The sequence below is a fragment of the Microcebus murinus genome, chromosome 13, assembly GCF_040939455.1.
Source record: "Microcebus murinus isolate Inina chromosome 13, M.murinus_Inina_mat1.0, whole genome shotgun sequence".
Lineage (NCBI taxonomy): Eukaryota > Metazoa > Chordata > Mammalia > Primates > Cheirogaleidae > Microcebus > Microcebus murinus.
This window is the reverse complement of record NC_134116.1, coordinates 60,596,309-60,740,487: the sequence shown is the minus strand read 5'-3', so window position 1 is coordinate 60,740,487 and position 144,179 is coordinate 60,596,309. Positions and strand designations below refer to the sequence as shown.

At 41.4% G+C, this 144,179-nt stretch overlaps 3 protein-coding genes and 1 pseudogene across 4 annotated transcripts in view; 2 read left to right on the top strand and 2 right to left on the bottom strand.

The window, feature by feature from the left end:
• Positions 1–47,727, top strand: part of ERICH6B (glutamate rich 6B) — a 62,973-nt gene extending 15,246 nt beyond the window's left edge. Inside the window, exons 3-15 of the mRNA XM_012782724.2 lie at positions 1,190–1,521; positions 7,646–7,688; positions 9,339–9,487; positions 16,122–16,178; positions 16,810–16,848; positions 18,608–18,696; positions 32,003–32,139; positions 33,619–33,680; positions 36,487–36,656; positions 40,540–40,625; positions 40,792–40,944; positions 44,858–45,083; positions 47,515–47,727. Of these exons, the coding sequence (XP_012638178.2) occupies positions 1,248–1,521; positions 7,646–7,688; positions 9,339–9,487; positions 16,122–16,178; positions 16,810–16,848; positions 18,608–18,696; positions 32,003–32,139; positions 33,619–33,680; positions 36,487–36,656; positions 40,540–40,625; positions 40,792–40,944; positions 44,858–45,083; positions 47,515–47,727 (1,698 nt within the window). The 5' untranslated portion in view covers positions 1,190–1,247. The remainder of the gene's footprint in view (positions 1–1,189; positions 1,522–7,645; positions 7,689–9,338; positions 9,488–16,121; positions 16,179–16,809; positions 16,849–18,607; positions 18,697–32,002; positions 32,140–33,618; positions 33,681–36,486; positions 36,657–40,539; positions 40,626–40,791; positions 40,945–44,857; positions 45,084–47,514) is intronic.
• Positions 47,728–54,941: 7,214 nt separating this feature from the next.
• On the bottom strand, positions 54,942–118,226 carry COG3 (component of oligomeric golgi complex 3). Its single transcript, XM_012782725.3, has 23 exons — positions 117,913–118,226; positions 106,284–106,430; positions 104,183–104,244; positions 102,607–102,772; positions 101,845–101,919; positions 100,304–100,396; positions 99,141–99,266; positions 97,509–97,589; positions 93,688–93,731; positions 93,109–93,235; positions 92,416–92,507; positions 90,929–91,068; positions 89,154–89,314; positions 84,189–84,294; positions 78,609–78,733; positions 76,017–76,106; positions 73,090–73,210; positions 70,607–70,695; positions 70,363–70,497; positions 64,241–64,316; positions 59,903–60,030; positions 59,011–59,109; positions 54,942–56,882 (listed from the first exon to the last, which is right to left on the bottom strand). The coding sequence occupies exons 1-23, from the start codon at positions 118,084–118,086 to the stop codon at positions 56,853–56,855; spliced, it is 2,487 nt and encodes an 828-aa protein (XP_012638179.1). The 5' UTR covers positions 118,087–118,226; the 3' UTR covers positions 54,942–56,852.
• Positions 109,872–110,362, top strand: LOC105881169 (NADH dehydrogenase [ubiquinone] iron-sulfur protein 5 pseudogene; annotated as a pseudogene).
• Positions 118,227–130,886: 12,660 nt separating the features above from the next.
• The window catches only part of SLC25A30 (solute carrier family 25 member 30), a 19,379-nt gene continuing 6,086 nt past the window's right edge, over positions 130,887–144,179 (bottom strand). For both annotated transcript variants that reach the window (XM_012782727.2, XM_012782728.3), the window contains 8 exons: positions 142,892–143,039; positions 140,859–140,953; positions 139,128–139,213; positions 137,422–137,517; positions 136,549–136,673; positions 134,121–134,259; positions 133,145–133,225; positions 130,887–132,206 (listed from right to left, as the gene is read on the bottom strand). In XM_012782727.2, coding sequence (XP_012638181.1) covers positions 132,165–132,206; positions 133,145–133,225; positions 134,121–134,259; positions 136,549–136,673; positions 137,422–137,517; positions 139,128–139,213; positions 140,859–140,953; positions 142,892–143,039 — 812 coding nt within the window. In that variant the 3' untranslated portion in view covers positions 130,887–132,164. The remainder of the gene's footprint in view (positions 132,207–133,144; positions 133,226–134,120; positions 134,260–136,548; positions 136,674–137,421; positions 137,518–139,127; positions 139,214–140,858; positions 140,954–142,891; positions 143,040–144,179) is intronic.

Here is a 144,179-nt window from a genome sequence, read left to right as displayed (position 1 = left end):
GCTTCTGCTCAGCACCAACACTCCTTTCTTCCTTCCTCGTGTTGAGCCCTTTCTCACTAGGAGAAAGGAGAATAAACTTTGTACGTCTATCTTACTCTTTCTATAAGAAATCTTTCTCCACCTGCATATGAATTTACACCCTAACAGCGGGTGGAGTGGAAGGATTGGAAATATATTTTTAAAAAGGAATCACCCCTACTTTCCACCTTTAAGAAGTTTACACTGTTGGAAGGACAAATATGTAAACAAATTATTTAATAGAGCAAACTAATAAATTTAATAAAAATACAGAAGGCACAGATGGAGCACAGGATGGAGCCTGGAAGGCTTTCTAGAGGAGTCGAGATGCTCACAATGTTAAACTATAAGTAGCGTTTGTCCAGTGAACTAACAGTGCATGTGCTTCTAGCCGAGGTGATAGTGTGTGTGGCATTGTGCTTGTCACTGTGTCTAGAAATCTGTATGACTCTATTTCTCCCCCCAGTTTCAAGCTCCTGGAAGACAATCTCGTCCTGTTTATTGTGGCAATAAATATTTTTTTTTTTTTTTAGAGCTCATTCATACCAAATGCAATAAATATTTCTTAATGAATAAGTAAAAATCTTCTCCAGTGATTGCACCACTAAACAATGATCACTTTCCAGCCCGCCTCATTTACTTCATATTGTGCAATAATTTTAAAGGTTTTACCTTCAGGCGTAATCTCTCCACCTAGTTCATTGAGGGTAAAGCCTCTGTTCCCTCTTTTTGTGCCTTTTCACTGGCCCCCATGTGCTGATCTGCATACTTAACCCTTTGCATTTGCTTTTTTCTCAATTCCTTTATTCTGCTCGGGATTTAATTTTTTAAATACCCCATCTTTTACAAAGCGCGGCAGTAGAATCAAAAACTGGAGTTTCTTTTCATACAAACTTATTTATTTGGATTTTTTTATATTTCAAATTATTGATATATTCAAAGAGTAATTTTAATCTCAATAATTTTTGCTAACCGTGTCGAGTTGCATTTGACATTCGCTTGCTTTTTTCTTATTATCCACTCGACATTATCCACACTCGACATCCGAGTGCAAAGGGTTAAAGAGACCTCTAAAGACTATTGAATGAAATGAGTGAACAAAAATGGGTTTATATCAACAAGTAGTTGCAGTTACTGACTAATAGGAGTTTATTACTTCCTTGGTTACCAGGACGATGAGGTGACTTGCCTGCTGCTGAAGGCGTCCGTCTACCCACTGCTCCCCCAACATGTCTGCTAAAAATAGTCTGTCATCAGAGGATGGAGCTGATCCTTCCTCTCCCACAAATTCCCAGCATTCCACACAGATCTTATCTTCAGAGGAAGAGGAAAGTAAAGTAGAACTAGATGAAGAAAGGTTGCAGGAAGAGCCCCTGGGGAAGGAAGAGCAACCAGATGAAGAAGAGTATCTGGAGGAGGTAGAGTATCTGCAGGAGGAAAAGTATCTGCAAGAAAAACTGTATCCATATGAAGAGAATCTGTATGAAGACTACCTGAAAGACAGTGAGTATCTGGAGGAGGGAGAGTATCTGGAGGAGGAAAAGTATCTGTAAGGGAAGGAATGTCTGTATGAGGAAGAGTATCTGGAAAGGGGTGAGGAGGACCTCCCAAAGGATGGTAGCTGTAGTTCACCACAACGGCCAGGAAAAGAGAATCAACCTGAGATAGAGCCAAAGATCAAATACATCCCATTGTATTGGATTGATAAGCCACAATATTTTCCATTGATCCCCTATTATTGATCATTTATTGCTTCTGATTTTTTGGTCACTTTTTTAAACAGCACTTTGGTGAACATTCATGTAGCTAAGTTTTATCAATGATCTCTAGTTATTTCCTGGAATACGTTTCCTGGAATACACCTATTCACAGTGCTGACAGTCAGGAAGACTCATTACCCACCAAGTTCTGCTCACAACTACAATAGCGGTGTCCCAAAGCACTATGTTAACAAAGCTGACAGGGAGACACTGTGAACATAAAATGCCTGTTTATAATAATAGTAATAATTTGTAGCTTTGCTTTTTCTTATTGCACAAGTAATACATGTCCATTGTGAATGTTTTAGAAACTATATATGAGCAAAAAGAAGAAAGCAAACATTACCACCACCCAGAGATGATAATCACTTTCCACACTTTTAGTTATATCCTTCCCAGACTTATGTATATACACACGCACTCCTTTTGTAAAAGAATCATACTTGGCTGGGCGTGGTGGCTCACGCCTGTAATCCTAGCACTCTGGGAGGCTGAGGCAGGCGGATCACTCGAGGTCAGGAGTTCGAAACCAATCTGAGCAAGAGCGAGACCCCGTCTCTACTATAAATAGAAAGAAATTAATTGGCCAACTAATACATATAGAAAAAATTAGCCGAGCATGATGGTGCATGCCTGTAGTCCCAGCTATTTGGGAGGCTGAGGCAGGAGGATTGCTTGAGCCCAGGAGTTTGAGGTTACTGTGAGCTAGGCTGATGCCACAGCATTCACTCTAGCCTGGGCAACAAAGTGAGACTCTGTCTAAAAAAATAATAATAATCATACTTTATCTAGTGTTCATAACCTGCTTTTTAAAATGCATTTATTTACCCATTTATCCAAATATTATAATTATATATATTATATATATAATTATATATATATATATATATATATATATAATTATAATATATTATATATATTATAATTATAAATATTATGTACTTATATGAATATCATTTCATAGTTCATAAATTTAATTTAATGTGCTATTAAGTTTTCTAAAAATCATCTTAATGGCTGCATCCCATTGTATTGGACTGATAAGCCACAATATTTTCCATTGATCCCCTATTATTGATCATTTATTGCTTCTGAATTTTTGGTCACTTTTTTAAACAGCACTTTGGTGAACATTCATGTAGCTAAGTATTATCAATGATCTCTAGTTGTTTCCTGGAATACATCCACACACTTTGTTGTTAGGTCAACATACTAGTAGGCTTCTCAGGTTACCATTTGGTCCCCTTAAAGAAATCATCTAAATCTATGGGTATGTGACTTTGAAGAGATTTCTCTTATCCTATGGCTAACATTTTCCCAATTATGTCTCAGCAATTAGCAATACTTCTCCAACTTGGGCTTTAATATTTGGCAGCAGCCAAGGGTACCATTTGCTAGCCATGGCTGATGTGCATTCGCTTGTAAACCCACTTGGTATCTCCTCTTGATGCCGTGCCTGCATGGCCATGTTTCACTAGGTACAGGAATTTTAAAATCTAGGTCATCTCCATTATCTTAATGTTGGCCTTGAAGTAGAACCAAACTATTTTTCTGGATCCAATTCTGCTACCAACTATAAGTATCCCAGGCAGCTTGAATTTTTTTTTTTTTTTTTTTTTTTTACCATCCATAGGAATCTGCTTGATTAAACTTAAATTTTTAAATGCCTAAAAATCTGATTACGCACAACCTACATCCTCAAAGTTGGGTGTTCTCAGCAGCCACACAGGCATTATACTTTTATACCCACCAAATTAGCTGCACCATCCTTCATTCCTACTCCTCTCATGAAAGTTTAGTTGTTGCATTGGAGGGGTAATTCCTCTATTGCTGGGAAACTCTTTTGTATGCCTCTACCATTGTGCTCCCTCTTAGAATCCTAATATCCCTGCTGTTCAAGTACCAAGTGTAATTCTAATACTGAAAAACAGCATTCAGAGATTTCTCTCCTGCACAGTATGAATCAAGTATTCTTAACATGTCCCCTCTACACACTGGATCTTTGTAAATATATTACCCACTGGAGTAGGACAAATACAATGTTGTCAAGTGAATGGAAATGTGTAAAAAGCAAACGCTTTGAAAATAAATGTCCTGCTAGTAAAAATTGGAGAGGCACTGAAAAAAAAACTATAGGGGATGTTCAAATGCCTCTCAAGTCACGTGGGAAAAATGTCTCGGTCTATGAAAACCCAGGGTACAAATCCAGATTGTAAAAACGCAGGGTACGAAGGGGTTTTCAAGAGTTTTCAAAAGAATTTGTATCAGTATTTCTTTATGTAGGATATTCTTCTAATACCTTTAAGATATAATTTTGTTTACCCCTTGTGTAGAACCTCAGTGCCTAACAAGAGTGCCTTTCTGACCCTATACTTTTTAAAAACGTTATGAATTAATTGTCATCTATAAAATGACAAATGGGCTCTCATGCTGAGGCATTGATTACTAGAGGTTAGTGGTGGAGCCCTAGTTGAGAAGGATTCCAAGGACTCATCTGTGATCAGCAGGAAAGAGTGCTATCATCAACTAGTGATGTCTGCCACAGGACCAGGCAGTGGAGAGGGAGTATCAGTGCCATTTTTTTGTTTGCTTGGTGGCAGATAGGAGTCTGTCACAAAGAGCACATCCTCCTTTCTCTCTCAAGAGCTTGACTGCGTAAGTTTGAATGCCACCTTTCTCCCACTCACGAGTTGCATGAGCTCGGGCAGGTCACTTAACCTCTCTGTGTCTTGGTTTTCTTCACTGTAAATTAGGGACAGCAATAGAGCAACCTCATAGGATGTTTGGGAGGATTAAAGGGGTTAAATTGTGTAATGCATTATAAGCTATGCCAGGCACACCACATTTTAAACCTATGTGTTGGCTATTAGTAGTCTTAGTATTATTATTCTCTTACCATTGACTTGTGACTGGCCACACTCCCCTGGCCACATGTCCCCCTTTGTGAGATGGACATAACCAAAAGACAACATGCAGTGAACTCAGGTGTGGGAGGGATCTGCATCCTCCACCCATCTACTCTTGCAGGCAGGTCAATTTCAGAGCATCCCATCACCCTGGACAAGCCAGGTCAGGTCAGACTAACAACCCCCAAGCTCATCTCTTCCTTAAAGGGGTGGTTTTCTCCCATGGTTTATGGAGAAATCCAATAAAATCAGATAAGCAACTTGGATATCAATGCAGCTCCATTGCCAGCAAATAATCAATAGTCACATCTGACTGGCCTCCCAGGGAGGTTCCAGATATTGGATGTAGTGCAAACACCATGGTGTCAGAGTCCGAAGATCCAGCACATGTGGGACCTGTGGCCCTGGGCATGTCATTTACCTTCTCTAGGTTTCAGTTTTGTTTCCTCACGTGCAAAAACACCTTTCTCCCAGTGTGGTTGTGATAGTTAAATGAAGTAACATATCTGAAAATGCTTTGAAAGCTCTCCACACTATACAATTGTAAGGTATAAAAATACTCTTCTTTTTTTTTTTTTGAGACAGAGTCTCACTTGTTGCCCAGGCTAGAGTGAGTGCCATGGCGGCAGCCTAGCTCACAGCAACCTCAAACTCCTGGGCTCAAGCAATCCTTCTGCCTCAGCCTCCCGAGTAGCTGGGACTACAGGCATGCGCCACCATGCCTGGCTAATTTTATATATATATTAGTTGGCCAATTAATTTCTTTCTATTTATAATAGAGACAGGGTCTCACTCTTGCTCAGGCTGGTTTCGAACTCTTGACCTCCAGCAATCCGCCTGCCTCGGCCTCCCAGAGTGCTAGGATTACAGCGTGAGCCACCGGGCCCAGCCAAAAATACTCTTCTTATCACACAGGCAGGAAGGTGCTAGAAAGAAGTTTAACCTACATTGCTCTCCTGCTGCCATAGAACATGCCATCGAATGAAACCACCCCATAATGAGACCCCTTCTGTTTTTATTAGAACCCAGGACCTTCCTAATGATGAATTCTGCTCTGCAGCTAGTATGCTATGGAGATGTCACAGTACGTTGATTTCGAGCCATCACGTTTTTGCCTGATAGTATTTCGATACACATGATGTGTTAGATTTGATTTTCTTTGCCCTGCTAGCTCCTCAGCAGCTCTGGGTGCCGTCTGGCCTAAATGTTATGATTCTGTTGCCATTTCCAATTGAGAGTTGATGACCATTTCCAACAGGGAACCTCCTCTGGGTGTTTTGGAAGAAAGGTGCAAGAGATAAGGCAGGGATGGCAGAGCCGGCCAACTTTTCATGCTCACAGTTTGGGATTTTGAGTCAGCACCTGGGGTTGGGAGAGTGGCTAAGCTCCAGGGCAGTTGCCTCCAGCCTCAGTGTGCTGCCTACAAACAGCATCATGTTCTGCATCTGTCTTGTGTGTAAGGAGGTAGGGGAGCACAGTCCAATGGCATGGGGTGCATATTGCATGTTTCACAATCTTCCTCTCCTTTAATTCTCCCAACCATTAATCTCTTCCGTTCCACTTCACAAATGAGCAACCTGGAGCTAGAAAGAGGGTATGTGCATAGCTCAAGGTCACAGAAAATTACCAGAAGATCCCCCAGGCTCCCAAATTTCTCTTCTCTTCTAGTGACTTCTCTTTCTTTTCTTCCTGCCTTCTTCCTTTCATCCTTTGTCTCTGCTTTTTAATGATTTGTGTGCATATTTTAATTTTAGAAGAGTGACATCAAAGAAACAATCTATTCTTGTTCATTTCTTTAAAATATGGAAAATATGAAAAGTAGAAAGACATGCACCAACCTACTAACATCCAAATATAAATAAAGCTGATTCACATTTTAGTGATTTTCCTTCTGTACCTCTGCCCATATTTTTTTGCATATTTGGTAGCTTTGAAAGCTCTCCACACTATATAATTGTAAGGTATAAAAATACTCTCCTTAACACATAGGCAAGAAGGTACTAGAAAGAAGTTTAACCTACATTGCTCTCCTGCTGCCATAGAACATGCCATCGAATGAAACCACCCCATAATGAGACCCCTTCTGTTTTTATTAGAACCCAGGACCTTCCTAATGATGAATTATGCTCTGTGGCTAGTATGCTATGGAGATATCACAGTACGTTGATTTTGAGCCATCATATTTTTGGCTGATAGTATTTTGATACACATGATGTGTTAGACTTGATTTTCTCGTGTGGTTTTGTTTTGTTTTTACTGTTTTGAACATGCTGTTTATACAAGTTTGTGTTTTACTTTTTTAGTATTGTAACTTCACCATTCGCTCATGTGGCTTAATTTTTATAGACATGATTTTAATAGCTAAGTAATAGTCCTCAATAATATTCTGTTGCATGGGCAAACTATGGATATGTATAAGTGTTCAACATTTCAGTTTCAAATTCAAGTTTTCTGATTCTCATTCTTCTATTGCTCCCACTGTTGCCATTCTCAATGGCTAGAATTGGTGGCATTTTTTTATCTCAATTGCACATAAAATTCCTGACTTCATATCATTCGAGAAAATCAGGTGATTAAATTATATAAGCAGATTCTTTAAAATTAAAAATAATTCTTAAAACATTTATATCCTCTGTAACTCAGTCATCTCTGCTAGACAGATGTCCTTTGTCCCAAGACAGAGAGTGGCTTCTATGATAGCCGAAGAGATTAGCAAAGCAAACTCAAGCTTCCAACATCCATGATTTCTTAAAAATTACCTTTTTGAGTTCTCTTTAATTTTATAAAATTTCAACCTAATAATTTTTCACAGATACCAGTAAGAGAAATAACACTGAAGAAAAGTGAAAAGACAAAATTTCTATACCAACCGCAGCATCACATACTTAACAACACATTTTTAAATAGAAAGATGCTTTTTTTTTTTTGCCAATATTGCTTTTCTGTTCTTTTTTTCAATAGCATGCAGGGTGGCATCAAAAACCAAGTTTCATCTTAATGCAAGGTAATAATTTTCTTTTTGGATAAAGCAGGTGGAAACTCACACTTAGAAACTATGTTTTAGGCACCTTGGAGACCCAAAGATGGGGAGCAGGGCTGGGTAGGGAGTGGGGCAGGGTAGGGTTGGGGGTACAGGTCCCCTGAGGAAGGAGGACTGTAGTGGGGACTCCTGGAAGCCACAACCCTGCTTACACTGCCACTCAGTCACAAGAGAGGGACAGGTTCCAGGCTCAGAGTCCTGGGCATCCAGAACAGCCAGAAATGGAAGGGCAGAGGCCGTCTGAGTCTGGGGAGAAGGTCTCAACCAGGGAGGGACAGCAGAGGGCTTGCGGGCTGTGCTCTCAGGAGAACAGATGAATGAATGCCGCAAAGGAAGTTGCAATCTATCCAGGAAGAGAATAAGCTCGGGCATATTTCCAAGGCCCAAATTATAGTCCAGTGAATATTCATTAAAATCCTGCTACAGGACTTGGCTCACACTAGACAGTCAATAAAATATCTGTGGAATAAGTGAGTAAATGCCTTCTGCGTGCCCAGCCCCAGAGAAACCAGTATATGGGCACACAAGGTTCCTGATCCCCAGGCCTTGTGGCTGTGTCACATCCAGTGGGTTGGCACTCACTAGATCTAAAGAAAGCACAAGCCACAGGAGTGAAACCCCAGCTTTGCTGAGTAGGAAACCCACAGGTTACCACTTGGGGGCACAGGGCTGCCCTTGACCAGCTAGCTCTGCACTGACCACTCTGCTCCACGCTTCGTACCTCCAGAGGCAGGGCAAGGCCTCTGACAGGTTATGGAGAACTGGGTCTCCAGTCCTCCCCCCAGCCAGGGCAGCCGCTTAATCTCCTTGTGCCTCACTTCCTTCATCGGTAAAGTGGGGGAGGGGGAGAAGCCTCTGCCTCTCTCCCTTCACCCCTTCACTGGAGCCCCAGATTCCTGCCCTCAACCCCCTCCCCATCCCTGCATCAGGAACCCTGACCCGGATAGGAAATGGGTCCATTGTACTCACCCTGTGAGAACAGCAGCAAACAGACAGCTTACCCAGAGCACCCCGGTTGTAATGCAAGGGCCGACATCTAAGCTCAGGTCATCTCGCACCCAAGTCTATGTCTTTCCTACCAGCCACAGTCACCACCCATTTATATGGTGAGCGTTTTCCCTTGTGCCTGTCTCTGCCCACTGGGACAGTGTACATGAAATAATGCCAGGGCCTGAACACCCCCAAAGACCCCTCTCATGCCTTCCAATTACAGTCTCTTGCTTCCAGGTAAGAGCCAGGGATTCCCGAGAACGAACGCAGTGTGGCTGGGGTGTTGGGGTCACCTCTCTTGATCCTGGGCTGCCAGACAGCAGGGCCTGCACCTCACACCCAGGGCCCTGCCCTCAGGCCCTTTGGGAAACTTTCTGGATGGTGGCGGGGTTTGCAGTAGGCCTGGCGCAGGGACAGACCTCGGTGCTTGCTTTTAAACAGCTGTGGCATGGGATTTGGTATTTTGGTCCACTCTGCTTGGGGCTACTGTGAGGCAGAAGGGGCCGCTGGAATGAGCAGAGTCGTGAGCCAGGAAGGGAGGGGAACGTCCCAGAACATTCAACTGTCAGCTGTGCCAGTCTCTGGCCGTCCGGAAGCTGACCACCCTGTGCTCCCCTCTGACAGGAGCCCAACTGCCAGCAGCTCTACGGTCACCACCTACTCTGCTGTCCCACTGATCAATGAAGCTGCCTATGAGCCTCCCGACTCGTCCTCGCTGTTTGCTACATCTCGCACAAGGGAGGAGGGCTGTCAGACAGAATGGATCTACGAGGGTAAGGGCGGCTGCACCCTGCCGGCCGCTGCACCGCTGCGCTGCCTGTGGGTCTTGCAGCATTTTTGTCAAATGTTGTGGCTCCAGCCTTCTCTCTCATGCTAACGATGCTCTACTGCTTCCTGTGCCATCTGCAGTCATACCTGGGGTAGGAAGTTAATAGCTCCTCTGCCAGCCCTGCTACCCACCTCCTCCCGTCCCAGACCCCCCTCGGAGAAAGAGCACAGAGCAAAGAGCCGGAACAAATAGCTTCTTCGATCTTTCCTTCCACGTCCCCTCCCCTGTTCCTTCATTCATCTTCCTGTTCTTGTTCTACATGAACACAGGCACGGTTTCCCTCAGCGACACAGGCCATTTTCTTCCCAGATTACAAACTGGTTCCCTGGGGTAAGAGGCCGAACCCACATAATCAGGTGGAGAACAGCCAATGGGACTCAGCCCCCCCTCAAATTGTCTCAGCCCCCCTCAGACTGTCTTAGTCCCCCTCAGATTGTCTCAGCCCCCCTCAGACTGTCTCAGCCCCCCCCAGACTATCTCAGCCCCCTCAGACTGTCTCAGTCCCCCTCAGACTGTCTCAGGCCCCCTCAGACTGTCTCACTCCCCTCAGACTGTCTCAGCCCCCCTCAGACTGTCTCAGCCCCCAGACTGTCTCAGCCCCCCTAAGACTGTCTCAGTCTCCCTCAGACTGTCTCGGCCCCCTCAGACTGTCTCAGCCCCCTCAGACTGTCTCACCCCCCTCAGACTGTCTCAGCCCCCCAGACTATCTCAGCCCCCCTCAGACTGTTTCAGCCCCCCAGACTGTCTCAGCCCCCCTCAGACTGTTTCAGCCCCCCAGACTGTCTCAGCCCCCCAGACTATCTCAGCCCCCCTCAGACTGTCTCAGTCCCCCTCAGACTGTCTCAGGCCCCCTCAGACTGTCTCACTCCCCTCAGACTGTCTCAGCCCCCCTCAGACTGTCTCAGCCCCCAGACTGTCTCAGCCCCCCTAAGACTGTCTCAGTCTCCCTCAGACTGTCTCGGCCCCCTCAGACTGTCTCAGCCCCCTCAGACTGTCTCACCCCCCTCAGACTGTCTCAGCCCCCCTCAGACTGTCTCAGCCCCCCAGACTATCTCAGCCCCCCTCAGACTGTCTCAGCCCCCCAGACTGTCTCAGCCCCCCTCAGACTGTTTCAGCCCCCCAGACTGTCTCAGCCCCCCAGACTATCTCAGCCCCCCTCAGACTGTCTCAGTCCCCCTCAGACTGTCTCAGCCCCCCCAAACTGTCTCAGCTCCCTTAGACTGTCTCAGCCCCCCTCAGACTGTCTCAGTCCCCCTCAGACTGTCTCAGCCCCCCTCAGACTGTCTCAGCTCCCCCAGACTATCTCAGTTCCCCCAGACTGTCTCAGACACCCTCAGACTGTCTCAGCCCCCCGAGACTGTCTCAGCCCCCCTCAGACTGTCTCAGTCCCCCCAGACTGTCTCAGCTCCCCCAGACTAAGTCCCCCCAGACTGTCTCAGCCCCCCTCAGACTGTCTCAGCCCCCCTCAGACTGTCTCAGACCCCCCAGACTGTCTCAGCCCCCCTCAGACTGTCTCAGCCCCCCTCAGACTGTCTCAGTCCCCCCAGACTGTCTCAGCTCCCCTAGACTGTCTCAGCCCCCCGAGACTGTCTCAGTCCCCCCAGACTGTCTCAGTCCCCCCAGACTTTCTCAGCTCCCCCAGACTCAGTCCCCCCAGACTGTCTCAGCCCCCCTCAGACTGTCTCAGCCCCCCTCAGACTGTCTCAGACCCCCCAGACTGTCTCAGCCCCCCTCAGACTGTCTCAGCCCCCCTCAGGCTGTCTCAGTCCCCCCAGACTATCTCAGCTCCCCTAGACTGTCTCAGCCCCCCGAGACTGTCTCAGTCCCCCCAGACTGTCTCAGTCCCCCCAGACTGTCTCAGCTCCCCCAGACTGTCTCAGTCCCCCCAGACTGTCTCAGCCCCCCTCAGACTGTCTCAGTCCCCCCAGACTGTCTCAGACCCCCCAGACTGTCTCAGCCCCCCCAGACTGTCTCAGCGTGCAGCCGGAGCCGGCCCTGATTCAGAGCCAGCCAAAACCACCCGTGTAGCAAACCTCCGTGGCAACAGTTAGGAGACACACAGGAGAGAATCCAGCAAGATTCCATTAAAGGTCTTAATTCTCCACCCAATTAAGCCCCCAAACCCCTCACTCTAGGGTCCTGGGGACTGAACAGCGTGTCTCGCCATGATTAATCATTTAAATCCTGCCTTAGTGGGATCGATCCATCACTAATTCACAGATTTATTTCTGTAGTCATGGAAGCAGTAAATTAGATTCCCCGGTCACCTCACCTCCCTGCCCCTATCTGTGCCTGCTCCATTTTGTAGCTGAAATGTGCTTAAATGAATGACATTACAACCCTCTAAGAGGATGGAGAGGCAGAGGACAGGCCCAGCACGTGACAGGCGACACTGGTTCACTTGGGACGTTTGTCAGCACGTGTGCTCTCAGGGAGCCCCAAGAACTGGAACCACTGCACAGTCAGTGAGCATGACCACTGGGAAAATCTGAGCATTTCTCTAAATATTCATGAGCAGGATTCTGAAAGTCATTTCCTGGGTAATCGCTGGTGAAGTGCCAGTGTCAAGCTTGAAAGGACACGGGAGGGGAGAAAGGGGACCCGAGAAGGCTGTGTGTGAGACCCTGCCCTTGTGTCCTGTTGCCGGGCACTTGTGAAGATGCAGCTTCCTAGCCTTTATGAGAACCCCTGTCCGAGACAGCCCGAAATCTGCATTCTTAACGAGATCCCCAGAGGCTTCTCAGGCACAAAAACAAGGGAGAGCCAGAGAACCTCTAGTTTTGGATGAATTTCATGGGTGCTGGGCTCCTGTTTCTAAAGCGCGTTTTTATTATGGGATTGTTCAACCCCAGCGGGTCAGAGGCAGAGTTTCACATGGCACGGCCGTTCTCGACAAATAGAACTTCGAGCCAAATATGGAGGAAAAACACCCAGATAAATCCCTGAAACCTATTACTCCGGAGGGTGGCAGGGCTGACATGGAAAGACTGCCAAAGGCACAGAGAATACCTCGTGATCCATATGAGGAGGCGTTCAGAAGGCCCGGAAACACTATTTATGACCTCAGGTGTGTATCTATCCAGGCACAGAGCAGGGTCGTAAACCAAGCAGACCAGAAATCCTAACCCAGAGCGTTATTTCCAACGCTTGCAGAAATCCTCAAGACTTAGTGCCTGGCACACAGTCAGTACTCATAAATATCTGTTAAATACTTGTGAAATTGTTGTTGAACCCTCACCTGATTCAAGATCGCATCATGGTGATAAAAGGGTCAGTCCTACTTCAAATAAATAGTGTTGGTAGGAAGGGGGCTATAGATAGAAATCTGTGTACCTGCAGACGCTGTATGTAGAGAAATGTGGGTGAAGATTAACAGAGAGGGCGGATGTGATACTTCGAGCCACTTGGCCAGACAGAAGAGAAGTTTGGAAAGCTCCCCAAAGTGCAAGCTAGTGTATTTGCACAGGTTTTCCTTCTGTAGACTTGGATTTTGAAAGAGCATTTGCAGTGGTTAAAAAGACTAGGATGTTCCTGACAATAAATATAAGAAAATGGCTCGGAACTTTAAGAATAGTGTTAGGAAAGCTGAATCCCAGGGTAAACATTCTTACCAAAAAGTAACAATAATAATAAGTACAGGCAGTAACAAAGATAGAGGCCCTTTTAAATTACAAGTGGGGCAAAAAGATCAAGATAGGTAGGCTCCGACTGTTGATGAATGATTCAGAGAAAGTCAAGTTCTTCAATTGCTGTTTAATTTTGACTTCATTGTGAAGGAAAATTATCCTCAGATGGAAAAGGGTACAAGAATATTAGATAAGAAACAGCAAAAACCAAAGATTGGAGGGAAAAAAAATCAGAAAAGAATGCTAACTGCTATCTCCTGACCTAGATAAAATATGCCCCAGAATATATAGAGAAAATAGCTTAATCATGTTTCCAGTTTTTGAGAAATTGTGGGAGATTGGGGAAATGAGTCTGTGACCCATCTGGGACAAATATTGAGAGCGAAATGACCATAAGAAACCAGCCTGGGATCAATAAAAGCAAATCATGTAATATTAGCATTTGGGTCCCTTTTTGATAAGGTTATTAGATGAGGGAACTGTGGAAACCCCATAAGGGCAAATTCCATATGGCATTTTATTTCCAAAGGCATCCCGAGGTACCCGGACAAGATGGAGCAACAGTAGGCGGGTGCTAGCGTAAGCTGGTATCATCAGTGGCAGTAACTGACTGAACACCACACTGAGATGCTGTTTAGTGGATCAGAGTCAGCCCAGTTTCCAGTGGGGAACCACAGGGCTCTGTCCAGTGCAACACTTTTATGATAGACTTGGACGCAGATGTAGAAGGAATATTTATATTTGTAGATGCCCTGAGGCCATTGGATGATGAGGATAACATAATCAGATTTTAAAAGATTTTTTTTTTTTTTAAGACAGAGTCTCACTTTGTTGCCCAGGCTAGAGTGAGTGTCGTGGCGTCAGTCTAGCTCACAGCAACCTCAAACTCCTGGGCTCAAGCAATCCTACTGCCTCAGCCTCCCGAGTAGCTGGGACCACAGGCATGCGCCACCATGCCCAGCTAATTTTTTCTATATCTATTAGTTGGCCAATTAATTTCTTTCTATTTATAGTAGAGATGGGGGTCTCGCTCTTGCTCAGGCTGGTTTTGAACTCCTGACCTCGAGCAATCCGCCCGCCTCAGCCTCCCAGAGTGCTAGGATTACAGGCGTGAGCCACCGTGCCTGGCCTAAAAGATTTTGACAGGCAGAAACGTCAGACCAGAATTAGCTAGACAAAAGATGCTGGCAATTGATATTAAATCCTGCTATTTATTAGCCCTCCAAAAACAACAGGATGGAGAATACAGGGTGGAGAAGTCCCATTTGTTGTTAGATGCTTTACTCAACCACACTCAGCAAGTCAATAGATAACTAATGTGATTGCCAGAAAAGTTAACGTAACCAAACACAACTAAAAGGTTATAATGATGGCTCACGCCTGTAATCCCAGCACTCTGGGAAACCGAGGCAGGAGGATGGTTTGAGGCCAGGAGTTCAAGACCAGCCTGAGCAAGAGTCAGACCCCATCTCTACAAAAAAAAATTTTACAAATAGAAAAAAATAGCTGGGCTTGGTGGTACAGGCCTGTAGTCCCAGCTACTCAGGAGGCTGACAGAGGGATCACTTCAGCCCAGGAGTTTGAGGTTGCTGTGAGCTATGATGATGTCACTGCACTCCCGTCCAGGTAACAAAGCAAGACTCTGTCTCAAAAAAAAAAAAAAAGGTGTGTGTGTGGGGGGGGATTTAGTGCTGTTCTGCCCTGCATTGGAAGGCCAGCCCTGGGACAGCGTGTTCTATTTGGGGGATTCCACACTCTCTGAGAGCCGGAAGCAGCTTGGTGGGGGCTCAGAGGAAGGGCTGGCGTTCAGCACACCCGGAGACTACATCCTACAAGGAACTGTCGAAGCAAAAGGGGATGTTAAGTCTGGAAGACACGTGACTCTGAGATACGAAAATTGACTTTAAATATTTGACAATCTGCCACACAAAACCAAGACTCCCCACCTGGACTGAGGGGCTAGAACAGGACCACTGATGGAATCTCAGGGAAACATTGTAAGGAAATGCATCCTAGCAGAACGATGCCACGGTACAGTGAGTTTTCTTGACACTGCAGAGCCCTTGTCTGCAGAGGCGCTGGGCCCACACTGCAGACCCCATAGGCCTTGGGGCAACGCTTGTCCTGGAGCCTCTGCTCCCCACGCCATGGGCCAGTCACAAATGTGGACACTCCCATAAGCAAATAGAGTCATTGTGCTTTGTCACCATGAACCTGCTAGCCCCTGCTAATAAAAATGAAATGGAGGGTGTGTATGTGCACGTGTGTGCACGCACATGGGTGCACACATGTGTTTAGGAGTGGGGGAAAAGAACAAATGGGGCTGGATGGTGGCAAAAAAAAAGCAGGGATCACAAAATTCCAGAAGACAGAAAACAAGAGTAACCAAGAACTTACAAAAGTCCTAGAAAAATACAGTAGCCTCCCATTGCAAATCCCAGTGGGTCTATGCCAGCCCGTAGGTCTCCCAGCCGGTTCCTGTTATGCACCTCTTGGCAACAGAACACAGAGATGCCCGCCTCCCATGGTGACAGGCACACCTCATTGCGTGTCCACATGGCCTTGGAGCCACCTGGCTCTGTGGCTCCTACAGCAGGAGGAATCTCTCTAAGGTCTCTCCCCACATCCACCCCAGCCGCTCCAGCTATCTGGGGGACCTAAACTAGCCTGGGGTGACCAGAGAAGGTCACAGAGGGGCTACATTTTCTGACCATTGATTTATTGCACTCCTAGAGTAAGTTACCAAAGCCACCGAAGGGGAGGAGCAGGGGGAGGAGGAGGCGGGATGGGCATCCATGTGTGCCAGCTGTGCCCACCAGCCAAAGTCCTTCCCATTGTCCATCTTCCTTGGGGGCCTAGAAAGAACCTCAGACCCCAAATCTCCAATATAAGCCCATTGGAAAGTGTAGGGTGAAAATCATTAATGCCCAAACCTCTTCTGCCTTTTAATAGAACCATCTCCAAGATGGACATTACAAACAGTGCAAGAAGCCACCATGGAACAAGAAGGTATAATTTATAATATAATGAATTTAAATGACATGTAGAAGTTACTGATCCACCCACGAGAAGGTAAGAAGCACCAAATTAGCATGCCCCCAGTCAGGGAGAGCCCACTTTTGACCATTTGAGACCAGGGCAGCCTTAATTAAGGCCACTTGGCCAAAGCATTGTCGCTGGAATTTAGTGTCAAGGCTCAGGCAAGACACGCAGCCCAAGAGTAAAAAGAGCTCTGCAGGTTCGAAAGGGGAGGAAACAATATTTACCACTGCCAAGAGGAGGGCAAATAATGGTGTTACTCATACTTAGATCATTCAGTGACATTTAAGGTACCCCTACAGTATACTGGGCATATATAAAGATGGTCAAAACCGACCTCCTCCTCTCAGAACATAAACTCTAGTGGGCAAGGTGACATGAACAGAGGGAGGAGAATGAGTGTTCATTGAGCATGTGCTTCAGGCTTCAACCTGCTGAAGATCAAGGAAGCCTCTTATGCCAAAATGCATGACCTCCACCCTGAGTCTCCCCAGCTATTTAGGAGATGGTTATTAAATTGATTCCATCAGGGAGTAAAGGGTCCAGGCTAGTTAGTTCACCATCCCACATCTTATTCATAATTCTTCTTATTCTTTTTCAGTGCCTGTTGTCCCTAAAGTGGAGTCAGAGGAAGATTATGGTAAGAGGCCAACATAATGTATCCAAAGATCCCTGCTTTCTGCAGAGTGTCCTGGGCTGGGGACGGTGCCCCGGGTAGGTGGATCCCTTGCTGGTCCAGCTTGCCACAAGTCCTGGAAGGAACCTAGGGACATATTGACCACAAAGCCCTAGAACCTCCTAAAGAACAGGGCCAGAAGTCCATCCCTCTACTCAAAAGCCCTGGTACAGGGACTCCCGAATTAAAGAGTGTCCAATTGGGTGCTGGGTTTCCTGCAGTCTGGCAAGCAGGGTTCGCCAGGGCTGCGTGCCCCTCCCTAGATAGACTCGGGGCCTATTGCAATTTGGTAGCGAATAAATTAAAGTGCATACAAACAATGCCCTTAAGTATTTATTAAATGTCTACCAAGAAGGGGTTAGTTGAATCCTACGAGGGGGTAGGACAGGAGAGAATCTTCCGGGAGGTAGAATCCCACTCCACAAAACAAAAGCCTGCAGTTAAGGAGACTCATCCCCACTGGGAAACAATTTAAAGACTATGGTCTATCCAGTAGAAGAGGAAAGTTAGAAAAAAAATAAAAATAAAAAAAAATAAAGACTATGGTCTGTTGTACTTGAGCCTGGGGGTGTGGACAGAGGGATTAGGTTTTACAGACACACATGCACCAATATCAAACAAACTCTTTCAAACTCTAAACTGTGCGTCCCATGGCCCCACCGCCCACTTAGAAGGGTACTGATAAACACAGTTTCCTCAGTCTTAATCTGATTCGTGGGGGTTTCAGAGCCACACTGCTCTAACTGTAACGTTCGGGGCAATCACCTGGGGATCTTGTTTAAATGCAGATTCTGATGAAATAGCTCCGATATCGGGCCTGTTTGACCAGCTCCCCGAAGCAGATCCATGGACCACACTTTGAGTAGCAAGGTTTTCAAACAGCTTATAGATTCGTGCACAAAGCAACCGCTAGCCCCACCCATCCTTTGGCCCACCTGCCTGGGATCACAGGGAATTCACCACCTGCAGCGTGGAGGAGGTGAAAGCAGGACTGAGTTCCACCTGTGTGCTCCTTAATCAGTGGGGCTGGGTGGCTCCTCTCTCAGAGCTGGCCCTGGGCTGGTCACTCTCTGCTTCTTCCCTCCCTTTTCCCATCCATTGGTAAAGAGAAAATTATTCGATGACACTTGTTAAAGCACAGTAAGGCAGACTTTCTTCAGGACTGGCGTGATACCGGGACCACAGCAATGGGATTCTGCGGTAGGGAAGAGAGAGTTGGCTCGACTCCAAATACAATGGGCAGGTGGGACTTGATAATCAAGGAGCAGGGTGAGGGGAGGGGTCAGTGGATGGAAAATTACTAAGAGGAAACATTAGGGGAAAGTGGGATTCTGGCTAAACCAACCTAGCAGATTGGTTGAGGTAGGCCATAGTGACCAGACAGCGCCCAAGGGTGGTGGAGGAGGAGGAACCTGATTGGACGATAGATGGTGATCGGATATCAAGGGCGGGGTGGGGGGTGGTTCTTGCTAAACTGACTTACCAGGGTTTTTGCTAAAAATGGATTGTTCAAGGAAGTGCACAGGTGGGCCTGGGAGAAGGTTCAGGAGCCTGACAAAAGTTTGATCACGCAAAGAATCTTTGTCACTGTGACAAATGTATGCATTTTTTGAAGGGTAAGGGTATATTCCATAAATCTATTTCTTTTTCAAAATAATTTTTTAATTCTTTTTGTTCCCCTTTCCAAATGCCTTCCTTTTGATGTGCCATCCAAATCTGAAAGACCTGGAATTACTTTCTGAAGTGAACTTCTGGAATAATGTAACAGAGGAGCACATGGAAAAGCTGGAAGTTGAGGACCTCGAAGAGACTGTAAGTTTTTGAGACCTTTCTCTAGATACGGGAGCAGGGTGGTCCAAGGCCAGCCGGGAACTGCCCCTTGAACCCTGAGATTCATAGCTTCACTCTGTTCTTTGCACAACCTGAATAAACTTTTCGCAAAAACAGACACACTTTTAAGTGGTGCACATTAAGTCAAAAAAGATCAGAAGAAAGCCACATGTGGTATTCCAAGCCCCTATTTTTAGAACATCCTGCTTGTAATATGAACAAATACCTTCAAGATTGCTTTCGAAGGTAGCAATGTGAAAAAAAAAAAAAAAAAAAAAACAGCACATAATAGTGTCCAGGTATCAAGGCAAATCATTCTTTGCAGATATCCTATGTAAAAATAAACTCAGACTCAGGAAAGACAGAGTAGGTGTACTTTTGTTTACCCTATCCCACTAAACATAGCTTAAAACCCTAGACATCATGTATGAAATGAACATCACAAGAAGGCCCTAAAGCAGGTGTCCTCAAACTATGGCCCACGGGCCACATGCAGCCCGCTGAGGACATTTATCCGGCCTGCTGGGTGTTTTTGCCTCTGCTGCCTGTCCTGCTTAGCAGCCGACTTGTCCTGGGCCCACAGTGCGCATGTGCGGAATGTGCGCCGCACTCTCCAACGGTCTGAGGGACAGTGAACTGGCCCTCTGTTTAAAAAGTTTGAGGACCCCTGCCCTAAAGGCTGGAGGGAAGAAGGCAGGCTGGCCGCAGCCGTGGGATTCAAGAACCAACATGGCAGCAAATTTCCTGGGTTTTCTTTAGCCCCATATAGTTCAGCCTGAGTGGCAGAGAACAGTACAGAAACCCAGAAACTCCAACAAGCACAGACAACAAAAGTTCCAAGAAAAGCCTGCTTGCTCTCTCTATATATGGGACAACCTGACAAGACTGAAAACTTTAGACAACAAAGTCTCTACTCCAGGCAAACGTCACAACAAATGACCGTGGTGCATCTCCCCCAATTTGCAGTCCTGTGACTGTGAGCACCCTTCAATTGCCTGGTCACGGAACCGGCCCTGGCGATGCCACAGGCATCGTCTCCTCAGCTGCACCCAATAAACAGAGATGAGATGCACAGTCTAAGAGTTTAAATAAGCCTTACATCCACTGGATTTTGTATTGTCTTTAAAACAAAATTTTGTTATGATTTTATAAATATGCCACATGAATGTTTTGCCTACCAGGGCAGCCTTGGGGCTCCAATTTCCTGAGTCAACTTACTTCTATGCCTTACAGCCCGTGTCGACTTAGGTGGAAGCATTATTATTCATCCTCCACTCCTGAGACACTTCCTCAGAACTACAGGCACTAACTACAACCATAACAGCAAAATTGTGTGTCCTTGGAACCCCAAATGAAGCAGATATATTTTTCTAAACCTATGAAAGAAAAGACAAAAAAACTAGATATTTAGGTTTTTTTAAAATGTTTTTATCTGAGAAATTTTTTTTATTTCAGCATATTATGGGGGTACAGATTTTAAGGTTTCAATAAATGCCCATTTCCCCCCTCCCCCCACAAGTCTGAGGCTCCATCATGACCATCCCCCAGATGGTGCACATCTCACTCATTATGTATGTATATACCCGCCCCCCTCCCCCCTCCCACCTGCCCAATATCCTATTACTGTAGTACCTATGTGACCACTTAGGTGCTGTTCAGTTAATACCAATTTGCTGGTGAGTATATGTGGTGCTTGTTTTTCCATTCTTGGGAAACTTCACTTAATAGTATGGGTTCCAGCTCTAACCAGGAAAATATAAGATGTGCTATATCACCATTGTTTCTTAGAGCTGAATAGTACTCCATGGTACACATATACCACATTTTATTAATCCATTCTTGGATTGATGGACACTTGGGCTGTTTCCACAGCCTCACAATTATGAATTGTGCTGCTATAAACATTCGAGTGCAGGTGTCTTTTTTGTAGAGTGTCATTGGATCTTTTGGGTAGATGCCCAGCAATGGGATTGCTGGATCAAATGGTAGATTCACTTGTATCGCTTTAAGGTATCTCCATATTGCTTTCCACAGAGGTTGAACTAGTTTGCAGTCCCACCAGCAGTGTAGGAGTGTTCCTCTCTCTCCGCAACCACGCCAGCATTTATTGTTTGGAGATTTTTGATAAAGGCCATTCTCACTGGGGTTAAGTGATATCTCATTGTGGTTTTGATTTGCATTTCCCTGATGATTAGAGATGTTGAGCATTTTTTCATATGTTTGTTGCCATTCTTCTGTCTTCTTTAGAAAAGTTTCTGTTCAAGTCCTTTGCCCACTTTTAATGGGGTTATTTGATTTTTTCTTCCAGATTTTCATGAGTTCTAAGTATATTCTAGTTATCAGTCCCTTATCGGATGCATAGGATGCAAAAATTTTCTCCCATTCTGTAGGTTGTCTGTTTACTTTCATGACTATTTCTTTGGCTGTGCAGAAGCTTTGTAGTTTGATCATGTCCCATTTATTTATTTTTGTTGCTGCTGTGATTGCCCTTGGGGACTTCTTCATAAACTCTTTGCCCAGACCAATGTCTAGGAGAGTGTTTCCAACTTTTTCCTCTAGAGTTCTAATAGTTTCATACCTTAGGTTTAAGTCTGTTATCCAGCATGAGTTGGTTTTTGTGAAAGGTGAAAGGTGTGGGTCCTGTTTTAGCCTTCTACATGTGGCTATCCAGTTTTCCCAGCACCATTTATTGAAAAGGGATTCTTTTCCCCAGCGTATATTTTTGTCTGCTTTGTCAAAGATTAGATGGCTATATGAGGATGGTTTTATATCAGGATTCTCGCATCTGTTCCACTGGTCAATATTCCTATTTTTGTGCCAATACCATATTGATTTAATTACTATAGCTTTGTAGTATAGTTTGATATCTGGCATATTAATGTCTCCCATTTTGTTTTTGTTGCCTAGAATTGCTCTTGATATTCGGGGTCTTCTTTGGTTCCATACGAAGAGTAAAATTATTTTGTCTATATCTGTGAAGAATGCTGATGGGATTTTAATAGGTATTGCATTGAATCTGTAGATCAGTTTGCGTAGTATAGACATTTTGATGATATTGAGTCTACCCATCCACGAGCATGGTATGGATTTCCATCTGTTTACATCCTCTGTAAACAGTGTTTACATCCTTCCTCAGTGTTTCATAGTTCTCCCTGTAAAGGTCTTTTACGTACTTGGTTAAGTATATTCCTAGTTACTTTAATTTCTTTGTTGCTATTGTGAAGGGAATTGAGTCTTTGATTTGGTTCTCAGTTAGATTGTTGTTGGCAAACATGAATGCCTCTGATTTCTGTATATTGATTTTGTATCCTGAGACTTTACTAAATTCATTGATCACTTCCAGGAGTTTCTTGGTTGAATCTTTGGGGTTTTCTAGATACAATATCATATCATCACCCAAACAGTGAAAGTTTGATCTCTTCTGCCCCTATTTGGATACCTTTGATTCCATTTTCCTGTCTGATTGCTATAGCCAAGACTTCCAGCACTATGTTGAACAGAAGTGGAGATAGTGGGCAGCCTTGTCTGGTTCCAGTTCTAAGTGGGAATGATTTCAATCTTTCCCCATTCAGTATGATGTTGGCTATGGGTCTGTCATATATGGCTTGTATCATTTTTAGGTATGTCCCTTCTATGCCTATTTTCTTAAGTGTTCGTATCATGAAAGGGTGTTGAATTTTGTCAAAAGCTTTTTCTGCATCTATTGAAAGAATCATGTGGTCTTTGTTTTTGCTTCTGTTTATGTGGTGAATTGCATTTATAGATTTACGTATGTTGAACCATCCCTGCATCCCTGGGATGAAGCCCACTTGGTCGTGATGGATTATTTTTTTGATAAGTGTCTGGATTCGGTTAGCTAAGATTTTGTTGAAAATTTTTGCATCTATATTCATTAGGGATATTGGTCTGTAGTTTTCTTTTTTTGTTGCATCCTTTCCTGGTTTTGGTATCAGAGTAATATTCGCTTCATAAAAGGCTTCGGGGAGGTTTCTGTTCTTCTCGATGTTGTGGAATAGTTTCTGCAAGATAGGTACTAGTTCTTCTTTGTAAGTGTGGTAAAATTCAGGTGTGAAGCCATTTGGACCCGGACTTTTCTTTTTAGGGAGATTTTTAATTGCTGTTTCTATTTCAGTTGTTGAGATTGGTCTGTTCAGGGAATCTATTTCTTCCTGGTTGAGCCTAGGGAGGCTGTGTGTTTCTAGGAATTTGTCCATTTCCTACACATTTTCCAGTTTGTGTGCATAAAGATTTTTGTAGTATTCATAAATTGTATCTTGTATCTCTTTGGGATCAGTTGTGATATCTCCTTTTTTATTCCTGATGGAGCTTATTAGAGATTTCTCTTTTCTGCTTTTCGTTAGCTTAGCCAATGGTGTGTCAATTTTGTTTATTTTTTCAAAGAACCGGCTTTTTGTTTTATTAATCTCCTGAATAGCTTCCCTGTTTTCAATTTCATTTAGTTCTGATTTGATCTTGTTGATTTCACTTCTTCTGCTGGGTTTGAGGTTGGTCTGTTCTTCTTTTTCCAGCTCTTTGAGTCGTTTCATTAGATTGTCTATTTGTGATCTTCTTGTCTTTTGGTTATAGGCATTTATGGAGATAAACTTTCCTCTCAGAACTGCTTTAGCTGTGTCCCAGAGGAGTTGATAACTTGTCTCTCCATTGTCATTTTCTTCATAGAATTTTTTTATTTCCGTCTTGATTTCCTCATTTATGAAGTAATCATTTAGTAGAAGGTTGTTTAACTTCCACGTTTTTGTGTAGAAATGTGAGTTTCTGTTAGGGTTGATTTCTACTTTTATTCCACTGTGATCTGAGAAGGTACATGGTATGATTTCTATTTTTTTAAATTTCTTGAGATTTACTTTGTGTCCTAGGATATGGTCAATCTTAGAGAATGTCCCGTGAGCTGATGAGAAGAATGTATATTCAGTGGATTTTGGGTAGAATGTTCTGTAAATGTCAGTCAGACCCAATTGTTCTAGAGTTTTGTTTAAGTCCATTATTTCTTTATTAATTTTCTGTGTGGAGGATCTGTCTTGTGCCGTCAGTGGGGTGTTGAAATCTCCGGCGATTATGCAGTTGCTATTAATCCATTTGCTTAGCTCCAGTAAGGTTTGCTTTATGAATCTGGGTGCACCTAAGTTGGGTGCATATATATTTAAAATTGTTATCTCTTCTTGTTGAAGTGTGCCCTTCACCATTATATAATGACCCTCTTTGTCTTTCACTACTTTTGTTGCTTTAAAAACTAAATCGTCTGAAATTAGAACTGCCACACCAGCCTTCTTTTGGCTTCTATTTGCTTGGAATATTGATCTCCACCCTTTTATTTTTAGTCTATATGCATCCTTACAGGTTAGATGTGTTTCCTGAAGACAGCATATACTTGGCCTGTATTTTCTTATCCATTCAGCCAGCCTATGTCTCTTGAGTGGAGAGTTTAAGCCATTCACATTTATTGAGAGAACTGATAGGTAAGGTAGATTACTGATCATTCTGTTGGGTTGGATGTTGTTGCTATGATTTCTATCTTGATCCATTGTAATATCTGGCCTTTAATATCTTTGGGTTTTGGTTGTTTTTATATTCGTGTGTTATTATTATGATGTTCCGTGTGTAACGCTGTTTTAAGTACTTCTTGTAGGGCTGGTCTTGTCTTGGTGAATTCTCTGAGCCTTTGCTTGTCTGAGAATGTTTTTATTTCTCCTTCATATACAAAGCTTAGTTTTGCAGGGAATAATATTCTAGGCTGGGCATTGTTTTGTTTCAAAAGAGTGAGAATGGGGCCCCAGTCTCTCCTTGCTTGTAAAGTCTCATTAGAGAAGTCTGATGTTATTCGAATTGGCTTTCCCTTGTATGTTACTTGCTTCTTTTGTCTTACAGCTCTTAGAAGGGCTTCTTTAGTTGATACTTTGGTCAGTCTGATGACTGCATGTCGTGACGTCTTCCTGTTTGCATTGAATCTCCCAGGGGTCCTCTGAGCTTCTTGAACTTGTATATCAAGATTTTGAGCAAGGCCTGGGAAATTTTCCTCTATTATATCTTCAAAAAGCTTGTCCAACCCTTGAGTGTTGTCTTCTTCCCCTTCTGGTAACCCTATGACCCTCACATTAGGTTTCTTCACATAATCTCACAGCTCTTGTAGGCTTTGCTCTTTTCTCTTGTTTCTCTGCTCTATTTCTGTGACTGATTTATTTAATTGGAGGGTGTTATCTTCAAGCTCTGAGATTCTTTCTTCTGTTTGATCTATCCTGTTCCTGAGACTTTCCACTGTATTTTGTAGTTCCTTGAATTGATTCTTCATTTCCAGGAGTTCGGTTAAACTTTTCTTCATTGTGTCTATTTCTTTTTCCATATCCTGGAGGCTTTTTGTGGTTTCTTTGTGTTGGTTATTGAGTTGTTGTTGCAGCTCGGTGAGTGTTCTTATGATCCACATACGAAATTCCTCTTCTGTGATTTTGGTTGCCTGATTTTGGTTGGTGTCCATTTCTAGGGGGCTGGTGCTCCTCTTTGGGGGTGTGTTTTCCGTTTGGTTCTTCATATTTCCTGAGTTCTTTCGCTGATTTCTTCCCATGTCAATCAGTTGTTGTTTCTTTCCTTTAGGTTATTGTTTGGGTATTCACACACCTTGTTTAGTTTCTGAGGCATTAGGTGGTGTCTGTGGGTGAGATTGGACCACTCCCTGTATATTGAGTCAGTGGGTGCTGTGGAAAGGGTGTGCAAGATGCCGTCCCTGTCAGTAGGTGGCGTTTGCTTGGAGGAACAGGCTATGCTGTTGATTTTGTGTCCTGTTATTAGCTCTTATTCTGGGCGGAGCTGGGTTGGGTAAGCCTGCCCTCTGGCAGTTAGCAGGGGTCAAAGTTCCGTTCTCTGCTTCCAGGGAAAGCTGTCAGGGCGGGGCTGGAATGGTCCCGCTCAGCCAGAAAGTCTGGGTGTGGGGGTGGGGCTGTCTGAGAACCGCAGTCTGGAGCGGGCCTTGCTTCTTTCCACCCTCCCCAACTCCGCATCTACTCCTGGGCCTCTGCCAGCAGGCTAGACCACAAGCCACCAGGCCTCCCCGGACTGTGATGCCGGCAGGAAGGTTCCCTGCACAGGAACGCCACCTGGGTTGGGCGCACGGCCTCCTCCTGGGAGGAGGGTTGCCCTCTAGGATGCTGATCCACCCCTGGAGGCACACACACCTCAGTAGGCTGTTCACATATAACCCTTCTGTGCCCCGGGCAATGCTAGCCCTCGGTGCAGGGGATCTGGTCTGCAGGTACGACCTCTGGGTCCCAGAGTTCAAACTATATCCCCACCAGGGAGAGGAGTTCTGGTCCTAATTCACCCACAGGGAGCCCAAGCTGGGTCTATGTCTCTCAGCCTCTGAGTCGGCACTGTTCTCCTGGGAACACCGTGCCAGCAGCACCTGGGAGAGCTGGCGGGTAGGGAGCTCACAGTCTGAGTTCCCCTTAGTCAGCTGTAGGGTCCCAAAAGGGAAGGTCCCGTTCCCTGGAGGTGCCTCCGGCTGGTGGCTGTATTGTCTCTCTGGGCAGCCGAGGGTAGGGTCAGCGGAGGGGAGGAGGAGGCAATATGGCGCCTGCTGTGTGGCTCGGGTCTGTGCACACGGAGGTGCCCGGAGGAAGTTGGAAACCTGGTGCCACATCTGCTACATGCTCATCGCTGGCTGGCGGCGGCCATCTCTGGACTAGTGTCCGCAGGTCTCTCCACCCGCTGGGGAGCCCACCAGCAGTCCCAAATGCAGGGGAGGGGAAACAGCAAATCCACCTACCCTTGCCGCTGGTCTCCGGGCTGCTCCGGTGGTCTCAGCCTCCAGTTCTCCTCCGCAGCCTCCTCCCGCGGAGTCTCCCGGGGTCTCAGGTACCCCTCCTTCCGGCCCTCGTCCACTGTATGCTCGCCTTCTTGCTTCTTTTTTCTAATTTCTGCTAGAATCTGTCTTTTCTGCAGAGACACTCTGTCAGTGTTTCTCGTCTGCCATCTTGCCTAGATTCCCCTATCTGAGAAATTTTCTGGTCTCTGTCCCTATTTAACCCTAAATTTCTTACTTTCTAACACTTGCTTCTATATGTCACTGCATTAATAAGATTTATTTTCCAAATACTGAAATACGACATTAAAGGGAGAAAAAAGATCACTTGAACTTGGATTTACTGAGACAAGAAAGTAAACTCAAGCATTTTAGAAAGATTTTTCAACCAGAGTTGAAACCTAAAGAAATTGTTTTCATTAGACACAAATTATTCAGAAACCTGTGAGGTTTCTGTCCATTGAGGTTTTGCTGTACCAGGTGGCGCTGTGTTCACAGGTGACACATCCTCCATGTAGCTGCGTGAGGTTCAGGAGGGGTATGGCACGTTTGGGAGCATCCCACAGCATTCCTTGGGACAGCTGGGCTGAGCAGGGGCTCTCTCTTCTAAAGCACCTTGCCATTCCAGGGCTTTACTTCTAGAGGATTTTAAGCAAAGGTATGACACAATCAGATTTTTAAAAAATTTTTTGTTTAGGTATTTTGGATTTGTTTGTTTGTTTGTTTGTTTTGAGACAGAGTCTCACTCTGTTGCCTGGGCTAGAGTACCATGGCGTCAGCCTAGCTAACAGCAACCTCAAATTCCTGGGCTCAAGCGATCCTTCTGTCTCAGCCTCCCGAGTAGCTGGGACTACAGGCATGCACCACCATGCCCAGGTAATTTTTTTCTATTTTTGGTAGAAATAGGGTTTCGCTCTTGCTCACGCTGGTCTCGAACTCCTGAGCTCAAACGATACTCCCGCCTTGACCTCCCAGAGTGCTAGGATTACAGGCATGAACCTCCATTCCCGGCCTGTTTAGATATTTTGATTCAAACTAGATTTTGAATTGTAAAGCTACCATATGTGCATGATTTTTAAATATTGAAATAGTAAAGAAGGCTATAAAATAAATGTTTCAAGTCTCTGCCTCCTTACCTCACAGAAACAACTACTGTATACTGCTTTTTCTGTATCCTTCTGGACATTTTAATGCATATATAAGCATACTTATCTTTAAAAACACATGCATATCCATAAATGGAGTCATAATATGCATTCTGTTCTATAGCTTGCTTTTCCCTTAACAAGATATTTTGGAAATCTTTGATATTTCATTATATCCTGTACCATAAACTAACTAGCACCCTACCCTGGGTGTTTAAGTTGTTCTCAGTTTTGTTTTTGTTTTTTGATATGTATGTATATATGTGTGTACATATTGCAATGAATTGTGCATATATTACTACATACAAATGCAATCGAATACAAAGAATAAATTCCTAACAGTTGAATGCTAGATCCAAAGGTATCTGCATCTTTATTTACTTTTCTTTTGATATTAAAATCTCATTTTTTTAATTTATTTTTTCAGCATTTTATGAGGGTACAAATGTCAAGGTTACGTATATTGCCCTTGTCCCCCCTCCCTCCTCGAGTCATAGCTTCAATCATGTCCATCCCCCAGTTGGTGCACATCACACTCATTATGTATGTATATACCCATCCCCTCCCCCCACCTGCCCGACACCCGATAGATGTTATTCCTATATGTGGTATCTGTATCTTTAACTCAAAAAGTATTGATAAATTTCCCACCAGATAGGCTGTGCTATTTTCCTATTCCCACCAGGAGATCTTGAGAATGCCTCTGCCTCCTCCATCACATTCTGACCCACCAAGGGTCATAATTCTGGCCCATGGATAAGGTGAAAATAATAATATCTCATTGTCTTTTTCATCTCCTTCATTATGAGAGGTGTTTTCCACATTCATTGGTCATGTGTGTCCCTTTCTGTGAATGGCCAGTTTGTGTCCTTTGTCTACTCTCCATTGCTTCTTTCTTTTTCCTTCTGATTTATAAGGGCTTTTATATATTAAAGACCTTAGTTCTTTTTCTGACATGCATGTTGTAAATTTTTTTCCAGTTTGTATTTTGTATCACAATCTTCGTGGTATTTTCCATGGCATGGTCATTTTTAAGTAAGTCTCATGTATCAATATTTTCTCTTACGACTGAGTATTGCTTTATGTTTAGAAAGGTCTTTTTGCTTCCCCAAAATATTTTTATAATTCATTCATGCTTTCTTCTATCTCTCTAAGGGATCTTTTAAAAAATCTGGAATTTGGGGGGCAAAAACAATATGGCATAGAGGATCTAGCCAAAGTCCCCAACAATATTGATTCAGTCCTCTCACCCCACTGACAGGAACAACTTTGCATTCTTAAAGGTCACTGTGGTGGCCTTGCAGATGATGGCCTGGACTGGGGGAGGTGGGAGGCAGCAGGATGAGTAGAGCCACCGAAGCGGAACAAAGAACAAAGGAGAAGTTCTGGCAGCTTAGGGCAGTGCCTGGTACACCTGCCATGACAGAGGGGAAATTTCTGCTCTACAGCCCGGGAGGCTGAAGAGGAAAAGAAGGGCACATTTATTTGCAGGGTAAGGTAGAAAGTTCAGTTTGGTATACAATAAGTTTTAAGTACCTATAAGATATCCAGATGAAGTCCAGTTGAAAACTGGAAATGAACAACCTAGATCCTAGGAGAAAGTTCTTGGCCAAAGATTTTGATTTGGCATCTGTATTAGTTTGCTAAGGCCTGTTGTAACTAAGTGCCACCAATTGGGTGGCTTAAACAACAAAACTGATTATGTCAAGTTCTGGAGGCTAGAAGTCTGAAATCAAGGTGTTGGCAAGGTTGGTTCCTTCTGAGGGCTGTGAGGGAAGGATGTGGCCCAGGCCTCTCTCCTTGGCTTGTAGATGTCTGTCTTTTCCCTGTGTCTAGTCAGATCATCTTCCCTCTATGTGTGTCTCTGTGTCAACCTTTCCTCTCTTAATAATAATGACATCTTATTAAATTAATAAGGGCATTTTTGTCTGACTACTGCAGGTAGATAAAACCCCCTTTCCCCCAACAATATAAAAGCATGCCAGTGTTAGTTTTTGCACATGAGCCTGGAAGCTTTTGGTTTGCAATTGGTGGGGAGAGGGTTTTGGGGGGAATCCAGGAAAAAAATGCTGGGAGGGGATGAAATCATGTTTTGTTTCTTATCTAAGAGCCATAGATGGGAACAGAGCTCCTTCAGTTAGGGTGTGAAGACCAGCTGCTATGAAAACTAGTCAGTTTCACATTGGGCAACTCTGGGCACAAGCAGTGCAGCTCCAGGGGCCAGGTGACCAATATGGCACAGAGGTGGGGGGTCCTTTCCCAGTGATATTTATACCACTCTATCCCCCAAGGAGTGGACACTCAGCATACTGAGGCAGCACCCGTGGCACCAATACCAGCATTCTCATGACACAGTAATACAGCTTGGGGAAGCAGCACTTCTCCAAGTAACTTGGCAGGCGCCAGATATGGACAAGTAGGGCCAGAGCAAGAGAAGAGGAATGGTGTGAATGCCATGAGGAAACTGCAGCTGCAAAACTTGTTTTCTTTTTTTTTTTGAGACAGAGTCTCACTTTGTTGCCCAGGCTAGAGTGAGTGCCGTGGCATCAGCCTAGCTCACAGCAACCTCAAACTCCTGGGCTCAAGCAATCCTGCTGCCTCAGCCTCCCAAGTAGCTGGGACTACAGGCATGCGCCACCATGCCTGGGTAATTTTTTCTCTATATATTAGTTAGCCAATTAATTTCTTTCTATTTAGAGTAGAGCTGGGGTCTCGCTCTTGCTCAGGCTGGTTTTGAACTCCTGACCTCAAGCAATCCACCCGCCTCGGCCTCCCAGAGTGCTAGGATTACAGGCATGAGCCACTGTTTGTGTGAACTTCTGAGACACTTTTTGAGGTAATGCCAGAAACCACTGGGGTACCAACTAGGGAGGGGGAGCTGAAGCCCTCCTATGTGAACGGGGGTTATCAGCCTACACTGTGGTTATTCTGACAACTTGATTCATTTGTTGCTTTCAGTTCACTAGCATTTCCATTGCTGTGACACACTCGTGCATCACAAACCTTGCTATGCAAATTCTTTTGGTTGCAAGAAGCAGAGATTGACCCAGAGAGGCCTCTGGGCATAAGAGACCTCATCATTTGAAGTGCCCAATATACCTACCAACACGACAAGGATCGTTCCACTCTAAGGCTGGGCAGGCAGTGCGATGAACCCTTTAGGAAGTCACATGTACTGGCCTAATAGAATGGGGTGGCATAGCCTACGTGGGATGAAAACCTCAAAGAGACCCACCCCGTTGGGTCCACGCTCTAGTAGACCACAGCGGACTCTGTATTTTTTAATGAACAGAACTTGAAATGCAAATGAGATAGTGCCTGGCCTAGGCAAATAGAAAGTCACTCTATCCCAAAGAAAGGATTGTCGACAATAAGGAATTTAGAAGCTGGAATGGGGGCAACCAGGGCCTCAGCCTCAACCTGCCCTGAAGCACTGTTTTCAGCAGTGGGGAGCGGTGGGGTACAGAGGCTGGGATCCTGAAATCCAGCCCTAAAGCACCCCAGCCTTCCCCCAACCACGAAACACCAGCCAGCCATAAGCCATACTCACGCACCTGCCCCAGGTCACCTGCCACTCTGGATATGTTGGTCTTTCACTCACTATAGGAGGCCACTGAGTCCATAGTATTCTATCTTTTATCACACTTTGCGCAACAGCAATAGAAACCTGAACCTGTAGGTGATCAGGGGATCGGCCACATGACCGATCCCTGGCTTTCCTCTATAGGAATCCAATCTTCCTACCGAGGAGGGATCCAAAATGGAAACTCTTGGGAGGACCCACTGATGGGTCCCTCTGGGTAAGCAGCACAGACTTGGGATAGAATGACCCAATTTACAAAACAAAAAGGCAGCTTGTAACATTATTACTTTGGAAGACTCTTTAAAGGTGGAACTGCTCTACGATGACGTGCCACGTGCTACGCTGCCTCCCAAAGACTCACCCTTCACCTTGGGTAAACGAGCCCCACTGGGAGCTTGGCCATTTGTGGGACACAGGAAGCCTGATATGCTCTTACAGCATTTTTGTGTTCCGTAGCCATCTCCACATTGGGAAAAAGAAGATAATTTATGTTCTCCAAAGATTTCTTGGCATACTGATGTTTTAGAAAAATTTTGAAGGAACCAAGTAGGAGAGGAAGAGGGTACGATGATCACAGAAATGCTCTTTCAGAGGATTCCTGCTGGCCACTGTGCTGTTCCCACTATTTGTGGGTTTTTTGAATAACATGTTGAAATGTCACCTGGTACCTTTGGGAATCAGAAAAGTGATTAACTTATGAATCATTAGTTCTCATTTTTTGGATATTTCATTCTTTGGTCCTTTTTGTAGTTTCTCAGCAGCTCCTATCAGTCAGTATTTAAGACAATAGTCAAAGAAATGGCTGCTCGCAATGAAATAGAAGCGGATATTGACATTCCCCTGTCCAGGCTACTGGAAAGCGGCAACAGAAGGAAACTGGGAATTCTGTAAGTAACTGGAGAGATGGAGCTATTGATCAGTGGTTCACGTCAGCTAGAGGCAGCGGCAGGGAAAGTGTGAATTGGGCCACCAGGGAAAGAGCAAAGCCAGGGCCACATAGGTCCCCTGGATCAAGGAGCAGGCACAGGCCGGGCACAAGGCAAGCGTAAGATCCAGGGGCCAGGAGCCTCTAACAGAGCCTCAATCTAACTTGATTGCCCTCAAAACATATTTCCCAAACACCTACCATGCACTAATCCAGGCTCTAGGGGTAGATTAGTGTGTGCCCCAGAGTCTCTGCTGTTGAGGAGGCCACTTGCTTGCAAGGTGGGCAAAATGCCAAGGAAGGAACACCCTGCCCTCCCCAATAGGGCTCTGGATGCCTCTGGCTGGATCCCCTCGCTGGAGTTTAACTCTTGTCTGCCGTTGGCATCCTGCTCTCAGCTGGAAGAGCAGGCCACCACCCCACCCCCCTTCTTGGTCTTTGTTTTCTCACAAGTACAGATGGGCTAGGTAACTGCTTCAATTCCATTAGAAGTGCTTGCACATTTGGTGCACATGGCCCATGAAGATCTCATTCTCAAGTTCCCCCATTGCTTCTAGTGTACAAATAGTAAACCACCGCTCTCTGCTAGCGGAAACAGTGCAGCCCTACCCAGCAAAGCATGTCCACTTCCTGGGGTGCTGGGGGTCAAATTTATTATGCTCTCTTTGAGGAATCTGATCTAAGAACTTAAATTGTGTTGTGTCAAAGGCTTCCTTCTCAGATCCAGTGAAGCCTGGGAAGCTCACTCTTTCTGGCACATTCCCTTGCAAAGGGGCTCTGATCTGAGAACTGGAAAATATAGTTGCCCTGTAGACCACCCTTATTTGGAAGTAAAACAGCTCACATCATGGAAATGTCGGGATTACTTGCTTTGTATATTGACAGGAGAGGGGGAAAGGGCTTGATCACTTTGAGAGGCTGTGCCTTGGGTGACTCTCATGATAAGTCATCTTGAGTGACACTATTTGAAAATGTCCGACTATAGTAAAGGGGTTTCAAGTGGCTCTGTCCAGTTCATAGACGGTGCTGTTTTTCCAGGCTATTTCCAGATGTAACCCTCACTGGCATGTGGACAAGCCATGGAAAATCAGGCTGCACAAGCCAATTCACAGAGCCACACCTACATGTGGACCTCCCTGCCCTGTCCCTACCCCCAAGATAACCGTTGTTGAATTCATCTGGAAGTGTTTTGAGGTCAGCCATGTGCCCAGGTTGAAGGTCAGTTAGAGACCAGGAGGGATGCCCTGAGTTGACACCACGTGCCATCCTTTACTCCCGAGCATTGCCTGGAAGAAACGCTGGCTCAGAAGGCAGAGCCATTGGCTCAGTTGTCCACCCATGGCAAAGACAAAGCAGGCTCTAGCACCATCTTCGCTGTGTAACATGACTTGTAGGCAGGAACTGACTCCTGGCTTTTCAGTATGATTCATGTTCATTTCAGGTTGAAGAAAAATTATGAAAAATACAAGGAAACAATCCTATGGCTCATGAAGAAACGAGAAGGTAAGCTCCGCTCTACCGTTTTGCAGCCCGTGCCTGGCTCACCTGTCCACATCACCTTCTGTGTGTTCTATAGAGGAGGTATTATAGGAAAGCTCGTTCACTCACTCGAGTGCTTCCTGACCTGGTACAGTCCTAGCTGCCAGGGATGAAACACTGAGCATGGCAGACACAGCCTAGGACCTCAGTGGCTTATCCCTTGGTTAAGAGGAGGAGAATAAACAAGAAAGTAGGGAATTATCGGTCAGGCCCGGTGGCTCACTCCTGTAATCCTAACACTGTGGGAGACCAAGGCGGGAGGATCGCTCAAGGTCAGGAGTTCGAAACCAGCCTGAGCAAGAGCGAAACCCCGTCTCTGCTAAAAATAGAAAGAAATTAATTGGCCAATTAAAAATATATAGAAAAAATTAGCCGGGCATGGTGGCGCATGCCTATAGTCCCAGCTACTCCGGAGGCTGAGGCAGAAGGATTGCTTGAACCCAAGAGTTTGAGGTTGCTGTGAGCTAGGCTGACTCCACGGCACTCTAGCCCAGGCAACAGAGTGAGACTCTGTCTCAAAACAATAAATAAATAATAAAATAAAGAAAGTAAGGAATTATCATAATGGCTCTGCCCCATGGAATGAAGGGGATACTCTAGGGGGGTTCAGAACCATCTAGGCTGGTGAAAAGAACAGGGAGAACATGGCTCAACTTGTATGATGAACCATCAAAATGCAAAGCTCTTTTTTGAGAAGGACACAGATATATCGACCTTCTACTAGGTGGCAGGCACTATGCACCATGCATGCACTATTTCACAGTGACCCGTTAGGTGTCTGCAGGTAGCATTATCCCATTTTAAGGCATCCAAGGCTCAGATACCTTCATCTCTCCCCTGGAATTCTTATCTCCCTGACTCCCACCTTGTTGTCTCGCAGTCCTTTGTTCACATTGTTTCCTGCATAATCTTTTTAAAAACCTTTCATTGGCCCTCCATTGCCTCCAAGAAAATGTCCGCTTTCCTCATATGACTTAGAAGGCTCTCAATTTTTCCTCTCCATACACACTGACTTTTCTGTTCATTAAGGGGCCAAGCATCCACTGCCACGGGGCCTTTGTACGTACATGCTGCTCCTTCTGCCTAGAACACTCTTGGCTCCAATATCCCTGTGGTTTGCTCCCTCACTTTATCCAGGCCTCTGCTTAAATGTTCACTTCTCAGAAATACTTCCCTTGGCTACTCTCTATAAGCCAGTGCTCACGTGCACACACACACATCACTCTCCATCCTTCTTGCCCTGCTCAATTTTTCTTTAAAGCAGGGGCCCCCAACCTATGGTGAGTCATATAATTATTTCATTAGATATTACAATGTAATAATAATAGAAATAAAGTATACAATAAATGTAATGTGCTTGACTCATCCCAAAACTATCTCCCCACCCGCCCCAAGTCCATGGAAAAATTATCTTCCATGAAAATGGTCCCTGATCCCAAAAAAGGTTGAGGACCACTGCTTTAGAGCACTCACAGCCACCTGACACATCACATTTTTATCTGTTCACTTGTTTTGCATCTGTCTCCCCTGAGACAGCAGGGACTGTAACATCCCTGAGAGTTACGACAGTTCTTGGCACACGGGTACACTACAGATATTTACTGAGCAAGCGAATGAATGAATGCTCTAGCCCTGCTTGCCTTTCTTGAATCATGTGTCACCACTAACCCATTCCCACTCTACCCTTCAACCACACAAAAATTATGCTAGGACTCCCCCCTTGCATGTTAGAAACTCACCTTCCATCAAAAGTTTTCTCAGCTTCAGAGCCTGGTTAAGGTCCCTGCTGTGAGCCCAGTATGGGGACACCCAGATCTCCCTTCACCGACCTGCCCTTTGTGGAGATCCTCACTCCCACCAAGAACATTCCAGCTGATGCCACAGTTGGAAGCTCCTCTCCGTGCTTTGGCCTCTGCAGATGCCACTGTTGTGACACATGGAGCAGGGAGTGTCCTTGAGTTATTCTTATTAGTTTAGTTCCAAAACCCAATTGTCATAAAAATGCACAAAAATGAATATAAAAAGAAACGTGTTTCTATGAAAACGAAATTGAATATTTTTTTTAAACCTCAATAACAAAATAGCTTTTAAAGAAACTGCTGTGAATTGGATGTGGACCAAACATACACAAAAGATTGGGGCATGCATAGAAATCTCTTTTTCAAAATTCTATGATTCTGCACTCAGATATTTTGAAACTGCCAACACCTAAGATGATACATAATAAACAATGGGTGTGATCTGAGCAAAAATGATCATAGAGTCCCAGTTATCAGACCGGCACTCAAAAGAAAGATCTTGCCCTACATCATAAATGGCATGTTCATACACAGTTATGTTTTAAGTTACAATAATGTTTAAGGTATGTTCCTTTTGTTTTGTAACAACTCCCCATGTTAGGCTGTTTTTTTCAATTAACAGCCACACTGTTGGTTGGATAAGCCCTTGGCTCATTACGCTGTAGGTGGCATCGTCCTGTCACACCCCTATGTCTGGACTGGGTGGTCTTCACTGTCGCATCAGGCATCTAGCACTGAGATGGCACACAGTAGGCCCTTAATAAATATGTGTTGAGTGAAGGAATGACAAAGCAGAGTTAGCTGGAATTCCAACCCTTGCATTTCCCACTTTCAAAGGTCTTGCTCTCCCAACTACCTGGCAGCCCTCCAGTAGCCCTCAGACTTCCTTGGGCATCTTGAGAGAGCTAGATCTAAGTTTCCCTTCTCTTTCCCACCAAAATCTTATATAATCCAATCATTGGATTGAAAAGCACAAGTGAAGTCGGACGACATTTTTACCTTTAATTTATTGATGCAACCACCACCACCATCTAAGGAGTCTGTGATAGAAGAAGAAGAAGAAAGCAAAAAACCTCAACGTGTTGTTAAGCCCAAGAAGAAAGTAGAACTAGATACAGAATGGATAAAGGCGAGTACAAAGGTAGGTGTGACAGTGCATTGGTGTTTTTACTTTGCACAGATTTTTTTTTTTTTTTTTTTTGCTCAGAAGAGGCGCACACACATCCTATCAGAGGGCTGTCAAGGACTGATACACAGTGTGAGCACAAGCAAGAATAAATGTATCCAGAGCACAGAGGTAGACCTGTGTGTGAAGGTTATTGGCTAGTTGACGAGGATTTTTGCTGGAATTTGTTGGGATTCTTCTGCCTGCAGGGCCTATAGTCAGCAATTGGATGGGGGTGGAAGTGCAATAAAGGAAGTGTATATAGATTATTCGTGTGTATAGATTATAATGTATAGGTCCCAGCTAGGCACAGTGGCGCACCTATGTCCCAACCACTTGGGAGGCTGAGTGGAACGATCACTTGAGCCCAGGAGTTCAAGGATCCAGTACACTATGATCATGCCCGTGAATAGCAACTGCACTCCAGCCTGGACAACAGAGCGAGACCCTGTTTCTAAAAAAAAAGAAAAAATATATAGGTTATAGGTCCATCTTCTAATAAATTAGAATCCATATCAAAAATCAATCACAGAGAGAATGGATAAACTGTAGTATATTCATACAATGAAATATGATTCAACACTAAAAAGAGGTGAACTGTCAAGCTATGAAAAGACATGTAGAAATCTTAAACACATATTACTGAGTGAAGGAAGCCAATCTGAAAAGGTTACATACCAAATGATTCCTACTATGTGACATTCTGGAAAAGGCAAAACTATGGAGTCTATAAAAAAGATCAGTGGTTTCCAGGGGTGTGGGAGAGGGAGGGGGGGAGGGATGAAGAGGTGGAACACAGGGGATTTTTAGGGTAGCAAGATTCTCCTGTTTGATTCTGCAATGGTGGATACCTGTCGTTCTACATTTGTCCAAACCCACAGAATGTACAACACCAAGAGCGAACCCTAATGTACACTATGGACTGTGGGTGACGATGGTGTCTCTGTGTAGGTTCATCAATTATAACAAATACACCAGTCTGCCGTGGGATGTTGATAAGTGGGGGAAGCTGTGCGTATATGGGAACCTCTGTATGCTCTACTCAATTTTGCCATGAACTGTTCTTAAAAAAATGAAGCCTATAAAAAAAATCAATCATGTGGCATATTTATAAAGAGTGATACTTATAAAGTCATAAGTGAAAACAAGTCTCAAAATGTTGGGGTTATTGACAGTGAGCTAATAATCAGGTCTGAAGATCAAAAAGGAGGCATTAAGGTGGGAATTAAAAAGATGCAGTAGACTTTATCCCTTCGGTAATTATGTATTGAGAACATCCCATGCTCTAGGCACCCTACTAGGTGCTGGAGATACAGAGGCGAACAAAACCAAGCCTCTGCTCCTGAGGAGTGCACGTTCCAGGTGAGAGAGCCAATATACTATACAAGGCTGCGTCAAGTATTGTTAGGCGCCATGTGGGAAAAGCAGCAGGGGTGCACCCCAGTTGTCTCATACCTATAGGGCAATCAGGGACCCCTGATTGGGCCAAGTGCTATCGGAGCCTAGGCCCGGATGAAATAAGGGAGTGAGCCATGGAGATTCCTGGGGAAAGGGCATTCTGGGCAGAGCCAACAAATGCAAAGGCCTCAGGGCCTCAAGGTCAGCTATGAGCAAAGTGAAAGAGGGACAGGAAGTCAGCATGGGTGCCCAGGTCAGGTAAAGCCACTGTCTCAAGGACACACAGCCTGTATTAGTCAGGATAATGCTCATTCGCTGCTGAAACAAATGCTTCCCAAAGCTAACGGTTCCATAAACAGATGTGTGTTTCTTGCTCACATCATGTCAGTTTTGAATGTTGTACCTCTTTTGAGGGGCCCTCCTCCAAGGTGGGCCTCTGGGCCCTTTTGTCATGTACCTCCACCATCTTGGAGTTGTTTGTGTCCAGTTGCATGGACAAGAAGTGAAGCCAGGATCCAAGCTTAAATTCCACCGAACAGAGCGAGTGATGTGACCCCACCTAGCTGCAAGGGAGCTGGGAAATGTACTCCTGCTGTGTATCCAGAGGGGAAGGGGAACGTCTGTGCTAAGAGGAAGAGCGATCGAACGTCTTGACGTGATGAGGGTGGCCTCCCTTGCAGTAAAAGTGGAAGAGAGTAGGAAACTGACACTGTTACCAAAGTATGGACTCTTCTGGCCTCCAGACAAGAAATGGGAAGTTCAGTATTCCTCTCCTGGGTCTGCATGGAGAAGGGGAGTGAGTGGCACCAGTCAGAGCCCGTATGGACGGAGGAGTTCTCCCGGTTGTAACAGACTATGGTAACGGTGTTGGAAGCCCTCGGGTAGACTCTTCAGCTTTCTCACCTCCCTGGCCTCCCTTCCAATAAATGAAAGAAACCAGACTTGGTTTCTGGCTAACTCCATGCCCCTCCATGCCCTGCCCTGCCTCTCCTCAGAGCTTTTGCACCTGCACCATCTGCCCCCGCCCAGCCTCCCAGTCTAAATGTCCTCCCTGCAGCTGGGAGGAAGGTTCTCACCAAGATCTCCTGGCCGGGCGTGGTGGCTCAGGCCTGTAATCCTAGCACTCTGGGAGGCCGAGGCAGGAAGATCACTCGAGGTCAGGAGTTCAAGACCAGCCTGAGCAAGAGCGAGATCCCCATCTCTACTAAAAATAGAAAGTAATTAATTGGACAACTAAAACTATATAGTAAAAAAAATCAGCCGGGCATGGTGGCGCACGCCTGTAGTCCCAGCTACTTGGGAGGCTGAGGCAGGAGGATCGCTTGAGCCCAGGGGTTTGAGGTTGCTGTGAGCTAGGCTGACGCCACGGCACTCTAGCCCAGGCAACAGAGTGAGACTCTGACTAAAAAAAAAAAAATCTCAAAGCAGAGGAGCCTTCCTAGCCCACTCCTGTGCAGCTGCACCAAGGGCCCATGAGGCATGATGGGAAGAGGGGCATTTGTTTCTGTTCGTTTTACAAATGGACAATAAATTCCAGGTTGTTTGCCGAGTCCACTAGCAGCGTCTGTAAGTGTGTGCCGGTGGTCAGGCGCAATCCAGCCCCTCAGCCCAGGGCCCGGCGGCTCTCGGCCGCCCGTGAGAGCGCAGACGTGGCTCTGGCCCAGTGCAGGGTCCCGCCTGGGAGCCACTGCTTTTCCTCTAGTAGAACCAAAGAAAGGGCCAGAGACACAGTCTCTCCTCTCTTAACTTACAGTTCTTAGCCACATACTCTGTCTCCGTGCAAATGGCAGTGACTTTCAGGCTTCTAAACATGCCGCGTATTGTATATTCCCCAGGGAGAGAGAATGTGCCGACTGTACCTCTGTGTCAGAGATTTTGCTTTGCACGTAGATAGGGTCCTTATCATCAGAGAACTGTCATCACGCGACAGGTGAATTTGACAAGCAGAAAGCATCTCAAGAAATTCTGGCTTTTGAGTGAACTACAAACACCCTCTCCCGTGAGAACCATCTGGACACTTCCTACAGCCCCCAGGGCAAACCAACCGTGGTGTCTTTAAAATCACTCTTTAACCTAAGTGTCCATCAGAGGAAAGATGAATAAAGAAAACTTGCTACATATATACCACGGAATACACTTCGGCCTTTAAAAAGGAAGGAAATCCTGTCATTTGTGACAACATGGATGAACCTGGAGGACATTGTGCTAGGTGAGATAGGCCACGCACAGAAAGACAAATACTGTACGACTAAAAAAGTCAAATTCATAGAAACAGAGAGTATCCAAGAACTGGGGAGTAGGGGAAATGGGGAGATACTGATCACAGGATATAAAATTTCAGTTAGGCAAGTCGAAGAGATCTATTGTCCATTATGGTGACTACAGACCTATAGATCTATTGTACATCATGGTGACTTTTTGCACTTTCTGCACTTTTCATAGTCTTCTCTTTTCTTCCCAGATGCATCAAGGTGATGGAAACTTAGTTCTCTACCCCAATGAGACCGTCTTCCAAATTCTCTTTCCTGATGGGACAGGCCAGATACAGTATCCGCTCGAGAACGGGGATGCTCATGTTGACATACGTTGACACCTAAAAAGTCTGTGATTTGGGGGTGGGGTGAGGGGCTTCACGGAGGCCTGCATCCTCCGCAGGGGGTCCTGTCTTTCCCAGAGGTCCCAAGGGACTGCTTGTGCCTTAACCGCCTCCCAGCTACCCGTCAGGGAACCTGGCTATGATCATCTTCTGCACGAAAGCGGGAAAGTTCACGTACCTCATTATGGAAGACTGTGAGATAGGTTGGGTGCGGGGCCTTATCAACAACTCTGGCCATGCCACCTTCTACGATGAAAACGGGGATATCTGGTAAGCTGGGGCCCTGCCGGTGGGGAAGCAGTGTGGGGAGAGTGTGATGTCCCATCTGCGTGGCCTCCCCCACTCCCTGTCTCTGACCCACAGCGTGGGCAATGGGAGGTCGGTGCCAGGGTGACCCAGAGCAGCAGAGATGGCCTCATTGCACCATTGCCTCCCTGTGGGCGGAGCCACAATCGAAGACTAACCACGTTCTACGGGTTCATCTCCTAAACACCTCTTGAGAGCCAGCCCTGTGAGCATCACCTTAGAAAGACCCGATATCTCACACGGGAGGGTTTGGTGAGGGCTTTGGAGAAACGTGCCTTCTATACAGATGCCGTGGTCCAAAGGGCAACTTCTAAGTATCTCCTGACAAATGAACTTAGTTCCTAAGTTCCCATTTCTGGTAATGATGAAAAATTTTATCTCACCGATTCGACTCAATCACTTCAAAATATATCTCCATCTCTTAAGAGGTAAGTGCACTCTTTTCATCATGTCCCCTCCCCTTCTCTTCTAAATGGCCATAGCACAAGAGATGTCTATTATCTTGCATCAACTTTATACTTTCTTCTTGATAGTCAAAGCCAAACTTGTTTTTGTTTTTTTTAATTCCAAAAAAAGTATTTTCACCCCCCAGGCTTTGGTTTTTTAAGAATATTTTCTCTGCTATGAGTCTTTTTAGACACCATTTCCTGATGCACTCCTTTGTTCTGCAGGTATCTGCCTGTATCAGGGCCCTTTGTGTAGAAAATGCCTCTGCCTGAAAACTGCACCAAGGTCCTAGGTGCAGGAAGCGAAGGGAGTGGGGCAGAAACGCAGCTAATTGTCTCCAGCAGGATCTGGGACTCACAGCAGGGCCTCCTCTCCCTAATGACCCTCAACTGTAGGGCCAGGGGAGCCCTTGGGGAAATCTAGAAACTGCTTTCATTTTACTGATGAGGAAACTTATGTTCAGAGAACATGCTAAGTCAGTTGCTCTGAGGCATGCGTGAAATTATAAGCAAGAAGTCTGATGAGATTTTGACTCAATCTAAAATAAAGCATTTTAAAAAAAATTATCAGATAACATGTGCAAGAGATACCGCACCTTATCCCTGAATCTCAGCCCCCCAATACCCAAGGGGAAGGGTGACGCTCAGAGTCGAGGTTAAGAGCTGACTCTTCACCCCGACCCAAGACTCTGATTCTGCAGGTCTGGGGTAGGGCCTGGAGACCTGTGTTTCTTTAAACAATTCCCAGAAGCCTCTGTGGGTCAGCCAGGTGTGGGCGCTCCGGCTAGTGCCCTCCGCTGTGCCCTTGTGCCTTTAAGGCTGTGGAAAGGGGTGATGCCAGGAGCCACAGTGACAGGCCCAGCCCTTGTCCCCCAGGGGTGTGGCATCCTCTCAGGGCTGTAAGATACAGACAGGGGACCCAGATCCTCAGGGAGCCACGACTTGGCCTCCCCAATGTGCTGACACCCAGACTGTTGCTAGGGCCCTGGAAACACCTCCACTTTGTGAGGAAATGGCCCAGGTGTCCTGTCCTAGGGGCAGCAGTGACCAGCAGTTTAAAGTCTCTCTTTCCCAGAACAGCCTTGTTTCTAGGCCCCTGGCACCAGCCTTGTCGCCAGCCCGTGGTCTGGGCATGCCTGACTTCTCATCTCTCATCTCAGCCTTTGGAACCTGCTGCCTTTCTGCCCTTGGAGGAATTTCAGAAACTCTGTGAACCATGACTCACATGTTTCTGAGAGTGGGAGAAATACTGGCAGCTTTCCCTAACCCTAAGCTCCTCCCCTGGAGAAAACAGGGTGGCTTAACTTGGGAGGCTTCCTGTGTTCCAAGTGTAAAGTTTTCTGGCAGCAAAAGAAACAGTGAGAGAGAGAGTGGGGCCAAACAATGTGGCTTTATTGTGCGCTCCCAGACGAGGTTCGAGGGTTCCAAGAGAGGGTCGGCCCTGAGAAGTTGCACCTGTTTGAAGGGGGTGAGGGTCTTTATACTGTTTGAGGTGGACCGGAGACTTCTGGCAGGAAAAACTGGGATTTTCCCCTGTGACCTTTGGTGGTTTAGGAGGGGCTGGCAGTATCTGCAGAATCCAGAAACCAAAAACTTTCTTATCTGGGTGGACATCCAGGTATTGTTATTGCTTTCAGCAGGGTCTGGTCTCGTGAGCCTTTTCTTTTTGATCTAGGGAGGAGTGGAGGGCCTGCCACCAGCCTTACACCAAGCTCATCTGTTAGGCTCAGAGTGGGCCTCACAAATCTTGATAAATAGCCCAATGGTGCAGTGTCCTACCCACAGGGACACAGGCCAGGGCCTGAGCCACCCATTGGGGCATCCAAATTCACCCTGATTTGTGTGGCCCTTCCGGCCCCCACCGGGCAGCCTCTGCCTCTCCTTCTTCCCTCCCACCTGCCCCCAGTGGTGTCACTGATGTCTCTCTTGCCCTTTTGTCTTGGTGCTGCACAGATGGCCAAGCTGGCCAGGCAGAGGAGGGAAGCCCCCACACCCCAGTCCCTGCACATAGGCCCCTGGGTGGGAGCTACACCATCCACGTGTATCCACCCCCCCCCACCTGCCACCCCCGAACGTCACACCGCAGGGCCAGACCCTCTTCCTGAACGGGCTTCCCACCTACAGGCTGCTTCCTTCCCCAGGGGCAGCTGCACCAGACAAAATTGTGGCCCACCGAGGAAGGACTTGGTTCCTGAGGGAGTTGGTTCATCAACAAGACTGTCATCCCATTGTCACTAGGGGGTTCTGTGTCACTAGGAGATTTTGTTCTTGGTCACCAAGAACACTGAACGAGCCAACACCGAGCCCACTGCTCCCAGAGGAAGTGTGTGCACATACATACGCTCACGCAGGGTCGTGGCTGTGCACAGAGCGGGGACATTTGTTTCCCAATGTGCTCGTTCCCCGCTGAGATCGAACGGGGCCACTCTCTGCCTTCCTGTCTCCGCCTTCCCAGCCAGGGGACCAGAGACAGAAACCGGGACAGGGACAGGGCAGTATAGTGCAAGGAGCTCTGGTCTGGGGCCACCTGGGCTGGGCTTGAATCCCAGATATGGCACCTGTTAGTGGAGCAGCCTCAGGCAAGTCACATGACACCTCCTTTAAAAAAAAAAAACTACATAAGAGTTCTGGAACATGACAGGTTTTTTTTTTTAATAACTGACCAGTATTTTATTTTTTTATTTCAAAATATTAATTAAGGGGGGACCAGTGTTTATATTGCATGAATAGCTTGTCTAGTGCTTGGGTGAGTCCATGATCAGAGGAGTGTGCACTGTACCCGTCAGGAAAGCTTTTTATCCCACACCCACCGTCCTGCCCTCCCCCTCCTGGGCATCTCGTGTCCTTTATGTCAAGGAACAATGACACTTCTGAGCCTTGTCTTCCTTTTGTAAAATGAAACAGAGTCTAGCAGGATGGATTGTTTTTAGGATTTAAGATTATAATCTACGTGAGATGTGTGTGTGTGTATAAATATATTGCATGATTCCCGTAGGAGCTATGGGTTCAGTTCTCACTAAATCTGGCTGCATAGAACATAACTACCATGAATAATGAGAATTGACCGTATCTATTCATAAATTATATGAAGGAAACTAACAAGGGGTGGCAAGGAGAGTCCTGGTGGGAAGCAGAGGGGCTGGACAGGAGTCTCCTCTGAGGAAGTGACATCCGAGCTGAGACCTGAAGGATCAGCAGAGGCCAGGCATGTCACGATGGGCAGGGGACCTTTCCAGGCAGGGGAAGAGCGTGACAGAGCCAGGAGGAGGAGGAGACAGAGGGAGGCAGCACCTGGTCTCAGGGCAGCCTTCGTGTTGGACCTTCTCCCACCACCAGGACCTTGTGGGTCTTCCTAAGGCCAGAGGGGGACGGGGAGGAGGGTAGGGGCCCCAGGACTGCGTGCTCGGCTGCCTGACGCTTCTCTCCTCTAGGCTGAGCCTAAGCCGCAACCTGGGCTACTACTTCTGCAAAGACAAGCACCTGACGGCCTGGAACTGGTGGAATCTGAGCATCCACGTCCATGCACCTCCGATCAAGCCCATCTCCTTGAGCATCAACCAGTACATCTGGGTACAAATACAGAGCCAGGACAAGATCTTCTGCTACTTCACTCATGAACGCAAGCGGATCTGTTTCAACCTGGGCACCAGGTACAAGGTAAGGCGGCAACTCCCCACACCTACAGCCGCGGCTGCTTGGACAGGCCCCATTCTGCATCACACTGATCAGTAGAAAAACAAGGCCACCTTCACATACCTGGTGCTTAGCCTTGTACAGGTGCATTCACGGAACTTCCCAGCACCGTGAGATTGGGCTCTGAGGACACTGGCATCCTCAGAGAGCTGGGGCTACGAGCCTGACAAAAAAAACCAAAGATGTCAACATGCACAATCTCACTTGACACCCACAGCAAGCCATTCACGGAGGGGGGGGCAGAAACAAGGGGGAGATCTGTGTCCCCAGCCCTGCCACCATGCCCTTGTCACCCTCCCCAACACACAAGTGGTCACCTAGGAGTCTGAAGTGCCCTGCCCAGGCCGGGCAGGAAAGTCGGAGCCGTGTACTCGTCTCCTAGGGCCGCTGGGACAAATGACCACAAACCAGGAGGCTTAAAATGGCAGAAGCTTACTGTCTGGCCGTTCTGGAGGCAGAAAGTCTGAAATCAAGGTGTCAGTGGGGCCGCCTTCCTCTGATCCTCTAACGGAGGATCTTTCCTGGCCTCTCCCAGCGTCTGGAGGCCATGGGCTTCCTTGGCTCTCGGCCACGCAGCTCCGGCCCCGTGTCCATCCTCACGGCCTTCTTCTCTGTGTGCCTGTGTCAAATCTTCCCCTCCTCCTATAAGGACACCAGGCATTGGGTTTCGGGCCTGCCCTAAAGCCAGGCTGAGCTCATCCTGAGATCCTTAATTACCTCTGCAAAGACCCTATTTCCAAATAAAGTCAATTCACGGGGTCTGGGGGCTAGGACTTGGACATATCTCCTGAGGGACATAATTCAAACCCCTGCAAATGGTGGGCCTGGAGCCCCTGGAATTCTGACTGAAGGGGGGACCGAGGTGGCTCTCCAGGCCTTTCCTGAGGACCAGAGTCAAGGGAGCGAACAGGGTGTGGTTGGCCACCCCGGCGAGGCCTACACAGGGCCTGTTCTGCCCCAGCTGCTCTCCATGCTGTCCCCAGTTCCACACGAAAGCTCCATTACAGAGCCCCCGGGAGGCACTGGAGGCCTCTGGAAGCAGGACCTCCCGGGGAGACACACACGGCCTGTCCCCTGGCCGCTGAGCCGGTGGGGAGGGGGTGATGGAGGAGCAGCCCAGCAGCAGAAGACTCTGGCAGAGTTAAGCCTCGCGTGTGTTACTTGAGAGGACAGGAGGGAATGTGTTAGGCTTGCGGTGACCTGCCACCCCCATTTGCCCAGGTCTGAGCTGTTTTCCAGGACTTTGGGTGCTAAAACTGGGAAAGTGCCCAGCTGGCCACCTGGGTTCCCTGCCTGCCAAGGCCTGCTATTTTGAAGGGTGAATAATGACACCCTGACATCCTTGCCCACGCTGGATTCCAGGAGCAGCCCACCCCATAAAGAGGCGGCCAGCGCCCCCATCCCTGTGTGGCTGTTCACACTCCCGCCACAGCAGTGACCGGCTAAGAGGACACAGCGGGGGCCGGAGAGCACAGGGGCCTGGGGTGCCGGCCTCGGAATGGCGGGGGGCTCCCCTGGGGGAGGAGGGCCCCAAGAGGGCATGTAGGGGCCGGCGTGGGCAGAGAGACGCGGAGGCCTGACAGGCCCTGGGAGCCGGAGAGCCAAGGGCGGCTGTGTCAGCGCAGGGCGGGTCCCAGAGGAGCCGATCGCACCAGTGCAGCAGTCAGAGTCCCAGGAAGGGGACAGAGCCAGGCACAGACGGGACAGCGGTACGCCCGGCCCCTCCACTTCCTGGGTGATGCCAGCCCCTTGCCGAGCCCAAGGTCTTCTGTAAGATAAGAAGGGCCCGGGCGTTGTACCACTTAAACAGATGTGTTGTCTAGACACTTCGTAAGCTGGTCACCTCACAGTCACAGATTATATGAGTATTGTCCTTTATGGTTCACCCCTCTAGGACACTCCTTTCTTGGTCTTCTGTAGGTTGCACACCAAGGCAGAAGGGGCACGGAGGTGCGCTGGGGCAGGACTTCCTCCTAGCCAAGCCTAGACATGCCCAAGGTGGAAGTAGGGCTCACAGGCCACCACCCAGGCCACCACCGCGAGGCCTCCCGCCCTGGCAGGGTTCTTCCCGGCTTGGGGGTGGGGGGAGCCCGAGGCAAGAAGCCCGACACCCCCAGGAGAGGGCCCCCTTCTGTAGACAGGCCATACCGGGGCACAGAGCTGGTTTCCTCTGGTTTGAGGTCAGCCGGGGCCGTGGCTTCAGCCCACATCACCGCAGTCAGGTGACAAAAAGCACAGGCCAAGCGGGTGTATGGGGGAGGCAGCAGGAAGGCCGCAGGCGGCAGGGCTGGGAGCACAGGTTTGCTCGGGAGGGTGAAGGTTCCAGGGGAGATGGGGGCAGCGCCGGGGCGGAGGGCGCGGCGCCCCTCACCCAGCCTTCCGTCAACCCCCACAGTTCATCCTCCCGGATGTGCTGAAGGAGATGAAGAACACAGCGATCCTGGAGTTGGAACCCCGCCCCATGGCTCGGAAGATCCAGGTCCTCCTGGGAAAAATAAGTCGGATTCTGCAATTCCTGTCTATCTCTGATTTGGAGACCTTCACAGAGGCCTGCTACAGGCCAAACTGTAACTCCAAGAAGAGGAGGCTGTCTCCACTCTGGATTTAGGGTGGTCACCCAATTTTCCCAGGGCTTCTCTGGCAACCGTGGAGCGTCTTGGGAAGGGGCAGCCCCTAGGCGTTCCAGGGACAACCCCAGAGACCTGTTTGTCTTTTGAGAGTTGGTTTGTAATTTGGGACTTCTGGGTTTAAGAAAAAAAAAAACAAAAGTTTAGGGGGCGTTGACAGAATCTGTGGCTGGGCAGGGAAAAGCCTTGGCGGTCAGCTCTGACACGTGTGTCAACTCCCGTCCTGCTGGTTCCTGCTGGTCCCTTACTATGCGGAAGTGCTTTTGTGGCTTTAAGTCCTTGCCTTGACTCAGGACACCGACTCTCCAAGCTCAGAGCCCGGCCCTGCCCCATGTTGGCTGTGCCACCTTGGGCAAATAGCTTAGACCTCAGTTTCCTCCTCTGTAAAACGCATCTAGAAATAGTACTTGTCACCACAGAGTTGGGAATATTAAACCACTTAACGCTGTCCCTAGAACAGTGTCTGGCCCACAGGAACCACTCAGCCAGTGCCACTCTAGTTACTGTCAGTGTGGCCCTTCCTTTCAGAGCCGGGCAGCTCTGGGGAGGTGTTTGTCATTGTGCATCTCTTGGGTGAGGCTTAGCGTCGCCGCACTTCCTCCGCCCGCAGAGCGCGGCCCCACCCAGTTCCTCAGCCTTTCCCATCTCCATATCGCAGTTGTTCCCCGTGACCCAGGCAGGGCCTGTGTAAGCCCTGTGCAAGTCCTAGCTCTTGTGGCCCTGTGACGTGGGCAGTCTTTTCTCAGGGACACCGGGGCTCAGAGTGGTTAGATGACCTCCCCAGGATCACATTAGTAAAGCTTGGCCTTCCAGCCCACTACAAAGTGGCACCACTCTGGTGACAACACAGGGATTTTAACACTCTCCACCCCAGGGCATCGCCACTGCTCAAGGCCTCTCTCCAAATGCTACTGTCCTTATTCCACTTTGCTGCCCGGAACGACAAAGTGCCCATTCCAGGGAGCTGTGGATGCCAGTCAAGGCCACCCAGCTGCTGCTGACGGGACGCAGATCCCAAGTCAGCCTCCAGTCCAGCCACTGCTCCTGGCTTCCTACCACCTACCTTGGAAGCACCCCCAGAACACAGCGCCTCTTCCTAAGGGCAAGGGAGGGGAGGGGAGGGCAGGAGGGCTTGGCGCCTGGACCCCCCACGCCTCCTGCCCTGCCCAAGGCTCTCTCCAACCCCGACCTCATCACAAACACCCCCGTCCGCCCCTGCCAAGGCAGAGGGAAACCCAGATGGGAAAGCCACACCAGCCTGTACCCCTCCCTCCACATCAGGAGCACAACGACCCTCCAATGGCTGGGACTTTTGGTCACTGCTAACAGTTACTAGCTCAAGCAGTTAAAACGAAATAGGCATTGTGTAACCTGGACAGCAGGGCATGGATCCAGATAGAAGCAGCAGTGGGCCTCAGAAAGGACGAAAGTGACACTCTCATGTCTGTGACACTCTCGTGTCTGTGACACTCTCATGTCTGTGACACTCTCATGTCTGTGACACTCTCCTTGTCCTGGAGCCATGTTTTCTAGACATCTCATTCCTGTGGCTTTGTGTCTCCATCTCTCTCAGAAGAGCCCTGCGGTCTCTGGTTGGCCCTCGTAGTGAGGAGACCACCCTTGGTCCAACCCCGCGTGGTAAGCGGGGGTGGGGCTGTCTTGTAAACACGGCTCCCGGCGGATGCCTGAGCATGGGGAGGGTCGGCAGTTTCTAGAAACAGGGGAGTTGAGCTCGGCAGCCCCCACTAAACCTCCCGGGATGACCTTAACTCCAGCCTCTACCAAGACAGTACAGGAAACGCCTTTCTCTGGCTCAGCCTAGCAATGGGCCATTTCCTGCTGTGATCCGTGACACCCGAGTGCCACCTTCTTGATGACCTCTGCTGCCTGCCACCAACCTTCACCGAGTGTCCCGTTATCCCCAGACCATCCCGCAGAGCTGAGCTGGGACCAGAGCAGTCAGGCCGGCAGGGGCAGGGCACCTCACAGTCACTCCCGTTGCCTGCCTGTCGCCCCCTGCTGGTGAGTGCTGGCCTGAAACAACAGGTCCTTGGGTGCAAGGTGAGGAGCCGTACATGGCATACAGACTCCAGCGGCAGCTCCCCTCACACTCCCACAGTGTGAGGGCCAGGTTGGTGCTGCACCGGTGCCCAGTGTGCAGGGAACCCGTCCTCGCCACGCATGCAGAACAGAAGCCCCCAAGCACACGCCATGCCTGCAGCCGTCTCTCGTCCCCTCCCCCCACCGCCCCCGCCGCACAGCGGGACGGGAAGAAGCCTGCCCTGGAATCCAAGGCGCATGTTCCCTGCACCCAGACAGCCCTCAGTCTGCCTCTCAGCGCTGCCACTTAGCTGTGTGACCTTGGCAAAGGCAGGGAACCCTCCGAGACTCAGTTTCCTCCAATGTAAGATAGGACCACCATAAAACACACCTCACATGGTCACAGTAAGGATTAAACAAGACAGTGTAGGTAAAGCTGAATAAACGTTGGCTCTTAGCATTGTCAGCCGGTCCTGCTCTGTGACCCTTGTCCCTGCAGAAAATTTCTAACGTTATTTCGCTGATGCAGAGGCTGTAAACAGGTAGCCTGGCAGAGGCACTTTCTTTGCACAGCATCCCATTTTAAAACACTTTGTTGGCAAACATTTAAAAGCCAAGAGATTTCACACAGAAATACAGATTTCCAGCTTCCGTCACGTGCTGTTAGCGAAGGCTGGGCAGAGTCACAGCACTCGGGGACTGTGTCCATGAGGAAAAGGGAATCGCAGCACCTCGTACACTAGCAAGTGCTGGAGTAGCCACGCGGAAGGCCAGGCCTGTGACAGTCCAGGTCCCACCCCCTGCATCAGTTTGCTAAGGCTGCTGTACTCAAGTGCCAGCAACCGGAGGGTGAACCAACAGCAACTTACCGTCTCACAGTTCTGCAAACAGAAGTTCAACATTAAGGTGCCAGCAGGGCCGTGTCGCTTGGAAGGCGCTAGGGAAGGATCTGCCCAGCTTCTGCCAGTCCCGTGGCTTGTGGCAGCACACTCCAGCCTTCGCGTGGCTTTCTCCCGTGGGTGAGTGTGTCTGTCAAATTTCCTCTTTCGCTAAGGACACCAGTCATGTTGAATTAGGGACCCACTCTACTCCAGTGTGGCTTCGTCATAACTAAATACATCTGCAACGACCCTATTTCCAAATAAGGTCGCATTCTGAGGCACTGGGGGTTAGGACTTCAACAGATAAATTTGGGGGGACCCGATGGAACCCATAACACCCTCTCTGTCTGTTGCACACCCCTGACCCCTCCCAGGGCCCCACATTCCTGCGGGAACAAATTCTCCCTGATTCAATGTCATTTTATCTTCAGTGATTGGCAGAAAAAGGCACTTGTAAATGAAATGAATTAAGCTGGGCTGTTCATCAGTGACACTAACCTGGTAGGTTATACCCAAGGATGTTCTGATGGGTAATTAATCAGTAAATGTCCCAAGGTAACTGGGGCCTCTTCCAGCACCCACAGAAAGGGTGTTTAATTGCACTATGCAACAAACACACACTGAGTGCCTACCAGGTGCTGAGAACACGCTCTGCACTCCAAGGACGACACAGTGCGGGACAGAGAAGCGAGCAGCAGCAGAGCAACGCATTACTGTTTCGTGGGGGAAGCGCAGTGGAGCACAGAAGAGGCATCGGAACGAGGGGAACAGACAAGGGAGGCCCCTTCCTGAGCTGAGCTGCAGGATGAAGAGGAGCTGGGGGTGCGGCACTTGCTGGGAGTTCCAGGGGGAGGCAAAGGCATGTGCAGAGATAGAGCCAGGAGTCTGGGAGAGACACTAAGGTCGCAGCGTGCAGAGATGCACTGAACAAGTCTCTTTCTTTGGCTGTCCAACCCCCAGTCCTCTATGGGAAGGAATCACCCTTGGGAGCATTGTGCACCGGGAAGTACCCTGCCTCCAACCGCAGAACCAAAAAAATGTGGTGTCAGTCAGGGTCCGGTCAGAAATCACACCAGTTATTTGAACAGGGAAAATGCAACGTGAACTAATAACAAGTTAACACTAAAAAGGGTAAAAGGGAACTTTAACAGTTGAAGAACAGCAAGAAGCAGGGTGCAGCTCTCTCTGTGGGAGTGGAGCTAGCACACAGGAAGTGGCTGCGAGGGGGCAGAAGCTGGCTCCCAAGAAGCTTCTCGCTGGGATGCCAGGAAAACTCGCTGGAAAGTGGCTGCCACCAGACCGCCAGCCTCTGCTAACAACATGAGGAAGGAAAAACACACACCAGAAACAGAGACCCCCTTCCCCAGGAGCACCCTACAAAGCCCAACACTGCACCAGCTGGCGAAGGAAAAATGTTCTCAAGGCCCAGCTCCAGAATCTCAAGGTAGGGCAAAAAGGGTGAATTTGTAGCTAAGAGGCAATAAATTGATAACTGGCACAGAAAAAATCCTCCTCGTCTGTTCCAATATTCAAAACTTACCAAACACACACACACACACACACACACACACACACACACACACCTCGTGGGGGGTTAGGTTGGCCATGATGAAAGCAAGTTGCAACAACCCAGTCCAGGCCCTGCCACAGCAGTGGAGATAGTCCAGACCAACTCTTTTGGCTTTGAAAAAAACAAAAATGCACCTGTGATATTTCCTGGTCTTATCCTTCTGGTTCTCCAGCCTCTGGCCTGTTACCAGAGTCATCTATATCCTTCCAATAAAGTCCTTTCCTGCTCAAGTTAGACAATGATGTCTTCCCTTGTCTGCACTCAAGGATGTTGACAGATATAGAGGATGAGCAGGAAGAACACCAGGCTGGAGTTGAACTCGGGAGTTCAAAGCTATATAAGGCTGGGCTCTTGCAGTAAAGATATTTCAATATTCTAAGCAAGGAGTTGAAAATGAGGGCCTTGACCCAGGGCAGTGGCATTGGAGATACAGAGGTGGGAAGGAATTGAAGCGCTGAGATAGAGAATAGGCAGTACCTGGTAGTGATGGGATGGCATGGGGAAGGCTGCATGACTTGGGCAACAGTCACTCAACAAATACTCATTGAGCACCTACTGCAGGCACTGTTCTAAGTGCTGGGCATGAACAAAACAAAGTTCCTTTCCCATGGAGCCTGTGATCTGTATAAGGGTGGGGGGACAGACAAAAGACATGCAAAATCTATCATGTGTCAAGTATGAAGATAACTAAGCCCCAGTGAAAGGAACAGCAAAGGCTGGGGCTTGGGAGGTTGCTACTACTGTACACAAAAGGCTTCCGCGACCTCTGCATTATTGACATTTGGGGCCGCCTGATCTTCATTGTGGGGCTGCCCTATGCACTGTAGGATGTTCAGCAGCATCCCTAGCCTCTCCCCACTAGAAACCAGTAACATCCGCACACACACCAGTCGTGACAACGAACCAAAGTGTCTTCAGACGTTGCCACATGTTCTCTGGCAGAGGGGAGATCGCTACTTGCTGAGACCACTGCTGATCACATTTGGGATTTTTTGTTGCTTTTATGGCCCAGAATGTCTATCTTGGCAAATGTTCCATTCATTTAAAATAATGTATATCCTGCAATTGTAGGGTATTCTGAATTTACTAATGGGAAAATTTAGGAACATTCAGACTATGGTTCATTCTATAAGATAGTTGGCCTTAGACTCTTCACCAAAAAAAAAGTCAATATTACGAAAACAAGCAAACAAAATCCATAAGAGGAACAGTCTAAACTGAAAAAGTACTAAAGAGATGTGAGAATCAAGTAAAATATGTGAACCTGGACTTTTAAAAAAGCTGTAAGATATTTTAGGGGAACAATTAGAGAAACTGAAATATGGACTACATATTAGATATTACTGAATTTTTTTTTTTAAGGTGTGACAATGGTTTGGGATTATGTAGGAGAATACCCTTAATCTCTGGAGATGGATGCTGAATTATTTAGGGATAAAATTTAGAGGTAAAATATCATGATGTCTGCAACTTACCTTCAAAAAGTTCAGCAAAAGAATATGTGTTTGCATACACTGATAATTAAAACCCACTTGGTTTAATTTAATATGTGTAAAAGAGCCCAATTTTATGAGAAAAACTGATTTAGAATATACATTTTAAAACCTGGAATATATATGGTAAACATTTAATTGTAGTTTTACCTTTAAGGGCTCATTTATGAAAAACTTTCACATTTTACACTAAAATTCAAACACTACAGAAATGTCTAATAGTGAGCACATATCTACACAATATGTTTTTTGAAAACTTTTATTTTAAAAAATACATATAGACAATTATCAGCCTATACTGGGTTTCCAGCAGCTGCTTCCTTTTCGCAGAACTTCAGTGCTGAAGAACAGAAGATAGATAAGCTAGTAAAAGAACAACCTGGGCCAGGAATGGTGGCTCATGCCTGTAATCTCAGCACTCCAAGGTGGGAAGATTGTTGAGGCCAGGAGTTCGAGATTACAATGAGCTATGATCAGGCCACTGCAGTCCAGATTACAGTGAGCTATGCTCAGGCCACTGCAGTCCAGCCCGGGCAACAGATAGAGACCTTGCCTCAAAGAAAAAAAAACTGCAATAGAAAAGTGCTCTAGAAGGACAGCAATAAAGTCTCTCTTTTCTGAGAAGTAGGATCTCCTATCAGCACCCCCAGGTTCCTTTAACTAATGGTCCCTTCTTGAAAACTAAGGTTGACTACTTTGTCTTACTCAAAAGGTAACAGCAGAAGAAAACTGGAAGATACGGTGTTGTTAAACCAGGTGGGAAAAAAATTTGTGTTTACTGCTACTACAATAATACTAAATTTCAATACAATTATTTGTGCTCACAGTAGTCAGGAAATTGGCAGTTTTGCAAACAAAGAGAAAATGAAATTGTCTTTTAACTAATGAAGCATTAAGATACTTCAAAAATGTCTTTCCACAATAATTATCTTGCTGAAGGAATTCACACAAGACAAGTAAAACTGGGGAAATCTGAGTAAGACTGGTGAAGTGTATTAACGTCAATATCCTGGCTGTGCTATTGTGCTATAGTTTTAAAAGATGGTATTATTGCAAGAAACTGGGTAAAGGGTTCATGGGATCTCTCTGTATTATTTCTTACAACTGCATGTGAATCTACAAGTTATCTTAATAAAAATTTCAATTAAAAAATGCTTAAAAGAATCTGCATGCATACCAGACACATGAGGACAAAGTAGGAAGCAAAAATCTTTATTTTTAAAAAATTCACATTTATTAAAAACAGCAATTTCTAGCCAAATAATATAAAGCACTTTAAATTAATTATTTGAAAGTATGTACACTCTTTATATAAGTAAACACTTGAAACTGTACAGATTTAAACAAATATTCATTTAGCAAACAAGTTGGGTCACTATCACCTATTCAGCACTTTGTAAAATGTTTGTTTCAAGAAATAAAAGATCAAAACACAAGATGAGTGCCATTAAATATTTTCATCCTTAAGAACACACTCTTTGTACATCAAATTAAATCAGTCACAGTATTTACTGTACAATAATCATGCCCTCATTTCTTTGGAAAGGCTACTAAAAAATCAAATGTACATATAATACAAAAAACTGGATATTTTACAGTTTATTTCATTAAACACATATTTAAAAACAGTGACGTGAAAGTAAATATGATCTTCCTAATTTATTCATTTCATGGCAAAGAAAGAATATGGACCCTCTTACCTTCTACCTTCCCCACATATAGAGTAAGAAGCTCTATCAAGCAACCTCCATCACCAATTAAACTGAGTGAAAAACAAGTGACCTGTCAACACACAACAGAAATCAGGGTATCTGATGCATCGGCACCTGCAGAAAAGTGCTGCCTTGGTCATAGCTAATGAGTTACAGGCACTGACTGCACCACAGGGTCTGCTGGTCCCATTCAAGAACCCTCTGCAGTGTCCCACCTCTAGACTAGTGTTTCAATGACTCAGAATTCTTTTTGAACCAATAAGCAGGCTACATTTACTCTAACACCGGAGGCAAAACCAATCCAATCAGGAAATAGGAATTTGTGGGAAAATTCATAGATGTACATAATCTATTTTATGATCCCTGATAAGACATGGTGTGGTAGTTTTATGGTGTGGGCAGTGTTTGTTGGTAAAAATATTCTGCTGTAGCAGGGCTGGAGACCCACAAGGCTGGTACGCAGCACAGCCGGCTGAATGAACAGACAGGACACGAAAGCATTTGCTTTTCAAAGAACCGCTAAGACCAAAGGCAGCGTACAGAAGGCCGGTAACCCTTATCTTAATTCATGAGACACACTATTCTTCAGGTTTCCTTCTCTCCTTTATGTGCCAGATTTAAGACACCTAATTGGTACTTTGCACTCGCAAACACTGACTACTGTACCATGAAGATCTTCATTAAAGATACTGCACATATCTACCATGAGGAAACCGGAGCCCCACTCTGGAACATTCTGTACCTCAGCAGCTCAGGGAGTGCAGACGCTAGAGTTTTGCAGCAGGTCCTTGCATCTTTGAACTACTTCACATCAAACAGAGAGAAAGGTAACACCCTGAGTTCCCAGAAAAGCAGAATCTGTTCTCAGAAGCAACCAATGTACTCCAAACTAAACTTCAAAATGATAGGAGAAACACTACATTAAATGGAGTGTAAAAACTGTATTTCTGGGAATAAAAAAATAGTCACTGTGGAATGCTCAGTGGTTAAAAGTGTTAGTGTTTCACATTTTAGCAAACCTTACTCTTAGAAGCTTTCTAATTAGCTGTATCTCTGTAAAGTTCTTTGCACTACTTATTGTAACCTATTTTCATTGCACATCTTTTGTGAAGAACCATTTCACCGCGTGCTGCCATAGCTATCTCTTAAAAATTTACATTTCTTGTGACCATTTAAATAAATGAGGCAGTTATCACCACTCACAGATTAATCTTTGGCATTTAGATGCTTTTTAAAGGGAAACACCGATCTCTTAACACTCTGCCCGTATTTCATTCTGCAGTCAGCACTGAGCATGCTCGTGTGTTTCTCAGGGACATTCCCACATTCCTCGGTGTCCTGCAGGCTGCAAGACTTTTCAGCCTTCTCCTCCCAGACAGACCATGTATGCGCACAGCCCGACTGGCCTGCTTACTTAGAAACCAACAGCACAAGGCTCAGCTGAAAAGCAAAGTTAAGAGCTAGGTTAATTCTGCTATGGAATATCATCCTCAAGAAAAGTTGTTTAGAGCCTCAATAACAGAATGAGAAAAAGACCAAGATTTTTATGAGACCAATAAACAGGAAAGTGTAAGCCGGCCCACAATGCTGGTCTGTTTCTGAAGCTACCACCAGGCACCGAGCATTTGGAGGCCCTGTGGAGAGTGACCCTCCATCCCCAAATCTAGACTGTCAATCACTTAAAATCCAATGAGAATGATGGCAAAACTATACATAAACACTGATAAATGACAGAAATATATCTACATAATCTATTGTACCTTGTCCTATGCAGAGTGTGTTGCGGGGAGAATTGTGTGCAAGATGAATTTTTTAAATGGCTTTTCTAAATGCTCAAGAACAGTCATGACAAGTGAGTTTCAGCTCACACACCAACTCTGATCAACTGCAGGAGTGACCTGCCCACTCTGAGGAGGGTAGGACACCAGAGCCAGGCCATGGTGGTGACAGGAGAGGAATGGCAGCCTGTACACTGAACATCGTCACTCAGGCCAGGGGGAGTTGCAGGTAAATAGACCTGGCTGTGAACCCTTCCATATGGTACAACCGCTTTGGTAATTGAGATCTTCTCCCCAATCTCTTTTATAAATCTGTGCTGCCAGAAGGAGGATACAAAATAACTGGCCTGTCAAGGTCAAGAAAGGCCATGGAACTGTGCAGGTTAAAAGAAACTAAAGAGATGTGACACTTGACAGGAACGCATAATCTGGGACTTGTCCTGGACTATGGGAAAAATCTATAAAGGACATTACTGGGATGTTGAGAAAATGTGAATCTGAACTGTGGATTAGACACCAAATCAACATTTAGTTTCCTGTTTTGATAACTGTATGGGAGTAGTGTAAGAGAATTTCTTTGTTCCTAGGAAATATACTCTGAATTATTTAGGCGTACAGCAGCACAATGTCTCACAAGTTCCTCTCCAGTGATTTAGCAGGGGGTAGGGGGAGGGGGAGCAAGTAGAATAAAGCAAATGAAGCAAAATGTAAATTGGGGAAAGGATATGTGGGAGCTCCTCATACCATTCTTGCATCTTTTCTATAAGTTTGAAATTATAACAAAATAAACTTAAAAAAAAGTGTACTGCCATATGTTGGATCGTATGATACAGCTACTCTATATCTACATTCATGCAACTGACTATAACTGGAGTAAAATGAAAATCAGACAACTAGGGTGAATGGTCTCCTATGGATTCATAACCATTGAATTCAAGTGATCCTTCCTCCTCAAACCTCTAGCACTTTCTCTCCTCACTCTCAGCGATGACCCTGCTTCTTGTCACTCAGAAACAGGAAGCACTCAGGAGAGTCTCCACTAGCTCCCATCACACCCACCACCTCCCACATCTGTGTCCACACGTCCAGCCTTCCCCTTTGTGAATATACTAAAAACCACTGAACTCTACACTTGAAAAGGGTGAATTTTATAGTATATGAATTATATCTCGATTTAAAAATGACCCCTTCTATACGTTTCCTCAGACAAACATAAAATGACTCCGTTTCTACCTCCAGCTCCCATCCCATCTTTCTCCTCCCTACTAGATGTATCCACACTCACTATTGCCAGTTCTTCTCCCCCAGGCTCTACCCACTCCAATCAGCCTCTCACTAGCCTGACCCCTCCCCCAACACTCTAGTCCTTTCCAGATACTAAATTTCTAAACTATACTAAAGACCAGAAATAAAATATCTTCCACAGCTCTGGGCTACTCCTAATATATAATGAGTATTCAGTAACTTTGATTTTTTTCATTTGAAATTGGGGGCTCTTATTTTGCAATTTTAAACAAAATTATTCAGCAAGCTACCTGCCACCATTTCAGTCCTTCACAAACATGTATTCATCTTAAATACAGCAATATTCAATAACAGAAAGGATTAAAAAGCAACTGAAAATTCTAAAACCATCCCCCAAAACTTTGAGAAAATAATTCAAACTGTGAATTCTTGCTCATCAGAATAAAATAATGTACAATTTTTAAAACTAAAAATATGTTTGCCCAAAGACATTTTCTATTTAAGTAAAATACCCAAGGGGATCCAAGAAGTAAAAAGGATCTTACCTGTTCCATAGAAGGACAAGAAATGACCTGGATGTCAGCAGGGCTGAACTCTTCCTTTAACAGAACATGGAACTTCTGGAAGATTTGCTGAATATTATTCTTATAAAGAAGGAGAGGAGATCATGTCATATGAGTCATCTTAAACATGAAGCACTATACAGTTATCTTAAAGAAGCACTATAAATGTTAAATAGTAATGTTATTTGTCAAAATGAGTGGAGGAAATGTATCTTTCATATTACCAAAGACATATAATTTGCATTTAATATTTTACATGCTGGCACAACCTGATGAAGACTTATCAGATAATACTTCCTGGAAAAACTAAACTCTAGCAAGCCCTGTCCCCCCAGAGAATAATAAGAAACTTCAGCAGCAATTTCTTACACAAAAGATAATAAAGTTCCCAGACATATAAAATCTACTTTAAAAATCAACTAATGCCTTGGGTAAAGATGTGAGCTCAACAGAGAACTGGAAGTTATGAGTCCTAAATTTGCTCTGACATTTAATCCCTTGGTGACCACTACAAGCCATTTACTTCCACTACTCACCAGTAAAGTGCGGCATAATTCCTAAAATGCTGCTCTCTTGAGTGTTGGGCCACATGCAACATAAGGGTCTGATTTTTATTTTGTTTTGTTTATTTACTAATTTCTGCTTTCAGAGGTAACAAAAAAACTTAAGACAAAGTGAAAGCGGAAAAAAAAAAGATATAATCAGACTGATGCAGGCTTTGTAAGCCTTTCAAGAATCACAGCAAATATTAATCAACTCCACTAGAATAGTATATCAACATGTCTAAATGTTTTCAGGAAGAGGAAAATGGTAGATGAGGCAAGAACACTTAAAGTCACTGGCCAGCATTCAAATGAGTTATCATGATACTCACCCTAACAGGTTTAAACAAGATGTACTCGGTATCTTGATTGGATAGGTACAAGGACATACTTCTCAATGTCTCAGGCAGCTTTGTTTTTATTGTCTTATAGGCAGTTGCCACAAGGTCACTAACCTTTGCTGGAAAGAAATTAACCTTGTTAGTGTCACAAAGAAAAGAAGAAACATTTCCATTTTAATTCAGAGGGGAATAAGGGAGAAAAAAAAAAAACAGCAAAAGAAAAGACTCTTTATTTCCCCAAAGAATTTCTTTCACTTTTCTAGTTAATTTATCAAGTTTAATCAAAAGCCCTATAAACATTCAGTAAATATCTACTATATACAAAATTCTAATCCCTAGGGCTAAGGCAGCAAAAAAAATCTCCCCCAGCATGTTTCAAGACATCCATAGGGGCTATAATATGTTCCATTGGAATCTGGAAATAAGAGATTAAGGTTAAAAAAAAAACAGCCATTTTCAGAGAGATACTAGGAAGAATTACCTCATAATGAATGAGTTTATTCATTTGTAGAACTGACTCACAGTAAGGGATGCTTTCTAACCATCTTGCTTGGATCATTCAGAAAATATCCACACATATGTGAAGGGAACTAAATATCCATTTGTTACATTCTTATACTACATCATCAGAAAACGAACAGAATTTCAGAAAAACTGTAACTAAAATAACTGTAACCCTATGTAGTGTCTAAAGGAGCTACAGGGAAAAGAAATAGTAATCTGTATGAAGTATTTAAAAGAAGAAATTACCTAGAAGGCTACAAAGAAAAGGCGATTAATAATTTCAAAGACCTCACTCATAATTAAAGAAATGCAAATTTAAAACAGTATGATATTTACAGATTGGCAAAAATTACTAAGAGTGTGGATATCCATGTTTAACAAGGGTGTGGGGAAACAGGCATCTTTACCACTGTTGATGGGATTATAACATTGTTCAACCTCTGTGGAGGAATATTAGGCAGTATCTAGAAAAACTGAAAATACACATATTCTTTCCCCTAACATTTCTACTGCTAGTAATTTACCCAATGGATATACTCATAAAATACCAATAAAATACCAAGATGTGTGTGCACAGTAACACTTATTAAAGAGTATATGGAAAAACAACTGAAAATAATTCAAATTCATAGAATTGCATTAATAGAACTAGAAAAGAAATTATGCTATAGTGATACATTCTATGTATCCAATAAATAGAATGGATAGAGCTGGATGTGCTGCTATAGAAAGGTTCCAATATACATAAGAAGTAAAAAAAAGCAAGGGGAACAGTACAATCTCATTTGGATAACATTTTTTTTAAGTCCATATATGCTAGTATATACATCAACAATTTTGGGAAAGAAACTGTAATAACAGTTACCTTTGAGAGAAAGACTAGTTTGGAGGTGGAAAATAGAATTATTTTTCATTTTATACCTTTTCACAGTTCAAATTTTATACCACATATATTTTTTTAAATTGAGAAGAGTTGTGGTAAAACAAGGTAAGAAAGTGCCAATGCTCTCAAAAACAAAGAATAAACCAACCCAGAAATTGCTTATTTTTCATGAAATAGATGGAAGCTCCTTCAAGACATTTCCTTCCATGGGCTGTGGTTCTATTATCATGAACACACTTCAGCAGGAATCACTAAATCGGTTTTCAGAGCCCTTGATAACCAGAAAGTAGGTGGGCAGGCTAGTGAATGACATGTCCTCTAATTCCTAAAAAGAGTAAAGTCTCAGAGTAAATTAACAATTGGGAATCCTAATTTATAACTCACTGTCCTGTGAGCTTGTTTATGATGAAATCATCCCGAAGAACCTGCCCAAGTATGCATGAACTAGTAACCCCAGGTTTCCAGGGCAGAAGGGCCCAAGACAGTTCGTAGATTGTCTACCATGCTCCTATCCCAAGAGGCCCATAAATCTCTCTTTGACATTTAAGTGTGGGCTTCAAGTATAACAGATCAAGAAAAAGCAGCTCCACACCTCTGCTGTGGCTAAATGGTAGAGAAGATACAACTACTACATAAAAAATAAAATGAAATTGTCACTGCTATATTCACTAAGATCTTCTCACCTAGAAAGAAATGAAATGGATTAAGTGACAAAACAGCAAGCCCTAGTTCAATCTGTCCTTTTGTCAGTTTCCTTTTATCTACTCCTGCTTTACTAATGACAATTCTCGTAGTGCTTAAGAGCACAACACACCTAACACTATGAATTCTATTAGGGTTGGACTTGAGAAAATGACAGCCCCTATTTTGAGAGAACAGATCTTTCCAAGGGGGAGAGAGAACAATGCATTAATTATGCATCAAGAGCCTTGGCTTGGCTATTCTAAATATGTCTATGCCTTTTGCTGGTTTCTACCTATTTTAAGAAAGATTTATTGCACTCAAGAGTTTCATTTATATAAACACTCAAAATAAAAATCAGCTCTCATTTCTAAATAAGCCCAATAAAAGCAACTAGAACCTTGAGCCAAAGGCTCCAATTAATCCAAAGACCATCAGAATTCCTTCAAGAGCCATGCTGAGTTATGAACTGAAAAGTCTGCTTCTTGACTGTGAGGAATCAGATCTTGTAGTTAACACAAGAGACCATGATTAGAATTTCCAGTATTGTCAGTAAAAGAATCTGATTTTCTGTCTTTTGACAGAATGTACTACTGCATCACGTGTGCTCTTTTAGTAAAATGTTAAAGATTTCAAGTCAACATGCAACACAAATGTTTAAAATAATAAAATAGAACATTCTCTGTCTCCATCACAATAAACAAAAAGCCTAAGATATGTCACAAAGTTTGTTTGCAATATAATAAATCATATTCAAATCTGTGTTGACATCATCAAAGTTCACATGAGGAAACTCTGAAATAAAATCCTATCTTCCTTTCAAAGACAACTCACAATTCTCTACTAAGAGATACAACATAGCTCCTCTTTTAACTTCTCAGTTCAACTGCACATTAACCTGAAGCATTAATAATAAATGAACATTTTGGAGGCTTAGAATGGCTTCAATACTTTTTCCCAAAGGAAATGAATGCCTGATAGATATAACATTCTTTCAATACAGAAAACCAATCACATTAAAAAGTTGACTCCAGATTAGGTACCTGCAGACAGCCAATTTTACATGGATGTAAACCAGAATCATTTTTTGGTCTCTCTCATTATGAGTGAAAAGCTACACTCCAACTTGGACATAGCTTACCCATAATTAAAACACTGATTCTTGCATCATTTTGCCCTTTTTAGTTTCAAAAGATCTCTATCACAATATGGGCCAGGGGATGGCCATAAATACCAATTTAACAAAATGATTTATTCTGGTTTAATGGCAACTTAAAATGCTACAAAACATACCAAAAATAACCCACAAAGTGAGTTGTAATTTTAAATGTTTAACATCTAAAGCTAAAGACCAAAAAAACACTCAAAAAAATTTACATTTAAGAAAGAGTAAGATTGGGAACATCTCAAATATATCTGCCAATCAGATAATAATATTGCCTTCCAACTCCCAAACCTCAATTTTTCCAATTTTTTCCCAAACACTCTAGAACGTCAACAGATGATATAACTTGAATAAAATGTGGAACAAAATAGTGGCCTAACACTTCTTCATATAATTGAAAATAAGTGGCCGGGTGCAGTGGTCATGCCTGTAATCCTAGTCCTCTGGGAGGCCGGGGCGGGCAGATTGCTCAAGGTCAGGAGTTCGAGACCAGCCTGAACAAGAGCGAGACCACGTCTCTACTATAAATAGAAGAAATTAATTGGCCAACTAATATATATAGAAAAAATTAGCCGGGCATGGTGGTGCATGCCTGTAGTCCCAGCTATTCAGGAGGCTGAGGCAGAAGAATCGCTTGAGCCCAGGAGTTTGAGGTTGCTGTGAGCTAGACTGATGCCACGGAACTCTAGCTCAGGTAACAGAGCAAGACCCTGGCTCAAAAAAAAAGAAAATAGGTATACTCTCACCATAATTTCATCCTATCAAATAGGATTTTCATCAAAGCTCAAACACAATGAACAACAAGTATACAGATATCAGCAGACTCAAAGTTTTTCCATCTAAGCCATTTTTATTTTTAACTAGCTAATTTTTTTTTAAGCCTTCCTTGGAATGCTTGTTGAAATGCAAGTAGTGCTGGCCAATTAAGACCCGTCAGCTCTGAACTGAATCTCGCATTAACTCAGATTGCATTAACTCAGATCGTAGCACCCCAGAGTGAGTAGGAAGCCAACTCCAATCTGTCACAGAAAGGACTATATAAATGCAAATTAATAACATCCTAAAAAATAAATCCAAAATAGTAAACTCAGTATACCTGGTTGTGCCCAAGGCTGCTGTGAGAGAGTATATTTGGGGCCTCCCTGATTGGCCATTGTTTTTAATGCTGAAACCTAGGAGAGGAGACAAAAAGAAAAGTTTCATTTCACTAATGATAAATCAAACTGGTACTGCTCTCAAAGGATACTCAACACCATTTAAGCTTATTAAAAGAGAATGATAATCAAATGATGACAAAAATGTGTTGTATCTCATAATCCTTTACAGCTAATGACATTTTTTAGCACAACTTCTTCAGTGATTCCAAGGCATATGTTATCTTACAAAAAACCATACCAAAGTCCTGAGGCATTCTGCCTGAAACACTGCAGAGTACAGAGATAAAAATGAAGCCCTAGAGAAATGTCAACACAAAGCAAGTCTGATTTAAGTGGACTGTTAATATTAAATTATCATATGTTATTAGAAAAGTGTCACCACAACAGGACAAAAATCTCTTTTACATACCAGAGGATTCTTTTTCTTATCATATCATAGGCAGAGAGAATATCATTAAAACAAATAAGATTTTCCAATACTATCAAGAGGCACATTTGACTAACCAGTGCTAAAGACAGAGACCTGAATGTCCACATTCTATTCATCTCTTTTCATTCCTCAGCACCAACATAGAGAAGTAAATCCAAAAAAATACATTTAGCTGCTTGGGCAAGATTGTTTCTAAGACAGTAAACTGTGTTGAAGACAAGGGGCAGCTGTGGAGGGTGAGAGACAGAAATTGCATGAAACATTTTTATTAAATGGATAGTCATGTGCCAAAGATCCAGGCCATGGCCTTGGCCTCGGTCTCACTGGAAAGTCTCATTAGAAAAACTTGAGCACCAACTCTTCAGATTTCTCACACAAAAGGCCATACAAATATTTATGCAGAGGATGGGTAGAGACAGGGTATAATGCTAACTCAAATCTTTATAGCCTTCTCTCCATTTCTACTTTATTTCTAGTTTCTATTTCACTTCCTGGACCACTCCAGGCCTTTGCTCTTGCTCCCCATGTGTATAAAATCACCCCTTTCTTCCTCTCACTTCATTCCTCTCCATGCCTTTTTATTGTGAGATGTAGCTTTTAAAAACAAATCATATATATGACTACAGATTTTTAGACACTGATGAAAGGAAAACACATTTACACTTTAGTATATATTGTCCTAAATGTTTTCCGACATAAAAATACAAATATATTGATGTGTACACATTTACTAAAATGGGAATACAATGTTCTATGAACTTTTTTGCCCACTTTTTTTAGCTCACAGCAACCTCAAACTCGGGCTCAAGCAATCCTCCTGCCTCAGCCTCCCGAGTGGCTGGGACTACATGCATGCACCACCATGCCTGGCTAATTTTTTCTATATATATTAGTTGGCCAATTAATTTCTTTCTATTTATAGTAGAGACGGGCTCTCTTACTCAGGCTGGTGTCAAACTCCTGAGCTCAAACAATCTGCCCACCTCAGGCTCCCAGAGTGCTAGGATTACAGGTGTGAGCCACCACGCCCAGCTTCCCACTTAAATTATATTCTCATCATTTTTCCGTCTCCAACAGCTTTAAAGTAATGGCTGCCTTCCTCTTCCATTGACTGCTCCAGAATTTAACCAATTTCACAATGACATATATTTAGGCTGTGTACAATTATTCTCATATTAAAAACAAATATAAACTTGTATCTTCCTCTCTAATTGCTACCCAGATAATTTACTTATCTTTAAGTCAAACCTCAAGGAGTATTTTCTTCAAAAGTTTTCCCTAATTAGCCCCATCTTTTTTTTTAAAACCCTACACAATGAAGAAAGACCCACTGTCTCACAATGACACTGCTATATACAGTTTAATATTTACATATTTGTCTATCTTGCTTTTCCTTTAGGCTATACCTCCTTGAAATCAGGAATTAAATTTATAGGTCAAATTCTATCACATGCACTACGTGAAAAAAAAATTTAAATTTATAGTGTTACTGAGGAAATTGATAATACTTCAGAGGGAATATTAAGAATAAATTTATAATACTTTATCAAATTGCTTGAAGGAAAATAAATATTTTCTACATATAAGTCTGAGTTTTTAGCACAAACTGGTCCTACCAGAAGAAAACACTTTTAGCTTAGCTAGAAACCTGAAGTTATACTTCCTTTAAAATGCCTTAATTTACATTTTTTGCTAAAGCAAAATATTCAGCTCAAATTTGTCATATTTTGCTATAAAATAACATTTCTGCAGCTTTTTAGTGTTACAACATTCTTTTATGATTAGGCCCTTCCTTGGTCCTCACAGTAACTGCACACAGGGAGGATGGATGATAGATCACTCCCCACCACAGGGATTAGAAACCCAAGGCTTGGAGAAACTGATTGGCCAACAATTTCAGTCAGGAAGTCAAGAAGGGGTTCCAGGGCTCTTTCTACTGCACCTGCTACTAAGAGTTTGTTTCAAGCAATATTCAGCACAATGAAATTCTAGAACAATAAAAAAGAACAATAACAAAGTATCAATAATTTTTGAAGTCTGATAGAAAATAATCTGAGCCAAATGTTTTCCTATGAACATCTACCCCCAACACTTGGAACAATATTATACTCCCTCGAGCCATTCAAATATTAATACTTAGAGAGAAAAGATTTTTCTAGGAGCAGGAAATGAGGCAATAAAGCATATATGTTCTTCTATTAATAGTACTTATTTTATTTTTCTCAGGAAAGACCATTAATTATATCAAAAATCAGGAAGAAACCAGACAGATAAAGATGTTGTAGAAAACTCACGTACACTCAGACACTCTGCAAAACTTTAATTTCTCAATCTATGAAACGAAGATTCTTCTCTTACTTTAGGTACCAGAGGTGTAATAAGAATTAATGAAAAGGAAGGATCTTACCCAAAAGAGCCATAAAAGAAACAACATAAACAAAAAAGTCTATTTGAAGTAGATGAAGGGGATCAGAATCACACCCCAAGTCTTTAGGATCAAAAACAAGTCTTCTAACAACCTAAAAATGTTCTCTATGCACTGAACATGGTTTATTATGCCAATCCATATACATTTTAGAAAATCAGTCTGAACTTACAAACAAGCTGAGGACATTTTGTTGATGAGGCTTATATCCTAATGCTAAATACTGGGACTTACAAACATACATCCAAATGAAAGATGAAATGTTTCCTTTTCTGTATCTATGGCTTGTTTTTCCTGCAATCGTTTATAATGGCACAAGCACTAGTTGCCTTATAAAATGCTAACTAAATAAAAGGCATGAGATTCTGCATTTGCAGGTGATTCATGCCGAGGAAATAAAGAAAATCATTTTAAAGTTTAAAAATCTTTTACCCTTTCTTTGCTATTCAGAATGCTAGTAACAATCACCAGGTAAAAAGTGAAAAATGGTCCACAAGTTCTAAAATGCAATGTCTTAAATGAACACATATTTATCTGTGTGAACCCTAGTGCTTGTGTGTGTGTGTGTGTGTGTGTGTGTGTATATATATATATATATATATATATGCACATGCATCTTTGTCTCTGACTCTATGTCAACAGGACAGGAAGACCCCTTAATTTGGAATAAGACTAGAAAAGGAATGCTCAGTCCTTAGAAACTCACTGAGCAACAGTGAGGAACCTGGGTTAAAAGAGGAAAAGTGAAGCAACTGCAAGTGGTCTCAACAAGAGTGGCACAGACTGATGGGGTGGGATGAGACTGGCCTCTCTATCACGATGAGAGGCATGGCCCTTCTCTTCCCAATCTCATAGTGAAGCCAATATAAAAAAAGGTCCAAAGAGGTCCATGAGCTGTTCAGGGATCCCTGTCATATATGTGTAGCATGTCCATAGAGAACCATTTTATTATTCACACTTGAAGGAAGATTTTCTATATAAACCACTATTTACCTACCTATCTACCTACTATCTATCTCTATTTATTTAGAGACAGGGTCTTACTCTGTGGCCCACACTGCAGTGCACTGGCACAATCACAGCTCACTGCAGCCTCAAAATTCCTGAGGCTCTAGCCTCATCCTCCCAAGTAGCTGGGAGTACAGGTGTGTGCCACCATTCCTGGCTATTTCCTTTTTAAATGTTTACAGTATCTGGTGTCTTCCAAAATGTATAATTGCAGAGTTACACCAGATTTACCATTATACTAAGGTCAACTTGGACAATTTTATCAGTGAATTTTTCTTTTTTTTTAGACAGAGTCTCGATTTGTTGCACAGGCTAGAGTGAGTGCCGTGGCGTCAGCCTAGCTCACAGCAACCTCAAACTCCTGGGCTCAAGCAATCCTCCTGCCTCAGCCTCCCGAGTGGCTGGGACTACAGGCATGCGCCACCATGCCCGGCTAATTTTTTCTATATATTAGTTGGCCAATTAATTTCTTTCTATTTATAGTAGAGACGTGGTCTCGCTCTGGTTCAGGCTGGTTTCAAACTCCTGACCTGGAGCAATCCACCCGCCTCAGGCTCCCAGAGTGCTAGGATACAGGCGTGAGCCACCACGCCCGGCATGTATCAGTGAATTTTGATTCTCTTGATTTCTAGAAAAACTGCACTGTTCTAGAACCCTTTAATCCTAGATTATATTACAATCAACTTGTTTATTTCAGAAGATTCATTCTGCTATTCTGTTGTTGTACAATATTGATCTATAATATTTCCCACCAGAATTAATGTGGATCTTCTCCCAGAAATACATATTACACTCTATCGGATGGTTTTCACAAGGATAATTTCAGTGAAAACTATAATTATCTATAAATTACAAAGTATCAGTAATTATACCATTTCTTAAAAATCAAAACCTGGTAGAAAACATTTCCACCACCCTCCTTTTAAATGTCTGTGGTGAGAAAAAAACCACATATATATATACACACATTCCAAATACTTGGAGTGAACAGACTAAAACCACTAAACAAGTAATATACACCAATGATAAACAAAAGAATAGTTTGTTTTATTTAACATTTCTATATTTGGTTTTGGGGTCATTTTTATTATTTTTTAAAACTAGTATCTCTGTCTTTATCACAGGCTTCAGGCATATTAGGGTTGCTGGACCCAGCAGCAAGATACTAACGAACAATTTGCTTATATAAGCTGCCTCCTAGCTGTTTCATAGATACAGCTTGTCTGCCCAGTTAAGAATAGTCAAATTTGAGAAAAAAGGCCATCATATTTTTATTCTTTTTAATGATGTCCTCTAATACATGTCTTGGGTATACAGTAGAGACTTAATGAATGAAAGTTAAATTCAAGACTTTTTAAACATCGTTAAGTCCTTAATAATGACATTTAAATTTTAAAAAACTGATTAGGTTGAAATACGAATGTCAAAATACCCATGATGTGCTTTTTTCTTTGCCAGCTGGCAGATGTTAGCTTAGGAGACAGAGAGATAGACAGACAGTAGTATTCGTTTATATGGTCAGTCCTCACTTAAAGTGATAGGTTCTTGGAAACTGTGACTTTATGTGAAAGGACATATATCATGTTTTCAGATAATGTCATTTCATTGTAACACCAATGAGGAAAAAAACTAGGTTTCATTATATGTAGTTTGACTTAAAGTCAATCAACACCTATTGCCAATGTTAAGTGAGGATTGATTGTATTGTATATTAAATCCATACATCTGGTGGTTGACAATGCTGTGATATAAAATCTTCAATTGTCAATTACCCATGCAAAATGGAAGACAGAAATAGCGTATAAAACAAGGAGGAAAATAAATCACCCATTGTAAGTAACAGGAAACTGATACCCACGACTATGATTGTTGCCATGTGGGTCCAGGAGAAAGTGAGGGTCCAGTCCACATGCAGATAACCTACAATGTGCATAAACGCAACACAGCTAACCCGCGGTCAGCTATAACTAGCTTTGCAATATTTACACTCTTCTTCTTAAAAACAAAAACTCTGCAAGCATATCTGAAAGCCCATAAACCAAAAGCTTCCATTATAGGAAACATGGTGATTTCCTAGACAGAATCATTAAGAGTGGGCTTACTATCTCCTTCTGCCAGTTTTCACAAGAGGGTAATTCAAAAGTAAATCTAAAGAAGAAAGCAAAATAACTTTACCAAATAGGCACCAAGGTGTATACCTTTGTCATGAACTCCTCCAGCTGTTCTACAAACAACTTGGTCTGCTGCTGAATAAACTGCTCACAGGCCGACTTCAGATGACGGTCTACATCTTTTTTAGAGTCAAGATAATGTTCTCTTATCTCAGGAGTGCCCTTAAAAAGAAGATGACAATTTCTTCCTGTTATTATGTGACTAGAAATTACCAGACATGTAAAGAATGTCCTTTATCTCCCACCACCAATGAAACAGACTCCTTCTCACCTCCAACAAGAACTCTATCAAGGCATTGTTGCTATTCAGCCTAAAAAATCTTGGAACAGTCATAGGGTTCAGGATTTTAAATGCTGCATCTGTGAAACAAAATTACTCATCCAGTGAACATGTACAGTTTCAAGAGAGAAGCCATGTGTAACACACACTAGTTCTCTACCACCACAAGCAAAAAGCCATTTCATCTTCACCAACTCACCTCCACGAAAGAATAAGAGTGAGATGAGGGCCAATGATGGCTACAGTGCCCACAAAGAGTTATTTGCTAGTAGTTGGGATTACAAAATAACTATTAATCTCAATTATTGACTTACAGAAAAAAAAGAAAAATGATAAATGGTAACTGACACTTTAAAATTACACTGCTTTACTTTTAGGATATTAAATAAGTTTTTAAAAAGTACTCACATACTTACCCAGCTTATTTGTTATGATCCTGGCTGGCACAGAAATTTATTCACTTGAAGCAGAGTGAATAAACTAATGTGTCAGGCAGGAAGAAAACACCAAAAGGACATATTACCCCTTAACCTCCAGACTAACTAGAATCTATGCAAAGTACTAGCTGAGGTCTCATTGATGTTCAAATGCAATAAGAGATAACGTTAGTCATGAGAGGTTAGAGGTTTACAAGTAAAGATAGCAAGTATTATTAAGAGAGAGTAAGAAAAGACCATTTATTTGCTTTGGTTTGCCAGAATGGAGAAAGCAAAGCATGAAATGCTTCCAATCCTGGTTTTGCAAGCACACATCACCATAACACTTACTGCCTTGACCCTGGTCTTAATGAAAAAAAAAATTCTTTTTATCAGTTTAGTATTTAGTATTTAGCCATTAGTAAATGGCTCTTTGTGCCTACTGTCTTTTCTACAAGACACCTGAAAGATTCTGCCTGCAATAAACAGAATCAAGTTACCATATAATAGGGTTATATTAGCTTCATAATATCTGGGGGAAAACATACTTCAAACCAAATTTTGCCACAATTTTAGGACATTTCATTTTCTCACACCTCAGTTGAGCTACACTAGAATTAGGAAGCAAGAAATTATGAATTTAAAAAAATTTAAAGAAAGTAAATCAATCCTGCTCTATTGTATCACTTAAAGTGAGGACTCTCAGCAGCTGGGAACTCTTCAAGGTAAGAGCATCATTCTCACACTTCACACTAAAGGAAAAGAAGGAAATCAACCAGAATGGTTGAGAGATGGAAACCTCTGGTGAGAATAAGCTTTTAAAAGAGTATGTATTCTGTAAAGGCAAAAACCAGGAAATCTGGCTCCTGTTTAAAAAAAAATCACAAAGTATATGAATAACCCACAAGTTTCACAGCAGCAAAACGCATTGTCTGTGATGAACAGGAGAGAGGATTAAGAAAAGAAAAAGAGCAAAATGTTTTCATGCCTCATGATGAAGTACTGTTGGCTCTCAGGTGAATTAAATCAAGTCCACTAGCAACTAAGCACAGCAATTAGAAAACTAAAATCCTACTACCCTTGAAAATCCTACACTGGGGTTCGTTCCTCTGTGTTTTCTCAATTCCCATTACAGAGAAGTTACTTGATTACATAAACCAGTGACTTAAGGTATCAGACCTGAACTCTCTCGGAAATGATTAAGAAAATTTACATGAATTTGAAAGTAATTAACAGAAATGAGGGTTTATGGTCTATCCTTAACTGCTTAAGATCAACATTTTAGAAAGTTACTTTGATCTTATAGAAATTATCTCTTGTTAATTCAGAGACAAATCATTACGATGGATGAATCACCTTGATTCCATGTCTACCACCAACCCAAGAACCTTATCTATATGATTACTTAACAACCAGCTGATTTAACAATTATACCATTTGTTTATTTAAGCACCTGAAACTTACAAAGCACTTTAACACACATTTTCATTTTTAATGATCTTGATAACTTGGTGAAGGTATCATGACAAGTTAATTATGTTCGTTTTTACCTAGAAAGAAGGTGGGGTAGGGAAGCTAAAACACCCAGCTAAGATAACACAAGAGCCAGGAAATGATGGAACAGGAACAAAACCCAACTCTTTCAGATTCTTAGATAAGTATTCTTCCCATTTTATCCAGCTGGCTTCCTGAATTTTCATAAATTGACAAACTCAACTCAATATTTAAAGTCATCCAAATTAACTAACATTTACTACTTACTTAGAAAGCAGTTATTATACTGATTTTTCATTTTTTAACTGGTTATAGTAATATGCTGCAGAGTCTAAGAGAGGTAATGCTATATTACAAATATAGCTCATTTCATAAAGAAAATATAGCAAGTTAGCAGTAATTAGGATGTCGACAGCTCAGCTTAGTATAAACAAGTAATATATTTAGCAAGCAAAGCATGCAAAAAAAAAATTGCAGATGAACATAAAATAAACCTAAAACCTGTGCTGACACATCTGGATAGGTAAAACACATCCAACTGTGCCAGCCAGGACAATGAAGTACCTCTAGTTTTCTTGAGGTCCAGGGAAATTTCCTTAATGGTGAATTCAGTGTGAAATGGAGCAATTTGTTCTCGAAGAATCAAAAGGTGCTTAATTAAGAAAAGTTGTCCATCAATCTGAGTCTAAATTGTAAGAAAAAAAATGGATATGATCACAGATTAAGTCAAAATAGAAGCAAATAAAACACATGCTATTAATCAACATTAATCTACCTAGGTTTATGGTCTTATGCTGTGACAATACTCCTTTGTTGTACAATGAATTCTCCCCATGTTAGAATTATCTGGAAAAATCTTGCTTCAAACTCTTATTAGCACTGTCACCTGCTCTACTTAGGAAATCCAAGGAAGTAAGTTAGACAAAAGGCTGTAAAGCAACACATTTAGAAATGGAGGTCAAATCTATTTCAACCTGGTGCAGAGGGAGAAGAGATGATACAACCTAACAGCACAGAGCAGGAAGAAAAGAAAGGCTCAAAGAATAAGCATGATTCTAACCTCTCTTGGCTTTCTAGTTCTTCAGGAACAAGGCTTTCGCTACTTGGTTAAAGTGGTTTCAGTATCCAAAACCACAAACATACTCATATTTATACAAAAGTACAAAAGGAGCCCCCATATGTAAATTGATTTCAGTTACCATTTTGGATTATCCTGCCACCAACAGAACACCAACTATCTACACCCCTGAGGTTCCGCATGCCCTTTTGTTCTCTCAGGACCTATCCACAAGAGTCTTATGATTCAAGCTTAGTTCTCAAAGCTCTTACTCAATCCTAAAATAGTGAATATTCATAACTCTCATTTCAAGAAAGAGTCTTTATATTACTAAGAGCAAGGCTGTATTTGCTGCCTCTTGCTATTACTCAAGACAGAATCTTATTCTGAAAATATTTCTAATGAAATTTTTTACACTACATTAAGAAAAGATAAAGTTATATTTCAGTAAGTAATATAAATTTTAAATAGGTTATTAAACAACATGAGTCCCTCCTAGTCTCTCTCTCTCTCTTCCCTTCTAATAAACATAATCAATATAAGTATGACTTATGTGATGGAAACTCACTTTGCATTCTGGAACACAGACCAACAGATAACTAGGAAATGCTACATATTCTGAATTCTTGCTTTATTTTTAAAGGAACTAATAATTCTAAGGGCAAAACAGTATCGTATAGATTTGACTTACTTTACTAAAGCTGTTGTAATCCAGCTTTAGAATCATGTTCATCATGTTTAGTATCATATTGATTTGCTGACAGACTAGGTGCTCAATTTAAGTATGTAAGAGCAATTTCTTGCCTTAAAAAACTAGAAAGACTCTCTAAGACACTAACCCATTTTCAGTGACCACTTCTAAAAGGTCGAAAGACAAAAGTACACAAACTCAGCCATGAAAACAAATAAGCTAATGTTTACCAAATTGAGGGGTTCCTCAAATATACTCCAACCCCTTATAATATGGAAGAAACAGAACTAGATAAAAGAAGATGGCCTACAGATAATGAGGGCAAAAGACTGAATAGGTAAAAGGCTTTTTCACTCCTCCCTTAAAAGAGAGGTCAGTGGTAGAAGACAACATAAGCATATAAACCTTTTTTTTTTTTTACTTTTGAAGGTATTTAATGAACCTTTTCTAATTAGGTTACTTTTTTCCTCCTAATGATCTAAGAAATACATGCTTACTGTAGAAAATCTGAGAAATAAATATGTAGGGAAATAAATATATATAGGGGGAAAAATCATCCTTAATCACCCAAAAGCTTTCACGATTACATATTTTCTTCAATGTATTTTTTATTACATAAAGTTATACTCTATATCTGACTTATAGTCTGCTTTTTTATTGCCTTACTATGTTTAAGTTATTGCCTTACTATGTTTAAGTTAAATTTTATTGTTTCATGTTTAAAAATGTAAATGGCTGTATAATAGTCTACTCTATGGAATATGCTACAATTTAACCACTTCTCTAACGTTAAACACATTTCCTAATTTCACCCATTACCAAAAATGTGAAAGTTCAAACTTGGTAATACTTTGAAAACTTAAATTTGCCTATCTATAACTTTATTTCTAGTCCTCATATGAAAATTTCATTTCAACTCTCTATTCCATAAATGGGAAAATATAGTTGTCACAAAGGCAGAGCTTTTTCAGCAACAAGATTCCAAACTCTTTTGGTGGGGAGATTTTTTTTTTAATTTATCTAAAATCTTACAGTTAGAAATCAAGTTTGTAAACCAGAATTCAAAAACAGTTCAGAGGGCTTGAACACTTCAAATAGCAATAAAAGTCTGGCTAGAAACAGCCCACATGGCTCACTGCCGGTAGGCAATAGGCATTTTAAGAGGAAAATTAAGCAGAGCAACACCTTTGACACCTTCTACATGATCTGAAAACAAAAATCTCAGAGGCTATGGGAGAAGTGCATGCCAGCAGCCTTCAGCCCCATATCCCTTCTGGATGAAAAACTGTAAGCCACGTAGTCATAGCAACTGACTATGACATAGTCACACGACCAAAGGCCACAATTGTCCTCAAAATTGACTGACTCATTTCCTCCAAGTGAGGCTGTTCAACTATTCAAAATGTCATTGTGAGGAAGATTATCAATTGCTACATTTCCTTGAAAATGCTTTCTTGGTATTCCAGGGAAACAGCAGTACTTCCCTAGTTGCTAAGGCTACAAGAGACCTTTACCCTAAATACCATCTTAGTATTTTAGCAACGTGGATTCTCTTATATAGTGTAGTCTTTATTTAGCACTATAATGAAGTACTAGCTTCTCTCAAAGGGCCTCAAAATCCAATCATACTAAACCAACAAATCCTACTGCCAAAACGGTTTTAAATTTCTGTGTCTGTAAGTAAATGCTATATTCCCCAATATTATAACAGGTAATAAGATTTCACCTAACACTTAATCAAACCTTTCTTTTGCTGATAGACTCTGATGCTCCGAGTAAGGACTGAATGCAGGCAGACAATGCTTCCTGTGATAATCCTTGGAACACTGCCCTCTGGAGGAATAAAAAAAGAAACATCAGCCTGTGGCATTCACAAAACGGAAAAAAAGGAAAATCCTAGGCTGTGAGCGCAACAAACAATCTTTGCTTGCCCTCAACGTTGGATACATTTATTACTGGTACTATTCCTCCCTGAGTTTTCTACTCCCATGTAACCTTTCTAGACCAACGCATAGTTCCGTGATGTGCAGGCATCTCTAGAAACACTCGTGTGACCCTTCAATAAATATTTATTCTACTAGCACCTACTGCATGCTGAGCACTGTGCTAGACGCTAGGAAGTGCAGTACGAACAGGCAGGTGTGGCTCTGACCCCATGGAGCACTCACTTCAACACAATCTCAGGTTGGGAGGCTGTTTTTTAAATCTCTAAAACCAACTTCAGGAAATCTACTTCTAAACATGTATCCCAAGTAATTATTAATAATCAATATTTTAAGATTCATACACATGGCTCTTCAATACAGTAAAACTTAAAACAGCAAGAAACTGGAAATGATGTGTTCAATGATGGGGGATTGACAAAATACTAGTAAATCTAAATTACAGAATATTGTGCATGCATGAAATCAAAGAATGCTGAAGGAGGTGGTAAAATTCTTAAAAAATATAATACAATAGAGAAAAAAATGTTACAAATGGCATGTGCAGTATGATTCTTGATTTAATTCTGCCATTTCTATGTCCTCCCAGAGGTGTGGCATGTTGGCAGGGCCAGGAGTCACAGTAGGCCCCTTGCTTCCCTCCCTGCCTCCATTCTACCTGAGAGGGAACTGAAACGAATGAACAGGAGAAGGATATTTACTACTAGGCCACAGACTCAGGCCCTGGTCTCCTACTCGATGTTATTCTCTTCTTGTATTGCTTCTCCCTCTGTCATTTCCCATGAGGCTCTTTAGGAAGGAGAGATTAGGTCTGCTTCCTCCAGGATCACTGACCCTGCCTAGGAAGACTAAAGACAAGCTGCACAAATCAAGATCCTCTCCTTCCCCTGCTCAGCCTTACAGTGTTTTTCATTGGCTTGTCTTTCTGCACATTTGATCAGTAAGACTGAATAGGTTAAGATTTGAATATGAGTTAGGTGAAAAAAAGAATAGGTAAGTCTTCAGCATAAAACAAAAACCCAGCAGTGACCTCCTTAGGCCTACCTACTGTTTGGCTAAAATCTCTGTTAAGTACCCTAAAAGGCTTCATTCACTAGGACCTGTGATGACAACAGATTCTATGTGGAATATGCCTCCTGCATATTTTCTTTGTGATCTCGGCTCCACTGTAGGAAGTTTCCGAATCCCAGACTAATATCCACACTCAATACACCTAATAGGAAACCTGGGGAAGAAGAGATGCCAAATGTCTAAACCCCTCTCTGGAAGAGATCTCATCAGCTAGGCAAAAAGGCTGAGACATCTAAGTCTATGTAGAGGTGATGTGGCCTCATCCTTAAAAGTCTCAGAACTGGGCAAAAGGTACTCTGGTTGCATTCTAAAATTTCCAAGCACAAACCTCAGCAATTATGCAATTTAAATTAAAGACAGAGTAGTGTGGACTCTATCTACTGTCCCAATGAAACAACTGTGCAACCTTGTTCAGTCCTAGGACTCTGTGGCATAGAATATCTCTGTAGTGTGAAAGTATATGCGTACTTCTTTTTGAATCATATTCTTAAGAAATAATGGCATCTGGCCAGTTCATTACATGACTGCTATATTTAATCATTTCACTCTTTATATGCAGTCAGGGTTGTAGCAATCAAATTTATAAATTAAAAACATCAAATTTTATAAAACATTTTGGTTCAGCAACAAATCCCTGACAGCAAATAAATGTCAACAAATCTAATACTGCAGGGAATGATGACGATATCATTAAACTGGAATGCTTAAAATAACTCTGTCTCCTAAAATCCATGCACAAGGTTGGTCCCTAAAAACGGTGCTGCTAACTTCAGCTAAACTTAGTCTATAGTTAGAAATACATGTAATCTTAATATTACTTAAGGATGCTGATTCAAATTGAATATAAAACTAACTTACTTAAAGTCATTATATTTAATACTAAATGGATATTATACCTATATGACACTGGATATATCACTTAACCTTTCTGGATTATCTTCATCTAATAAACTAAGCCAAATTAATCAGCAGCTTTAAACTTATTTGTGGTCAAGGACTCCTTTGAGAATTAGTAAATGCTAAAGCCCTACTCCTCAGAAAGCCACAAATATAAACATACATATAAAATTTACCCACAATTTCAAGGTGTTCAGAGACTTCCTAAAGTCCATTAGTGAATGCTAAGGGTCTATAGAAAGCTCAGGTTAGGAATCCCTAAATTAGCTTGACCTTCAAGTTACCTCCATATCTACAAACCATGATTCCAAGAATATCAAACAAAATACTGCACCAAGCTCTTAAAAGAAAATTTAGATTAAAAAATATTCTAACTGAAATAGCAAGCAATTCACAGTGAAAATACAAGAATTTAAACACGTACATCTATACATCTGTATAATTTGGAGAGACAGACAAGAGTTCTTCGAACTGTAGGATACCACATTCCATGAAGATCCGCTGGAGAAATTGTGGTATGTGGTCTAGGATTGAGGGATTCTGTTGAACCTAAAAGCCAAATTGAAAAGAAGACACATTTCACACAATGTGGGTGTTTGTCTTAAAATAATTTACATGGCAACTATAAACTGTTTATTCTCACTAGCTATCAATAGGTCAGGGCATCAATTTTTTCCAGCATCACCTTTAATCAAGACTATCATGCCTGTAATCCTAGCTCTTGGGAGGCCGAGGCGGGTGGATTGCTCAAGGTCAGGAGTTCAAAACCAGCCTGAGCAAGAGCGAGACCCCCTCTCTACTATAAATAGAAAGAAATTAATTGGCCAACTGATATATATATAAAAAAATTAGCCGGGCATGGTGGCGCATGCCTGTAGTCCCAGCTACTCGGGAGGCTGAGGCAGGAGGATCGCTTGAGCCCAGGAGTTTGAGGTTGCTGTGAGCTAGGCTGACGCCACGGCACTCACTCTAGCCTGGAAAACAAAGCGAGACTCTGTCTCAAAAAAAAAAAAAAAAAAAAAGACTATCATAAGAAATCTAAACCAGTCACAGGTGAGGAGATTCAACACAATAAATGAGAATGCACATGAATATATATATACATACATTACAGCCTCATATATAGACTCAACTCAAATTGCTTTTCTCAAACTGTTATCAATAATCTTTATGGAATAAATGAAAAGCATATTCATATTATGGAACATGACCATTAAAAAGGAGTCAGATCTATATGAAACTACCGGGACACATGCAAGAGCTAATGGAGGTGGGGAGTGACAAGAAAACAAAGCAATTTTCAATAGGAAGATTAATGAAAGCTGGTTTGCCTGTCAGCCTGTCTTCTATGCTCTGAGTTATATCATTTACAGGCCTAGTTAGTATATCCAGTTCCCAAGTGCCCAGACCTGGCTTCCTCCCACCAGGTCAGAAAAGGCAGCCACTGATGAGTATGAGGAGCAGCAGCTGGGGAGTGTGGTTGGGCAGAGAGTCACTTTTTTAAGGGAAGCACAATCACTTCAGGGTCTAGGGACAAGATTTTAAATGAGTCACAAAAGTGGAGCTGGTCCAACACTTTGGGAGAAGAGGTGATATTGAGATACGGACTGGGTATTAGATGATGCTGCGAATGAAATGTATTAAATTTTTAGTGTGATAAAGATTTATGGAAGGCCAGGCGCCATGGCTCATGCCTGTAATCCTAGCACTCTGGGAGGCCAAGGCGGGAGGATCACTCAAGGTCAGGAGTTCGAAACCAGCCTGAGCAAGAGTGAGACCCGTCTCTACTAAAAATAGAAAGAAATTAATTGGCCAACTAAAAATATATAGAGAGAGAAAAAATTAGCCAAGCATGGTGGCACATGCTTGTAGTCCCAGCTACTTGGGAGGCTGAGGCAGAAGGATTGCTTGAGCCCAGAAGTTTGAGGTTGCTGTGAGCTAGGCTCATGCCATGGCACTCTAGCCCGGGCAACAAAGTGAGACTCTGTCTCAAAAAAAAAAGATTTATGGTTATGTAAGAGATATCCTTATCTCTGGAGATGCTGAAATACTCAAAGGTGAAGTGTCAATGATGTCAATAATTTTGTTTAAAATAATTAGCAAAAATATATAAGTATATATAATGTGATAAAATGTTAAGTCTGAATCCAGGTGGTGGGTATGTGTGTTTAAGGTTCATTGTATCTTTCTTTCTACTTTTCTATATATCTGTAATTTTTTAATAATAATAAATAAAAGTATATTCATGATATACCGGTAATAAGTTACAGAACAAACAAAATTCCTTTTTTAAAAAAAAGCTAGATCTGCATATACTTTAAAAAAGGCCTGGACATTGTATTGCATATATTTGAGGAGAAAGGGATGGAATGAGGGAAAGGTTGAATTAGTTCGTTCACCTCATAGTTTTGTAAGCTTGTTTTTATTTTTATAAAGCAAGTAATACTTGCATAATTTTTAAATCTCTTTCATAAAGCCTTGGTTAAACTAAGATCTACTTTATATATGACGTTTCTTGAAAAAGAAAAAATTATATCAAAGAATACTTATGAGATTATGTGTTTATAGTTTTCCTAAGTATTATGGTATTCACAGGATCCCTCATCCAAACTAGAAAGCCAAAAGAGTACCCCTAAATAAAAGTTTAGTAAAACAAATGTGTTTAACCACTTTAAAGCCAGAAGCCAGCTTGGGTGTTCATTTTTCCCTTTCCAGCTTAACTGAGCGTTGACCGGGAAGCTGACTTCCACAGCACGCCATCAAGAGCAGGTGCCTCCTGGCCGCCCCTTCTGAGAGCAGAGCGAGCCCCAGAACCAGGGCTTCTCTCACAGCCCCCTGCACATCTGCCTCATCATCCTCTGTGGCCTCCCCTCCCCTTCACTTGCTCTACATAGAGAATAAGCCTATGCTTCTGGAAGGTACTGATAATCGGTTTCCTCACAGAATGGCCCCTCCGCCAACTTGCTCTGACACCTCATCCTACTCCTTGTTTGTTTTAAAGCCTTCCTTGCAGACTTCTCATTCTCTCACTTAAAACACACCTGGGAACCAGGGAAAGTGATCATACTCTTTTTATTTTTGTTTCCCTTCCTACCTGACTCTGAGTCTTGCTTTCCACCCCAAGTTCTATCACCACTCTGATAACACCTGTAACCATATGGATGACCATCATTCTTGACCTTTTCAGCTGCAAAGATTTTCACTTCCATCCTCCATCCTGCCCCAGAGGCAGATTTGCTCATTATTTTCTTTCAGAATTGCATTCTTTTTACTTTCTACAGACTTCCTTCTTACTCCAAACTATTCTACCACATATGTATAAAAACTTTGCATCCCATTCTCTACCGACAATATTCTCATGATTTCAGCCTTCTACAAACTACACCGCCAACCCCTTCTTCTTTGGCTTCAGTAACACCCTCTCACTCGCTGCTTCCCACCTTGCTGGCGGTGCATTCTCAGCTAGGTCGGTTCACTCCTCTACCTCTAACTGTTCTGTAATGTCGATATTTGCCCAGTTTCTCTCCCCAGACTTCTGCTGCAATCACTCTACTCTGTCCTGGGGTGATCTGATACAAGCCCAAAGCATCAACTACTCCTCTTGTTTTATCTCTAAACCAGTCTTTCTCTTTACAGCTCTAGGGCACTGCTGTAAAATACAAATATAATGAGAGCCATAGATACACATTAAAATGCTACATTCAAAAAAGTAAAAGGAAACAATGGTATATTTTATTTAATCTAATATATCCAAAATATCATCATTTTAACATGTAATCCACATAAAAATAACTAAGATATTTTCCATTCTTTATTTCCATTCTATATTAAGTCTTTGAAATCTGGTATGAATTTCACATGTTTATGGCCGATTTTACACACCTACTGACACACTTGGATTAGCCACATTTTGCCTGCTCAATGGTGAGTGGCTACCCACATTAAACAGCACAAAACCGATCCTCTCAGTTGTTTCACATGCACCTTACTCAGCTCTTCCTTAACCCCCATATCTGGTGTTATCAAATTCTATTGATTCAAACTCCTAACCACATCCCTCATCTTCATACTTCTCTCCATCCCCACAACAACCCCATGGTTCAAACTACCTTTATCTTTCAAATGGAAAAACACAGTTTCCTAAACAGTCTCTACAGTTCTGCCAAGTCCTCAGTGTAATGCCTGACACAGGTAAAAGAACAGACTGTGTAGTATAGTTTGGATACTTGTCCCTGCCACATCTCATGTTGAAATTCAATCCCAAGTGATGGAGGAGGGGCCTGGTGGGAGGTATGTAGGTCATGGGGGCAGATCCCTCATGAATGGCTTGGTGCCCTCCCCAGGAGTTCTCACTGGCACCTCCTCCTCCCTCTCTTGCTCCCTCTCACCATGTGACAATCCTGCTCCCCTTTCACCTTTTGCCATCATTGGAAACTGCTCTCACCAGAAGCAAATACTGGTGCCACACAGCTTGTACAGTCTGCAAAACTGTAAGCCAAATGAATTTCTTTTCTTTACAAATTACCCAGTTTCAGGTATTCCTTTATAGCAATACAAGACAGACTAACACACTGGGGAAAGGGAAAATTCACAGGGCCAGGGGTGGCAAGACAGACATGTACTCTAGTCTCTCCAATAACCCTTAAAGAAGTACACTAAGACCAAAAGGTACACTAGGACCCAGCATGGGTTCTACTGCAGAGGAGGAAACTTCAACCCCCATGGGTCTTCCCTCCTACAGGGCAAGCATGACAAAGTGCTTTGTCAGATGGGGAATACCCAAGCTGCTTGGCAGTCTGGATTTGATGTACCAACTATTTAGAGCGTTGACTCATAATATCTGAGGATTCTCTAAACCTGGGAATCTTGAGGCAGCTGGGGTTAGTTTAAAGCCCATGGAGTTACAGTAGCCTCACTCTCAGTCAGCCCATGGGGAGCTGAGCTTTAGTGCCACCCTTATAGCTGTGTAGGGAGGGGTATGCCTTACTTTCCATCTAGCTTGTTGTCTAGGTCCCAGTATCCAGGGTAATTCTTGGACAATTCTGCCCCCTGCCTAACATGCACCCTCATCTAAGCTGTCCTATATTATCTCTATCAGTAATATTTTACCCCAGACCCAGCCACTCAATATGCTTACAAAATGCAAATCTGATGGTGCAATCACCCTGACACACTATACTAGCTAGAAGTACAAAGGCCATGAGACTATTGCATGACACCTATCACAATCTGGCCTATCTTACCCCCTCCTTCCCCACATACAACCTGTGCCCAGTCACACCAAACCACTTGAATTCCCCAAAGCAGTCATGGTCTTTCCACTCCTGCATGCTACTCGATCTTAAACAACCTTACTTCACCTGGCTCTCTCACACTCTTCAAAAACACACTCCAGGCCAGGCGTGGTGGCTCACGCCTGTAATCCTAACACTCTGGGAGGCCGAGGCGGGCGGATTGCTCGAGGTCAGGAGTTCAAAACCAGCCTGAGCAAGAGCAAGACCCCGTCTCTACTATAAATAGAAAGAAATTAATTGGCAAACTAATATATAGAGAAAATTAGCCGGGCATGGTGGCGCATGCCTGTAGTCCCAGCTACTCGGGAGGCTGAGGCAGTAGGATTGCTTGAGCCCAGGAGATGAGGTTGTTGTGAACTAGGCTGATGCCACGGCACTCACTCTAGCCTGGGCAATAAAGTGAGACTCTGTCTCAAAAAACAAAAAAAAACAAAAAAAAAAAAACCACACTCCAGCTTCCAGACACCACACCTCACAATGAACTCACCTTCCTGCACACAGAGCTTATCTCCCTTCGAAACCTCCATGCCCAGGAATATATGCCCTGTGTATACCATGAGCATCTCACTCACCACCGAATTATGCCTCTGGCTTGATCTTCCCCCCATTAAGTGTGGTATAAGCTGTTTTTCATGGTTGGGACACGATAAGTCCTCAATAAAAGTTTACTAACTGAACGAATAAATGCTTGCAGTTAAGACATAACATACCAGATTTTGTCAGACTGTTAGACTCGCCTTCTTCTAACTGAACATCTGAAAAGGAAGTTTCTGAAGGTACCTTCTTCTGTTCATCTTTTAAACTCTGTGCAATTTGCTGCATAGAGAAATCAGAAGGAACATTATAGTTTTCAGCAGTGTTCGGCAATATAAACATGTTCTTTCTACAAAGTAAAAAAAAATACTAATTAGTAAATTAAATGGACTAATTAAGAGAACTATGCCAAAAACAATACATGGAAATGAAAATGTTAAATTAGTATGGGGTATTTCTATTCCCATAACCTTGTTTCTATTCCCAGAAACATAGCCTTTTCACTTCATTTCAGAACCAACAAAGGTTATCTGCTGAAGGGGCAAGTATACAAGGCTCATACTTGACCCTTCAGCAGATAACCTTTTTGAAACAAAGTATTCAAATTTAACATTGGATATACTCTGTCAGAAATGCCTTTGTTCAAACTGCTGGCCAACCCAAATAACAGGCTTTTTCTTTATGTGACAATAGCTACAGTATGCTATTTTTGAAATAGTTTTTTTTTTTTTTTTTTTTTTCTTTTTTTTTATTTACATCTGTCAACCTGTAGGAAGTTTTTTTTTTTTTTAATGAGCATGGGTTAAAAAAAGCCTAAAGAATATCATCCAGTATACACAGGACAACAACTACTAAATTAGTGATGAGAATTCCATAATTTACTTTGGTTATAAAGGTGGAAATATACAGAAATGAGGACCTAACAGACACCTAGCTACTGCCAAAAGAATGGCTAGAGAACTGTTTAGAAGACAGACTCCTTCTCACTCAGGCCAGTCCCTCATTCTGCATAAAGAAATCACAAAACTTGGCCGGGCACAGTGGCTCACGCCTGTAATCCTAGCTCTCTGGGAGGCCGAGGCGGGCGGATTGCTCAAGGTCAGGAGTTCAAAACCAGCCTGAGCAAGAGCGAGACCCCGTCTCTACTATAAATTGAAAGAAATTAATTGGCCAACTGATATATATATAAAAAATTAGCTGGGCATGGTGGCGCATGCCTGTAGTCCCAGCTACTCGGGAAGCTGAGGCAGAAGGATCGCTCGAGCCCAGGAGTTTGAGGTTGCTGTGAGCTAGGCTGACGCCACGGCACTCACTCTAGCCTGGACAACAAAGCGAGACTCTGTCTCAAAAAAAAAAAAAAAAAAAAAAAAAAAAAAGAAATCACAAAACTAATCCCTAAATGGCATGCAGATGTCACAGACAGACCACTTGTATACCCTAGCCCCTCATCAAAAGAGAAACATGCATATTTACTGCAAATGGCTACCTTTAAACCAAAAGGTCTACTATATAAGGAAGCATTCAGGATACCAGCCAAGTAATGACTGAATGAATATATTAAATATATCACTAAACTACCCTGGGAGGGGAGCACATAGTAAACTTTATCACCTAACACTCTATCAGATAAAACTACTAAAATAGGCATATTATCTATAATAGAAAAACTGACATTCATAATGAAGACAGAAGGGTTGGGGAGGGAAAGGAGAGAGCACAATTCCCTAGATCTGCCTGAGAAACACCATAACTTCACATAGTCCTCACCATATCTACTTTGTGGACTTCATAGTTAAGGTAACTCCTGCAAATGGATGATCCATCTGCTCCCTGTTGTTATTAGCAATACCCAGACACAGAAAGATAATTCTTGCTATAAGCCTAAAGAATAATAAAAGCTAGATCAAAAACAAACAGCCCCAACATTACCTGCTTTGCTTACCATCTGATCCCTGCAAGGTTGATCTTGTATATCATTTAAAAAATAGTAATATATAAATAATTAATATAATTACCCAAAATGTAATAAATTTAAATAGAAGTCAGAGGAAGGGATGAGAGTTTAAGAGAACATATTTTTTTCTTTTGTTTTCACAACTGCAGTGGTATACATAAAAGAGAACATTCTTAAAACAACAGGTAAGGGCATTTAACTAAATAGGCTGGCATATTTTCAGCTTGTTAGCTTTAAAACAAACATACCTATTATTACGTATTTATCAATCTGGGCACCGAAATAAATTAGGCTAAGTCAAAATGCTGGTGAGGACACAGAGCAACAGGAATACGTTAGTATACACACAAGTATTTCTTTGCTCTGACAACTGAGAGGGCTTAGAAGCAACAACCCCAGTAGCATTGAGCACAGCGAGCACCCAGATCTTGTTTTCTAATACAATCCTTCAATAAAAGGAACTAGCACTCCTTGAAGTGCCAGGAAGTAAGGAAGTGCTCAAAATCAAAAACCTATATTGATAAGATACATCAAAAGGACATATGAGTCAACTGAAAGATCTCCCAATAGACAAAGCTGGAACTATTACAGCAGCAAAATAAAGTACCAGTGAACTATAACCCAAAGTATAAAATAAATATCCATGAGTCCATATTGATATTAATAAGTGACTGAATAAATAAACAAATGAGAAAAAAGGGACAAATCTCCCTTGCAAAAAAGTTCTAAATATTTATATTGACACTTTGCCCTCAAGGAGGTAGAGCATAAATCCCCACTCCTGAAATAAGGGTTGAGCATAGGACGTCCATCCAAAGAGTATGGCATGGAAAGGGGAGAAGAAGAACTGTACAGTGGAGGAAACTGACAACACTACCTCAACCAGGTGATCAAGGTCGATATCAACAGCAATAGTTCATCGTGTTGATAGGATGTAATGACAGTGACACTTTACCTTTGTGGTTTTCCTCCCAAAAGCACATAACACCAATCTATTCATAAGGATAACATCTAAATTCCAACAGAGTGACATACCACACAAAACTTAACCAGTTCTCCTCAAAACTGTTAAAGTCATCAAAAACAAGGAACAGTCTGAGAAACTGTCACACGCCAGAGGAATCTAAAGAGGCATAAAAACTAAATGTAATGTGATATTATAAATGGGATCCTGGAACAGAAAAAGACATTAAATAAAAACTAAGGAAATCTCAATAAACTATCGCCTTTAGTAAATACCAATGTATCATTACTGGTTCATTAATCATGGCAAATGTACCAAATTATTCTAATATATAAAATCAATTTTAAGAAATAGAAATAAAGGAAATCAGGAGAAGCACTCTAAAGCAGTCCAGGAGAAGCACTCTAAATAGAAGCAGGATAATATCTGAGCTACATTTGACAACTTAACAACAGAGATTGCCACTGGGTAACAAAAGATACTGCTGATGAGTAAAGGATACACTTTGGGAAAAAATGGTCTTTAATCTATTTTTCATAGACAAACAGATTTAGGTCTATCAGCCTTCCTGATGCAAACTAATTAAGCAAGAATAGTTTATAAACCTGGCAAAAATTAAATTACATCTTAAAAAACATGTTAGAAATGTGATGACTTAGCAAAATTATTTCAGAGGCATTTTTAAATTCAATAGCACCAAAATTTCCTTTGGAACTTTTCAAATAAAATAACCACGGTACTAATAATCTTTACCCTACTGCTTCTAAAAGTGCATTTTATGTTAAATATTTTCCAAACAAACTAGATTATTTGTTTTAATCAGTGAAGAAACAGTCACACTCCTATAGGTAAGGGAATCTGAAAGGACACTATATTAAATTTTAATACAAAAAAGTAGATATCAAAACGCACATATACTAACAGACAAAATGTCTCATTAAAAAAATGATAAGTTGGATATTTCACTCATTACTTCAGGAATGAATTAATTAAAGGCTATTTCTAAAAACACTCAAATGTTATGTTTTTATATATTTCAAGAGTTAAATAATAACAAATGCTGGTGTAGTGATTCACACCTATAACCCCAGCAACTTGGGAGGCTGAGGCGGGAGGACTGCTTGAGGCCAGGAGTTCAAGACCAGCCTGGGCAACATAGAGAGACTTGACCCCTACAAAAAAATTAAAATGAAGATACTAAAGAGACATAAAAACCGAAAGCAGGGCCAGGCGCGGTGGCTCACGCCTGTAATCCTAGCACTCTGGGAGGCCGAGGCGGGTGGATTGCTCGAGGTCAGGAGTTCAAAACCAGCCTGAACAAGAGCGAGACCCCGTCTCTACTATAAATAGAAAGAAAATTAATTGGCCAACTAATACATACAGAAAAAAAAAAAAATTAGCCGGGCATGGTGGCGCATGCCTGTAGTCCCAGCTACTCGGGAGGCTGAGGCAGTAGGATTGCTTGAGCCCAGGAGTCTGAGGTTGCTGTGAGCTAGGCTGCCGCCATGGCACTCACTCTAGCCTGGGCAACAAAGTGAGACTCTGTCTCAAAAAAAAAAAAAAAACCGAAAGCAACACGGTAACTTTGACTGGATCCTACTTTTTTAGTATGTTTTTGGTCCAGTTATAAAAGACACTTGAAGGAACACTGGGGAAATTTGAATATGGACTGTATATAAACAAAATTGTTGAATTAATGTTATTTTGCTTAGATGTAAAAATGATGCTATAATTATGTAGGTAACAATTTTATTCTTAGAAGAGTAAGGACTAAAGTACTTAGGAGTGAAGTATCATGATGCTTACAATTTTTTTCAAATGGTTTGGCAACAAAATATACATATACATGTACATACACATAAAGAGATAAAGCAAACATAGCGAAATATTAACCCCTGCTGAATCTGAAAAAAATTCTAGAGTCAACTAGTTATTTGATAACATTAAGGAATCAATGTTTTTAGATGTGATAATTGCATTATGGTTGTGTTAAGAGCTTCCAGCCAGGCGCAGTGGCTTACACCTGTAATCCCAGCACTTTGGGAGGCCAAGGCAGGAGGATCACTTGAGGCCAGGAGTTCAAGACCAACTTTGGTAACATATAGAGACTGTCTCTACAAAAAAACTTTTAGAAAGAAACAAAAATCCTATTTTAACTAGTAATAAACATCTAAAAGCTGGTGGGGGAAGGGGGTGATAAAATAAGGGGGGTGATGGACCTACCTCCATCATGACTAACTTATCCGGATAGGCCAGATCTCCAGGAGCCGGCTTGTAGCCTGTGATGTCCGTCTGAATGTAGATATGCGTTCGGTAGACCAGTCGCTCTTGTACATCTTCCAACATCTGCTTGACTCCAGCTGCAAATGCCCCCAGTTGTTCAGCTGATAAAAAAAAAAGTACAGTAATCCATTCCTCTAGATTTGGAAAATACTTTTTTTTAAACAAACAAAGAAATTACTAAACTGTTCAGAATCAGTATGAACCACTTTGCTTCAGAGACTATGGTTGCATTCTATTTTACTATGATTCAATGACCTTAGAAAGTTTAATAAATGTCTTTCAATCTCCTCAATTTTAAAACTGAGAAATAAATTTGTCCTTATACCTCCTTCCTGGGACTCCATTAAATTGTTTCTATTATTAATATGAATAAGAAAATCTGAATTTTAGGAGTGTTTTTGCTCTTTATTTCATATAGCTTCAGACCAATCGTAAGAAATAGCTAAGACAGCTTATTAATTGAAGTATTATCATTCCCATTTTACAAATAAGTTGAGTCCCACAGATACTAAATAATTTGTTAACATTTTCACAAAGGAAAAAAGGAAAAAACAAAATAAGATATGAGCTTATATGCTTCTTCATTCAGGGATGCCAGCAATTTAAGACACACTGGTAATTCAGTAACAACTTTACAAGGACTAGGAGACATTACATAATCACATAAAAGATTCACGTTAATTTAAAAATCATCTTAAATTCAGAAGTATTAAAATCTGAGAAAATGTTCATCTTAGAATAAATTAAAGGCAATAGAATAACCTTGGAAGAGTAATAAATCCAGTGCCTCCTAATGAAAGCCAACGTGAGAATAATAAATTCTGCCAGTAAAATAATTACTTCAAGGGCATTTTTTTTAAGAGATATAATCTTGCTGGCATCCAAGCTGTAGTGCAGTGGCACGATCATAACTCACTGCAACCTCAAACTCCTGGAACCTCAAACTCCTGGAACCTCAAACTCCTGCACTCAAGTTATCCTCCTGCTTCAGCCTCCTGAGTAGCTGGGTCTACAAGCACACCACCCTGCTCGGCTAATTTTTTTTTTTTTTTGTAAAGATGGGAGTCTCGCTATGTTCCCCAGGCTGGTCTTGAACTCCTGGCCTAAACTGATCCTCCCACTCTAACCTCCCAAAGTGCTGAGATTACAGGCATGAGCCACTGCACCCATCCATGAAGGGTATTTTTTAAAGGTACCTTTAAGTATCATTACAGAAATCATGTTCTCTACAACAAGTCAAATATTAAAAATTATATAAGATGGATAAAGTAGAGCTATTCCAGAGAACTGCTTTTATTTGTAATTTCAAAAAAGATGAATCATTACTATGCTAAAATAATTCTTGTTTTTTAATCAAAAATATGCGATATAGTCCATTATTTTTTATATTCTGGTCATAGTGTACTAGAAATGCCTAACCCAAAAGCAATGGTCGTTCTCTCTGGATTCCAGATGCCAGGAAGAAAAGTGACTATTAATTACTTTATTACTAATTTTTCCCAGATTTAAAAAATTCTTTCCCTATATTATTTGTACCGTTAGTCACAGAATAAAGTGTATCTTTATTCCAAAATGGGCAAGCATCGATCCAAATTTCAAAAATATTAAATTAATATATTTGGGGGATGGAGGAAGCAGGACTTAATTTTTTCAAATTCATTGAGCCACTGATATAATTAAAAAGACCCTCAAAATTATCATTTCTACTTATTTACCATTGTTCTGTACATGATCTTCAAGCACTTCATTTTTAAGAATCCCACAAAGTTCCGATAAAGTCTCTAAGTGAATAACATGAATGATCAATGGCCTGAAGACATCATACAATGACACACATAGTTTCTCCAAAAGCTCACTAAAATGAAAGAATAAAACATGGCTATTAGTAGTAGTCTTTTCAGAATTTTTTAATAGTTTTAAAAGCCTCATTGATTTTTTTCAGCCAATAAAAATAACAAATATCTACTGGAAAATAGTATCTGGAAACATTATAAAATGAAAAGAGAAAGGCTGAAAGTAACTCTATAAACTGTTCTTGCTTTAAAAGCTTATAATCAATAAGCAATCCACAGCAGTAAATTCAAATTAGGTGTCCTCAACCAAAAGTTGACCTATTATAAATTGTATCTATTTCAGCAATAATTATATATATGCCCTTTCAAAAATAATAAAAAATATTTCAGTAGACTTAATTAACTTTTATATTCTACTTCATTATGAATCAAATGGAATTTTTTCTCCCAGGAAAGACAGATTCAAAATTCTTGAATACTTATAAATTTAGATAAATAGAACTCAAAGTACTTTGGACATACATTAGGTATTTTGAGAAATTGTAAACATTTGAAAAGAAAAGATTAAGATGTCTATATTCTTCATATTGTCATTAGTATTCTTCTATATATAGTAGTTCATCAAAAGTGATCAGCCCTGTGAAACGTTTGGAGGATGGACATGCTTGAAGCTCTTACTCAAGGGAGTAGGAGGGCATGGGCAATATAAGTAACCTTAACACTTGTACCCCCATAATACGCTAAAATAAAATAAAAAATAAATAAAAATAAAAAAAGGATGGAACGCAAAAAAGAAAAAGTGATCACCCCAACCAAAACCATAAAATATATTTTTCTCTTCCCCATTACAAGAGTCATAATCTTAGAATTTTTATGAGTCAAACAGCCAACATGAAAAAAACAAAAGTGACCAACAGTAGATCTGAAAAACACTTTGATAAAAATAAATAAAAAGTTACTAAATAGCATCTGTATTTTTAATTACCTTTTGTTAACCAGAATCACAAATTTCTTAACTAGAAGGAATTATTATACTTACTGGGAATAAAGGGATCTAGATCCCAAGACTTAGTTCCCTGTATAGAATTCTTACTATCATACCATAATGTCCCCATAATTATAGTACAAACATGAAAGCATGTTGGCCTTTAAGCTGTACATTTATTTTAAGAAAATGGCCTCTGTACAACCCAACAATATTGTGTTCATACACACAAAAAAGTTAAAACACTCTGCAGTTAATTATAGAATACTTCTATAAAAAAAGAAAAGAAAGAAAAAAACAAAAACATTAAAAAAAGGAAAAAAAAGAAAAGAAAAAAAAATACTCCTATAATATACTGATCCACACTGTGGTCATTAGCAAATTAAATCTTATCAACAAGAGTTATATTCTATGTACCACCTACTCTAATTTTGATGTCGGTTTTGTGAAAAATTCATTGTAAAGTTGGTGCTCATCCTGGCATACATGGACCATAAAAGCACAGCCACTGCGAACCTGCAGTAAACAAACACATACCACCTACAATTAAAACCATACAACATTTCCAGTGTTGACGAAATAAAACCTACACTTTATTTGCAAAGAAATTATATACCTATATTCGTAAAACAACTTACTGAAGAACAGAAAATAGTTGGTTTTCAATAGATTACTACATAATGGGATGATAGGTGATTTTTATTTTGTTAATGTTTTATTTTCTAAACTTTTGATAATGAATATAAGTTACTTTTCTAGTTCAAAAAGAAATATTTAAAAAAAGAATTCTTACGTATTTTTGATAGTATGGATTAAATTACACTAAACAAAAAGGCACTTCTTAAGCAAAAGCTAAGCTAAAATTAAATTTCAATATAAATCTACAAATTTTGAAACCTATCTGTCAAGGAATAATACATATTTGTGAATATTCATACTTAAAAAAATAAAAATAAGAATATTTTGCAAAGTTGAAATTACCAAAGCAGATTTGCCATAACTAAAAAAATATTATTTTAGTTTGTTGATATGGGAACAAAAACTTGTTATAGCTTCTAAGGTATCAACATAGCTCAGAGGATGGTTTAACATTAAACCAAAACAAGTAGAAACTTACCAAGGCACAATGATCTCTATTATTTTGGCTGGTTAACTCTGTCACAGTACAAGCAATACTAGGCCCCAAAAGGAGCTCCCGCTGATCAAGGTAACACTGGTGGACATCATTTAGCAGTTGTTGGTATCTGATGGCAAGCAAATGAGACCACAGTAAAAACTTTTCATTTCAGATATGTAAACTAAATCTCACCTTAAATCCCAGAGTAGGCTCCCAAACCTCTAAAGCAGGTTTGAGAGTTACCTCTCATTTGCCCACATTAAATATCAGAAATACAGATATAAAACAAAAAGAAATCATGATAAACTATGGTGCCATAGGCTTTTCTTTTAAGAAAGATTTCTCTTTAAAACCTCACAGCTGCCCAAATGAGAAGGAAATCCTGCCCACAGAAAAGCCTGCCACTGTGTGAACTTGCTAAGTCAGGTCTGTGACCTTGCTCCCCCAAAAAAGTTGTGTGTTATAAAAACAAGTTTGGAGGCAACTGTTCAGAGAATATCAGGGAAATAGCCAGATTTGGAAAAATAGCACCATTAAGAAAAAGGTAATTTGGAAATCAAAGAACTTATAGGTACTCACTCAGGCATTTTTTCAGATCGTTGTTCTATTTGTTCAATAAGAGTCTGTAGAATGAAGAAAAATACATTAAAAATCTATCTATTTTAATTATACTATTCATTACTTTCTGATTATAGTAGTATCACATGCTCACTTGGAAAAACTGTAAATATAAAAAAGTGAAAAATTGGCCTGGCGCGGTGGCTCACGCCTGTAATCCTAGCTCTCTGGGAGGCCGAAGCGGGCGGATTGCTCAAGGTCAGGAGTTCAAAACCAGCGTGAGCAAGAGCAAGACCCCATGTCTACTATAAATAGAAAGAAATTAATTGGCCAACTGATGGTGGCACATGCCTGTAGTCCCAGCTACTCGGGAGGCTGAGGCAGTAGGATCACTTGAGCCCAGGAGTTTGAGGTTGCTGTGAGCTAGGCTGACGCCATGGCACTCACTCTAGCCTAGGCAAGAAAGCGAGACTCTGTCTCAAAAAAAAAAAAAAAAAGGAATCCATTTACATACCCATCAGCAGTATTATCTGGTCATTTTATATTAGATACTCTCCTTTCTTATACTGATTTATAAGGACTCATAATATATTAAAAATATTAACCTTCTTAACTTAGCTGTTGCAAACATTCTCTTCAGTTTGTCTTGCTTTTGCTGTGTAAAATTCAGAAAATTTGGCCGGGCGCTGTGGCTCACGCCTGTAATCCTAGTTCTTGGGAGGCCGAGGCGGGCGGATTGCTCAAGGTCAGGAGTTCAAAACCAGCCTGAGCAAGAGCGAGACCCCGTCTCTACTATAAATAGAAAGAAATTAATTGGCCAACTGATATATATATAAAAAAATTAGCCGGGCATGGTGGCGCATGCCTGTAGTCCCAGCTACCCGGGAGGCTGAGGCAGAAGGATCACTTGAGCCCAGGAGTTTGAGGTTGCTGTGAGCTAGGCTGACGCCACGGCACTCACTCTAGCCTGGGCAACAAAGCGAGACTCTGTCTCAAAAAAAAAAAAAAAATTCAGAAAATCTAATTTTTATACCATTAATCTTTTTCTCTGTAATTTTTTTCCAATAATTTTTCTAGTTTTTTATTTGTATTGGTCTTTCCATTTTTGTATTTAAAAACTCTTTAGTTCACTTGGAATGTATTCTTTTGGTAATGTTATAAAGTGAAAAGCTTACTTTTATTTCCCAAATATTTAGCAAATCTTCCCAATACCAGGAAGAAAACTGGAGCTTTCTTTTTGATTCAGGATGTTTCTTTATATACTAAGTTCTAGAACTTTTTGTTCCAATGATCGCCCAGTGAATTCTTGAATCAATGACACTATATTTTTCAAACTTTTCTTGTTTAGTCTTGCCTATTTACCAAATAAAGGTTAGAGTTATACAAAAAGAAATTTCATTGGAATTTTTGCTCAGAGTACATTCTAACCAATACACTACACTGGGAGGAACTAACGTTTTAAAACTTGTCTCCTCTACCCGGAACAAGATAGGCTTACCATGTATTCAACCTTTTATGAGTTGAATGAGTTTCTGTCTGGTTTTGTCATTTTCTTCATCCTTATATTTCTGTTAAGGTTATTGCTAGTTTAAGTACTTTATGCTCTCTGTCACTAATACAAATGGGACTTCCTCATATATACTAATTGGTGGCTAATGGAACAGAGGAAAGCCACTTATAATTACATAATTATTTTATATTCACCAACCATACTGAGCCCTCTTACCTATACCATTTCTTTTCTAATCAGATTTTTATCATTAGTATTTGGCTAATAAGAAAAGCAAACAATCACGTACAATCTAAATTTCATGACATCAATTAACCATTCTTCCCTTGTATCTTCTATAAAGAAAAATAAGTGTCTCCCATTTCAAAAAAAAAACCTCATTTCAACTGGCTGACTTTCAAAAGGAAAACAAGGAAGGGAGTGAAGTCAGAGTCGGCAGCTCCAATTAATACATTAACTGCCATGTGAATTGTATTTAACTCAAGCTAGTTTTGAGCCTGTGGCCTCGTGAAGTATATGTAACTCACACATCTCTTCACCTTGAGAGCCATGTGAAATATTTTTCAAGTCTGCATATAACTCACACACAGAAAACAAAAAAAAATGACAAATTTCTCATTAAATTAGAAAGCATTGTTTTGTTTTCGAAGTTTTTATTCTATTTTCATAATAAAACATCATGGCCCCAAAGAAAAAGTTTTTTTCTAGTGTAGCAATGTGTTAAATGTATCTCAGATATATTATTAAACTATATATATATATCTCTCTCTTAAAAAAACACATATATTGATCTTTGCCCCCTCCATTCTAATCACTTAATCAAGATGAATACAGTTGCATTCCTTTATACACCAGACACTGCTAAGAAGGATAAATAAGGCACACACCTAATCTCATGGAATATATTATTGATGTATTAATTCAACCCTTTTTCTCACCTAGATTACTACAAAATCTTCCTTGTTAATTATGCCTCCCTGTCTCAAATCTTTCTTCACCATAATCCATTCTTTATATTGCATCTTTAATCTCTTTTAATTGATAATAATTATATATATTTCTGGGGTACATGTGGATAATATAATATCTCATTGTTTTTGATTTACATTTCTCTGATGATTAGTGATGTTAAGCATTTTTTCATGTACCTGTGGGCCATTTGTATGTCTTCTTTTAAGAAATGTCTATTCATGTCCTCTGCCCACTTTTTAATAGGATTATTTGATTTTTCACTGTTGTGTTGAGTTCCTTGTATATTCTGGATATTAGTCCCTTGTCAGATGAACAATTTGAAAATATTTTCTCCCATTCTACAAGTTGTCTCCACTCTGGTGATTGTTTCCTTTGCTCTGCAGAAGCCTTTTAGTTTAATATAAACTCACTTGTCTGTTTTGGTTTTTGTTGCCTGTGCCATAAAATCTTTGCCTAGACCAAAGTCCTAAAGCATTTCTCCTGTGCTTTTGTATAGTAGTTTTATAACTGCAGGTCTTACATTTGAGTCTTTAATCCATTTTGATTTGATTTTTGTATATGGTGAGATACAGAGGTTTAGTTTCATTTTTCTGCATACAGATATTTAGGAGTTTTGTCTGTGTTTTTCTTTTTTCTTTTTTATTCTTTATTTTTTAAATTTTTTTTCAAGAACTGTCAGATAAAAATGGGTATCGAGTTTTTCCAGCACCATTTATTAAAAAGACTATCCTTTCCCCACTGAATGTTCTTGGCAAAAATCAGTTGGCTATAAGTACATGGATTTATTTCTGGGTTGTCTATTCTGTTCCATTGGTCTATGTGTCTGTTTGGCAAATCTGACCAAATCAATCCTCTGTTTAAGATACTACTTTATTGGCTCTCTACTTTTCCTGAATTAACATGACATGTAACATCCCCTGTGAGACGGTCTTTCTCATCTTTCCTAACATACCCCACGAACGCCCCATGTTCCCATCATAACAAATTACCTGGAACTCTCCCAAAATGCATGTCTTCTATATCTCTACAACCTTCCCTATACATGCTATTCTCTCTATATAAAATACTCTTATCAACCTCTACATGTCCACTATTTGAACTTTTTAAGCTCAACTATCACCACCTTCATCTAGAAACCTACCCTAAACATCATAGGAAGAGCTAGCTGTTTCCTGCTCTGTGGACTTCAAGCACCTAGGATACACCTCTAAGATCTACTGCTGTAATGTAGAAAGACAATGTCTACTTTCAGTCATGCTTATTTCCCTGGTAGAAGCAAAGGGCCTAACATACAACAGTATTTCAAAGGGCTGGTTGAATAAATTTCATAACAATATCCAATGTATGACAATAAACTTACTCTGACTTTGGGGGCAGCAGCTCGAAATTTCACATAAAATAGTGTAAAGGCGTTATCTGCATTAGGTACAGATGAAGGATCCTAAGGAAACACAGAAGAGGATAGGGAAGGAAAAATTAGCAAACAAATAATTATTCAAAAAACCTGACACTAACCATTTCATATGGCTAATGTTTGGCCTCCATATCAATCAAAAGCTCATAGAGAAAAATCTCAAAGAGAGATTAAATATTATTATTGCTATAAATGAGTAATAATTAATTGGAACTGTTGTCTCTCTCTCCTTTATATTCAAAATTTACCCTGTGTTTTTTGAATTTCAGGTAAACAGACCTGAATTCAGATTTATACTCTGTCATTTACTGAGCGTAGGACATTGGCCAAATTATTTATCCTCTTTGAGATTCAGTGCATCCATTATATTACCATACATATACACTCACAGAAGTTTTGTGCAGCTAGTCCTATTAGTTTCCTAAACTTACTGGAAATTTTGCAAAATAGAAAAATAAATAGTTCAACTGTTATGTCAGCTAAGAACAATGTAAACAGTAAAAGGCAATCCCAAAATCACTGGCTTTGAACTGAAAGTTCGAGAAGATACTCCATGTTGTTTAGAAAGTAAGCTTAAAAAATAAAATATAAACTTTTAAGATTTTATTTTCTTAGGAAAGAAATATGCTCCACAACCATTCTAGCTAGCTCTACTCATATTTTCTAACCCAATGTCCTATTAATTTTCCACCTAGAATCTACTGCAAACTGTAATTAATTAATCTGCTTCCTTCTTTACTGATTATTTATCCTGAATATAATAAGCTCCATGATAGTAGGGACCCTGCTGGCTCCTCTTTGCTGTTGTACAGCTCCTAATACAATACCAAGCATTAGGAGGTACTCAACAAAAATGTGCACTATATATAGAACATAGAAAAATACAGAAAAGTGCTGTAATCCTAGCATTCTGAGAGGCTAAGACAGGAAGATCGCTTGAGGTGAGGACCAGCCTGAGCAAGAGCAAGAACCTGTCTCTACTAAAAAAAAAAAAAAAAAAAAAAAAAGGAAAGTTTTTAGCTGGGTGTCATGGTACACGCCTGTAATCCCAGCTACTCAGGAGACTGAGGCAGGAGGATCACTTTAGCCCAGGAGTTTGAGGCTGTAAGTGAGCTAACATGATGCCAGTGCACTCTACCTGGGGTGATGGAGCAAGACTCTGTCTCAAAAACACAAAAACAAACAAAAAAAAAAGTAAAGAAGAAAATTTAAATTATCTATCACAACCTAGCACTCAAAACCACTTTTATTATTTTGCTATATTTCCTTCTAATAGTATCATGAAAAAGCTAGAAAGAAAATGTTTTAAGTAATAAATACTTGTATCTTATTATACTATTCATCATATAGTACTGGATACTTCTCACACTGTTAAACATTATTTGAAAATAAGACTGCAATGGATATTTCTAATATAGCCATTTTTCCCTATTATAAATAAAACTGCAGTACATATTCTCACTTAACAAAAGGTATAATTTTCTTAGAACTACATAGTATTAATCTCAGACAAAGATTATGGAAAATAAATGAATCAATAAAGAAAAACAACCTGTTAATTGAGACCAGTTAACTCACCCTTTTTAGTAACTGATTTGTAAGCGTTTGTAGTGTATTCACAATATATATCTTCATGAGGTGCAAAGCTTTAGAAAGACATTGTTTAAACTTCAGCAAATATACAGGATAATCTTTAAAATTAGGCTGTAAGGAAAAGAGAAAGAATTACAAAAGGAAAACAAAAGTGACAAAAAGCAAGCAATCAATGAAAACCAATGAGTCCTTTATGTAAAGCAATAGATAAAGCTCAAATAAAAGTTGTATGTAAGCCGGGCGTGGTGGCTCACGCCTCACGCCTATAATCCTAGCACTCTGGGAGGCCAAGGCAGATGGATCATTTGAGCTCAGGAGTTCAAGACCAGCCTGAGCAAGAGCGAGATCCCATCTCTACTAAAAACAGAAATAAATTAATTAGACAACTAAAAAATATATAGAAAAAATTAGCCGGGCATGGTAGCACATGCTTATAGTCCCAGCTACTCGGGAGCCTGAGGCAGAAGGATTGCATAAACCCAGGAGTTTGAGGTTGCTGTGAGCTAGGCTGATGCCATGGCACTCTAGCCCGGGCAAGAAAGTGAGACTCTGTCTCAAAAAAAAAAAAAAAAAAAAATGTTGTATGTAGACCGTAAAATCCATGAAGATGAGTCAGTAACTGTCTTAGTCACAGCCAAGTCCCCTGTGACTGGCACAAAGTAGGGGCTCAATAAATATTTGCAGTTGTTAGCAAAATATATTTTCAGCACCCCACAGACTTCAAAGATAACATGTAAGGCCCAACTAGGAAAAGAGTAAGATTTAGGGGATATATATACAGCAATAAAGCTTTGGGAAATAGAAATAGGAGGTGATTAAATCAAAGGGCCTTTACTTCCCTCCAGTAACACTTTATTTCCAAAGAAATATATAGCACATCAGGGTTTCAACAAATTAAAAACGGCTCACCCTTTTAGGTGGGATAAGTCTGAGTCAGCCAGGACCCTTTCCACTGCAGGGGTCACCTCAGGACCTAAAATTACTTTTTAGTCCACTACTGATAACAACTAAGAATTCACTACAGCTCTTCTTCAATACATATTTATCTATATATTTTTTCCTCTTCAGAAAAAATAATTATAGCACAAGAAGTGATATAACAAGAATGTTAAGATTTCTTAAAAATATACAAAAATACTATGACTTACATGAGATGAGATATATGTTATGCAATCATCTAACTTGGCCAGCATAGGTATAAATCCTTCACTATTCACGGACAATGTAGGGGAATTCAATTTCTTTAAGAAAAAAAAAAATCAATCTTAATTCACAAAAAAACAATACAGGTAAAAGTTGAAAACTATGGATTAGAATTAGTATATTTCTCTTTAAGATATAATACATTTGTACTAATGGCTTTATAAAACATTTTAAAGGTCACTGAAATATCCTAAATATAACCCACATATAATAAAGCACAAATATAAAAGAATATTGATTAAATTCAGTTTACTTCTAAAAATCTTTAATGAGGCTCTTCATGAATAAGGAAATATTTTATATTACTCTACTATACAATGTTATATTGAAATAATATATCAAGTATTCAGATTTCCCATTTTTTAGTACTTTACAATATACATAATTTTTGTACTTTGGGCCAGATGCAGTAGTAGCTCACACCTGCAATCCTAGCATTCTGGGAGGCCAAAGAGGGTGGACTGCTTGAGCTTAGGAGTTCAAGACCAGCCTGAGCAAAAACGAGCCCCGTCTCTACTAAAAATAGAAAAAAATTAGCCAGACAACTAAAAATAGAAACAAAAACTTAGCCAGGTATGGTGGCTCAAGCCTGTAGTCTCAGCTACTTGGGAGGCTGAGGCAGGAGGATCGCTTGAGCCCAGCGGTTTGAGGTTGCTGTGAGCTAGGCTGATGCCAAGGCACTCTAGCCTAGGTGACAGAGACTCCGTCTCAAAAAAATAAAAAATAATAAATAAATCAAGAAAATAAAAATAAATAAATTTTTCTACTTTGAAACAGTGGTGATTTTCTCAAGGTTAAAGGATTAACTAACAGTTACACTATGTTTAGCAGTCATATTATGAAAGTAAAATATTATCAACCAATTACTTCTTAATATACAAATGGCTTGGCAATAAACTACTTCCCATTGCATTTCATTGTTAACTGGCTACTAGCTTTACTTCTATGTCTTTAGTAAACTATAATAATAATGATTAATCTAAAAATTTTAATAACATGATTTATATATATTATGATTAACTTATGAGTCAGAAACATAGAAATATAATTTACACAGTAGTCTTTATTGGGACTATTACTTGGGATACAAGTATACATTATAAGGACTATTCTTCAAATTAAATATGAGAATTAGCTTAAAAAATGTTTTAACTATTACTATTGTTGCACAACCACAGCAAGATTTCAAATTGAATATTTCTTATCTTCTTCACATGTTATGAATGAGATACTATAAGAGGTAACCAACAAAAAGTTTTTAATAACAATAATACTATTTAAGATATGATACTACTTAAAGCACATTTGAAAAATCTGAACTGGTAATGGTATCTCCATTGGCTACCAATAGGAATATATATCATCAAGCAAACTATTAAGTTAAAATGTCACTCAAGCCAATTTTTAAGTTTAGAGATTATACTACAAAAGAGAAATATAAAGTAAAAATTACTAACTTTACAAAAAGTAAAAAATGCTTACTTACTGTGTTAATAGTTTCCAATTCATTAAAATACGAAAGCTTTTGTTGAATGTTTTCAGCCAGATCGACAAGTTCCGACTTGCATTTTTTAAAAGAGAAAAACCAATTATAAGAATAAGAAAATCAACACTCTAGTCTCAAAATTACACTGAATAGATTTATACTAGACATGTTTATATCAGACATCAGATTTCAGAATAAAGCTCAAACATTTCTATAATCTTACACTAAAATAGGCAAGAATTATTACAGTAAATTTTGTATGATCTTTTCATAAAATAACAAATGGTCACATTTCATAAAACAACAATGGTATATATACATAGAAGTATATATATAGAAAATGTGGAGATAAATATAGTAACCTAAATGTTCTAGTTCTAAGCCATAAAATGAAGCGTAACCTCACTGAGTTGATCTTTCCATAAACCCCACTATTAGTACGATCACTATGCTTGTTTGAAAAGCGTCAATAATAAAGAGTAGACACAGCAAACTTATATACCCACTACACTCTGAAACTGTGCTGAGACCTAACCGATCAAAATATAGGAAAGCTTGCCTTTGTCCTTGTTTACATGAGCATATTTAGAATAAAAGTAGGCTGTCAATTTAACAATCTGCATACTTAGCACAGGGCCTCATAAAGAGCAGTGTTCAACATCTACTTCGAGAAATTAAGAAAATTAAAATTAAATTATATTTATCCGTTTGAAAACAAAATATTAAATGTAACTACTGACCCTCTCTCCTACTCCAAATTACCTGTTCTTTTAGGAGCTGTTCACAGGCTTCATGTAGGGTTCCTGTCTTATTGGACACAAAAAGATACTGTTTCTGCAATGACTCCAGATGCTGAAGAGCATTGTTTACATCATTCAATATAGCATCACACTGCTCCTGAAACCCAGACAAGTAATCCCTCATCTGTCTAGAAAACAGAACCAAAAGGGGATTGGCAATAATATTTTCCCCTAATAAGCACAGTCAATAAACAGTGTCATTTTTCCCAAAATGCTTGAATTTCAGGAGGAAACTCTGACCTACTCACAAAAGTTGATTATATTCAGAAATGTACCAAAGCTGTCATAAACTGTTTCAATACTTAAGAAGGCAGGCCAGGCGTGGTGGCTCACGCCTGTAATCCCAGCTCTCTAAGAGGCCGAGGCAGGTGGATCCTTTGAGCTCAGGAGTTCGAAACCAGCCTGAGCAAGAGCGAGACCCTGTCTCTACTATAAATAGAAATAAATTAATTGGCCAACTAATATATATAGAAAAAATTAGCTGGGCACGGTGGTGCATGCCTGTAGTCCCAGCTACTTGGGAGGCTGAGGCAGGAGGATTGCTTGAGCCCAGGAGTTTGAGGTTGCTGTGAGCCAGGTGACTGCACTGCACTCACTCTAGCCTGGGCAACAAAGTGAGACTCCATCTCAAAAAAAAAGAACAAAGAAAAAATACTTAAGAAGGCAAATTACTGACACTATAAATAACAAAAGGAACTGAATTAGCCTTGAGGCCATAACTTGGCTTTTCACATATAAGGCAATGAGTCACTGGCTCAAGTTCCAAAGACTGGGACACCAAAGTCATCCCAAGGCATCAAGTAAGGTCAATCCTTCAGATCAGTTGCACCTTTGAAAGATGGTATGATGTCATGGAAAGAATTCTGGGTTTGGAATTAGAGGACCTGCGTCCAAGTCCCAGCCCTGCCCCAGTCTGCATGACATTGAACAAGTTACTCAATATTTCCAGGCCTCAGTTTGCTCATTTGTAAAATGGGAATAGTAACATCTTTCCTCACAAGGCTGCATAGGATCATACGTCAAAAAATCTATTACTGCCTAGCAATAACAGCCATCAATAAATCAATACATGTAATGTAAACATTCAACCCACAGCCCCCAAATCAGCTAGAAAGAGTACACTGTTATTTCCCCCATGCTATTAAATACACAACAGAACTACAAAGTTACACCCAATCTAGGTAGCCATCCTTAAAAACTCAAGGATGTTTCTCCTTCTAAAGAAAGGCAACAAACACCTCTTAGACTTCCTATAAAACTCCTGTTTGAACCTAATCCTTTCTGAAGTTATCTAAAAACCAATGTCAGTCCCTCCTAACCTATTAATTATAATGTATTTCTCCTTTTGTTTTTAATCATACAACTTCTAATAATAGTTTTAATTACCCAAATCTTCTCTCTGGATGTTCTGAAAGAATATGTGGCTGGTGGAGTTTTCTTTGTACCTTAATTTTATTTAAAGGCACAGATTATGAAATGCTTCTGATAACTGTGATCTAAAAATTAGGATATCCAATAAATGCAAGAGCCACACATACCTATATTTAGTTCCTTCATCCTGATCCATCTGAGTTTGCAGCTTTGAAAACCATAAGAAAAACTGGAAAGATAAAGAGTATTACATTGTCAACAAAACTAAATAGACAAAATGAAAATGGCTACATGACAAACAGCAAGTCAAAAGGGTAAACACTATCTAATTCTTAATGTTTAGGGCTCAGACATTAATAATTAGTTTTAAGCCACAAGAAGATAATTTAATTCATCCACAATATCTATATGCTAGGGAAAAAAAAGGATATTAAAAATACTGGCCATTTTCAAAGTCAAGTAAAAAAGAGTATTAAAGATACAATGTGTAAAAAATACTTCTTCCTAAGAGGCTAATGCCTATTTGTTAGCTTGCAAAATTTGAGTAGGTAAAACGGGCTCTGTGTAAATATCAATATTAATGTTATCTCCTGTGAGAATACAAACTCAAAAATAATATTACATAGTTTAAGAACATGGACATTGGCATCAGCTAAATCTGGCTTTGAATTCCGGCCCTACCACCAATGTCATGGAAAAATATCTATTATTAAAAAGAAATAGGGGCCGGGCGCGGTGGCTAACGCCTGTAATCCTAGCACTCTGGGAGGCAAAGGCGGGCAGATTGCTCGAGGTCAGGAGTTCGAAACCAGCCTGAGCAAGAGCGAGACCCCGTATCTACTACAAATAGAAAGAAATTAATTTGGCCAACTAATATACATATATATATAAAATTAGCCGGGCATGGTGGCGCATGCCTGTAGTACCAGCTACTCCGGAGGCTGAGGCAGAAGGATTACTTGAGCCCAGTAGTTTGAGGTTGCTGTGAGCTAGGCTGACGCCATGGCACTCACTATAGCCTGGGCAACAAGCAAGACTCTGTCTCAAAAAAAAAAAAAAAGAAAGAAATAGGGTGTTTGAACTTAAATGAGCATGAAAGAACTTTTTAGGGTGACATAAATATTTTATATCTTGACCGTAGTGGGAGTTATACAAGTACATACACTTGTCAAAACTCAGCAAGCTAACACTTAAAATGAGTGTCATTTTATTGTACAGTAAATGTATACAAATTGTATGTATTGTATGTAAATTATAACACGATACGTTAGTTTTTTTTAATTTTAAAGAGAGATATTCAGGTGCAAATTTAATCTAGAAGGCTTTTTTTTCCCCAAACAGTCTAAACAAGTTCACAGACATGGTGCAAGATTACCTTCTACAATTCTCAAGTGAGATTCAATGTCCAGGCTACGCAGGTGTGCCATGTACCTTGGCTACCATTCACTGAGCATGTATTGTGTGCTTGCCAGGCACTGTATTTACATGCATTATTTTAATACTCACAAAAATTCTATGAGATAGGTATGTAATTGTCCTTGTTTTACAGATTAGGAAACTAAAGATCTAAGAAGGTAGTATTGCCTAAGCTCACAAAGATGGTAAGGGATGGAGTTGAATTTCAGATGCAGGTCAGCCTAACTCAGGAGCTGGAGCTCTTAATGGTTTTGTAGCACTCCCTCTCTAGACTTACTATATTCACAATTCACTACATTTGCTTTGTATTTTACTTGGTAAATGCCTCAGCTTTGACTCTTAACAAGACAAAAAAGAGGAGACAAGGGAAGTGGCAGAAGAAACTGTTATACGTTTAGTTTTGTAATTTGAAATAAGCAAAAACCAAGAGAAAATTACACATTAAATTACTGAAAAATAACTATAAAGGTTCATCTACAGAGAATATTTACTTTTTTAAAAAAGGGATTACCTAGCAACAAACGAGGAGAGTACTAGGGGGATAGCTTAACACAGACATACATTACAGGAAGTCAAAAATGCGTAAAATATTAAAACCTTAATAATATAATAATCTATCAACATCCAAACTTGGAAAATCATATTTTACCTATATTGCAAATATAATTAAGAAATAGATTCAATGAAAACACTTAATAGCCACAACTAACACAAAATTAAGAATGTTCTAGAAAGACTTGATGTTAACTATATGTCAAATCTTTAGAACTTTTAATTAGAACCATTTTTATTAGCCTTGTTTTGAGACACCTAAAATAATCAAACATCCTTAGAAAAGATACTGCAATTCACCTGCTGTGCAGTTTCAATTCTTTCTTCTTCCATTCCTAAGGAAGTGAAACCCTTCAAGAGAATGTCTTCTGTAGACTCAGGCACTATTGATTTCAGTTCAGCAGGCAGCAACTGAGGGGGTAAACTGCACGAGTCTTCAACTGGGAGCTTGAAAAAGAGAGCCACAAAGATACTTAAATAACCTGAAAATTCTATGAACTTAATTCAAGACTGGGTTTCCATCTCAGTTGTTTTGAAAGAGAAAGAAATGTTTGCCATTAAATCATAGGAAGTTAATAAATACCATATAATACTAACACTTTTAATTAGACTCTATGTTAAATGCTAGTCTCAAATTGTAAACATGGCTAAGTAGGGTGGCGTGCACCTATAATTTCAGCTACTCAGGAAGCTGAGGTGGAAGGACTGCTTGAGCCCAGAAATTCAAGACCAGCCTGGGCAATACAGTGAGATCTCATCTCAAAAAAAAAAATAAAAAAAAAGAGAGAGAGAAACATGATAAAGAACTCCCACCAATGATAAAGTATAATTTTTCAGTTAGCTTTCTTTCTTTCTTTTTTTTTTTTTTGAGACAGAGTCTCGCTTTGTTGCCCAGGCTAGAGTGAGTGCCGTGGCATCAGCCTAGCTCACAGCAATTCAAACTCCGAGGCTCAAGCGATCCTTCTACCTCAGCCTCCCGAGTAGCTGGGACTACAGGCATGCGCCACCATGCCCAGATAATTTTTTCTATATATATTTTTAGTTGGCCAATTAATTTCTTTCTATTTATAGTAGAGACGGGGTCTCGCTCTTGCTCAGGCTGGTTTCGAACTCCTGACCTCGAGCGATCCGCCTGCCTCAGCCTCCCAGAGTGCCAGGATTACAGGAGTGAGCCACCGTGCCCAGCTGAGTTAGCTTTCCAATAGGGGTGGTGAATCTATGCTAACCCACACACATTTCTTACTTGAACCTCTTGTGAACTATCACCAAACAAAGAGAAAACCTGTGTGTTGTTGAAAGTAGCTTGCCCTCCCCAGTATCTCACACAAAAGCCTGACCAACCAACAGGGTTAACAAATCATACCCAAAAATTAACAACCAATAAACATCACTCCTCCTACCATTTCCACTCACAGGCATACTTCATTCACGCCTTCTTACTGACAAATTTTGAAATTACAACTGAATAGGAAGAATTTTAGAGTCTTTGATCAGTTTCAGAAGAACCCCATGGACAAAGCCTCACTTTGACACCATTAAAACTACAGTACTTTCTAGTTATCCACTACTAAAGATAGCCCAGGTGTTAATTTACCTACGGTCTATAGACAAGCTGTTTTTAGACCTAAAAAAAGGCAGGGGGGAGGAGATGCTGGGGAAAAAGTAAAAGGGCCTCATTGTTCAGGTTCAAGTCCAGTCTTTCAGCCCTTAGCTCAAGACATTTAAGGTCCACCAATATAAGACATGATCCAAGGCCTTACGAAGTTACTTCCCTGTCTATTTTTCTAAATATAGAAGTTTCATCTGAGGATTGCATTTTATCTTCAAAGCTAAAATAAACTAGATGCAAAATGTACCGCCACTAATTTAGAATCAATCCTTTAAATACAGGGTTTTTTGTGAATGGGTTCAAATGGGGCTATACTTATGACATGGGAAAGTATATTACAATGCAGCATGGTTAAAATCCTACTACTGCTTATAAGTTGCACAAGATTGGACAAATTACTTAATGCTTCTAATACCCAATTTCTTCTCTTATCTGATACAGATCCAGTATCTGTAGGCTACTGCGAAGAGTAAAGAAGAAAACACAGGTGTGGGGAAATTAGCTTCTTGGAATGCTGGGTAGATGCACACAAAGTGTTCAGGAAGGTTCTTGATCTGGTTTCTCCCCACAAATGAGTCTGACTCAAGAGTCATGAGGGTCCTGGGTGTAGGTACATGTGTCTTATTAATGGTAGTATTTGTTTATGTCAACTCTTCTTGAATGGTAATATAATCCCTGAGTATAATAAAAGGACTGTGGACCAGCAAGAATTAAGTTTTTCAAATCCAGTGAGAGTTTATCTTGAGTCTAAAGTGTCACCAGCAACTGTGTGCTGTTACCAGCGTTCTGCAGGACAGAGGAAGCTGTGCTGAGATATCCACATCTGCACCTGCTCTGTGGAACCACCCCAATTACCAACAATGAGCTATCTCCTTGAGGAGAAAAGGCAGCCCACCCAAGACAATGCTGTACGTATAGCACTTAGCATAAGATCTGCCACAGAGTAAATACTCAATAAATTTGAGCTGCTGCTATTATTTAACATATTATTATTATTCCTATTTATTAGCAGCAACATAGTAAGTAAACTAATAAATCTGAATGTATACTGCTTCTTGGAAACAGAATAATCACTAAGCTATCTTTACAAAATCATATTTTATTAGTAGTAAAATTTAGTTCCACGGCAGACGGGAGGCTCGGATTTAAAAAATATGCCAGAAACACATGAATGCTAGGCTAGGATGAAAAAGGTTAGGGAAAGAAGTTGCTTGTACCCTAACAATAAGAAAAAGCTAAATAATCTACAAAACCGTAACTATTCGTGAATCCATCAGAGCTGAGGTTGCAGAGTAACCAAGCAGCTTAAAATCCAGGGAAAGACAGGCACCTCAACTGGCTCACCTGCAGCAAATCATGGAAAAAAAATAGATGACAAACATGATACAAGTGGGTAAGCGAATTCAGCTAAGATTTTTCACCAATTGCTAAAGGCTAAGGGTGAGTAAGGGTTGAGTATACCTAATCCAAAAATCCCAAATCCAAAATGCTGTGAAATTCACGACTTTTTGAGCACTAACATGATACTCAAAGGAAAGGCTCACTGGAGTATTTAGGATTTTGGATTTTCAAATTAGGGATGCTCAACCAGTAAACAAATATTCCAAAAGCCCAAATCCGAAATCAAAAACACTTCTCCCAAGCAATTCAGAAAAGGGATACTCAAGCTGTAGGGAGCACCTGGAAGCCACTGACACAAAGAAATTCACAGCCACTCACATGGGCTTCCCCACAGACCTCCATTAGATGCTCACGAGTAAGAATGTGAGCAAGGTGGTTGGTGCAGGCCTGGAAGAGGGGAGTGGCTGCTACTGTGTGGGGAAAGTGGGACACAAAGCCTCACCTGAACCCTTCTTCCCTGTGGAACAAAAGCCTGAAACAAAAGGGCGGCAAATTCTGTCAACCCTAGGACACAGAGGAAGACTACTACAGCTAGGTAAAGGGAAATAAAAAACAACCATTACCACTGGGGGACAGGTAAGAAACCATCCAGGCTTCAGAACATTAGAGGTCTCCTACAGCTAGAAGAGAGACAGAATCAGTGAGAAAGCCCTTCCTCCAAAACCCAGGGACAAAGGGCCTGCCTAAGACTGAGGCTTGACCTAGGTGACAGAAAACTCGCACGTACCACTACCAATCTATAAAGTACCAGCAACCTACTTCTGAGGGAAGGGACAAAATCAAAAAGAGCAACACTCTCTGAGGCATAAGCACACAACACACCAAAAGCTGAGGGTAGAGGTGGAATATTAAGAAAACCCGAAAGTGGCGGCCGGCAAAGAAGAGACAAGGACACTGCGGCATGACGCCATGCCTTTCTTCGATATACAGAAAAGGCTGGGCCTTAACTTAGATCGTACGATGACAATCCAAAGTGGTGAACAGCCCCTCAAGTTGCCTGCTCGATGCCATGCTTTTGAAAAAGAATGGATAGAATGTGCACATGGAATTGGTGCTGTCCGGGCACAGAAAGAGTGCAAGATAGAGCATGATGATCTCGTTGAATGTCTACTTCGGCAAAAAACAATAAAACGTATGTGTACCATCCAGAAGCAGCGGGATAAGCTAATAAAGGAAGGGAAGTACACCCCTCCACCTCACCACATGGGCAAGGAGGTGCCTAGGCCCTGAACAGAGCGGTAACTGATGGCTGGAGGCTGATTTTCATGTTCTCCAATCTTCACTGGAAAGATGATTTACTGAAAACCCCTTTGTCAAATGTGTAAAAATAAAGGATTGCTCCAAAAAAAAAAAAAAAAAAAAAAGAAAACCCATCTAAAGACATGGACACAAGCATGCATAGCATGAATGCATGCATGAAGAAAGAAGGAAAGAAAGGAAAGGAAAGGAAGGAAGGAAGGAAGAAAGAAAACCCTGCAGCAACTCATTTCCCCACCCTAGGCAAAAGGCTATGCTAGAGAAACGTGAAACCAGTGGTAAACAAAGATAACCAGAGCAACAACATGACCTAAATAAAGCCAGCTCAATCCCTGACCAGACTGACTCAACCTCCCACACTAACAACCTAAAAAAAAAAAAGAAGTGTGCCCTTTTTAGGCATTAATACTATGCCCTTCCTTCTCTACTGTCCTGCATACAATGCTCAGCATTCAATATAAAGCAAGAAAAAGCTACTTACTGTCAAGAGACAAAGCAATCAACAGAGCCAGACTCAAATGACCTAGATATTGGAACTATCAAAGAACTTAAAATAACCATGATTAATATGTAAAAGGCTCTGATGTAATATATAGATAAAAGTTATGAACACACATACAGAATGTCAGCAAAAAAAATGAAAACCACAAGTGTCAAATGGAAATGCTAGAAATAAAAATCACGGTAACAGATGAAGAAACTTGCAATGGGTTCATCAGTGCACTCAGCACAGGTAAGGAAAGAATCAGTGAACTTGAAGTTAGGTCAATAAAAATCACTGCTCAAGCTGGATCAACGTCTCTGAAAAAAAGTAAAAAAATAAATAAATAACAATGAAAAATAAAAATCACTGAAAATGAAACACCAAGAGAAAATACAGTGGGGAAAAAAGAAAACTGAACATAGCATCCAAGAATTGTGGGATGGTATCAAATTATATGTGTGTAATTGAAATTCCAAAAGAAGGAGAGCAAGAGAGAATAAGGTAAAAGAAATATCTGAAGATATAGCAGTTCAGAATTTTCCAAAAATAATGAAAGATATGAAACTACAATTCTAAGAAGCTCAGAGAACCCCACACAGAACACACAAACACATACACACCCCTCTATACACATCATATTCAAACTCCCAAAAATCAAAGATAAAAATCTTAAAGGCAGCCAGAGGGAAAAGACACATACAGAGGAACAACGATAAGAATTACAGCAGACTTCTCATCTGAAATTATGCAAGCAAGACAATGTAGTGACATCTTTAAAATGTCAAAAGAAGAACATTCAACCCAGAATTCTATACAAATCAAAAATATCTTTCTTAAATGGAGAAATAAAGACTGTTTAAACAACCAAAAGCTTAAAGAATTCACTACAAGCAGACCTGTACTACAAGAAATGTTAAAGTTCTTCAGAGAGATGAAACATAATACCAGATAGAAACATGAATCTACCAAAAAAAAAAAAACCTAGACCTCCAGAAATGGTTAAAATGAAGGAAATATGACAGTTTTCTCTTTTTAATCACTCAAGAAGAAATGTCAAAAGCAAAAATAGTAGCAATGTATTATGGGTTTATAACATATATAAAAATAAAATGTGTGAAACAATAGCACAAAAGAGGGGAAACGAAGAAATCGAAATATTCTGTTGTAAGGTTCTTATACTATACATCAAGTGGTATAATATTTAAAGGTAAACTGTGACTAATTAAAGTAGTACAGATGCTCCTCAACTTACAATGGGGTTGTGTCCCAATAAACCCATGATAAGCTGAAAATGTCCTAAGTCAAAAAATGTACAGGTGACTGGGAGCTGTGACTCACTACTACTGCCCAGCATTGCAAGAGAAGTACACTTTCTACTGAAACATGCTGCTTTCACATCATGGGAAAGTCAAAAAATCTAAGTCAAACTATTGTTAAGTCAGAGGCTGTCTGTATGTTGTATCCTAGGGCAAACACAGAGAATTTGGCAAACTTTAGTCCTTGAATACAACCTAAACCCATATCCATCTTTAATTCAATTTCTTTTGAGAAAAAAAAATATAAATCTATTTTAAGGAATGTAAATCAATATTAAAATCCTGGTTGTGACACCAAATACTATAGTTGTGCAAAATGTTACCAATGAGAGAAACTGGGTATAGTGTACAGGAGATATTTTTGCACTATTTCTTACTTACAACAGCATGTAAATCTCAATTATCTTAATTTTTAAAAATTATTGTAATAACCATATTCTCCTATCAGAGTTCATGAGGCCTTATACCAGTACCTTATCTGGTACTACTTCATAATACATAACAAATTCCAGAAAAAAGTAAAATTCCTCTTGTTCTAGAATCATTTGTAATATATAGAGCTGTCCTTTTAAATGTATTCATTTTGACTAGGTAATAAATTCTCACAGCACAAAATTCAAAGAATATTCAGTGAACAGTCACCTTCCTCTGGACCCATTCTCCAGCCATCCCTCCTCAGAGGCAGGTTAACATTTGTTACTGGTTTCTTTTGTATCTTTCCCAAAACAGTCTATATACATACAAAGGAAGTGTACATTTTTTTTAACCCAAATAACAGTTTACTGTAACACCTCACCTTTTTCATTTAATATGCATTTTAAATTGTCTCTTCAACAGAGTATAAGAAAAAGACAGAATTTACTCTTACTTTGTCAGTAAGCTATAATGAGCTCATTATCTCAAAAATCCAAGAGTAAAAAATGATATTTAAGTAAAAATCAATCTCCCATCTTTGCCTCTTCCCTGCCCATCCAATTCTTCTCTGAGGCAAGACCGACATTTATAATTTAAGAAGTATTTTCTAAGGAATTTAAGAGTAAAATAAAAAAACTTTAAAAGTAAAAAGGAACCAAAGAAATAATTTCCAATTTTTATCAATCTTTCTTTTGTAAAAATTATTCAAAATACATGAATATAATTTTTAAATTCAAATCATCAAGAGTTAAAATGAAAAGTAACATTCTCCTCCAACCCAACTTTTAGCCATTTTCAGTATTTTTGATATAACTATAACTCTAAAAACTCTATAACTCTAAAAAACAAATTTACAACTTCATGTTTGAATTCATTGATTTTAGTTCCTATCTATTGACTCTTCATCAAGTAAGATGAAAAAATTAGTACCCCTATATTTTCTACCCTACTTACTTTTCAAATACTGTCATCTATACCATCTCTTTTTTAGATTTTCAAATTTCATAATATTTACACTTTGTTCTGTAATTAAGACTTTAGACTGATTTTTAAAATGATACTATTTTTTTCTTCCTCTCCCCCAAAATGATACTATTAATTCATGCTTCCTGCCTTCTATAAATTTGCCAAAACTGCAGGTTCATTGACACTGTCTTTGGTTTTGGTGTGCCACATATTTATTACTGTCATTTCACACGGATCCAGGGGTATCACATGTGTGTTCAGTCTGTTATCTTGAAACAAAAAATGTTTATCTTCTAATTTACTTCAGAAAATAAAACATTACAGAAACTCTGGATACCTGAGAAGTTACTATGGATATTCCAGACATATTGTATAATCTAGGTGTGGGTAAACATGATAATTTAAATTTATGAAAGAATATTCCATTTGATTACTTCAAGCACAAATACTACTTTAATACCACAAGCAGTAGGGGGCTCCTTGTTCCCTTATTCTCACTAGGACAAAATTATTTTCTCTCAAACCAAGCAAGAGAGAAATAACAAGGCATCTACTTCAAAGCAATAATTTTTTAAAGTAACAAAACAAGTTGCTTTTTAATAGAAAATGAGAAAATGCCCCCATTAGGTACACAACCTTCAAGAACGGGTGTGGTTGTGGTGGTATCATATACTTTCCTGTTCTGACCTTTCATTCACTTCATGGGAGGAGGTGACTAAATGCTTCCTGCTCACTAGCACTGGCCTGGCTTCCAGATGGAGCAGACAGATACCACAGATCTAGGTTTCTGGTGGGCAGAGCTGGAAAGCTACCCAGCTAACATACTAAATAATAACTACAATAAACTATCAAGCATTGCCTGACCAGCTGAGCAGATCTAGGAAAAAACAAGTAAACATACTTTCTCTCCTGTCTTAATCTGTTTGTGTTGCTATAAAGGAATACCTGAGGCTGAGTAACTTATAAAGAAAAAAGGTTTATCTGACTCACAGTTCTGCATGCTTTACAAGATGCGTAGCACCGCCTTTTGCATCTGTGCAGAGCCTCAGACTGCTTCCACTCATGGCAGAAGGAGAAGGGGAGCTAGTATGTGCTAGAACATTTGACAAGAACAGAAGCAAGAGAGAGAGCAGAGGTGCCAGGCTCTCTTCAAGAACCAGTTCTTGTAAAAACTGAGAATGTGGAATCAGGCTAGAATGGCATCAAGCCATTCATGAGGGATCCGCCCCCACAACCCAAACACTTCTCACCAGACACCACCAACAATACTGGGGATCAAATTTTAACAGGCAGGGCCTTGGCAAACCATATATCCAAACCATACCATCTCCCAAGTTCTACTTCTCATAAAGGTCTGGGATAGAAAAAGATCATTTTTATAATCATCTGATCAATTCATTCCCTAAATGAAACCTGATGTTACTTTCTCTGTGTGGACCAAAGCATTGAAGAGGTATAAATGGAGTCTCAGAACCTTCCTCACGGTACCCAACCCCTTCTTTTCTTACCTTTGATCTGAGTGACACCTATACCAGCTCAGAACCACAGAATTCTAATCTGCTCTTTTAAGATGGGCTATAGTTTGGATATGGTTTGTCTGACGCCTCCAAATCTTATGTTGAAATCTGATTTCCAACATTGGAGGTGGGGCCTAATGGGAAGTATGTGGGTTACCATTGCTGATCCCTCACCAATAGTTTACTCCCTTCTGGGGTCACAGTAGAGCGAGTTTATGTTCTATTAGTTCCAGCAGGAGCTGGTTGTTAAATAAAAAGAGGCTGGCACCTCCCTCCCCTCTCTTTTACTTCTTGTCTCACACCATGTGATCTCTACACATGCCAGCTCCACTTTGCCTTCTACCATGAATGGAAGCAGCCTGAAGCCCTTATCAGAAGCAGATGTTTCTTATACAGCCTGCGGAACTGTGCACTTTACATATCTGATTCCATTTAATTCTTACAACTTCCCATGAGGTAAGTACACACCATAAGTCCCCATTTTACAAAGAAGAAAAGTAAAGCTCAGAGAAGTTAAACACCACATCGAAAGTCACAGAGCCTATAAGAAAACAACAGCTATAACAGTAAATTACAGACAAATGTCAGGTAAAATTACTATAGCACTTTATAAAGAATTACTAAGTTCAACAGAAAGAAAAAGGCCTTCCTTACTAAAAAGTTTGCCCTGGCTACCAAAAAAACCAGTCTACCTAAAATTCTATTCCAATTCTTTTCTCTAATGTCCAAAAAAAAGAGTATAATTTCTTTTCAAGATAAGACTAGTTCTCCTTCATAAAAGAGAAAGTTATTTTCTAAAGAAGTTAACAGCTTTATGATATTTACTGAGTGTTAATTGGCCTCTTTCTTTCTCTCTCTCCCTATTCTACTAACCTGCCCAGTTCCAGTTGTTCAGGAAGTAATTTATCTAATACAATTTGTGAAACACTACAGAAAATCATTAGCTATACTGGTTGGACAAAATGAAAATCAAAGAATTCTTTTTCAGGACCAATGTTAAAAGAGTGGTAATAGGAATAAAAAATTAATTCCAAAGTCTTCCCACCAGACATACAGAGACATGAAGAGCCATGAGAACTTCGCCCTCAAAGATTCCAGGATGGATATATAACTGGCTATTTCATTCTCAGAGGAATCCAAAACCAAGGCTGCATGTACCAAAAGACCCTCACTGAATTCATGAACGTTAAGCTTGTCCCCAACCCATGACTTTTTTTTCCTCCAGCTGGAATGTTATGTCTTTCGTCTTTGCAAGGCTAGCTTCATATTTTCCATCATTTGTTCTGACCTCAGACTGCCACTTCATCAGAAAAGCCTTCCTTCCTTACCTAAAAGGACACGCCCCATCCCCTTCTGTCACATCACCCTATTTTATTTTCCTGCTATCATGGATCACTGTCTGAACTTACCTTCTCTGTTCTTTTTTATATGTTCATGTAAGGATCTCGTCTTTCCTATTTTCTATCCCCGATTCCTAGCTCAGAGTAGGCATATAATAAATGTTAAAGAATGCACACAGCAAATGATAGGTATCATTATACTGCAGAAATATGGAAGAATAGGGTGAAATTGAAAAGATTCCATTTACTTCACTCCAAACCTTCTCCTTCAAGCTCAACAAAATTAAGGAATAATAAGTTATTTCCTCCAGATCATCTTGGGCAGGAAAATACAAACAAACAAACAAACAAACAAACAAAACCAAAAAATAACAGGTTATGCCTCATGACAATAAAAATAAATTTTCTTATAGAATATATGTATATCTCCCCCACCTCACCTCCCAGTGCCACAACATCCAAGCATCCTGCCTCAATAACAAGCCAAATCAATTATAAACAGACTGGAAAATTTATAGAGCAAACAACTTCTATTATCTAGAGTATAAAAGACTTTGATGGCTGAGCCAAAGAAATTTCCACCTGTCTCCTCATTCATTTCAGACCTACTTCTGGCACAACATCCTACAGAGGGACAGAGAAACCCAAGAAAGAACAACTATTTGGTGGCAGAGCATGTAAAAGTAAACACGAACTTTCAAATTAAACCTTTAAAGTTTGAGGACAGAAAAAGTAAAGACTCGAAGCTCTATCTGCATTTGGACACAATTCCAAATGATGTAAAAGGAATGCTTCTAACATCAAAAATAACTATAATTTTTATAAAATAATCCTCCTAAACCTGGCCCTCGAAACTAGAAAAAGTTTGTCAAACATGTGATAATTCATAAAACATACTTTCTATTCTAACCAACTGAACTGAATCACACAAGCAGTAATATGCATAATATCTCAAATGGTAATTGAATTAAAAGCATTGACACTAAAAAAAAAACAGCATTATTTAATAATGTACTGAACCAGCTACCAAAGACAATTCATTTTTATTACTTTTCTATAAGTCAAATAAATCTGATCTCCCATTGCCTGTACTTGATCAAGAGCTCATAGCTCAATGTGCAATGAATGAAACTGTCACCCCGGGTCAAGTTTTGGTCTCCTCAAGTCCCCCCATGGAAAAAGAAACGTAGGTTATTCATAAAGATGGTAAATGAGCACCAACTGGAGACTGTCCTGCAGCAAAGCACCTCGGGTTCGGTGTCTCTCCTGGGAGACGGTGGGCAGCAAGATCACAGCCCAGCAGACGCGAGGGACCTCTGGGGCAGGACGCCCAGGGCAAGGCTCCAGGTCAACAGTCCCACGTTGCGGGAGGTAGGACTGGGTGCCGGCGGGCCCAGACACTGGAGGCCCCCGCAGCCGTCCACCGGCTGAAGCTGAGAGTCGGGGTCGCCCGCCGTGCGAGGCCTGACAGCCCAGGGAGGTGAGGGGCCCGTCCCACTGGATCCGCCACCGTGGCCAGGAGTGGAGAGAGACCTCGGGCACAGGATGGGGAGGCCGGGGTCCTGCCAGGGCGCCCAAGCATCCCATCCCCGTCGCCCGCGCCCGGTTCCCGCCCATCACCTCACCTCGGCCGGCATCGGCAGGTTCTCTGCCGCCGCCTTCAGCTCCAGCACCGAGTCCGTCTGCCTGTCGGTCAGCGGCGCCGTCGTGTCCGGTCTCCGATCCCAGAGGGCCAGCTTCTCCCGGGCGTCCCGCTCCGCCGCCGCCTCAGACAGCAGCAGCAACGCCGCCTCCGCCATTGCCGCCGCCCCCGCGGCCCTCAGCAGCAGCGGGGTGAAGGGGACCCCGACAGAAAGGCCCCGGCCACTTCCGGGAGAACCGGGGCTACCAGCACTGCACCGGCGGAGGGGCGGGGCGGGCAGGAATGCCCTGACCCCGGAAATGCTTCCCCAGTGTGGGGGCGGGACCGAGGCCAGAACAGACGTGGCTTTAAACAAGCTCCAACTATTTCCGGTTGGGATGTAGAAGTGGGTGGAGACTGGACCTGACGGAAATAGAAACGCCCCTACCGGAAGTCTCTTCCTGAACATCAGTAACTTTATTGTTACGAGTTGTTCATGTTATTGACAACTGCGCTAAGTCCCCTGCCGGTAGGGGGCTTCGTAAACTCCGGGATCCGTCGCCTCTGTTCTCACAGATGGGTTGTCTGGGTGGAATGTTTAGAGTGTGTGATTTCCATGTTAACATGTTGACAGTTTCCGCCGCTCACATCAAAACCAAGAGCTTTACTATTCCAACATCCAATAATTCCCCTTTAGAAAACGAATTTATGGAGATACATTAAAATTCAAAGATAAGTGTATCTCAGATATTAATAGTACCAAATAACTAGGAACAACCTAAATGTCCAACACCGAAAAATTGGATCAATAACTCGTGGTACAGACATGTACTTATAATGCTGTTCTGCCACTTAAAATCATGTAGATTTGAGCAGCAAAATAAATAGGGATAGTATGGATCATAACCTATAGAATAAAATAAATACATATGAGTCCACACTGATATAAATTATTGAATAAATAAATGGTGGAGAAAGGACAACTTTCTACCTTACAGAAGAATTTCAATCAATAAATGTAGACAGCCTGAGCAACATAGGAGATCTCATGTCTACAAAAACAAATGTGTATTTGTGTGTGTGTGTGTGTGTGTGTATATATATATATATATATATATATATATATATACACACCCATATATATTTAGCCAGGTGTGGTGGTGCATGCCTATAGTCCAAGCTATTTGGGAGGCTGAGGCAGGAGGATTACTTTAGCCCAGGAGTTTGAGGTTGCTGTGAGCTATAATGACACCACTGCACTCTAGCCTGGCAATGGATTGAGACCCTGGTATAAATACATACATACATACATACATACATACATACATACATACAAGAAGTAGAAAATCATCATTAGGACACCCCAGCAATAATTATAGAGGCAAGATCTAAGGATGGATGCTAATATTAGTGGGCAAAAGTTCAAGGAAAAACAAGTTTGCATAGTTCCAAAGAACTTCCCCAAGATATCTATTGGTAACAAGAAGAAATAGTAACTTTACAGTGGTGGTGACAGACATTACCTTAACCAAGTGATCAAAGTCACCACCATCATAGTGAAACTCCTGACATCACACCAATCCACCACTATTTCCTAAAGAAAGTCATCTTGCAAGCCGGGCGCAGTGGCTCACACCTGTAATCCCAGCTCTGGGAGGTCGAGGTGGGCGGATTGTTTGAGCTCAGGAGTTCAAAACCAACCTGAGCAAGAGCGAGACTCTGTCTCTACTATAAATAGAAAGAAATTGATTGGCCAACTAATATATAGAGAAAAAAAATTAGCCAGGCATGGTGGCACATGCCTGTAGTCCCAGCTACTTGAGAGGCTGAGGCAGGAGGATTGTTTAAGCCCAGGAGTTTGAGGTTGCTGTGAGCTAGGCTGACGCCACGGCACTCACTCTAGCCTGGGCAACAAAGTGAGACTCTGTCTTAAAAAAAAAAAAGTCATCTTCCAGATGTGTACAGACATGTGGCTCTATTTGTCTAAGTGCCCAAAACACACTTTCTCTTCTTCAGGCCAGACTGATCTCTAGTTCCAAAACTCCAAAATTAATCTCATTGAATTTTGTAATAATTCTTTACCAAACATCATCCTTCAAGGGCCAAATGTAAGCATCTTCTCTCCCAAATGTGTTTCTATTATAGATTTTCCTAAATCCATGATCACTTTACTTTCTTCTTGTAAACATTATTTTTAAGTTCTTTTGTTTTTTTTGGTTTCTTTGAGACAGAGTCTCACTCTGTTGCCTGGGCTAGAGTGAGTGCCGTGGCATCAGCCTAGCTCACAGCAACCTCAAACTCCTGGTCTCAAGCAATCCTTCTGCCTCAGCCTCCTAAGTAACTGGGACTACAGGCATGTGCCACCATGCCCGGCTAATTTATATATATATATATATATATATATATATATTTTTTTTTTTTTAGTTGAATTTCTTTCTATTTTTAATAGAAACGGGGTCTCGCTCTTGCTCAGGCTGGTTTTGAACTCCTGACCTTGAGCGATCCTCCTGCTTAGGCCTCCCAGAGTGCTAGGATTACAGGCATGAGCCACCATGCCTGGCCTTATTTTTAAGTTCTTAAAATATTTTTACATGCTGCTGCCTGGAAGCTCAAAAAAGTAAAATAAAATAAAATAAAATATTTTTACCAACTGGTGATTCGTGAGGCTGTGGGATGCAATGCAGGTCATGATACCCATGGGCAAGGCTGGAGGTTTAATCAGCTGCTTTGAGGTCAAATGAGGGGAGAGGAAGATAAATGTGCAACACAGTGATGCCCGATCTATTCTTGACCATAGGAATTAAGAGAGCCAAGGGTAGACAGCTATGCTTGGAGGATCCAGCAGTCACCAGCTGACCCCCGTAGGGGGCAGGAAGGGAACCCATGAAACAGGGTAAAGGCAGTTTTTATGGGGTGTTCTCATTTTCTAGAACCCTAGCATGGAAGTATATACATTTAAACAATACAGTGTTGCTCAAAATCTAGTGCAAAGTGTGGTGCCCAACATACTGAACCTTCTGCCTCAGACTCTAATGCTCTTTTTTATATCAAGAAATATTTTCTAGGCCCCCCCAAAAAAAGTACAAATTTCCTATAATGAACTCACTTTTATACTCTGTATACAAGTCAATTTTTTTCCTCTTACTAGATGGTGATTAGTATATTCCCAGAAGCACTAAGACAACATGACAAATACAATTGCAGTTTTAATTGTCTACTATAATTCTTACAATGTATTTATTTGACTCAAGTATTGGTAATTGTTCTTATAAAAATCATTCAAATTGATATAATAAACACATTGCATATATCTATACATACAAGGTACATGTGTGTTCATAGAGTGTGTCTGCTAGAGAAAGGGAAGGATGGAGGAAGGGAGAGAGACAGAATGAATGAATGAATGAATGAATGAATGAATGAATGAATGAAGAAGACAGAATTGCACAGGATATCTGTCTTGAAAGGACAAAGATAATGTCAGAGGAGTTTCATCCCGAAATGATTAAGGTCCCCAGATCATAGCAGATGACATCTTGTTTGCATGATCTCATTCAGATTTCACTTTTGATCTCTTGATGACAACCCTGTGAATAAGCAGGGCAGGAGTTATTATTTTCTACATAGAGTCAAGCAAGTGACACAGGGAGATGAAGTGAGTTGTTGAAGACTTTGGGGAGGGCAAAGGAAAAGGTATATATTCTTTCTAGAGGGATATTGGGCAACACCTATCAAAACAGCGGCTGGAGAAATGGAGAGAGAGAGAGAAAAGATAGTCCTTGGATGCAGCAATTCTATCTCTGGAAATTTATCCTAGAGAAATTCTTACAAGTACAAAAAAGTACATGTATAGGATAGTGTATGGAGAAAAATCAGACACAACCTAAATATTTATCAATAGGGGAATAGTGGCCGGGCGTGGCAGCTCACGCCTGTAATCCTATTACTATGGGAGGCCGAGGCGGGCGGATTGCTCGAGGTCAGGGGTTCGAAACCAAGAGCAAGAGCAAGAGCGAGACCCCGTCTCTACTCTAAATAGAAAGAAATCAATTGGCCAACTAATATATATAGAAAAAAAATTAGCCAGGCAGGGTGGCGCATGCCTGTAGTCCCAGCTACTCAAGAAGCTGAGGCAAGAGGATTGCTTGAGCCCAGGAGTTTGAGGTTGCTGTGAGCTAGGCTGACGCCACAGCACTCACTCTAGCCTGGGCAAAAGCGAAACTCTGTCTCAAAAAAAAAAAATAGGAGAATAGTTTTGTTCTTGTTAATTTTTTTGTTTTGTTTTGTCTTTGAGACAGGGTCTTGCTCTGTTGCCCAGGCTAGAGTGCTGTGACGTCAGCTTAGCTCACAGCAACCTCAAGCTACTAGGCCAAGAAATCCTTCTACCTCAGCCTCTTGAGTAGCTGGGACTACAGGCACCCATCACCATGCCCGGCTCATTTTTGTTTCCATTTTCAGTTGAGACAGGGTCTCACTCTTGCTCAAATGGCTGGTCTCAAGCTCCTGACCTTAAGCAATGCTCCCGCCTTGGCCTCCCGGAGTGCTAGGATTGCAAGTGTGAGCCACTGTGCTCAGCCCTCCTGTTACTTATTGCAGCATAAAAAACTAATCCAAAAATCATGTCCTAAAACAATCATATTATTATTTTGTTCATGATTTTGTGGGTTAGGAATATCCAAAGGACACATCAGGAAAGACCTGTCTCTGCTCACAGTGTCTGCAGCCATGACTGGAATGACTCAGATGGCCAAAGGCTGGACAGCCGGGGACTGGCTGTGCACGTCTATGTCTTCCCAGGGTCTCAGAGCCTCCATCTGCTCTCTCCACCTGGCCTCTCAAGAGTAAGGACCTCAGGATATTTGGACTTCTTACATGGCTCAGGGATTGAAGAGATTGTTCCCAGGGTCGTCCTTTGACCTTCATAGTAGGTTGCTTGTGCTGCTCTCTTTGTCAAGAGGGTCACTATAGGCTGCCTAGATTCAAGGGGAGAGAAATTAGCCAGGCGTGGTGGCACGTGCCTGTAGTCTCAGGTACTCAGGAGACTGAAGCAGGAGGATCACTGGAGCCCAGGAGTTTGAGGCCACAATGAGCTATGATCAGGCCACCACACTCCAGCCTGGATGACAGTGTAAGAACTTATCTCCTAAAAAAGGTGAGGAGAGGAGGAAAATGGACTCCACCTCTCAATGAGAAGAGCAACAAAGAACTTGCAGCAATTTTTTTTTTTTTTTTTTTTTTTTTTTTGAGGCAGAGTCTCACTCTGTCACCTGGGCTAGAGTGCCTTGGCTTCAGCCTAGCTCACAGCAACCTCAAACTCCTGGGCTCAAGCGATCCACTTGCCTCAGCCTCCCAAACAGCAGGGACTACAGGCATGCACCACCACATTCAGCTAATTTTTACTATTTTTAATAGAGACGGGGCCTCGTTCTTGCTCAGGCTGGTCTTGAACTCCTGAGCTCAAGAGATCCTCCTGTCTCAAGCTTCCAGAGTGCTAGGATTACAGGGATGAGCCAATTTGTGTGTGGTCTGTGCCTGGCCAATTTGTAGCATTTTTAATCTACCACAGACCTGATACTTTGCAACCATTAAAAGGAACAAAGTATTTTGTGGATTCTGCTTCTACATGAGGAAACCTTTGGAAGTGATGGAAATGTCATCCTGATGTGGTGATGGTCTCACAAGTGTATACATATGTCAAAACTGATCAAATTGTACATTTGAAATATGTGCAGTATACATTTACACATACAAATGAACTTCAATTATACCTCAATAGAATTGAGAGAAAGGGGAGAATTGTAAGTATTGTTATGAAAGTCTGTTTGCCATATGTTGTTGAAATAAGAAAGCAAGTTGCTGAAAAATATAAATGTAATCCCATTTTTGGTTCAAAAATCACAGGGGGGGGGAGAGAGAGAGAGAGAGAGACAGAATCTGAAAAGATACACAGCAAATTGTTATAGTACTTGTCCCTTAGGAGCAGGACTGGCAGAGCAGGTAGAAGAGGGCAGGACAAGGTCTTCGTTGCTTTAAGACTGTTTATGGAAAAAGAATTGTTTAAAAAAATGAATACTGGATTGGAGATCATACAAAAGTGAATTCTAGTTCCAGCTCTGCTGCTAACTCGCTCTGAGTCTGTAAATTAACTTCCTAAGACAAAATGTACAAGTTCATAGCAACGCTTCAAACCCTGTTAACACCTACTCAAACTCACACATACACTCTTGTGCTCCGAGTCCCCCACTGGGAGGGGGTCCAGGGTAGCTGGCCACACAGTCTGCTCTGGGCCAATAGACACAAGCAGTCACCTGCAGCAGGTGAGCTTGCTGCTGCTCCATCCTGAGTCAAGTGTGTTAAGCAATGTGTTTTCCACTGTGCTGAGTGGCACCTCTCTAATTTGTGTTCTGAGCCAGTTAAAGAACTCTGGGGTAGAGCCTCTGGCCAGGTAGCTGCGGCTTCTGTGGCCCTGGGCACTGGCTTCCAGTCCCCTCCCAGGCCTCATCTCTGGACACTTAGGGGGTGTCACTCTGCCAGGAAGGGTGGCAGCTGGGGGGTGCCCCGTGGTGACGGCTGCTGATCTGTGGCCAGAGTGGCCGTCAGGTCCAGGGCAACCCATTCCAACTCCGTGCATGTGAGGAGCTCTGTGCCGCCGACAACTTGGGACATACGTCCCTGTCCCTGCTGCAGAAGGGCAGTCAGCACCCCGGCCTCTGGCCTCTTTCATTAATTTATTCCACAAGTACTGGTGGAGCCAAGCAATTTGTACCTGCCAGGTGCCACGGTCGGGCGTTTGAGGTGTACAGCAGCCTTTTCTTGTCCTTAGAGCTGTGCTCACTAAGCAGCCCAGTGTTTAACACACTGGCTGCCACACTAGAAAAAAAATTTTTGCCTTGAGCCACAGTGTTTTAGTACAGAAATAGAATAAAAATTTCAAAACCAAAATGATTCTAATTTAATGAAAAAGTTGTTAACTTTTATTGTTTTCTGTGCATGAGTTATAGGCAGCTTGAAAAGTAGTTCACGCGACTCCCAAGGTGAGGTGAAGAGACGTGTGAGTTACATATGCTTCACAAGGCCCTGGGCTCAAAACTAGCGTGAGTTAAATACAACTCACAATGCGGTTAATGTGTTAAGACTGGGGCTCCAGAGCCCACCACCCGAGTTTCCATGGGTGTCTTCAACATGTGAATGTGGGCATCTTAAACCTCTGTGCTTCAGTACCCTGATGTGAAAATGTGAACTAAATAACATAATAAAAGGACTTGCTTCGGCCTGGCACAGAGGCTCATGCCTATAATCCTAGCACTCTGGGAGGCAGAGGCAGGAGGGTTGCTTGAGGCCAGGAGTTTGAGACCAGCCTGAGCAAGAGCGAGACCCCATCTCTACCAAAAACAGAAAAAATTAGCCTCTATCAAAAATAGGAAAAATTAGCTGTGAGTGGTGGTAGATGCCTGTAGTCCTAGCTACTCAGGAGGCTGAGACAGGAGGACTGCTTGAGCCCAGGAGTCTGAGGTTGCTGTGAGCTGTGATGATGCTACTGCACTCTCACCTAAGCAAAGAGTGAGACACTGTCTCAAAAAAAAAAAAAAATAGAATTTAGAGTTGGAGGAGAATTTAAAGATCATATAATTTAGCTCTTTCTTTCTACAGATAAGCAAACTGAGACCTACGGAGGTGAGATGAGCAGCCCAGCATCTTACAATTAGGCAATTAACGTCAAAACCATGACTAGAAACAGATATTCTGACCACAAAGTTTCTCCAAGTTGAGTGATGTACAAAGCCCTTAAAAAATCGAAGATTTCCAATGTTGATGTAAATAATTGTATTATGTTGCTTAACTCTGAACAAAAATCAAACAACATAAGCTTTGTTACGTCTCTACCAAAACAGATATACAAGTTCCATATCAACAGAAGTACAACATATAACAATGTACAGCCAACAACAGTCAAATTAACACTAATGAGATGGAGGATATTGTTTTGGTGGAAAACTGAACTGCTGCTGGCAACATGAAGACAGTCCTGACTACTGCCACACAGCTGCTTGGGGTCAACTGTGTTCATGTTATACCAGCAACATGCTCCATTCCCCCACCCCATTTGAATTACAGGGAAGCCTTTACTCAGGATAGATCCCAAATATCATTTTGCCTTTAAATGAGATTTACATATCATTTGCATATTAAAACAACCTTATTCTTAGCTTAATTAAAATAGTCCATACGCATAAATAAGGAGGGTAGAAGCTGAAATCATGTGGTGATCCTAAACTACAAAACAGTCATACTGTTGATCCAGAATATGCATAAATATAGCTTCAAGAGGATACTGAAAAACACACATTTTAAAAATTTGCCCACAGGTTCAAGTTTGAGAAACATTGCACTCTACCCTACTGTTTGCTGCCCTGAAGGCACAGACAGTGGTGAAACTTCCCTATTACCTGCTACAAGTATCTGAAATTCCATATTCTAGAGCCCTGCCTTGGCTTCCTAAGGCTTTTCATCCACTAATGTCTTAGACTGGGCCCCTGGAACTAGAAAAAAATGCCTGATAGACAAGGAGCAGGGGTGTTCCAGGTTGCAGGCAGGGGAGCAGGGTGAGATGGCATGTGGGATCCCAATGCCTCCTTACGTGGGTGCTCCATAGACCTGCTTGGTCAGCCCTCCTCGATGACTAATGCACCCAGTGCAAGGGACCCCCGCTAATCTCGTATCATGGCAAGAATAGCTAATGTGATGGTTTCCAAAGCACCTCTCATCTGCTCCTCACTTTAACTCAGGAAGGAAGTTGGTGGATGTTATTATTCTCTCCATTCAACAAATGACAAAACCGAATCCCGGGGAGGTTTGTGAGCTGCTCAGGATAGGATGACAGTTAGTGAAGAGCAGACCAGTCATTGGAACCAGGACACTGGACAAGGCGTCTTTTATTCCCTCCATGATAATATAAATAAAGTGAGCAACATGAAGACGCACGTTTGAACCTGTTAGTACTGTTTTTTGTAACAGGGCATCTTAGCAAGCATGAGTCCTCAGGGTGAGCATCACAGGCCTACAGAAATGCCTCTGAGCATCCTGTTCTGCTACGAGGCAGTAGCAGCTCAAGTGCCAAAATGCTAAATCATGGCATCAAAGAGGAGCAACGTTAGAACACACAAGCCTCTCAGCCCAGGCTCCATTTTACTTCGTTGCTTATAAAACAATGAAGCTACAAAATGAAATAATTTAAAAGAAATTACCCTTTGCACACCTGCATGTCTACAACCGCCTCTTGAATTTTCAGAGCACATTCAGTTGGAATTGATGGATTTCTTTATATGTAATCCTCCATCCTATTATTGGATCCACTTCTCTTGCTGTGAGTTTTTATAGCTTTATCAAGTTTCTGAAGATCTGCTTTCCTTTTCAAATTATTTCCTTGCTTACTCACTTTGTCAATTCCTCATTCACACATCAGTGAACTATATAAATCACCTTGAACCTTGACAATTTATCTAAATAATAACTAAGGCTTCATTTCATAACAGAAGAATTTCTGTCCTATATCAAACAAATAGTTCCTCAGCTCAGAATTTAGAATCTATATTTACAATCAAGGCATATTTTGAAGAAAGACATAATTACCTTCTAAGAGTTCAACCTCAAAAAATTTTGAGTTGCATGTTTGCAAATAATAAAATTAAAACAAGTGCAATAAAAATTATCGCATACTGGTGATGATAATAGATGTTGGTAAAACATCTTTGGAAATATCTGTCACTGGCCTTAAAATGCTTACTTTTTTTGATCTTCCTCTTCTGGGACTTTTTCATAAAGTGTTTGTCTTGAATTTCTTTGTTTTGCTATAGAACAGATCTATTTTAGAATTTACTAAAAATTTACCCTTTCACATTTTCTCAGTTGCTGGTTTAAAAATAAATATCCTGGATTTAAAACCAAATGTGTCTAACAGGTGCTACCACCCAACGGAGAGTTCCACTGTTCACAGGCATTTGAGACACACCAGCAGCCAGCTGTTCCCTCTGCCCTTCCTTGTAGTCAACCATGTAAGCATACATCATTCAATCTCTTAGGAGAATTGACACCAAAAGTCTCCCTCACTTTTAGGGCAGTGAAACTATTCTGTATGATACTACAGTGATGGATACATTACATCATACACATGTTCAAACCCAAAGAATGCACAACCAAGAATGAACCTTAATGTAAACTTAGGGACTCTGGGTGACAATGATGTATCAAAGTAGGTTCATCAATTCTAACAAATGCACCACTCAGGTACGGGATGTTGCTAATGAGGGAGGCAGGTGGGCATATGGGAATTTTTGTACTTTCCATTCAATTTTGCTATGAACCAAAACTGCTGTAAATAATAAAGTCTATTAAAAAAAAGGCTCCCCCATTTTCCCCAATTCTAGTTCTTTAATAAACCCCTATGTTTAATTCAAATGTTAAGAAGACAGACACCTAGAGAATACTTTCAAGTAAAAACAATTAATGAACCAAGTTGACACTCAGTTCACTGGTTGTTTTCTGTCAACCAGCTGTCCCAGCCTGGTCCACAGTTGACCAAGGATCCCCGCTCCTGCCTCTAGCAACAGCTAACACTGGAAGAAAGACTGAAGGAACCTGATAGTTCACAACACTGATATCATCCTCCTGGTGTTTGAATGTCCAGGCTGCCTTGCAAAGCCAGCCCGCAAATCAAGTTCACTGGCCTTGATGGAGCTGCAGGGCATTTCATATAAGAGGGGTGAGGAGGGAAGGGTCACATAGGTATCACATAAGCAAGATGACTCCACAATTTCTCCATGCAGGGAGACACGTCCATAGCCACTTTCACAAACACTATTTCTACTCCAGCCTTCTGGACTCTCTGGAGTTTGCCTTTGTTTAAATGTTTCTATGTATCTGAAACAACCACAAATCATTTTTATATATTACTCTAGTTTATTACATAAAGGAAACAAGGTTTACACACATATTCCAACAAGCTTAAATAAAGAGCTCGAACTACAAAAGCTTTGTGACAAACTCCTACTCTTTGTATAATGTGTACTGTTTCTAGCACAGGAATAAACATGGCAGACGGGAGCCATTTTGTATAGTATGATCGGCAAGATTGCACATCAATGATTACACAGATCATAAACAAACAGAAAAGGCCGTTTCTTCACCTTGGTTATAAAAGCTAGATACTCTGTTGCCATATTGAAGTACTATCCAAAGGCAGGGATGGACTTGTAGCCACACCTCTGAAAACAAGGGACCAAGTCTCCCAATCCTTTAAGTTATTTCTTGGTTAGAAGCTTCAACAATGGCATTACCTCTTTCAAGACACATAAAAAGCAGGTTAAGAAAAAAGCAGGTTAAGATCCTGTTCTATAAGGCACTTAATAAATCTACATCAAAGAAATATTACATTTTTGTCTTAAAACATGCTTAAGTTTTACAGTGAAGTTTGAATTTCTTTTCATCAGGGTATGAACATGTACATATAATTTGAATAACTTGGTAGTAATGAAGATTGTCTGACATTCACTCTTTACACAGTCTTCAGAATGAACTTGCTTCAACTGTTTTAGAAATTATATATACTCTTGAAAAAAGTAAATGTTTTCCACATTTAAAAAAAAAAAGAGTGGTTCATAAAAAGCAATCGTTACAAGAACTCCAAAATGAAAGCCTCTCTATACATGTCCTTATCACATCAGTGGAATGTTTTTTGTAAAAAAAAATCTCTAACGGGTGGTTCAGTGCCAGGAGGGATGCCTGAATGAGTTCAGGGGTCCTCTACTGCCATCTAGCGTCACCCAGGGAGAGGTGGACTTGATTCATCTGAGTCTTTAAGCTGTTAACAACTAACCCTTCTTTCTTCCTCTCTTTTTAATGACTTTGTCTTAGCTTTTACTTTTGGAAATAAAATTCTGCTGCACAAAGGAAACATCAATAAAGAAGGCAAGGTCAAAATGGCTTGGAGGAAAAATTGCCCCATCCACAAGAAAAACTTGCATTCCTTCTAGTCTCTCTCAACAAAGGAAAGAGCCCCAGGGGCTGGGCAAACTGCGAATACTGTAGAAGTAATTTGACTAGGAGCCCCAGTTAGTATGTATTTAATGTCCTTCTCAAAGGGTAGAACTGAAGGAATCCAAGTAAATAGATTCATTTTCCTGGGGCTGCCTTCCAGAAGCTTAAAGCTCTCTGGGGCTCTCTTTTGTTTTCTAAAGAACAGATGATAACAATAAAGAAGAGGGAGAATGATTTATCATGTCTTTAGAAGGAAAAAGCAAAATAGTATACACCTCTTATCAGAATAGACAAACAGATATACTACAGAAATCATTTTTAAAATTTCAAACAGGTGGCCGGGCGCGGTGGCTCACGCCTGTAATCCTAGCACTTTGGGAGGCCGAGGCGGGCGGATTGCTCAAGGTCAGGAGTTCGAAACCAGCCTGAGCGAGACCCCGTCTCTACCAAAAATAGAAATAAATTAATTGGCCAACTAAAAAATATATATACAAAAAAATTAGCTGGGCATGGTGGTGCGTGCCTGTAGTCCCAGCTACTTGGGAGGCTGAGGCAGTAGGATCGCTGAGCCCAGGAGTTTGAGGTTGCTGTGAGCCAGGCTGACGCCACGGCACTCACTCTAGCCTGGGCAACAAAGTGAGACTCTGTCTCAAAAAAAAAAATTTCAAACAGGTATTTTTCCATCCAAACTAACTAGGAAGTCCAAGACAGGAAATATTTTAATGAATATAACTAAAGTAAAAACTGGAAATCTGGAAAAACCAATTCTTCCTCTTTATTTTTTTTTTTATTTTCTTGGTTTTATCACCTGCTGAATTCTTCCTCTTTAATTCACTAGCGACATTTTACTAAGGAAAATATATTAAACATTGTTCTTTCTTTAACACAGCCTTTAACAAAGGGCTTCACACATGATTACGATGAGAAACCCACAATACAACTCTCTTCTACACACACAGACTGTTTATTGAGAAATCATAGCTGTATGACAGCACGATGTAAACACACTTACCTTTTAAGTCACATGGCAGCTACTATCTTTTCTTCACTTGACCCTTTATAACAACAGATTAAGTTGTTATCGCCATTTTACAGATTAGGAAATAAACTTTGCTAAAAATCATAGAGCTAGGCCAGGCACAGCGGCTCATGCCTGTAATGTAGCACTTTGGGAGACCTAGGTGGTAGGATCGCTTGAGCCCAGGAGTTCGAGACCAGCGTGAGCAACATAGTGAGATCCCAACTCTACAAAGAAAAAAAAAAAAGAGAAAAACTGGCCAGGTGTTGTGTCACATGCCTATAGTCCCAGCTACTCAGGAGGCTGAGGCAGGAGGATTGCTTGACCCCAGGAATTTGAGGTTGCAGTGAGCTATGATGACACCATTGCATACCAGCCTGGTCAATAGAGCAAAACCCTGTCAAAAAAAAAAAAAAAAAACCCAAAGAACAAAAAGCACAGAGCTAATAACTAACATTACTTAAGTCAGAATACAAGCTGCTTGAAAATACTTCCCACCAGTACAAACCTTATAATCTTCAAAGCCAACACATAACATCACCATGAATTTATATATCGATACAGTGTAACAATTCCTCACAAAGGTCAAGTCTTCAAAGACTTACTATCACTTATTATAAGTGAAAGATCCTGCTGAAATAGGAAATTACAAAGCAGTGCAATATTCCAAGGATCTATTTCCTGCACTGTTTACACCTGGGGTTGAAAAGTCCAGGTTTCTACTCGTGATATTTCTTCCACTGACAAGATGCAAACGTTCCCAGAAGTTCAGGAACAATAATACCCTCTTGGAGACTCCGTTCCATGGTTCCGATGAGCTTCTTTAGAGCAGTCTGATATCTTCAGCTACGAGCTGGGATAGATCAGGGCTACTGTCCAGATTTTCTTGCAAGTTTTCTTTAGCAAGAAACATGCATTTCATATATTATCCTATATTATCTTTGATGTCAAAGGGTGGTAAAGGCTAGTAAAGGCTAGCCTACTGGTAAAGGCTAGAGTTTGGATGTTACAGTGTGCCATTAAATGTTCGATGAAGAGCATCCAATGCCAACACACAGCAATCTGAACTACCCCAGTCTCCATGTGTTGCTCACACCCCGGAATCTGTGATGAGCCAAGCAGTGAGAAGCAGAGTGAAACACAGGAAGCTTTACTGTTTCAGAAGTTAGCATTTTCAGAGGGATGTCTCATGCAGCCTTGTCTTGTCACAAATCCAATTTCTTCAACTGTTCATAAGTCACAAAGAACTGTAGTTATGGGTTAAGAAAGTGCCATCTTGACAACTCCAATGCATAAAACCAGACTTATAAATATCTCACCTACTAACAAACATGGACCCATGCCATGGACACAATTTTAAATAAGAGTGACTCCATTCTTAACTACCTCAAAATATCTCCCTGTAAGCATTCCCAAGGTCAGCTTGGAACAGAAAGATCACAGCTGAGACATATAATAAATGCCTTACATCAAACCCTTTGGCGATGACACCCACACGGATTAGCTTTTGTGACTCTGCTATGATGGGAAGACTTTCCAGAACAGTAAACTTCTGCGTGAGAGAGACAGTTGGCAAGCCCTGGCGGCACTCCTCTTGAGTTTCCACCAGGCAGCCTTCCTTGGGAGGGAGGAGCAGATAAACAGTAACAAGAGGATGGCAAAACCAACATTCCGACTTCATATTCTGCTCATTTGTGTCTAATGAACTACTGCTCCTTCCCTGCCTCCCACTCCAGCATGCAGGGATGGTGCTGATCAGCCCAGTGATTCTGGAGCTAATTCCTGTTTATCTTCAGGTACTCACTAAAATAAGCATCCTTCCCAAGGGTGGCTGGGCTGTAAAGTCAGCCCTTGTCTCTCTCTCTAAAATCATAACTACCCTCAGCTTCTAGAAGAAAGTTTGACAAAATTTTTATTGGTATCATTACCTTTTGGTAACATCATCATTAAACTAAGAGTCATATTAGTTAAAAAAAAAAAAAAAAAAAACAACTATGATCCATAGGGTCTAGCACAGAGACTCTACATTTCCTAAAACAGAAACTGAGTAGTTATTTCTTAGTATTAGAGGAACTCAGAAGAATAAGAACCTACTTCTAAATTATAATTAATACCATGATAGTTTATACAAACAGTATTCTTTAGCTACATCTTTTTTCAGATCTACCACAACAGAAAAGGATACAATGATATTCCAAGGACCAAGTCTCAACCAATTTGGCCAAAACCCTTTATATAGAGCAAAAAACCCTTCATTCTTCCATGTCTGTTAAAAGGAAGGAAAAAAAAAAGAGTCAACTTCCAACTTTCTAATTATGTTAAATACATTAATAATTAGCAGCCAGACTGATCTATTTTTCTTAAAAATAAAATCGTGTTTGGAATGATTATCTTAAGAAATCGTTGCCCTCTTTGTTCTTTAAAGTGTTCTGCATAAGGAGAACACACCAAAGAACCCCACACAAAGGGCTGAATAAACCCATACAAGGCAGATGTACAAGAGTTGAATGAATAAGAAATTAGATTTAATTCCAATTAGGGTCTTTTGTTTCCATGCTGTTTGGGCTCCTAAATAGGTCAGAAAAGAAGCAATGGGGTAAAGATGTCATTCAGAGCACCAGTTATTTTCTAAGTTGGTGGGTGGATAAATATGATAAGTTAATGCGCTAGCATCATGCTGAAGAATAGGAGCCACAAAAAGTGGTCCCTAATCTTGGGCTCCTGGCAATCTAGTAGGGGAGACAGGTGAAAACTTTCATTCACTCCTATACAGTAGGTCTAATTATTTAAGCTGAGAATTATAGTAATATTGATGTGTTCCTTTGAAAGAGATGTCTGGATGAGGGATAGTTATTCCAGTTTGACTCGATAGGAAGAAGGTATATTTTTGAAGGAGACACAGTTCTATTATGATCATAGGAAACAGTACTATTTTCTCACCCTTTACAGCAGAAAAGAGATACAAAGAAATGAACTTTCATTTCTCAATATTCATGTAGATATTATATTTATAAAAGTTAACCTGTACTGTATATATACATCTTAGGGGTTTAGAGCACCCTTCACCTTAGTTTTAATAGCTCTCATAATTTAGTTACTACAGACTTAGGTAAAAAAAAAAAAAATATGTAATTCACAACCCTGCAGACATTTATTCTTACCTGTAACAAGCAATCCAGGGTTCCTGTGTAGCCAGAGCACCTGCCATCTCGAAGGACTCTCTGATTCATCATACGTGTTCTCACAACATCAACAGGGTTTGAGGCCAGGGCCCCCGCCAGACCACAGGTGAAGCTTGAGCTATGAAGAAGGCATCATTGGAAAAAAAAGTTAATCACCACTGAGCTGTAACAACCACTATCAAAGGCAGAAAACAGCCTTCTCCCAAAACTATGTTAAAGTAGCATGCAGCAACATGAAATGTGCCAAGAACAAGGTCCGTACCTAGAGAGCTGCCAAACATCAGCACTGATTATACTGGCTTATAAATATCAGCCACAGCTAAGAATACCTTTCGGGTTCTGGAATATCAGAGAATCATATAACATAAAGGAACATCCTCCAAAGATGATCTATTCTACCTATTTAACTAAAAGTAGGCATCAGAGTACTTCTAGCCATATCATAATCATATGGTTCCTTAAGGTCAAAGAAAAAGATCTGGCTGGGTATGGTGGCTCACACCTATAATCCTAGCACTCTAGGAGGCTGAGGCAGAAGGAGTGCTTGAGCTCAGGAGTTCAAGACCAACCTGAGAAAGAGTGAGACCCTGTCTCTATTTTTTTTTTTTTTTTTTTTTTTTTTTGAGACAGAGTCTCACTCTGTTGCTGGGGCTAGAGTGCAGTGGCATCAGCCTAGCTCACAGCAACCTCAAACTCCTGGGCTCAAGCGATCCTTCTGCCTCAGCCTCCCGAGTAGCTGGGACTACAGGCATGTGCCACCATGCCCAGCTAATTATTTTTCTACATATTTTTAGTTGGCCAATTAATTTCTTTCTATTTTTTAGTAGATACGGGGTCCTGCTCTTGCTCAGGCTGGCTTTGAACTCCTGACCTTGAGCGATCCTCCAGCCTCAGCCTCCCAGAGTGCTAGGATTACAAGCGTGAGCCACATGCCTGGTCCCCGGAGACCCTGTCTTTATTAAAAATAGAAATAAATTAGCCAGGCGTGTGGCATACACCTGTAGTTACAGCTACTCGGGAGGCTGAGGCAGAAGGATCACTTGAGCACAGGAGTTGGAGGTTGCAGTGAACTACAGTGATGCCACTGCACTCCACCTAGGGTGAAAGAGTGAGAAGGGAAGGGGAAGGGGAAGGGAAAGGGGAAGGGGAAGGGGAAGGGGAAGGGGAAGGGGAAGGGGAAGGGGAAGGGGAAGGGGAAGGGGAAGGGGAAAGGAAAGGAAAGGAAAGGAAAGGAAAGGAAAGGAAAGGAAAGGAAAGGAAAGGAAAGGAAAGGAAAGGAAAGGAAAGGAAAGGAAAGGAAAGGAAAGGAAAGAGCTCTCCTTTCTATAATGCCCACAAGCTGGGCGCGGTGGCTCATGCCTGTAATCCTAGCACTTTGGGAGGCTGAGGCGGGTGGATTGCTCAAGGTCAGGAGTTCAAAACCAGCCTGAGCGAGACCCCATCTCTACCAAAAATAGAAAGAAATTAATTGACCAACTAAAAAAATATATACAAAAAATTAGCCGGGCATGGTGGCGCATGCCTCTAGTCCCAGCTACTCGGGAGGCTGAGGCAGAAGGATCGCTGAGCCCAGGAGTTTGAGGTTGCTGTGAGCCAGGCTGACGCCACGGCACTCACTCTAGCCTGGGCAACAAGTGAGACTCTGTCTCAAAAAAATAAAAATAAAAATAAAAAATAAAAAAAATATAATGCCCACTAGGGGTCCTAGGTTATATTATACTTTCAGTCTCACAAGACTACCACCGACCTAGGTTGGTATCAGTTAACTCAGAGCAAGGTTTCTCAACCTCAGCACTATTAACATTTCAACCGGATCATTCTTTGTTGTGGAGGTGGTGTGTCCCCGTGCACTCTAAAGAGATTTAACTGCATCCCTAGCCTCTACCCAACCCACTATGTGCCAGTAGTACTCCCCCTGGTTGTGACAATCACAACAGTCTCCATATATCGCCCAACAATGGATTAAATAAACTATGCTATATCCATATCATGTGATAATCTGCAGCTATTAAAAATAAAGTCTGTAAAAAAAAAAAAAAATAAATAAAGTCTGTAAGTACTGACATGGAAAGATATTTGGAATATATTGCTAAATTTTAAAAAGCAAACATGAGAAAGCAAAGCATGAGCTTATTTGTGTAATAAAATACACATTTGTATACACACAGAAAATGCCTAGAAGGTACATAACAAACTGTTAACAGCTACCTGATGCTGCCTTATAGCTCTACCTGCATAGAGCAATAAGGACTTTCACTCTCTTCTGCTTCACTTCTGTAATTTTTCAAATATTAGAATAATACTTTTATAATAAACTTTCTTGAAAATTTCTATAAATTGGTACCAAATTTTCACCCTGAACTCATGCATAGCTAAAATATTAATTTTTAAAAATCCATAAACATACAGAAAGTGGGTATATACAGTGTCTCCCATCAGGCCCGAGAGAATCAGATGCTTCTTGGTGAAGTCATAGACCGGCAGCTCCACGCCAACAACAATAGCAGCCCTCTGAGCAGTAAGGGATACACCCTGGATAAAAATATTAATGATAATCAAAATGATTCTGATATGCCTCTGTAGAACGGCCTTGCAAATTTGCAAAGGTTCTACTCCACAAACTATGACCAATTTTTATGTTTTCCTGCTGGTAGCTAGAAATGTAGAGTAACAGAGAGGGAAAGGCCACAAGGCAAGAGCTCAAAAGCTCCGAAATCTAACTCTGATGCTGGCACGAACTGTGCAACCTCAGGCAAGACGGTGGCCAGGACAAGTCACCTCTCAGAGCTTCAGGTTTCCTTGTACGTGCTGAAGGATCATACTGGATGATCTTTAGGGTCGATTTTATGAACTGACAAGTCATTAGAATAGTAGGAACTAGCACTCCACACCAGCGCTCGCCTAGTAACACGGACTTCACTTAAGAGCCAGGAAACCATATAGATCAAAACACCCAATGATCTGTTTTCCGTAAGAATTAGGGGGGTGGGGAAAAAAAGCAATCAAACAAGAAAAATGCTCAAACTTAACTTCACAGAACTCTTTATATATAAATTATTCAAAAAGTACTTTAAAATCATGGCATATGCCTTACATTCCCATTTTACAGATAGGGAAATTAAGGAAGAAGATATTTTCACAGGCAGAAGATGCTACTCTTCTTTCTTCCCATACTCCATTATGCCACTTGGATTAAAATAAAGTGATGGAAATAGGAAAAATAAATTCAAAAAAGGAAAAAAGAACGAAATGAGCCAGTTGGATTATTCTTCAAGCTTACCTTCCACAGTCCTCTTGTTCCCTCCTGCTGATAAATGTTAATGAAGTTGCCTATCATGCCTCCTTGAATGGTGCTGCTTTGTGCTTGCATCCGAATCTAGAGATTAAAGACCAACATGAGAAGGAAACTAGTACATCCCCCACCAATGTACACCTCTGAAAATCATTCAGTCTCTTGCTTAATAACCATTAACAGAAAACAATTATAATATAAATATTACTATGATGCTACTTTAGAATGTCCTCAGTACACTGAAAATGTATAAAGATCGGTTCTTAGTAACTCTGAAATAGCCAAAAAAGCATCTAGCAGAGTTCCAAGAGCCCTATGTATAGCAATTAGTATCAAAAAAGAAATTAACTTTTTCAAAAAAGTCTTTCCAGAAAATAGCATATTTTCCTATAGGTTAATATGTAGGAAAGAGAGTAAATGATGGTAATTTCAAAGATTTAATATAATGAATGAGAGTTATCCAATGTACTTGGCAGCACTAAGCATGGGCAGGCATAATTCTTAATTTAGTTGCTCCAAGCCTCTATTTCCAATCAGCTGAACCAAAAGGTATGCAGACGAGCTGGCCACGAGCTGGCCACATGACACCCGTTACACTCTGTTACACTTGAACTTACTAGTGAAATCCGCATGACCGCAATTCTAACACAAACAAAACATTTGATGTAGCCCTTTGCATTTTTAATAAGGAAAAAGGATTGCTCACCAAAAAATTAGTTCCTTATTTTTGCTTAGGTAGCAAATATATTACTACTAACTTCTAAAGGAAACTGTTATTGCTACAATAACATGGGAAAATAAATCAAGATATAGGAACTGCCTTCCCATAAGCCCTGAAATACATTTAAGAAATTAATAGGAGTATGGATATTTTTCTCTAGCTCTCTTATCCCAACAAAGTGTAAACTCATGGCAAAAGTACCTTGTATTTCTTCATCACACATGCTGAACCTTCACTATAGTGCATACATTATCTGTAGTGTAGCCAACACACTGCATACAATTTTTATGCTTGTCAGAATCCCCTATTAGACAGAAAGCTCTCTGAGCAAAGGCTCCTTTGCCTTACTCATTTTTTTAATCTAAGCACATAGTACTCCAATTGGTACAGGATAGAAACATAGAATACTCGTTAAATAATGGGGGGTGGGGGGGAAGGAGAGGGAAAGTAGAAGATGAATACTGTGAGAGGGTTCAAACAGGAACTCATGCCTAATTTTTATTTTATTTAATTAGTTATTCCCTTGTCTTATTCCAAAACAGATTTAAGGAGGCTGTATCCTTAGTATTCTCAATAAATCATCTAATGTGTTATATCTAATTGTGGTAAGTAAATATTTTCATTTGTATTTCCTGCAATGAAATTAATGGATAAGAAGATGCACTCAGAAAGTCATTAATGAGCAACCTAGATTTGTGTAAAACTTACAGCCCATCTATATTTAATGAACCAATGAAACAAAGAAGATTTTCAATGAAAAAAGAAATTCAAATGCATCCATGCTTAGCTCATCTGTATCAGTGAGAAATCCACTTAGTGGATACTTTAAAGTTAAATTATTCATGGCACTTACACTATAAACAGATTCATGTGTACAGAGCATATGGTATATTCACAGATTTTCATCACCTGAATGCTATTCTCAATAAGAAAATGTGGCCTGTGTCTATAAGATATAGGTACCACAACTTACTTTCAAAACATCAGTTGGATTAGCAATGGTTGAGGATATGACTCCAGAGAGAATTCCACATATGACATTTATGGGTAAGGTTTCATCTGTAAACAATGACATATTATTATTTGTCTTTTCATATATACAAAGTTCTTCCTGTAACTCAAATACAGGTATAACTCATTTACACAATACTTGCTTGCCTTAAGATAAATTTATGCTTCATGCACTAAGTAATTCTAAAAGGATTGGGAATTTTACTGGCTAAGAGATTTTGCTTAGCAAAATTTCTTTTTTTGTTTTTCTTTTGAGACAGAGTCTCGCTTTGTTGCGCAGGCTAGAGTGAGTGCCGTGGCGTCAGCCTAGCTCACAGCAACCTCAAACTCCTGGGCCCAAGCAATCCTTCTGCCTCAGCCCTCCCAAGCAGCTGGGACTACAGGCATGCGCCACCATGCCCGGATAATTTTTTCTATATATATTAGTTGGCCAATTAATTTCTTTCTATTTATAGTAGAGATGGGGTCTCACTCTTGCTCAGACTGGTTTCAAACTCCTGACCTCGAGCAATCCGCCCGCCTCAGCCTCCCAGAGTGCTAGGATAACAGGCATGAGCCACCAGCCTGGCCAGCAAAATTTCTTATCTAAAAAGGAATGTGAATCATCCTGCCAAGTGATCTACCAATTCGCTTTCATGTGTAAATGCAGACCAGCATAATTAAGATGAGATGTGTTCCTTAGGGGAATATAAAAGATATATTCCTATGAGATAACATGGAGACTAATTTGGCATAGAAAAGTTTTTAAAGCACATCCTGTGAGTTTAGTTTGAAATATACTAAAGTATTTCCAAAACATCTTAGCTCTTATTCTCACAAAACAGCAATAGGTGCCCATCTGTTGTAAAAAAGAAATAGTTCCATGGATCAAAACAAAGTCACAGAACCAACCAAAGTATCAGAACTCCAAGTTCTTCTTTTATTTATCTTTTTTGTCTTTTTTTATTATACCATATTTTTACTGTAAGAACTCCAAGTTCTTAATACTAAGAAATGTATTCACTACTTTCCTGAAAAATAGGTGACAATTCATCTGCTTTTAGAAAATTTTAAGTTGTATAGAAATGGTAACAACATATCCTCTAGTCTAGGCATTTTGGAGCTAAAACCACTAATTAAAGTGTTCATAGAGGCCAGACGCGGTGGCTCATGCCTGTAATCCTAGCACTCTGGGAGGCTGAGGCAGGCGGATTGCTCAAGGTCAGGAGTTCAAAACCAGCCTGAGCAAGAGCGAGACCCCGTCTCTACTATAAATAGAAAGAAATTAATTGGCCAACTAATATATACAGAAAAAATTAGCCGGGCATGGTAGCACATGCCTGTAGTCCCAGCTACTCGGGAGGCTGAGGCAGGAGGATCCCTTGAGCCCAGGAGTTTGAGGTTGCTGTGAGCGAGGCTGATGACACGGCACTCACTCTAGCCTGGGCAACAAAGTAAGACTCTGTCCCCCCAAAAAAATAAAATAAAATAAAAGTGTTCGTAGAGATGGTTCCTTTTCACTGTTACTCCTTTCAGTCCAGCTGATAACTGACTTGCTTTAAGCACAATTCATTTAGTCTTTATATCCATCCAGAGTTCTCCCTAGCAGTAGTAAAGTCACAAATACGCTGAAGAAAATCTGCTCTAAAACCACTTTAATAAAAAGATAAACAACCCACCCCCATCCACGGTGGAAAACAGATTCCCCACTCACCTTCCGGCCGTTCAACGAATAATCTCTTCAGGCTCTGGTAAGTGCCTATCTTGATGGTGCCATAGGACGCCTGGCGTAACATCGCGGGGGCAATCCTGTCAAGCCATGTATAAAAGGACAAAGGCAATCTAAAAATCACTTAACATCCTCTAAAAGATCCGCACGGAATGCCTTCCATAATCAAACTACACACTCTGAAATGATTTCTTAAAATTCAAAATCCAACAAAAGTATAGGTGGGTTCAGCTGAATTTGTGCAAATTACTAGCTCACTAAGCGAACGCTCAGCTCCTAATATTTACCTTCAAGGAAAATGTACATGAACACGGAGTTCCATTTGCCCATTTGTGTTAAAATGCAAGACCTTTCCTTTCTCAGTACAAAGCGCCTGGTGACATCTGGCCTCAGCTAGGTATACCGTACACATCTGCAATCCTTCCACTACTGGCTGGAGCTCATCTCCTACCTCCTCGGGGGCCAGTTCTTTCCTCTCCCTAAAAGTCTGCCCACCATAATACTGAAATGAATTCGAGACAGTCTCAGGAAAAACAAGCCTCCCACACTACATCACGCTGAATTACTTGCAGTTGCTAGAATAAGCCATGCTCTCCAGCACATACCACTGGCTCGGGATGAATACAGTTCTCGCCCAGCTTCACCTGGCTCACTCCCCTTGCTCCTTCAAGATCTGATCTGGTGGCTCCCCCCACCCCACCCCACCCCGTCTGAGACTGACGCCCTCTCTACCACGCTCTAGACTAATCACACTCCACACTGATCCTGCTTACATGTCTGCAGTGCCCCCAACAACAGCTCCTGCAGGACAGTGCCACTACTGATCCCATTTGTCCAGATCATTCTTGCCCTTCTCTGTGTCCCAAGATGCTGCCACCTACGGCTTGCATCACCTGGGCTCCCTTGCTAGCTGGCTTCCAGGTGGGTTCAGCCATAGGAGAGGGGAGGGAGGGAAGAAAAAGAATAGAGGATTTCTTCCCCTCCCTGGGCACTACCAAAGCATCTTTCTCGACAACCACTATCCTCTCTTTCAAGTCGCCTGCCCTAGCAGTGGGCTCTGATCACACTAACCCTGCCCTGGCCCCTGTGGTCCTAGGGTTGGGACCAATTCTCACTGTGCTTTGAGTTTCTGGGTTTCTCAGTGTCTACCATTCATGTGCTCCCTTAACTCTTCACAGCCCCTTTGCTTGAGGTCTCTTCACTTAAACTATCTGAGTCAATTCTATCTTTTTTTTTTTTTTTGAGACAGAGTCTTGTTTTGTTGCCCAGGCTAGAGTGATTGCTGTGGCATCAGCCTAGCTCACAGCAACCTCAAACTCCTGGGCTCAAGCAATCCTACTGCCTCAGCCTCCCAAGTAGCTGGGAGTACAGGCATGCACAACCATGCCCAGCTAATTTTTTCTATACATATTAGTTGGCCAATTAATTTCTTTCTATTTATAGTAGAGATGGGGTCTCGATCTTGCTCAGGCTAGTTTCGAACTCCTGACCTCGAGCAATCCGCCCGCCTCGGGCTCCCAGAGTGCCCGAGTCAATTCTATTTCCTGCAGGGACTCCAGCAGACACAAAAGCAGGGCCTGGTCTGACTCACTTTCCCATCCAGCATCCACAGAACACTGTTCGTGAAATGCTGAATCAGTGAAAAGTAGTTCACTACAGCTCTTACCCACACTAGAGCATTGTCAATACAGCAAAAACCTTGATAATTCAGAATAGCTAAGGGAAAGGGGCTATTTTCAAAGAGTAAAAAAGGGAATAACAAGATCTTTTTAAACAAAAATAACTTGTATTGTGGTCTCGACCTGGATATAATAAAAAATGTAGTTTCACCGAAACATTTGCTACAGAAAATATACATCCAGAAAATAAAGTTAAAATTTAAAGTGGAAAATTTACCATGCTAACTACTCTTTCAAATATATCTCAAACTTTTCTTTTTGCTCTGTGAAGTCTCAGCCTGAAGTCTATCCACTTGAAAGGTTCAACAGCGACACGGACATGCACAATGGGCCACTCACCCCGAATACAGCGCTCTCAGCCCTTCTTCTCTGCCTATCCTCACCAGCGCGTGCAACATTCCTCGATACCTAATTTCTTTAAAGTTGGCATCGTTCGTCTGGCCTTGAATCTGGAGCCGGGTCTTGGTTAAATCAATTGGAAATGTACCTTAAAATTTTAAAGACAGAAATATTTCACTTCATAAAAAGAAATTCTGCTCAACAAAGGATGCATAGTGTTATATTATGTAAACATAAGGTAAATTAAGAGACAGATTAAGAAATGAATGGCAGGCATTTTGCCATCTTTTTTCTATCTTAAAAAAACTGAGGCCGGGCGCGGTGGCTCACGCCTGTAATCCTAGCTCTTGGGAGGCCGAGGCGGGCGGATTGCTCAAGGTCAGGAGTTCAAAACCAGCCTGAGCAAGAGCGAGACCCCGTCTCTACTATAAATAGAAAGAACTTAATTGGCCAACTGATATATATATATATAAAAAATTAGCCGGGCATGGTGGCGCATGCCTGTAGTCCCAGCTACTCGGGAGGCTGAGGCAGGAGGATCGCTCGAGCCCAGGAGTTTGAGGTTGCTGTGAGCTAGGCTGACGCCACGGCACTCACTCTAGCCTGGACAACAAAGCGAGACTCTGTCTCAAAAAAAAAAAACAAAAAAAAACTGAGCAACTAAAAGATTAACAACCCCCCAAAAAATGCATAAATATATTTTCTTTTCTTAACATTTTTATTTATACCTCATCTTATTCTACATAGGATCCGAGTAGGCTGCAGTGCTGGACAAAGCAGGTGCATGGAATGATGTACACAAACAGGAAAGCCATTTAAAAACGTTAACTGTTGTGTACGTATGTGAAAGCCAAAACTGGATTTGATGTGAATGAAGAGAGGTAAAAAAAGTTCATTTCCAAAGGGGTTCCCCTAAGTGCGGACACTTAGGAAGGAGAGTTTTATAGCCTAAGATTAAATCTAATAAAGCAGGTAAATGTGTTTAATATAGTATCTAATTGTCCACCCAAATAATATATCAAACCCATCCTTAGACAGTAATCTTGACTCACTGTGTCAATGGGAAAGCTCACTTGCAAAGAGAACCTGAGCCCCCAGGCAGGTGGCAACTGTGTCTCACCGCCTGGCCCGGCCCTCCCTGGCTCCTCAGGGGCAGTGTCTGTCCTGGACCCAGCAACTGAGCCCTTGACATGATGAAATAAATGTCCAGCCCAGTGCGGGGTGCTCAGCAGCTGCTCAACCAATATTGGTTGAATGAATGATTCCAGAGAATAAACAACACAGAACA

What these genes read in the sequence shown, in the direction of transcription:
- COG3 (XM_012782725.3), bottom strand. Translation starts at nt 118,086, where the DNA reads ATGGCGGAGGCGGCGTTGCTGCTGCTGTCTGAGGCGGCGGCGGAGCGG. An exon ending in CAAATCAGTTACTAAAAAGG is followed by an intron (nt 97,590 to 99,140) that starts GTGAGTTAACTG and finishes GTGTTTCCTTAG; the next exon opens with GATCCTTCATCTGTACCTAA. An exon ending in ATAGAGATCATTGTGCCTTG is followed by an intron (nt 92,508 to 93,108) that starts GTAAGTTTCTAC and finishes TGTTTACTGCAG; the next exon opens with GTTCGCAGTGGCTGTGCTTT.